This window comes from Schistocerca nitens, chromosome 4 (assembly GCF_023898315.1).
Source record: "Schistocerca nitens isolate TAMUIC-IGC-003100 chromosome 4, iqSchNite1.1, whole genome shotgun sequence".
NCBI lineage: Eukaryota > Metazoa > Arthropoda > Insecta > Orthoptera > Acrididae > Schistocerca > Schistocerca nitens.
The window spans coordinates 788,621,005-788,742,900 of record NC_064617.1 but is presented as its reverse complement, the minus strand read 5'-3'; the positions used below and the strand labels follow the sequence as shown (position 1 = coordinate 788,742,900).

General features: G+C 38.2%; 1 long non-coding RNA gene across 1 annotated transcript; it reads right to left on the bottom strand.

The window, feature by feature from the left end:
* Positions 1-1,090: 1,090 nt before the first annotated feature.
* Positions 1,091-88,125, bottom strand: LOC126253168 (uncharacterized). Its single transcript, XR_007545914.1, has 3 exons — positions 87,891-88,125; positions 24,149-24,198; positions 1,091-1,481 (listed from the first exon to the last, which is right to left on the bottom strand). It is a non-coding gene; the product is annotated as an uncharacterized LOC126253168 (long non-coding RNA).
* Between the last annotated feature and the right edge of the window lie 33,771 nt (positions 88,126-121,896).

Below are 121,896 nucleotides of genomic sequence, written 5' to 3'. Positions count from 1 at the left end.
TAAAAGTTGGAAATTGCTTTATTAAATTATTTGTATTTTGTAATACTATATGCTGATGAAGTTGCTCAACCTGTTATTGTGAAGATTTTAAACCTCCATTCTGTACATTCTTACTAGTTTCCTCTGTACTTTATAGCATAGATTTTAATTCCATTGTAATTTCCTCTTTAAGAATTTCCTTCAAATCAGATTGTGAATTTGAATCGACACTTATTTCCGATCTTAATTGTGCTACTTGTTCTTGTATCTGTTCTGCTGTAGATGAAATAGCTTGTATCTTTCTTCAATTGCTCTCTTAAAAGTATCTGTCTTTTCTGATATGTTTAATAGGCTTTGCCAAGTCTGAAAATATTTCTGTCCTAATTTTTGTGAACCTGTCACGATTTTTAGTGTCCCACTCTTGAAACTTACAACCAAATTTGACATCCATATATATTATTTCTGATTTTAAACCCTTGATTTCCTTAGAAATTTGTTCTGTTTCCTGAGTAGAAGATAATATGTGTTGTTCCAAGTTTTGTGATTGTGTAGCTACATCATCCTTCAGATCATGTAACTGTTCTGTAATGTCACTAAATTGCTTATGACTATATTCTCTGTGTGTATCTATTGCTGTAAAAAGTTTTCTTTCTAAAACGTTAAATTTTTGATTAAGTTCTTGTTTTTGCTCATCAAATCTGTTATGTAAATCTTGTCTTTGTTCAGCTAAATTTCGATTAAGTTCCTTTCTTTGTTCATCTAAATGTCGATTAAGTTAAGTTCCTGTCTTTGTTCATCCACTTTTTGTAGTAATTGATCAAACATTTTACTAATATCATTTGAATCTTGTTTTGGTGGCATTTTGGAAATGATTGACGATAATTAATATACACAAAACACTAATAATTCCCTATGAAGAAACTCTTCAAATTCGATATAAATTAACGTAATGTATAAAACACTAATGCATCATGCTGGATAAACACTGTAAAATCACTGAATTCACGTAATGTGCAACACACTGCGGTCTTATATTGAATTACTACTCTAAAAATCGATGTAGTTAATGTTTTTTTTTTGGGAACTCACCCCTTTAAAGAAGTCGTGACGTGATGTGCAGTGATCTGGTACCGTAGGTCACGTGGAAAGCTGTTGAATGTTGTCGATGTCCCCTGAGTGCTACTTTTTATCTATATAAATGATGAACTATTGGTTTTGCTGTTTAACACCTTTTTAATAACTGTGGAAGTATTACAGGCATCGGGTCCCACCTAATGTGTCACCCGCCTACACGTTTTACATGAACCTTTCAAGACTCGATCGATCTGTTTACAAAGAGAAAGCAGACAATCTCTTCCTTTGATGACCTAGGAAGCTCGACACCCTCGCGGCCCAGGCTCTTCCATAGCTCGCGGTAGTTTGCAGCATTCGTTTTATTCCTTGCCCACTTGCCGCTACGCCGAACTTTCATGGTGATTGTTGGGCAACGTCTTCCACGTTATCTGCAACATAAATAAACTTTCTTCCCACAGTATTTCTGAAAACCCAAAAAACAAACTTAAAGAACATAATAATAATAACTGTTCTTACAATTTTTCGTATAAGTCTTGGTCGATTTAATGAGGGGTGGGACAGGCCTAAGCCTTGTGACACCACATGTGGTCATACGGGACATGTGCAGAGGCAATGTACACAGTCACTGAGGAATAAAGGAAGGGGTGGTAATCAGTAGTGGGGAGGATAGAGAAGTGGAGATAGGAGAGGTGGACAAGCGTTAAATGAGGGATGTTCAGTGGTAGGATCTGGAACTAAAAAGTTTAAGATTTTGCTGGACACAGGGGCACAAGTGTCAGTGGCTACTAGGAATATTATGGGACGAAGGAAGCTAGACCCACCATGTTATAGGCTGTGTGGAGTGTGGGATAAGGAGGTCATGTCTTTGATGTTGGTGACAGTTGACTTTCGAATAGAGAAAGTCTGATTTAATGCATGCATGGAGGTAGTACCACCGGTAGGTGAGGGCTGCGACATGATCCTAGGAGTAGATTTCTTGCATCAACATCATGCCAAAATTTACCTTGTACAATGAACTGTGGAACTTGGTGGAATGTTATTTCAGCTAAGGGAAACTGTTGTCAATGCAGAGCTGTCGCGAGGGGTGTTCAACATAATGAACAAACCAATTGAACTGTGTACATTAGCATTAAGGCTTAATTCGCACGAGTGTGTGTCTAGTGGCAATGGGAAGTCGCTTTGGGTAAGTGTGGAGTCAAATCTACCTGTTGGTACAGTATGTGTTATTGAACCATTGCAGGATAATCAAGTTTTGGGACCATTGGGTTGTTTTGTGAAACGTAGTGTTGTACGCATACAGGAGGGGAATGACGGGCGAGTAGTTCCCCTGTGAACATGGATAATTTTAGCGCTGTAGACGTGAATTTGAGGAAAGGAGTTTTAGTACCAAATATGGATGTGCCAGATGATGAAGACTGGTGTTCGAGAGGTAGGCGAAGCACTCAACCACTAACTGCCCATAGAACTGTATTGCATGACAAAATTAAGCATTTGAAAGGAGAAGAAAGAGAGCATATGGAAGAATTATTGTGGGAATTTAAGGATTTGTTTTTTCCACAAGGGCCGTTACCAGCAACTCCATTAGTTCAACATAGGATACCAACAGGGAATGAAGCACCTCTTTACCATAAACCATACAGAATACCAAGGTGTTTGCAGCTGATTGTGGAAGATTTCATTGAGCAGCAGCTTGCGGATGGTATAATAGAACATAGTAATAGTTGCTGGGGAGCAGGCATTGTCGTTGTGCCTAAAAAAAATCTATGGATGGAACTAAGAAATACAGGTTCTGTTGTGACTACTGATACCTCAATAATAAGACAGTAATAGATGCATACCCCATTCCAAACATATTGGAGACTTTGGATCACTTAGGACAGTGCCAGTACTTTTCTACAATGGATTTGACAAGTGGTTGTCATCAGTTAGAGGTGGCTCCAGAGGATCGTTCCAAAACTGCTTTCTCTACACCTGGAGGCCATTATCAGTACATTAGAATGCCATTTGGTTTGAAAAACGCTCCAGCAATGTTTCAGAGATTGCTAGACAGTGTCTTGAGGTGCTTGAAACCACGACAATGTCTTGTCAATTTGGAAGACATTCTAGTGTTTTCAAGTAGTATGGAGCAACATAGACAGTGGTTAAGGGAAGTCTTTATGAGGTTAAGAGCAGCTCGTTTGACATTGAGCCTGGAGATGTGTCATTTTTGCATTAGAAGAAGTAAAGTATTTGGGTCATATTATCAGTAAGGATGGAGTGCGAACAGATCCGAGGTTGGTACAGGCTGTAAGGGATTTTCGGGAACTGAAAAAGTGCAGGAAGTGCAGTCATTCATCAGAATTTTCAATTTCTACCAAAAGTTCATGAAAGGTTTTGCAGATTTAGCACAGTCGTTGATGTGATTGTTACAGAAGGGTGTGAAATTTGAGTGGACAGATGAGTGTCAGAAAGTGTTAACATCAAGTCTGGTTCTTGTGTTTCCAGATTTTGAAAAGGAGTTTATACTAGCATGTGATGCATCGAATGAAGCATTAGGGTGGGTTCTTACTCAGGAAGTTGATGGGAAAGAACATCCTGTAGCCTATGCATCTAGGCAGTTGAACGCAGCAGAGAGGAATTATTCAACAACTGAGAGGGAGATGCTTAGTGTAATCTGTGGAATCACGTATTTTAAATGTTATTTATATGGGAGAAGATTTCGGGTAGTGATAGATCATGCTGCATTGAAGTGGTTGTTGGGGTTGAAGGATCCGTCTACTAGACTCACTAGATGGGCTGTGAGGCTTAGTGAATTCGACTATGAGGTGGTGCATAAGCTTGGGAAGAAGCACGGTAATGCAGATGCACTAAGTAGGAAGGCGGCAAAAGTAGAAGTCATAAGTTATGACCTAGCAGTATGGCAAGAATTACAGGATGCAGACAACGATTGTAAATTTTATTGGACACAGCCACAGTTTAATGTGTATGATGGTTTTCTGTGCAGGGAAACAAATTCAGAGCCAAGTGCAGTAGTGCCAGTGAAGTCGAGGGATGAGGTTTTAAAGGAAGCACATGATCACGTGTTATCTGGTCATGGAGGGTGTAGAGCAATGATAGTAGAGTGGAGAGGAAGGAAAGGAAATGTGTATCATTATGTCAAGAATTGTATATCATGTGTGCAGAGATCGGGGAACAGATTCGTTCTGACAATAATAGACCATTTTTCAAGGTATGTGGAGATGGTGACTATGACAAATCAACAGGCAGCAATGGTCATGCAAGCATTAGTAATCAACTTAATTTTGAGGTTTCGTGTACCGGAGACAGTAATTACTGACCAAGGGACCAACATCATGTTGGGTTTAATGAAGGAACTGTGTAAATTGTTGAACGTCAGGAAGTTGAGGACGAGCATGTTGCATCCACAGGTCAATGGAAGGGCGGAACGGGTACACAGAACAATCGGGAAGATGCTGATTTTTCATGTGGATTCTCATCAGCATCAGTGGGACAAGTATTTGAAGCATATTGTATGCATGTACAATGCAAATGCCCATACAAATACCGGTTTGTCTCCATATGAGGTAGTGTATGGTCGAAAAATGCCATCACCATTTGATTTGGTGAGGCTACAGAAAGGAAGGACTGGTGAATCTGTATGTCAATTCGCAAGGACAATTCAGGATGTTTGGAAATTGGTACAAAAGGCGAATACAAAGGATTTGGAAAGGCAGGAAGACACAGTGATGTGGAAAGGAAGTTTAGCACAGTATAGAGTGGGGCAATGGGTAATGCTGTCCAGCCCCTATACGCAAAAAGGGAAAATGAAGAAGTTCCTCATGAGGTATCAAGGGCCATACCAAGTTGTTGAAACCACATCCCCTGTTAATGTTAAGCTTCAGCTGCCAATTAGAACAATGATAGTACACATTGGGCAGTTACGGCCATTTAAAGGTTGCCTGGATGTGATTCCAGGGGTGTCACAGGAAGGAAAGAGGAAGAAAGAGAGAGTGAAGAGAAGTGCTAAGCACAGGGAAAACCTAGAAGATAGAGTACAGCATGAAGTACCATATGCTTTGCGATCCAGAAAATAGTAGAGTATTTTTAGTTTTTTGTTTTGTTTTTGTGTCATGTATCATTAGGTTTGCATGGATTAATTAGTCATTGTATTTTATGTATGTTTTTGAGTATTGTGAGCCTGCTAGGGGCAGCAGTCTTTTTGAAGAGGGGGGGAAGGGTAATGGTGATCCCTGTCCTCAGGTCACTGAAAAGGGAAGTGTAGCGTTAAAGGAGAATCAAATGCAGTTCTGGAGAAATAAATGTGTCGGAGTAAATTTTGCAGCAAAGCCATAATAAATAGATGTTGAATGATGTCATAGTTGCACGATTTCCTAATTAAATTTTTAGTTATCAACAGAGCTGGGTCAGGAAAGTCATATTTATTGGACCAGTTCATATAATGTAAATTTAAGGATGAAAGTTATCACACAATCGGTGTTGAGTTTGGGTCAAAAATAGTGAATGTTGGAGGAAAAATCTGTGAAGCTACAAATATGGGATATGTGCACGGTGCAGTTATTTTTAGCCAGGGCGTAAGGAATAGACTGTCCAAGGGACATCGTAGAGCCAAAATTGAGCTTGCAGCAGGTCGGGATGCATTGGATCTTCTCCACCTATGAGAATTTGGTAGTAGTAGCAAGTTGTTTTGAGCGGGGAGTATGTGCAGAAGTGAAACGTATAGAGCTTGAGGGGAGCAGAATTTTAATCAATGGAGCTAAGTGTAACATAATAGGAGCAACATTCCATCTGCCAGCGGCAATTTCAAGAGTCACGCAATTGAATATTACGCAGCCACAGCTGTACTGGCCAGAAGCCACTTTAAGAGTTTTTGCCAAGGCGGAATCTGACCTTGTTAAATCAAACTCTGGAGCCAGGTCTGTTGAGATCCATAAACCAGTTCATTTCAGAGCAAAAGGGGTGCATATCAGCTGAACAGCTTGTGCAACATGTCACTCAGTATAGGGAAAGGTAATGGCAAATAACAATGATTTTGAGCACCTCTGTGCCAAGTGTCATCGCAGCCTTTACTTTGTTATGTGTTGTTTTCTTTCTGATCAGTGGGATAGCTAATTCCAAGAGGGAACCAAGGGTAGTCCAAGTTACAGTGGATTGGGTACTGAGGGCATGAGATGAGTAGGTAACGGGTTGATTGAGCAGTAGTCATCCAGTAAGGAATTCTTAGGTTTTGTTTCATGTCATGGTTTTAATGAGCACTAGACCACATTTAAGTTTTCCAATAGTAAGGAAATATGCCATAGGTTCTGACCCAAACAAGTTAAGAGCTAGTTAAAGGTTGACCCGGGGACTGGGTCTTTCTGAAGAGGGGGATAATGTAGTGGCATCACAGTTGAAGATAGGAAAGTTAGATTCAGTGCAACATTTCTGAGTGCACAAGTTACAGCCAGTTGCGGGCCTGTTGACAGTAAGTTACGTTGACCAGTGGTTGCGAAGTAGAATGGAGGCCACAGGGCCGTCGAATCACTTTAAAGCGTAAACGCAGCAGTTTGCATGGCGCAAGTTACAGGCAGAAGGGGCCCACTGGTGCAACCTAAGTGTTGTGACTCGGAGTGGTGCATTAGCAAAATAGAGGTCCACAGCCGTGTATAAATAGGTGCCAGTTTTCTAACAAGGCATTCAAGTATGGCAGCTCTCCTGGAGCTCACACCACCAGCTACATGCAGCAGCGGATGGGGTGCCAGCTTTCCAGTCCACAGCGGGCTGCTGGTTTGACCCTCTGAGGCCAATGCGGGGTCTGTAGCCAGCCAGCCAGCCAGTGGCGGGCCACTCTTCTGCTTGCTACCGTGGGCATTTGTCCTGGCTTCCAACACATCCTGAGGCGAGGGATGCAGATTCGGACACCGGATCTTGTGTGCTTGTGGTCGCGATGATCTCAGCTACGCCAGTGAGGAAGGACGCAGTGGGTGGCTCGGCAACTCCCAGCAGAGTGGCGCTGACTCAATGGGGAAGAAGACCGCTGAGTCAGCTCCCGGTGCAGCCCTGCAACCCGACACTACAAGGCCAACATAGCAGTGCATTGCACTGGGTTGCTGGGGCGGTGGTCTCAGCATTGCAAGACCCTGTGACGCGGATGGAGGTGAACGGTGCACTGTAGTAGAAACAAATAAATCATTTGGAAAGGTCGGACGAATCTTAATGTGGTGCCTTCTACCTCTCCCTGCTACATTTGGTCATCCTGATACATTCAGTGGCAAAAGTTCCCATTACAATATATAGTTATGTAAATAATACTTTGGACAAAACTGTTAATTAATTTGGAATTAATTCAAGGCTAGTTTTGTTAACATGTTTTTGAATAGAGCCAAATAGATACTTTAAGATTACTAGTATTTCATCTTCCACGTGTTTACAATTATTACAGAATTTATACTTGTTTATGTGTCAACAATAGAGTTTACGTTATGAAACAATTACTGGTTTCACCCTATAACAAAAGATAATAACTAGGAATAACCAAAATAAATTAGAAAATCAAATACATACATCAAACTAAGCACAAAATTAGATCTGGTGTTAAATCCTTTAGAACTGAGGCCCAACATTCCTCTTTTACAAAAATACAGATTATATTCATGTATGTTAATGGTAAATTGTAGAAGGTAAAAAAAACGAATTTTTAATGAGGTAGATGGCAAAACGAGGGGAATTAAAATCATCCCACCTTGCTTCATCACAGTGTTTAGCATCTTTCACCCTTCTACATCATGTTAAGGCCTATGCGATAACAAAAAAACAAGAGGGGAATTAAAATCATCCCAGCTTGCTTCATCACAGTGTTTAGTATCTTTCACCCTTCTACATCATGTTAAGGCCTATGCGATAGAATGATTGTGTGGGTCAATGTGAGTGAGATGGGAGTGGGTGAATGAGTGTCAAAAAAATGGTTCAAATGGCTCTGAGCACTATGGGACTTAACTTCTGAGGTCAACAGTCCCCTAGAACTTAGAACTACTTAAACCTAACTAACCTAAGGACATCACACACATCCATGCCCGAGGCAGGATTCGAACCTGCGACCGTAGCGGTCGCGGAGTTCCAGATTGTAGCACCTAGAACAGGAATGAGTGTCATTTTATAGATTTCCTCCTCACTGCATTTATGTCTTTTAATATGTGTAAGCACACTGACAACCTCAGCATTGAGTGCCCGTAACCTCTGAAAAAGACACACACACACACACACACACACACACACACACACACACACACGATAGGACATGAAAACATGTTGACAGACAGGAAACAATTGTAACAATAAATTGCAATTGGGAAAGTTTGTGAAAAAAAGTGTAAAAACAAGGTGAACACTGTGCTGGTGTGAGTTGTCTCCAGCATACCGGTCAGCTAATATGTAGTACGAAGAACCATAGTAAGCACTGGATCAAGCGCACCTATCACAAGAGAGGCAGGAGACACATGGACAAGCAATGTGCTGCCAATGCCCTCTTGACAGCTTGTATTTAGGTTGCTGACCGGAGGGCCTCACTGGTGCACTGACTGATTCACACTTCCAGTTTGGTGTCTGCAGTCCGCTCGGGGAGCGGTTTAGTTCAGCACAGGCTATGCCAGTACATAGGGTCCAGAATTGTGACTATAGCAAGATTACTGATATTGTCTGGAAGAGGACTATTACTGATGGGCTTGTACTGCTACACATGGACTCTATTCAGGAAAAGTAAATACTTCAAGTTCAAGTAAATAATGAACTGTATTAATGCACATAAGTACACTCCTGGAAATGGAAAAAAGAACACATTGACACCGGTGTGTCAGACCCACCATACTTGCTCCGGACACTGTGAGAGGGCTGTACAAGCAATGATCACACGCACGGCACAGCGGACACACCAGGAACCGCGGTGTTGGCCGTCGAATGGCGCTAGCTGCGCAGCATTTGTGCACCGCCGCCGTCAGTGTCAGCCAGTTTGCCATGGCATACGGAGCTCCATTGCAGTCTTTAACACTGGTAGCATGCCGCGACAGCATGGACGTGAACCGTATGTGCAGTTGACGGACTTTGAGCGAGGGCGTATAGTGGGCATGCGGGAGGCCGGGTGGACGTACCGCCGAATTGCTCAACACGTGGGGCGTGAGGTCTCCACAGTACATCGATGTTGTCGCCAGTGGTCGGCGGAAGGTGCACGTGCCCGTCGACCTGGCACCGGACCGCAGCGACGCACGGATGCACGCCAAGACCGTAGGATCCTACGCAGTGCCGTAGGGGACCGCATCGCCACTTCCCAGCAAATTAGGGACACTGTTGCTCCTGGGGTATCGGCGAGGACCATTCGCAACCATCTCCATGAAGCTGGGCTACGGTCCCGCACACCGTTAGGCCGTCTTCCGCTCACGCCCCAACATCGTGCAGCCCGCCTCCAGTGGTGTCGCGACAGGCATGAATGGAGGGACGAATGGAGACGTGTCGTCTTCAGCGATGAGAGTCACTTCTGCCTTGGTGCCAATGATGGTTGTATGCGTGTTTGGCGTCGTGCAGGTGAGCTCCACAATCAGGACTGCATACGACCGAGGCACACAGGGCCAACACCCGGCATCATGGTGTGGGGAGCGATCTCCTACACTGGCCGTACACCACTGGTGATCGTCGAGGGGACACTGAATAGTGCACGGTACATCCAAACCGTCATCGAACCCATCGTTCTACCATTCCTAGACCGGCAAGGGAAATTGCTGTTCCAACAGGACAATGCACGTCCGCATGTATCCCGTGCCACCCAACGTGCTCTAGAAGGTGTAAGTCAACTACCCTGGCCAGCAAGATCTCCGGATCTGTCCCCCATTGAGCATGTTTGGGACTGGATGAAGCGTCGTCTCACGCGGTCTACACGTCCAGCACGAACGCTGGTCCAACTGAGGCGCCAGGTGGAAATGGCATGGCAAGCCGTTCCACAGGACTACATCCAACATCTCTACGATCGTCTCCATGGGAGAATAGCAGCCTGCATTGCTGCGAAAGGTGGATATACACTGTACTAGTGCCGACATTGTGCATGCTCTGTTGCCTGTGTCTATGTGCCTGTGGTTCTGTCAGTGTGATCATGTGATGTATCTGACCCCAGGAATGTGTCAATAAAGTTTCCCCTTCCTGGGACAATGAATTCACGGTGTTCTTATTTCAATTTCCAGGAGTGTATTTATGTTGTAGAAAGAGGATACCAGCCTCTCCCTTGCTTCCTTGTGGTACAAGACTCTGTAGTTGTGAACGAGGATAATTCAGTGGGGATTGGAGATAATCAACTTGGCCGAATCGTTTGGTTGCTTCCCTTGTGTTTTGGCCTGCAGGGGTGGTTTTGTTCAAGTGTTTCTATTTTTTGTCTTTGTGTTATTGCATGAATTCCAGAAGGGAGCTGCAGAACTAATCAAATTTTTCTTTTCAGGGGCTTTGCTTGTTTTTTGCTAAAACGTATTTGTGTAAATGATGAATTCTCCACCACATCGACCCCCTGCTGCCATGCCTCAGCCACAGATGGCCACTGTGATGGATCTAACATCAGTTTTGCAGTTTCAGAACCAACAAATTAATACCCTGCTAAGGATGGTACAACAACTACTGGCTGCAAAAGCTGCATTGGCGGCACAACCAATGAACCAATCAGTCCAACAAGTGCCGCTGATCAGTATACCACCACTCCAGCAATTTAAGGAATCAGAATAAGGATGGCTCGAATACCTGACTCAGTTCCAAGCACATTGTCAAGTTCATCATGTACAAGGTTTTGTAAAGTTACAATACTTGCTTTTGATTGCGGGGTTCCCAGCATTCAGGTTAATACAAAAACTAATCCCAACAGTGTCTCCCGACAAACTCAGCTATGACCAAGCAATCATTGCATTAACTCAATACTATGACCAGCAAGTCCAAGTAGCTGCAGCTAGATATCAGTTCTTTTACTTGCAGAAAAAGCCAAAACAGAAGTACTACCAGTGGTACACAGTGCTTTCAAGATACACAATGTAATAACATTCAGTGTCCCAGAAAGCAGAATATGGGAACAGATCTTATAGTACTGTGATCCATCTCTTCCCCAAGTGTTGCAAATCTTAGAGCAATATTATTTCGGTTCCTTAGTGGCCAATAAGTTTGACCAGGCCCAGATTTGTCAGGTCGATTTGCCCCTTGTTTGGAACCACACCAACCAGCCACAATACCGAGTGCATACACAGCCATGCAGACAGCCACGCTGACTTGTAAACAGGCCTGTGAATTTAGTCAAGTCTTCCCCTAGATGTTCTGCTTGCTATAACATATAGGACTGCAACGTGTTACAAGTGTGGAAAAAAAGGCCATGACCATGCAGTTTGTTTGCAGTGACACAAAAAGGCCAATTTTGCCTGCTCCCAGAAAAAAAACAGGCTCGTGCACATGCAGTGAACACTGTGGTTTTCAAAACCTACAACAGGTTCTGACAAAAGTAAGATTAAGGTTGTGCCTCCTTCTCGCCCTATTGCTGTGCAATGACGTTCTAACAAACTATTTGTCTCATTGCAAATTGCTGGTCATCGTGTAAACTTTTAGTTAGACACGGATGCCTCAGTAACTTTGCTTAATCATGCCATGTATGAATAGTCTAGCTTACCAAGCCTTTCTAAATCTAACAAGCACCTCACTGCTTACTATGGACGGGAAACTCCAGTGCTTGGACAGTGTAGTTTGCATGCCACTTACAATTCTCAAACTAGGACAGTGAATTTTGCTCTGTTGCAATTAAGAGACAGTGAGAACATATTCGCTTTAGACGCCTTTGGTTTTTTTTGGACTTGTTATCCAAGATATTGTACTTTCAGTGTCTGCTCTTGACTCAAAATACAATTGCTTAAAGAATTTCTTGAACTATTTTCAGAAGGAATGGGAAAAGCTAATTACTTTGTAGTGCATGTTACATTGAAAGACAATGCACAGCCTAAGTTTTTCCAGTCACACGCAGTTTCAATTGCTTTAAGAGACAAAGTAACCAGTGAATTGAAAGAATTGCAAGATGATGGTGTAATTGACCCCCCCCCCCCCTCCCCCTTTTCAAGCTAGTCAGTTGTCACGTCCTCTCGTTTTGTTACCTAAGCCTTCTGGTCGCATTTGCATTTGTGTTGACTTCGACTTCAAGTCTATAGTCAGTCAACCCACAGACAGTAGTTGACACTTATCCATTACCTTGCCCTGAGGAACTTATGGACAGGCTTTGTGCAAGACGTTCCTTTTCTAAGATAGATTTGCCTGATGCCTACTTGCAAATTCCGTTGGCTCGAAGAACCACAGAAAGTGTTTGTTGGAAATACACACTTAGGACTGTTCAAGTATTTGTATTTGCCCTTCACCAGTGCTCCCGTACCCACCATTTTTCTCTGTTACTTGGAACAGCTAACTGGAAAAGTGCCATTTTGTTCAAACTACATTGACGATATTGTTGTCTCAGGTTGTACACCAGAGGAACACATTGTGAATTTGTGTACTCTTTTTTGAGTGTTGTCGAAGCAGAACCAAAGTGTCGTCTCGAAAATTGTGACTTTTTTCAAGCTGAACTACAGTACTTAGGTCATGTGATAAGCAGTTAGGATGGGCACCTCCTACAATTTCATTTGCTTGTAATCTGTTACCTGCCTGCTACTCACAATGTGTCTGAAGTGCGGTCGGTACTAGGCAAGATGACATACTATGTTCGGTTCATACTGAATGCCACTCAGATCACGGCTCCATTGCATCACTTGCATCACAAAAATGTACCTTTTGTGTGGACTGAAGACTGTCAAGACACATTTCAGAAACTCAAAAATGTCTTGCTTGGTAACAGATGTTTAATGCATTTTGACCCTGCGAAGCCAGTAGTTTTACGAAGCCAGCGTGATGCTTTCACACAGGATTGGTGAACAAGATAGACCTATTGCTTTTGCGTCGAAGTTGTTAACTCAAATCCAACAAAATTATTCTCAAATAGAAAAAGAGGTTCTTGCTGTTGTGAATGGTGTGACAAAATTCCACCACTGTTTGTATAGTTGCATGTCCTTTTTAGTGAGAGATCACATGCCTTCGCAGTCCTTGTTTCATTTATCACAGCCAGTGCCTTCATGCACTGCTCAAAAATTGCAATGATGGGCTTTGTTGCTTTCGCAGTATCAATATGAAATTGTGTACAGATCTACGGCAAAGTATGGCAATGCAGACACCCTGTCTCGCCTTCCAGTTGGTTCAGACTCTGATTTTGATGCATGTGCCACAATTTGTTGCCAAATCAATGTGCAGGACTCTAATTGCTGGAATATTTTCTCTTGCACTACAGAAAAATTGCGTAGGCCAGAGAAGCAAACCCAGATCTCACGATTTTGTTGCATTACATTCGCAGGTCTTGGTCTCGTTCATTGAACAGCATCCAGAACTCAGTTGTGCACCAACATTTTGCACATCAGCATAACCTTTCAGTTCAGCAGGGTGTGATCCTAGTTCAAAATGACAGTGGACAATCACATGTGCTTATTCCCAAAGTGTTGCAAAAAGATGTGTTGCTATTGCTCCACCAAGGACATTACAAAATATCGTATTCATGATCCATGGAACTAGTATTAATCTAATCTAATCTAATCTGGCACTGCACTTGGCAGGGCATTGTCACCCATATTGAACAGATGACATCAAGGTGTCATGCATGCATGGAAAACTAATCTGCTTCACCACAGATATTCCCAGCTTGGCCTAAGACTCAATCACCATGGAAATGAGTGCACATTGTCTTTGTAGGACCATTGGCTAATAGTGGTAGACTCTTTTAGCAAGTTTCCATTTGCAGTGCATATGGCCTCTACCATATCATGTAGCCCCACACAAGTATTGTCCTCCATATTTTGTATAGAAGATTTGCCAGAAGTACTTGCATCGGCAACAGACCACAGTTCACTTCATGTGACCGTGAATAGTTCTGTGAACGAAATGGCATTTGTCATCTACAAGTGCTCCATTTCACCCCAGTCCAATGGAGGAGCAGAACACTCCATATGCACTTTTAACCAACAGATGTCCACCCACGGGAAGAGGCACTGCAGCTCTTTCTCACCTCTTATTACTCCCACCCATGAGATGGATCAATACTGGTGGAACTTCTGCGTGGCCACCACCATCACACGCTGCTCTGATTGCTACACACACTGCCACATACCTTGCCATCAATGGTCCACAAGTATCACTTTGTGCCATGTGATCTCATTCTTTTCAGGGTTGATGGCAACCATGGGGGCTGGGAAAGAGCTGTGCTCCAGGCATTCACTGGCTTGTTTATGTACTTGGTCCCAATGGTTTTCAGCATGGTCACCAGAAACAAATTTGTGTGTGTCATTTGCCCCATGATTCTGCTGCTTTTCTTCCCCAGATTCATGTCCTCATGACCTTCACAACTGCCTGCTGGTGCCACCAGGGCACCCCAGGAGAAGTGAATGGACAATGCACCCTCACCCCCACTGTCCCCACTTGCCGATGTGGTGGACATGGACCTGCGATTGCTGTCACCGTCATCACCCCAGGACACACCCTCAGGCCTGGATGTGTGTCCTGGCAGCAGTTTTCCGGAGGATGTTGCTGTTGCTCGCAATCCAGATGGCGGGTTACAGTTGGCATTATGGTGTCCTCCAGTTACATATTGTGGCTCATCTCTACATTCAGTGGCCAGAATTGTGACTATACCAAGATTACTGATATTGTCTGCAAGAGGACTATTACTGATGTGCTTGTATCACAACACATGGACTCTTTTCAAGATAAGTAAATCTTCAAGTTGTAAGGGATCCATGATCCCACGAACTTAGATGCTAGTATCCGACACCCAGGTCGATAGTAGACAGGAGTCGATTATCGAGTGCTGCAGGAGGCAGTGAGATGAGTGTTGAGTGCGTAGTAGTACTGGAGAGTATGGTAGAGTGATGAGTGAGAAGTAGTGCGGGGAAAGACGGGCAAGAATGGTGGTCGAGTAAAATTCACCGGAGTATGACGAGTGAGCACGTCCCCCTGATCATCGTGGGGTTGACCCTCACTAATACCGATTCGTGAGTGATATGAAACAGAAAGTGACAAGTGCCGAATTACGTGTTTCGTGTTAACCGCGTTGGCCAGCAACAACCACGGATTGCAGTGAGGATTGTTGTGAATGTTAACCATCAGCATTGCGTGTGACGAAGTACTGAAAATCAGCAATCAATAAAAAGAGATAACCGCAATTAGACGTGTAAGGTGAAGGTAGCAACTGCCTCAGAATTTGTGTGTTAGTAGGAAATATATATCAGTTTGTACATCGCAGCCTTTGTGATCCTTAATAATAGAAAAACTTTCAATCATTAACTATTCTGTCTCAGAACAGCCGCATTCAGTTGAAATACTCCCGAAACCACAGCAGAACAACCGATAGCCTTTCATCCATTAAGCACACGGTCATATATCATAATAATTAATTGTTCGGTGGCTACGATAAATTACCCAAAATTCAGTAAAGGAATTAAACGGGGGTGTTTCAAAGTTAATGTAAATAAAGAACTGTATTAATCCACGAGTGCATTTGTGTTGAAGAAAGGGGATATTGGGCCCACATAACATCCTCTCCCTTGTTTCCTTACAGTATAAAACTCTACAAACAAGAGGGAGTCATTGGAAAAATGAAATTTATATGTTTGGGCAATAAAATAATGCAGGAGATTGAAGTAACAGTCGACCAGTGTAGCTTGTCGAACAACAAAATCCCCAAAATATGGAAGAATCATGTAGAAGCAAGGTAATTGTTGGATGGGAAACAAGAGTGTTGTCAAATATGCAAATAAATCAGTGAAAGATAATCAGGAGAAGGTGCCTCAGTGTAGTGAACCATAAGTAGAAATTTATACACAGATTCATAAATAACAATAAATCCTTCTAAATGCATGGAAATCAGTACTAGAAAATATATAGGGGCAAGATGTTGGTTCATATGGATGGTACAGATAAATAAATGAGTGAACTAGCACATAAGGTTTGAAGGAGACAGACAACAACAAAGACTGACAAAGGAGTTACATAAGAAGGAATAATGGCAATAAGAGCTAATACATTTTAGGGACTTTGCCCTGTACATGTAATGCAGCACCATTGCTGACTAAGTCTGGTCTCTGATTTCAGAATGTATACACACATATATCAAGTGTTAGAATAAATCACATATATTACAGCCGTAATTTTTCCTGAGGGCATGCAGCTTTACTGTATGGTTAAATGATGATGGCGTCCTCCTGGGTAAAATATTCCGGAGGTAAAATAGTCCCCCATTTGGATCTGCGGGCGAGGACTACTCAAGAGGACGACGTTATCAGGACAAAGAAAACTGGCGTTCTACGGATAGGAGCATGGAATGTCAGATCCCTTAATCGGGCAGGTAGGTTAGAAAATTTAAAAAGGGAAATGGATAGATTAAAGTTAGATATAGTGGGAATTAGTCAAGTTCGGTGGCAGGAGGAACAAGACTTCTGGTCAGGTGAATACAGGGTTATAAATACAAAATCAAATAAATAGGAGTGCGGGTAAGCTACTACCAACAGCATAGTGAATGCATTATTGTGGCCAAGATAGACACAAAGCCCATGCCTACTACAGTAGTACAAGTTTATATGCCAACTAGCTCTGCAGATGATGAAGAAATTGGTGAAATGTATGATGATGAGATAAAAGAAATTATTCAGGTAGTGAAGGGAGAGGAAAATTTAATAGTCATGGGTGACTGGAATTCGAGAGTACGAAAAGGGAGAGAAGGAAACATAGTGGGTGAATATGGATTGAGGGAGAGAAATGAAAGAGGAAGCCGTCTGGTAGAATTTTGCACAGAGCATAACTTGAAGAAATGTATGATGAAATAAAAGAAATTATTCAGATAGTGAAGGGTGACAAAAATTTAATAGTCATGAGTGACTGGAATTCGGTAGTAGGAAAAGGGAGAGAAGGAAACGTAGTAGGTGAATATGGATTGGGGCTAAGAAATGAAAGAGGAAGCCGCCTGGTAGAATTTTGCACAGAGCACAACTTAATCATAGCTAACACTTGGTTTAAGAATCATGAAAGAAGGTTGTATACATGGAAGAACCCTGGAGATACTAAAGGGTATCAGATAGATTATATGATGGTAAGACAGAGATTTAGGAACCAGGTTTTAAATTGTAAGACATTTCCAGGGGCAGATGTTGACTCTGACCACAATCTATTGGTTATGACCTGTAGATTAAAACGGAAGAAACTGCAAAAAGGTGGGAACATAAGGAGATGGGACCTGGATAAACTGAAAGAACCAGAGGTTGTACAGAGTTTCAGGAAGAGCATAAGGGAACAATTCACAGGAATGGGGGAAAGAAATACAGTAGAAGAAGAATGGGTAGCTTTGAGGGATGAAGTAGTGAAGGCAGCAGAGGATATCAAGTAGGTAAAAAGACGAGGTCTAGTAGAAATCCTTGGGTAACAGAAGAAATATTGAATTTAATTGATGAAAGGAGAAAATATAAAAATGCAGTAAATGAAGCAGGCAAAAAGGAATACAAACGTCTCAAAAATGAGATGACAGGAAGTGCAAAATGGCTAAGCAGGGATGGCTAGAGGACAAATGTAAAGATGTAGAGGCTTTTCTCACTAGGGGTAAGATAGATACTGCCTACAGGAAAATTAAAGAGACCTTTGGAGAGAAGAGAAGCACTTGTATGAACATCAAGAGCTCAGATGGAAACCCAGTTCTAAGCAAAGAAGGGAAAGCAGAAAGGTGGAAGGAGTATATAGAGGGTCTATACAACGGCGATGTACTTGAGGACAATATTATGGAAATGGAAGAGGATGTAGATGAAGATGAAATGGGAGATAAGATACTGCGTGAAGAGTTTGACAGAGTACCGAAAGACCTGAGTTGAAACAAGGCCCCGGGAGTAGACAACATTCCATTAGAACTACTGATGGCCTTGGGAGAGCCAGTCATGACAAAACTCTACCATCTGGTGAGCAAGATGTATGAGACAGGCGAAATACCCTCAGACATCAAGAAGAATATAATAATTCCAATCCCAAAGAAAGCAGGTGCTGACAGATGTGAAAATTACCGAACAATCAGTTTAATAAGCCACAGCTGCAAAATACTAACACGAATTCTTTACAGACGAATGGAAAAACTGGTAGAAGCCGGCCTCGGCGAAGATCAGTTTGGATTCTGTAGAAATACTGGGACATGTGAGGCAATACTGAACTTACGACTTATCTTAGAAGAAAGATTAAGGAAAGGCAAACCTACGTTTCTAGCATTTGTAGACTTAGAGAAAACTTTTGACAATGTTGACTGGAATACTCTCTTTCAAATTCTAAAGGTGGCAGGGGTAAAATACAGGGAGCGAAAGGCTATTTACAATTTGTACAGAAACCAGATGGCAGTTATAAGAGACGAGGGGCATGAAAGGGAAGCAGTTGTTGGGAAGGGAGTAAGACAGGGTCTAGCCTCTCCCCGATGTTATTCAATCTGTATATTGAGCAAGCAGTAACTGAAACAAAAGAAAAATTCGGAGTAGGTATTAAAATCCATGGAGAAGAAATATAAACTTTGAGGTTCGCCGATGACATTGTAATTCTGTCAGAGACAGCAAAAGACTTGGAAGAGCAGTTGAATGGAATTGATAGCATCTTGAAAGGAGGATATAAGATGAACATCAACAAAAGCAAACCGAAGATAATGGAATGTAGTCGAATTAAGTCGGGTGGTGCTGAGGGAATTAGATTAGGAAATGAGACACTTAAAGTAGTAAAGGAGTTTTGCTATTTAGGGAGCAAAATAACTGATGATGGTCGAAGTAGAGAGGATATAAAATGTAGACTGGCAATGGCAAGGAAAGCGTTTCTGAAGAAGAGAAATTTGTTAACATCGAGTATAGATTTGTGTGTCAGGAAGTCGTTTCTGAAAGTATTTGTATGGAGTGTAGCCATGTGTGGAAGTGAAACATGGACGATAAATAGTTTGGACAAGAAGAGAATAGAAGCTTTCGAAATGTGGTGCTACAGAAGAATGCTGAAGATTAAATGGGTAGATCACATAACTAATGAGTATTGAATAAAATTGGGGAGAAGAGGTTTTTGTGGCACAACTTGACAAGAAGAAGGGACCGGTTGGTAGGACATGTTCTGAGGCATCAAGGGATCACAAATTTAGCATTGGAGGGCAGCGTGGGGGGTAAAAATCGTAGAGGGAGACCAAGAGATGAATACACTAAGCAGATTCAGAAGGATGTAGGTTGCAGTAAGTACTGGGAGATGAAGAAACTTGCACAGGACAGAGTAGCATGGAGAGCTGCATCAAACCTGTCTCAGGACTGAAGACAACGACAACAACAACAACAACAACAACAACAACAACAACAACAACATTTATTCCTTTACATCACTACCAATAACCAGTGTCTACATTGGTAACCCCGAGTTTACTTCTCCAGTGAGTTTTTATGGCTGTGCAACTTCTGTGCATTTTCTGTATTTTTAATTGTCGCTGACAGTGTAGTCTGATCAGGACTGTTTACTGTGTGACAGCAAAATGGATACAGGGGGCTACTCACAAAACATTGTAAATGCACCACACAATTTCTTCTTCCATGGGTGTGTAAACTGTAGTGATTGATAAGTGCATTCACAATGCACAATGTGCTGTGTACAACTCAACAATACCCATATTAGTCCTCATTATTGAACTATGTTAAGGTTACCAAAAGTGTCAAGCATTGTTTGGGTCCACTCCAACTTCCATTTTCCAGTGGTGTTCTTGCCAGAGAGAGTGTTGGTGAGCGCCATTTGGATGGAGGCAGCTTGAGGAATATGACAGCGGTAAAAGTTTGCCATAGACTGAAAATGATGGTGCTGAGTATAATCCTCCAGGAGAAGAAGTCTAAGTATGATTTCAACATGAGAGCTCATAGTCTGGATTCTTTTGGCAGAGACAGAATGTTCGAGGAAGGTAACTGATGTGGAACATAGTTGAGATTTATCATCTGTTGGCAGTGAGGGATGAATGGACTGAAGGGAGGAGAACTTGATGCCCCTCAGCAGAGGGAGAAAGGAAGGATAAGGATATTGTGGAAATAAGCATAAGCAAAAGGCAGAGGAAGCAAAATGGAATCAATGAACTGCTGCCGTGTCTGCACAGCATTTTTCAATCCATAAGGCATGTAACAGTATTCAAATAGGCTGAAGACGGTTATGATGGCCGTCTTCGGAATATCCGGTGGATGCACAGGAATCTGATGATATGATTTGGAACAATCTAATACAGAGAAGAAGGTAGAACCATGAAGCAACTGTTGAAATCTTGGCTATGTGGTATGGGGTATTTATTGATAATGGTGTGGGCATTAAGGAACCTGTAGCCCCACACATGTGTAAGGTGCCGCCTTTTTTGGGAACAAGGTGAATAGGGGACGACCAGTTGCTATTGGAGGGACACAGGATGCCCGAAGCCAACAGATCCTGAATGATCTCTTTGGCGTGCAGAATCTTGGAAGCGTTAAGGTGCCTGGCCTTTAACAAACAGGTGGGTTTTCGGTGGTGTGAATCTTACGGCAAGTGCCATTACTGATGGCCGATAATCATGTAGGGAAGTCAGTATGAGGGGTCAAGAAGGTATCCACAGGCAACGTCAGTTCACTGACCCTTATGAACCAGGGCAATGTAGGAGAGTTGTTGGCTGTAGTTGGTGACAGTAGGCGTGATACAGGACTGAAGCAGTGTGAAGAATCTGGAGATGCACACGCAGGTGTGTCTTGGAAATTCATCTGCAAAAAAACAGCAGGCGGTGGGATGCTAGACACTGGAGCAGGTCGGCGAGAAGACTCTGTAGGCACATGTGCTGGGCTGCCTCGCTGCAGGGCTGCAGACAGATGATGTAAGGTACATCATGCATGTGACAATTCAGTGGAGGCAGAGGTGATGTGGGCATATAAGTCATCACTCTGGGTGTGGAGTTTGTCGATCTGGAAGTGCAAGTATGACACATGAGATAGCCATGAGGTTATGCACTCGACCAGGGAAGCACACATTGAAAGGGCAGCCAAGGAGGCAGAAAGCGAAGTGGTGCTGAACTCAGGTGTGCACAGAACTGGAAGCGTGGCAGTGTGTGGTGGCCTGCTGGTCAGGTGAAAGTTTGTATTGTTGTAGAAAATCCAATCTGATCACAGGTTCATCCACATTGGGAGTGGGGAAGGCCCAAGGGAAGGTGTGAACTGGTGAGAGGTGAAGCAACACATTGAAGGAGCCATGGACTGCAATGGGAAAATGGGTGGTGGCGATCAAGGTGAGGGTAGTGGGGGATAGTGCGTCAACAGCTTGCATGGCCAGGATGTCAGTGCCAGTGTCAACAAGAAAGCAGATGTCAGTTGAAATATCTGTGATGCAGTGGCATTGCGTTGCTGAAGCGGGTAGTGCAACATTAGAAGATAGGTGCTGTGAAGGTACATGGTGGGACGTGGTGCCTAAACATGCCTGCCAATCTTGTTTGGGTGGGTACACGGTGTTCGGCAGTTGCAGACAGCATCCCTGTAAGTAATGTGGAACCAGCACAGCAGGTAGGCTGGCTGTCGGGCCGGGGGCGGAGTGGGTGGGGGTAGCAGCTGGCAATGGCGGTGCCGGTAGCTGATCGGGCCACTGCTTGGGTGAGGTCAGTGGCTGTCGGGGGCCCGCTGGCAATGCATCCTATTTGCCAATGGGTGGCAGCTCCTGAGGGGTAGCTGAGGTGCCGAAGTGAGCACGGCGGCTTCTGCCGCTGGGTGTGGAACCGGAGGTGGGAGTGCGCCAACTGAGTAGGATGGTGGAGATGTTACTGACAGGTGGTGTTGGCCCACAATGTCCAAGGAGCAGTGTCAGGCAATGCGTGGTCATTAATTAAAGCACACAGATGCTGCCAAAGTTGTGAAGGAGTGCGGTCATCAAGATACTCCTCGTGTATAATGTGATGGATAGCCTCTGCTAGAGGGTGAGAAAGGTGCTCGATGAGCATTGATTTAGCCATTGAATATTTGTGCAAGATAGGCAGTGAGAGGAGCAAGTCCCAGGTGAGATTTCTAAGTGTGTGGAGATGGCTCACCAGGGAGACAAACAGGTGCCGTCATCGGAAATGCCATGGACGTCCAGGAGGTGGTCCACTAAGGCAAACCAAAGTTTTGGGTTGTCGTTTTGCAATGCAGGTAGCTTAGGGAACCTGCCTGGTAACACATGTTGAGTGTGCACCAGCAGCTGGAGATCGGTGCCGGCGGAGCAGGATGCCTCTGATGCCAGAAGTGCAGCAGTGGTTAATGGTGCATTCCCCGAGTTCTGGGTGGGGCAGTGACTGCATGCAGCACACAATACAGAGTGAACAGAGGTGGCAGTGAGCGTATAAGCCGTCAAGGTGTGTCCAGCCAGCAAACCTGATGAAGAATGTGGTGCAGGTGTAACAGCTGGTGCCATTGTAACAGTGGGTGGGGGGTGGTCATGGTGGAGCCACAGGGCAGCAGACCCAGGAACTGTCATGGGTGGAACAACTGGTGCCGTTATGAAAGTGAGCAGAAGGAGGTCGTGGTGCAACCATGATGTGACGGTCATGGAAACTGGCAGTTGAGGCAACTGGTGTCACAGAAATGGTGTGTGTGTGTGTGTGTGTGTGTGTGTGTGTGTGTGTGTGTGTGTGTGTGTGTGTGTGCGGGGGGGGGGGGGGGGGGGGTTGCTGCTGTTGCTGCAACACTATGTAAATGAGAATATACTACCCTGTCCATTGTAAAGTTCAATTCACAGTCCTGGAAATTTACTGGCATGCCAAGCCATCCCAAAAGTAACAATGAACATGAAGGATAGACTACAATGTCTTTAACTGGAACATCCTCAATGTTGTGTTAGGCAGTTGGCATTGTCCATGTTGTGGCTGTGGTTGTGCTGCCATGCTAGGTGGTGGCCATGTTGAACCGGGTAAGGTTAGGTGGCCACTGGCATGGCTGGGCATAAAAAACTGTTCACTTTTAACCAAGTTCGAAGGAGGTACACTTGTCCACTCATGGCCGCAATTGGCAGAGTTAATGGGGCCCGTTATACTTGCAACTAAAGTCACAGATAGATGCATTGTTGTGTAAACAATGCAGTTTGGCATGTGATGTGAGTGAATGATGAAAACAAGCACAAATAACATTGGATGAGACATTGACAGTGTCGGAGTCACCACTGTGTGGTTGTCATGGGGGATTAGTCGAGAGATAAGTCACTTCAATATGAAATATACATTTATTGAACACTTGTAGATATGACAATTATCACCATTACACATATCATGAGCAGAAAATTCATCCCAGACTTGCTAGTCCAAAGAAAAAGGTTCCCAAAGATAAGGCGCTCTACATGATAGATGCCACAAACTAAATATGTACAAATGTGGAAAAAAAAAAAAAAAATATGAAGAGTTGCAATCATCCAAATGCACACTATTCATCAGGAAATGCAAGCAAATTGTGTAATTTCAGTAGCCAAGATGAACTATACTTTTGCTAATCCTGAAAACAGCTGTGGTAAGATAAACAATTCAGGCATACAGTGATGAGGAAAAAGAAAACAGGATGTCTTGATTGTTACTGTGAAACATATTGAGGTTTAAAAAAAAAAAGTGACTCTCCAACTTTTAATGTAAATTCGAAGGTATGTGTCTTAGATTCTGAAAGTCATAACAATGTACGGTGCCAATGAATCAGAATATGAAAAAGTAACTAAGTTTATTATCTTTGCTAACAGTCTTGGTTGTGGGTTTGGTACTTTGGTAAATGACACAACAGCCGGAAAAGTAACAGCATTTATTAAGCCTGGTGTCCCCATGTCTCAAATAGGAAGACTCATCCACTTTCCTGGAGTTAGTAGTTCAACTCATAGTTATTTTATTATGTGGTTTGGAGCATCAAATGATGTATTTAAAAATGAAACCTGAAAAGCCACTGATGAATTAAAAAAGTGTTAGGACAGTTGACTCACACAAATGCCCTATTAATAAGTATTCCACACATATATGACTTACCTCTGTGGTCATCTGTAAACATGGAGATAAGCACTGCAAATGTACTGCCCCTGAAAATAGGCACACAACATGAAAATGTGGAAGCTGTTGATCTCACTTGTATAAGAAGTTGGCTACACTTAAATGGGCTAAGGAAACAGCTTTTCGTGGAAAATATAAGTGGATTGGTGTCAAGAAATTGCAGAATAACATATACAACATCAAAGAAAACAGATCCATCTTCACATGTTCTTTGTTCAACAAAACATCAATCATCTCCCTCCTATGCACAAGTGTTCCACATCTCATAGGATGAAAAGATTCAAACTGCAGCAATTCAGAAGAAGGCTCCAGGCTCCCACACAGGTGATTATTTTGGACAAATCATTGCCAAGTCAGAATGAGGTTAGTAGTGTAATGGAAATGCCCTTAGGAAATTCTAATGTTAGTGTAAAAATCAGTACTGGTAGACAAATGAATTGCAGCAACGAAGATCTTTCTGTTTGCCATCAAAATATATAGTCAATAACAAACAAAATTTTAGATGTGGAGATTTCACTACATATAGAACTTCACTTTATCAGTGTTGTGTGCATTAGAGCACTAGCTAAATATTGACCAAATTGTCTTTTTGTTTCTATACCAGGGTACATACAAGCAAATTATTTTTATAGAAACAGTTATGAGAATGGAAGTACTGTAATTATTTTCATCAAGTAAGGTCTAAAATATAAATATATTAATTAGTTTCAGCATCTCAATGCAGAAAGGGACTTTGAGCTGGAAGTCATTGAGGCAAATACAGTTGTAGTGTGTATTTATGCTCCCCAAATGGAAATTTTGAGTCATTCCTAAATAAGCTTGAGTATGCACCAAACAGGCTCCACCTGAATGAGAAATCAATAGCACTTTGTGGGGTCATCACCATCAGTTTTCTTGGAACCAGTGAAAGGAAAGAGCTACTGCTCAACCTCATAGATACATTCAACTTAAAACAGACTATAACAATCCTATGAAATTCACAAAAACTACTGCCACTGATCTGGATCAGATGTTTGTGAATACAAACTGCACTGCAATATGTTATGTACAACCCTTAGTGACCTTGAAGCTCAAGATGTTACCCTCCAAAGCTACTTGCTGCTCACCCAAAACTAAAAAAGAAAAGAGCTGTAACAGCAAGATGTTCCAACAAACGTAGTATAGAAATATTCAATTCCATATTATCAGTAGAGAGGTGAGAAGAGGTTTTACAGATAGATGGCACAAACAAAAAGTTTGAGGGATTCTCTAACATCGTCAGTGATTACTTTGAAATTGCATCATTCCCTCTCAAAATACAAGTAATAAGAGGCACAATTCCAAATGCAAAGAGATGGGTAACAACAGGTTTCAAAATCTCAAATGTGAGGTTCCAAAATCTCAAATTTGAGGAAAGAGAATTAGTCAGATACAGGAAAAGCAATAACATATCCCACTTCTGAACAACTATGTTCAGAAATTCATTCAAATCTACAAAAGAGTGATACACCAGGCAAACAAAATGGCCAGTATTAAGTTCGAACTAAATTTGTCAGCAAATATAAGTCAAGCTGTATGGTGCTGTGCCACAAATAAGTACAGGTGTGGATGTGGAGAATTCTTGTAAATTTTGTGCAGGTGTGGCTGGAAGGTAGCAGTTATGAAACTGATTGTCACACTGCATGGCAGGTGTGTTCAATGTTCATAATTAGCATATGATACTGTGAGGCAGACTTACAACACTGCTTGCAGGCGACAAGGCATGACCCAGTGCACACAGTATACAGGTGTGCAGTAACAAGGGCAGCACAGGGCATTGATGTGCTGTGCAGAGCTCATATGTTGCAGTTACAACAGTGTGTAGTGACCTGTGTGTAGGGGCTGAAGCAGGCTGAAGAAAGCTGACATTGTAATTATTAAAGAGCACTGCACTTATCTCCTCAAGAGGAACTACCTCAGAGGTGTAGGGAAAACACTTATAAATTAGTGAGCCCAGAAGCTCAAATAGGTGCAGCTATGTTGCCATTCTGTTCATGTCTACACTGCAGAGAATGATGATAAGTTTCAGGCTAACCATGACAACCTTCTGGTGATGGATATTAGTGGCCAACTGGTCTGCTGAAACTACTACCAACCTCTGCTGCACAGACATGCTGTAGTATGAGTGGGGTGAGCTGCATGTTGGAGCTGCATTGGTGCAAGGAGTGAGATGGCTGGTAGCTTCTGCTCTCTGGATAACATTGTTTGACTGCATGCTGCTGTATGCAGGGGTGGGGCTGGGGCACAAACTTGTGGCCCCCTGGGTACAGAACTGTCTGTGGTCACCAACTGAGCTGCCTGGGTGGATGACTGGTGCTGCTAAGGCTCACTAGAATGATTGTCGTTGGCTGTTCCTCTCTGGTGCTCCACGTGGGATCCATGAGTTGTGCATGATGGAGCAGCCAGCTGTGTCCTTGGCTACTGATTCAGCCAACACACATGGCAGTCACTTAGCTGTGGTGTGAGTACGAGTACTATGTCTGCAAGGCTGGGTGGCTGGATGCTGATGAAGCACATTCTGACATTGGTGGTGACCCATGCATGCATGGTGTGTTGTGCCATCTCTGGGATCAGTGAAGGGCCCGCTGTGTATCTCTTGTAAAGGGACACCCTTCTCTAACATTACTTTTCCTGAACAGAAGTAGTTGATACCAGAACTAATTTTCAAATTTTGGACAGGTCAATATTATCTCAACTATTTATCTGAAAAATTTCATATAACTTTATAGACAACATGTTATATTTCAAGCTAAAAACTATGAAATTGAATTATTTTATTTTTGTTGTTAGAGGCAATATGTACTAGCTCTGTAATTACAGTATTTTTTTTTTATTTTTTAGAAACATTTGAAATTACGAAACATTTCACACACTTAAAATTTCTTCTTGTATTAATAATTATGCAATGTGGTATTGTTTATTGTGTTTTTTCTGGATTCATTTATAAATTAATAGAAATTCATTGGTCAAGAAAATTTGTAAATCCTTTGGACTACTGTTATTACTGCAGAGTGATGAGGTAGTAGTGGACATAGTATTTTAGAAGAACAATGTAATTTTGGGTTTGTTAATGTCAAAATTCAAAAGACAATGTGATTGATATAGTGAAATGTGAAGCAAATAAACATTAAAAAATCTGTACAGGCATTCATAAAATTTCTTTACATCAATTGGAACATGAGGACATAAAATGTGAAAATTTCAGCTGCAAGAATCAGACCCCTAAACATGAAAAACTGGAGCCAACTATGGGAAAAGAAGATAAGTACAAAGTTTATTGTAAATCTTACTCCTCTCATATGTTTGTAAAAGACATTACCCTTGAAAATAGTAGTGACAGCAACAAAGGAGTGAGTGAGAGATTACACTCTGAGGCAATAAAGTCAATGACACACTTGCTAGTGCTTCTCTGCATACTTTGATGTGAGTAATGCTTCTCTCCCAAACATCTTGGTCATTCTTATATATTACAACCCCTGAGTTTGGGGAGTTGTAACAATGAAGAAGAAATAAAGTGTCCTCTAAAATGAAACTATCACTCTGAACCATGAGAACAAGATTGAAACTGATCCCCAATTCATAACAAATCTTTTCAGGTGTTACCATGCAAATATCACAAATAACTTAACTTAATAGTCAGTGACAAAAAAGATACTAGAAAGAAACAGAAAAACAAAGTGCAGTCATATTACTGCTCAATGTACGTTTGTGGAACAACTCCACATGAAATCTTCCATGTTTCATCAACTGTTAAGAAAATGTGATCAGGAATTTATGGTATTTCTGATTGCATAATAAAGTAATGTATTACAAAAATTTCACTGCTTCTTGCAGATATAGCCAATTCATCTTATCTGACAGGCACATTTCCAGATTGTTTAAAAATTGCTAAATTGGTCCCTGTTCATAAGAAAAGAGAACCACAAGGCTGCTATAAGTAACTGTAAATAAAAGTACATCACAGCTAAGCAGATGGTATGAGAGGAATAAACTACTGGTGAATGCCATAAAACAACATTCCTAAATTTCTGTTTCAAAGGTGATGCATCCATCAGTCTGACAAACTCCAACAAAAATTCATCTTCCACGGAAACAATGTTTTTAGGCACATGGCTTCAAAATAACTTCAAGTGGCATACACATATAAACAAAATAAATGGACACTAGATAAAGTATGTTATAGTCTATGATTACTCTGTGTTGAAGCTACTTTTAGCACTGTCTGAATTGTCTACTTTGCTTAGTTCCATAGCATCATACCGTGTGGAATTATGTTCCCTCATTTCCCTAAACTAGAAAATAACTGTAAGAGCAATGCAACATGCTTGTCAAATGGATTCTTCAAAACCCCTCTTTCAAAAGTTGTCAATCCTCCAACTTCCCTGTAGACACGTTAGAAAAAATTTAGAAGACATAAATGAAAATTTTAATATCCATGAGCAGGATACAAGACAAAGGGAAAAGCTTCATGTCCAGTCAGCAAGGACATCAGCCTACAAAACTCCCACGACAAACAATGGTATACAAATTTACAATAGCCTTGCACATAAGGTCACAGTCATATCATCATTCACTCTTTTGTAAAACTTTGAGGGCATTCTTATTAGGTCATTGCCTCAGTTCAGTAGCAGATGTCTTAGAACATTTGAGATACATGAGAGCTGAAATAAGACAGTGCAGTATTGCAAGTAGGCAAGCTCTTTTGCGGATAAAGCTGACATTTATGTATATACTGAAATAATACTGTATTTTAATGTTCAAATGGACCTGAGCACTATGGGACTTAACATCTGAGGTCATCAGTGCCCTAGAACTTTGAACTACTTAAACCTAACTAACCTAAGGACATCAAACACATCCATGCCTGAGGCAGGATTTGAACCTGTGACTGTAGCGGTCGTGTGGTGCCAGACTGAAGCACGTAGAAGCACTTGGCCTCTCTAGCCGGCTATTTTAATGTGTTGTGTTATGTTACTGTTGTGTTTGTTCTGTGTCTGACAATGTGGAAAGATTTTTTGGATGAATATATAAGTTAATCATTACTTGTATTGTTGTGACTTGGTCATAATGTGACATGTGTGAGTTCTGATTAAGTGTTTACTTCAGTCCACTGTGTGCTGTTCTGATATCAGATGAGAAAGACTTGAGATGTCTTCACTATTTGGAGTTCAGGTTTGCAGTCCAGGTCCCACCTGGCACTGCTTCAGAAAACGACTTGAGAGACTGTCATACCTGATCCCAGGACTGAAGACCATTCAGTCTTGACAGGCTGATTTGAAAGTAGGAAGGTCCTGGCTTTTATAATATGTGGAACTAGGGACAGATATACTGTTGGCCTTGCAAGGTCACCAGAGAAACATAGCAAGTAAGTAACAATAATCTATGCAGTAATACTCCACATTACAATGATTTTATAATGTTCCTCTAATGTCCTTGATAACTCCCCTTTTGAAATGAAGCACTAGAAATCATCCACATTATGCAAAAGGGAGTAATCATGAACATCCTTGGGGAAACAGAGATATATTCACATGCATACAGTAGCCCCAAAAATTTACTGAATGATTGAACTACTCTAAAGCACAAAAAGTACACAGAAAAATTTATTCACATTGGAAAGCAAAAAAATGGGTAAAGTAATAAATCAAAAACGCTAAATAATACATATCCATAGTAATAGCAATAGCAACATGAAGAATATAGAACAAATATGTAATACCAAGAAAACTTCACAAATCATAGACAATAATAAAATTATTACAAAAAACTAAAAAAAATTAACCTAAAACCTCAACTAAAACTAAAACAAATTCCTGGCAAAAACATAATTAGAACCAAACCTATAAAAATAATAAAAAACAACTGAATTTCCACATATCATTTATTTGTGATGGTAACTATAGTACACATGTAATATTGCTGATCCACTGTCATCCAAGTTGTGAAGAGAAAAACTGCATACATCAAAACTGTGTAAACTCAGATATCTGTCTCCAACATACATCTAAAGAGGAACTAATAATTCTAAAAACAGGACATGGCAGCAATGACATTACATGTAAGGTCAAAACACCAAGTGAATGTATTATAACTTTTCTGATCATAGCTATAGAACATTATACGAAGACCATCACTTACTTATGTATTTACAGAGAACCTGATGATGGCAATATGCCAAAGTGGCCTGATTGTGAGTGATTTAAAAAGTAAAAACCATTTAAAGAGCAATGTGGCTGATATTCATAATAAAGATCTACAAGTATGTGCATTATGTCTGATAATAACATCAAAGCAATTTGGAATACACTGAGGTGACAAAAGTAATGTCTGCCCACCTTTTGTCCAGTGTAGTCCAGAAACTTGATGTGGTGTGGACTGAACAAGTTACTAGAAGTCCCCTGCAGAAATATTGAGCCATGCTGCCTCTGTAGCTGTCCACCATTGTGAAAGTATTGTTGGTGCAGGGTTTTGTGCATGAACTGACCTTTCAATTAGGTTCCATAAATGTTTGATGAGATTTGTGTTGGGTGAGCTGGGTGGCCATATCATTTGCTCAAATTCTCCAGAATGTTCTTCAAACCAATTGTGAACAATTGTGGTCATGTGACATATTTGGGAACATGAAGTCCATGAATGGATGCAAATGGTCTCCAAGTAGCTGAATAGAACCACTTCCAGTCAATGATTGGTTCAGTTGGACCACAGGACCTAGTCCATTCCATTTAAACACAGCCTACACCAGAGAGAGGCAGCACCAGCTCGCACAGTGCCTTGTTGACAACTTGGGTCTATGGCTTTGTGGGGTCTGCACCATACTTGAACACAACCATCAGCTCTTACCAACTCAAATTGGGATTTGTCTGATCAGGCCACAGTTTTTCAGTAATCTACAGTCCAACTGATATGCTCCGAAGCCCAGGAGAGGTAGTACAGGGAGATTCCGTGGAGACTGATGTTACATTTTGAAATCAGAGTTTTATTGTGTTGATATTTATGTCTATAAACCTATATTTTCTCTTGTAAATCATCATTATATATTGTAATATTCAGGCAAAGATCTGGAATTAATATTTAAGCAAGGAAGACAATTAAAATCAAAGAACAAGAATGTAATTTATATTGTGATTCAAGTAATAAATTTGGAACATCCTGTTGCTAATGTTCATTTCAGGTCACAAGAGTCCTCAAACTATTAAGAGTGTGGGTATGGTCTTTATCACAGAAATGCATATTAGGTTGGCATTCAAATGACTTAGTTACAGATTTTTAAAAATAGTTATACTGTGTAAAATATTGAAAAAACACGTGACGCAATGTTATGTGACTCATGTTACTTGCTACTTGTTGGAAAAACTTTTTCTTGCAAGCAGAGAAATGAAAATGTTAGTTAACAAATAACTTAAACTTAACATTGACATTTCACTTTTTAAACATTTAAAAAATTATAAGAGTATGACATGTATCTCATAAATAAACTGCAAACTCAATGAGAAGTCAGATGACCTTGTGTTGACATTAGGTGGATTAATTTTCTTTATAATTTTGTCCTGTGTGAACAGAATTTCATCACATTTTGCATGCCATTTACAATAGTGACCACTGATTAGTAAGAATTTTAAAAAATTGCATGTACCTCTGCAGCAAAGAATTTTTCATCATATTCCACTTTGTATAAGTCTCCAATATTCACACTTTCTATTAGTTGCTTCAGTATCATGATCTGCAGCAAGGAAATTCTTTGGAGACAGCATTGCTTGTTTGTAGTACTCCTTCCTTGTAGTGAAAGCAGTGAATGCTTTTTATGTTTTGTACTGATGATGTTGAAGAAAATATTTGAGCCAGATTAAGTTTCACATTGAATCCTTGAGTTTCATTAGTGGACATATGAAAAACCTGCATAGTTGTGGTACTTGCAGCTGCCTGAGCATAAGCTAATGCATCATCTAGTATGAATTTTCACCTTTTTACTGAATTCCACACTTGCCTTTTTGTAAGTGCACCAATTCCATCTATGGCTCCTTTACTGTGGGATGTAGCAAAAAAGTTCCATTATATTTCCGCATTGAGGAATGATTGAAGTTGAGATACAGTGACAGTAATAACCTGTTTTTAAATTGTGAGGCAGATCCATCTGACCAGATTGAAACTACCTTCAAATTTTCAGGTATAGCTGACAGTACTTTGCTAATGTATGCAATCACACTATCCTTGGAATGGGTTAAGCTGTCTAAAACAACAACAGTTGTGTGATGAAAACCCAAATGCCACAGTGACACGGTGAAAACACTAACTTGTGCTCAATATGCAACTTGCACCTCATCTTGATAAACAGAAATGTAATTTTCAGCAAAATCAATATGCAGAAATACAAACTCCTTAGAATATTGGCTCAGAACCATTTGCTTTGTCTGATAATAAGATGCAGACAGAGCTCTCCTTGTACAGCAATGCATAAGAAAATGAGGGATTATGGAAATTTTGTATGTAACTATATCAGCTGTAGAGCCTTCTTCTTTGACTTTAATAATTTTAGAAATGTTTTCTTCCATCTTCCAAATATACCATGATAAATTCACAATTTCCAGCTCATCAGTTTTACAGGCTACTTTGAAATCTCTGCTATTTTGACAATTTACATTCATTCCACAAACAAAGGTCACTGGGTGGCTGGCATATGATTGATGATACATATTTATTGCTGTAAGCTGGAATATTATCATGTTTCCTATGAAGGCTGCTGACAGCATTTATGAAATTTTCGTGATATTTACACAAACATACATTGTAAGGTAGTTTGCTGCTTAATTAAACATGTGGTGGCCATACTTCTGCAAATTTAGAATCCCCAATTTGAACTTCACGTTGTTCCTGTTTGAATACTTCATATGTTTCCATGACAGACATGACTAAGTGATGAATGTGAACTGTCTTTTTCTCATTATTTTCTCTAATCACTATTGTGTTCTCCCTGCCTGGTGACTGGCAACTGATGTCACAACAGTAGACACCAGTTCCGAAGTCTCTAGTTTCAAAACTAAGGTCTCTATTTTCTGGACTACTGCCATTACTGTGTCTTTCAGACTTTCCATCTGATGAATTTCCACACACAAGTCACTAAACAGCTCAAGAGCAACTACAACTACGACATTACATCATGGTGACAATTGCAAGAAACAATCAGCTCAAGCCGTGGCTTTACCTGGAGCACTATGTGACGAAGCCAAAACTGAAACGTCAATCCAACAAATGTTGAAAGTGCATCAGAGCCCCAGTATGGTGAAAGGTTTGATGATTCTTGTGTACAACTGTGATGGTGTTATCCTAATGCATTACGTTCCTCCAAGGCAGACCGTTAATGCACAGTATTACTGTTTGTTTTTGGAGCATCACCTTCGACCAGCTTTGCGAAAGAAGCTGTGACACTTTCTGTGCAACCCACCCATCATTTTGCACAACAATGCATGGGCACATACAGTGCAAGCTGTGGCTGCTCTGTTCGGTCGATGGGCTGGGAAGTACTGTACCATCCACCATACTCCCCGGACATAAGTCCTTGTGATATTGATTTGATTCTGAAGATGAAGGAACCACTTTGTGGCATTTGCTTCAGAACTGTACCAGAGGTTTGACAGGCAGTAGACCGCTCCATTTGCACCATCAACAGAACAGGTTCTGCTAACGGTATACTATGCCTTCCACATTTCTGGCAATGGGTTCTACACAATGCTGGTGAGTGCTTTGAAGGACAGTAACAGGTGCAAACATGTAACTCTTTTGTATTGGCTGTGAGTAAATAGTTGCCACTGTTTGAGTTCCAACCCTTGTACTAATTCTTACCAGCCAATTAGTTGAAACCAGTGTCCAGAATCTCCAATAATTCACACTGCCATCACATGAAAAATTTATAGTTTTATAAAAATGGCTACAAATTATGGAAGGAAAGCAATAATGAGCAACAAACATTGTTACCATATAGTAAAAAGTGCAGCCTTTTCAAACAATATATAAGAAGTACCAAATTTTAAACTTTTAAAAATCAAAAGTGTGTCCTACTTTACATGGGATATCTACACAGGTGATGTGCTGTTAGCAAAGGCACTGGCATTGGTTGTCTGCTGTCATAGCCCAAGATCCACAGTGCCAAGAGTATATTGAGAATACCAAATTTCAGGCATTAACTCACACCACAGACAATGCAGTGGCCAACAGCCTTCCCTTAACGACCAGTGTTTGGTGTTTGGGTGTAGTTGCTAGAGCTAACAGACAAGCAACACTGCAAGGAATAACTGTAAAAATCAATGTGCAACAAATGACAAACTTATCTATTGAGACAGAGTTTATTAGAAAAGGGCATGCTATATGTGTAAGAGGTAAAACCTGTGCAATTTGATGAAACTGAAATTCAACACATTTCTCATTCCAAAATTAGGAAAATAATAAACTCTGTCAAAAGCAAAAGCTTACATGGAATTGAAGGCATTTGCAACACGTTAGTAAAAGCTTGTCCCCATCAGAAAAGCAGGATTCTCAGCCACATATGTAATAGGTCATTGCAACAGAGCATTTTTCCTGATACCCAGAAAAATGCAATTGTTAAACCATTGCATAAAAAGGGGGATATGTGTAATGCTGACAACTACTGCCTAGTCTTATATCTGACAACTTATCCAACATTCATGAAAAGAATACGTATTCAAGGGTAGCTTCACTTATTTCAAAAATATGTCAGTTTAGTTTCCAGAAGGGCTTATCAATAGAAAATGTTACTTATACTTTCAATGATCAGATGCTGAATGCTCTGAATAACCAAACATCACTCATTGGGATTTTCTGTGATCACTCAAAGGCTTTTGATTGTGTGAATAATGAAATTCTTTTAGACAAGTTTAGGTATTGTGGTATGAATGGGACAGTGCAAAAATGGTTGAATTAATACCTAACTGTAAGAATGCAGAAGGCTGAAAATAAACATTTCATGTTATTGTTCTTAATACTGTATATATTAATGACTTGCCACCCTATAGTCATGAAGCTGCAAAGCTAGTTCTTTTTGCTGATGATTCAAGTATAATAATCACATGAAACAAACAAGAAGCAGCTGAGGAAATTGTAAATAAATAATGTCTTTCAGAAAATTATCAATTGGTTTTCAGCATATGTACCCTTGTTAAATTTTGGTAAAACACAGTATACAAAGTTCTGCAGAGTAAACTGCCTAACATCATCAATAATGTCTGTAGTTAAGGCAGAATGATCAGAATTTTTGGGTGAGTGTATTGACGAGATGTAGAATTGGAAGAAACACATTGGTATTCCTCTGAAATATCTGAGTTCAGCTACTTATGTAATTAGGATTATTTCAAATTGTGGCAATTAACATACCAGTAAATTAGATCATCATGCCTATTTTCATTCACTGCTTTTGTATGACACCATATTTTTGTGTTACTCATCATTAAGGAAAAAAAGTAATTAATCAGAATAGTAGCTGGACCCTACTGCAAGATCATCTTTCAGACAGTTATTTAAGAAACTAGGGATATTTGCAGCAGGTTCATGATATATCTACATCCACATATCCATCTGTATCCTGCAAATGACTGAAGTGTACGGTAGAGAGTACATGCCATTGTACCAGTTATTTTGGATTTTCCCTCTTACATTCATGTATGTAGCTTAGGAAGAATGATTGTCTGAATGCCTCTTTGTGTACTGTAATTATTCTAATCTTATCCTCATGATCCCTATGTGAGTTATATGTAAGGTGTTGTAGTGTATTCCGAGTCATCCTTTGAAGCTGGTTCTTGAAACTTTGTTAGTATACTTCCTTGTGATATTTTAAGTCTATCTTAAAGAGTCTGCCCATTCAGTTTCTTCAGTATCTCTGTGACATGTTCTCATGGGATTAAATCATTTGTGCTGCACTTCTCTGTATACTTTCAAAAATACCATGTTAATTTTATTTGGTGTGGGTCCCACACACTTGAGCAATATTCTAGAACTGCTTGCACAAGTGATTTGTATTTGTAAAATCTGAAGTCTAACATTCCATGTATCAAATATGTTGTTAATAACCCAACCTTGTTCAAAATTAATGGCAATTTTCACAGCTGCAACATTAGTAGGAATGGTGATCCTCACTAATCTGGTTTAAATCTAACTTGGGCACAGAAAGAGGTAAACTGTATTGCCACAAAAGTCTTTGGTCATTTGACAATTAGTATCAGGAGTGGCAGATAGCCAACCAGCATTTAAAAACAAACTAAAGAAATTATTGATGACAACTGCTTCTACTCAGCAGATGAGTTTATTGAGATAATTAGTAGTTTTACAATTATAAATATATTAAAATAAAGAAATTTAATTATGCCATGCAAAGAAATCTTTCATTAAAATGATGCATTCCACTTCATTCTGATGTGTTGTATTCATGAACTATGGAACAAGTATTAATGTAACATAATGTCTAATCTTGGTTCAAGAATCATAAAAGAAGACTGTATACATGGAAGAAGCCTGGAGATACTGACAGGTTTCAGATAGATAATATAATGGTAAGGCAGAGATTTAGGAAGCAGGTTTTAAATTGTAAGACATTTCCAGAGGCAGATGTGAACTCTGGCCACAATCTATTGGTTATGAACTGTAGATTAAAACTGAAGAAACTGCAAAAAGGTGGGAATTTAAGGAGATGGGACCTGGATAAACTGAAAGAACCAGAGGTTGTAGAGAGTTTCAGGGAGAGCATAAGGGAACAATTGACAAGAATGGGGGAAAGAAATACAGTAGAAGAAGAATGGGTAGCTTTGAGGGATGAAGTAGTGAAGGCAGCAAAGGATCAAGTAGGAAAAAAGATGAGGGCTAGTAGAAATCCTTGGGTAACAGAAGAAATATTGAATTTAATTGATGAAAGGAGAAAATATAAAAATGCAGTAAATGAAGCAGGCAAAAAGGAATACAAACGTCTCAAAAATGAAATCGACAGGAAGTGCAAAATGGCTAAGCAGGGATGGCAAGAGGACAAATGTAAAGATGTAGAGGCTTATCTCACTAGAGGTCAGATAGATACTGCCTACAGGAAAATTAAAGAGACCTTTGGAGAAAACCAGATGGCAGTTATAAGAGTCGAGCGACATCAAAGGGAAGCAGTGGTTGGGAAGGGAGTGAGACAGGGTTGTAGCCTCTCCCCAATGTTATTCAATCTGTGTATTGAGCAAGCAGTAAAGGAAACAAAAGAAAAATTTGGAGTAGGTATTAAAATCCATGGAGAAGAAATAAGAACTTTGAGGTTTGCCGATGACATTGTAATTCTGTCAGATACAGCAAAGGACTTGGAAGAGCAGTTGAATGGAATGGATAGTGTCTTGAAAGGAGGATATAAGATGAACATCAACAAAAGCAAACCGAAGATAATGGAATGTAGTCGAATTAAGCCAGGTGATGCTGAGGGAATTAGATTAGGAAATGAGACACTTAAAGTAGTAAAGGAGTTTTGCTATTTGGGCAGCAAAATAACTGATGATGGTCGAAGTAGAGAGGATATAAAATGTAGACAGGCAATGGCAAGGAAAGCATTTCTGAAGAAGAGAAAATTGTTGACATCGAGTATAGATTTAAATGTCAGGAAGTCGTTTCTGAAAGTATTTGTATGGAGTGTAGCCATGTATGGAAGTGAAACATGGACGGTAAATATTTCGGACAAGAAGAGAATAGAAGCTTTCGAAATGTGGTGCTACAGAAGAATGCTGAAGATTAGATGGGTAGATCACATAACTAATGTGGAAGTGTTGAATAGGATTGGGGAGAAGTTTGTGGCACAACTTGACTAGAAGAAGGGATCGGTTGGTAGGACATGTTCTGAGGCATCAAGGGATCACCAGTTTAGTATTGGAGGGCAGTGTGGAGGGTGAAAATTGTACAGGGAGACCAAGAGACGAATACACTAAGCAGATTCAGAAGGTACTGGGCGATGAAGAAGCTTGCACAGGATAGAGTAGCATGGAGAGCTGCATCAAACCAGTCTCAGGACTGAAGACCACAACAACAACAACAACAACAACAAGAACAACAAGGTCTAATCAAATTTAATCTGATGTTGATTTTATTTGCAGGTCCAGTTGTCAAGAACTGGATTTGTTCGCAGCCAGAGAAATGTTATGTGCTGTTTTCTTCATGGTAGAAAAGAGCTTCCTTTGTGGTACAAGTTTACTTTTCTGGCTACTGCCTGTTTAGTGAAGATACTGTTTTGAGCTTGAACAGTACCTATAATTGTCATAAGGGACAACACTGCTTTTTTGGCTAACTGCAGTTCACTCTCTGTCAGTCCACTGAGAATATTGGAAAACACTTAAGTAAACTAATGATGACTTCAGTGCTGCAGAAATAGATTTTCTGCTTGCTTTGGCTAAAATTGCTTCTCTCTCATTGGTAATCAATGAATTTGATATTTATGGACTTTTCAGGGGATTTTATCCACACTGGCATCTCGGTAAACAGTGTGAATGTGCTTACACATATCAAATCTAATACTGTAATCCACATATGTACAATATTACCTAAGTATATACACTTTGCATTCAGTGCAAGTTAATTATGAGTCACAGTTGACTCTGTTCCATATGACAATGTAAATCTTGTAATAGTTTGAAGATGGTGCTTCTGAGCCACCATCTACCTTAGTAATGAGCTCCCATGCACATTCTTCACATGCATGTTGGTGTTGAAACTGGGATACATTATATGAAAGTATGCAGAAACCTGCACATTTCCCTCATAGTGGGGTTTGAAGCATGAAGTAAATTCAGATGTTTCAGGATCACTACCGACCCTCTGCAGTGGTTCCTCACATATATTTACATTTCTCAGCAGTGATACAGATTTAATGAGCTGCTTTGCCTCATTTGTTTTATCCAGATCAGATTTTCCACTTGACATTAGTTTTCCATGCTCTGTCAACATGGTGGGTACAATAAAGTCTCATCTTAGGAGCTCGCATTGCCATATTAAATGCAATACTGTACAATTCCTCCACCTCTGATGTGAACACATTGGGGCAAATTGGTCAAACCTGTGATTTGACATATTTCCTGTGATGTCGTCAGTCATACGACCACACCGCCGCCTGAGAGATCGATCTGCTGGATAAGATTCTCCAGATAAATGGAACAGAAGAATAGCCATGCTAGCCAAGGAGTACACAGCCAGTTGCAGTACTTATGCTCACCACAAGGCACCGCTAGGCCACTTCATGTGTAGCAGGAGTGTAGTGCAGTTGCGCCAGTCTACAGTTCGTAGCTGCGCTCAATGGTCAGCCAGTGCCAATGTTAGTCAGTCATTGTCTGCAGCTCAGTAAATGCTGCCATCCAGTCTTTGTAGCCCAGTGCCAAGTTAGTCTTCAAATTCACTGGATTCGACATTCAATATTACAATAGATTAATTCATCATTGAAATATCTGTGACTTGTAAATTACGTCACTCTACAGATGCTTAATCTAGTCGCGTCTTCTATAATTGTCAACCAACAGAACATGCACTACATAAAAGTTAAGTAATAAATACTTTCCTAGTTTGTACTCCTGCTAATTAATTGTGTTTTCCTGTTGTTGCTGCCAAGCAGTCTTGGCATACTGAACCCACGTTTTGACCTCCTTGGCTACTTCATATTTGCTACCTCATGTTGATGGACTCAGTTGTGATGGAAGATCTAGAGCCATCAAATGGTGATGAGCCTGGCTCTGAAGCTGGTCCTTCTCCTATGGGTTTGAGGTGTTTGTTTCCTATTCTATGGAATCAAGCCATATTACATATGCCAAGATTTCCCAGCCAATGTTGTTGTGTGTGCCACAAATATTTTCTAAACATTTCCAGTTTATTCATGCTTGGGTTCTGTTCCTGTGCCTTTTGTTTTGACAGACTTTTTGAAAGTGCCTTCGTATGCATCACTTATGCTCAACCACGCTTATTCCATGCCTGCAATGTGCCGTACACACTGTGTGATCAAGTAGGCAGAGGATTTAAAACTTTGGCAAGCAAATGGTGTATTATCTTCCATTTCTGCTTCCCAGTGGGCTCCGCCGTTAGTTGTTGTGAAGAAACCGACATGGAGAGTGAATTGATGTACAGATTTCAAGGCAACAGCAAATCCACAGACTGTGATAGACACTTACCCATTGCCATGACTGGAAGAAGTTCTGGACAAGTTAGGTACTTGTTGTTATTTTCCCAAAATCAACTTACGCAATGCCTACCTGCAACTTCCGTTGGATGAAGTGTCCCAACAGGTATTTGTGCTTAATTCGCACATGGGTTTGTTTAAATTTTTGTGGTTACCATTTGGTAGTGCATCTTCTCCTGCAATATTTCAACAATACCTTGAACAGCTTACAGCTACAGTGCTGTGTTGTGCCAACTATCTCGACGATATTGTGGTGTTGGGTCGTACCACCGAAGAACATTTGTCTAATCTTCATGCCCTGTTTCAAGTGCTTTTACAAGCTGGCCTTAAATGTAATAAGGACAAGTTTGTATTTTTCAAGACTGGACTTGAGTACTTAGGCCCTGTCATTAACTATCAAGGTGTTCACCCACTGCAGTCTCATTTCCACACTATCAGTCAGCTTAAAACACCCACAAAAGTGTCCGAACTTCAGTTGGTCTTGGCAAGATAACATATTACATGAAATTTATTCCAAACGCAGCTCAGGTTGCAGCTCCCTTGCATCAGCTTTGCCGAAAGAATGTGCCTTTTGTGTGGTCTTCCTATTGTGACATTGCTTTCTGCAAGTTAAAAGATGCTCTGCTGAGTGATCAATGCTTAATTAATTCCATTCAACGTATCCAAACCAGTTGTCTTAGCCACAAATGCATCCTCATTTTGATTGGGTGTGGCTGCGTCCCATAGGATTGGCAGTGCAGATAGACTGACTGATATTGCCTAAAAACACATGACGAAGACACAGTGTAATTACTCTACCATAGAGAAAGAGGCTCTTGAAATTATTTATGAAGTTACAATGTTCCACCAATACTCTTATGGACAGAATTTTTACTTGGTTACAGATCACAAGCCTTTACAGTCATTATTCCATCCGGGCACGCCTATCCCTAACTGCACCACTCAGAAACTTCAACGTTGGGCTGCTCTTGTTTAATTATCAGTACAAGATAATCTAAAGGGCAACATCAAAGCATGCCAATGCAGATGTGCTTTCCCATCTTCCCTTGGGTCCTGATTCTCATTTGTTTGAAGCTTGCTGTTGCTATATCAATGTTCAGGATTCCGATGCGCTCGAACAGTTTCTGCTGGGTCACAGAAGGATTGTGCAAGCCACAGCTTCCAATCCTCATCTTCCGATTTTGTCTCAGTATGTTTGTACTGGTTGGCCTTGTATCTTAAAGCAGATAGTCAGCCCTGTTGTCCATTGTTACTTTGCTCGTTGTGATGATCTTTCAGTTCAACGGGGTGTTATTTTAATTTGAACTGATACAGACACTTCCTGTGTGGTGATTCCACAGGTTCTTCAACAGCACATGTTAAAGCTACTTCATCAAGGTCATTGGGGTGTTCTTCGCACCAAGCAACTTGCTCATAGACTTTGTACTTGGATTGGTTTAGACAGTGGCATTGAACAGATGACCACCAAGTGTAGAGTTTGTGCTGAACATCAGTCTAGTCCCCTGTCATGACTTCAAGATTGGCCAAAAGCCTTGGTCCCTTGGCAATGTGTTCATCTTGATTCTGCAGGACCTTTCTGGAATACAAGATGGTTAATCATCATTGATGCTTACAGCAAGTTCCCATTTGTCATTCCTATGCTGTCCATGAGAACTAGATTGATGCTTTGGTCTCTTCAGTACATCTTTGGTCTTGAAGGTCTCCCAGAACTGTTAGTTACTGTTAGTTAGTGAAAATGGTCCACAGTTTGTTTTGCAAGAGTTTGAAGACTTCTGTCTCGCCAATGGCATCAGTCATCTCATGAGCGCTCAGTTTACATCCCCAGTCTAATGGAGAAGTGGAATGCTTCATCCGTACCTTCGAAGAACACATGGCTCATTTATGTCCTCACTACACCCGCAAACAAGCACTCCTGCTATTCCTGTCAATGTACTGTTCTCAACTGTGAGATGGTCCATTGCCAGCTGAGCTTCTCCACGGTTGTTGCCACCGTACCCTTCTGCAGCTGCTGCATCCCCCATACGCACCCGCTTCCTGTGCAGCCTCGTTTCCACGCAGGTGACATTTTCTTATTTAGAAACTACTGTGGTTCATGGTGTTGGGGCGAAGGTTGTATCATCTGGCTGTTGGGGTCTGTCATGTTCCTTCTGCGGGACCCTCAAGGCCATCACTTCAAATGTCATTTGTCTCAGCTGCGCCCTTGTCCTGGGCCTTCTTCTGCCACTGCTTGTAAGTTTGCTGCTTCGCAGATGGCCAGACGGCATCAGCCCTCATGTGACGCACCTCATTGTGCTGGGTCTGCCAACCTAGAAACCATGGATGGGTACCGACCGACGTGCCACCGCCAGTCGTTGGGCCACTGGACCTGGAGCTGCTGCCACTGCCCACGTTTCCCTCTCCCGAGGTCATTACCCCATTGAGTGTGATGAATTAACTGCCATCTGTGGACAGCCTGATGGTGCACCTACCTGTTGTGAAGACTGTGGTTGTGAGAGGACTGTTGTCTTCTTCCGCACACTTTCCCTTGTTTATGTGTGGAGTACAGGGCAACACCTGGGAGGTGGACTGGAGCCAGAGTCAAGAACCAGAGCACCCCCTGGTCCCATCAGTAATGGTCTCACCCACACCTTCCCCCCATCATTGTCATTGTCACCATAACACACAGTATTTGACGGTGGTGTGTCTTTTGGGAAGGAGGGGTGTGATGTGTCATACGACCACACCACCACCTGAGAGATCGATCCACCAGATGGCTGTGCTAGACAAAGAGTACACAGCCAGTCACGGTACTTATGCTTGCTGTGAGGCGCCGCTAGGTCACTTCATGTGTAGGAGGAATCTAGTGCAGTTGTGCCAGTCTACAGTTTGTGGCTGCATTCAGTGGTCAGCCAGTGCTGATGTTAGTCAGTCATTGTCTACAGCTCAACCATTGCTGCCATCAAGTCTTTGTAGCCCAATGCCATGTTAGTCTTCAAATTCACCGGATTTGACATTCAAGATTACAAGAGATTAATTTGTCACTGCAAGATTTGTGACTTGCAAATTATGTCATTCTACAGATGCATAGTCTAGTGGTGTCTTCTGTAGGTGTCAACCAACAGATCATGGACTACAAGAAAGTTAAGTAACAAATACTTTCTTATTTTGTGCTGTTGCTAATTCTGTTTTTCTGTTGTAGCTACCTAACAGTCTTGGCATAGTAGAACCCACGTTTCAACCTCCTTGGCTGCCTCATATTTGTTACCTCATGTTTATGGACTAGGTTATGGTGGAAGATCGAGAGCCATCGCATCCCGTGTGAAATTAGGAAAGCACCTGGAAACTCTTGCAAAAGATCATCCTGTTCTAATCGAGTTCCATAACTTAATACACACAAAATTTTGTTATTTCCTTTACCCAAGCACTAACACTGATTGTATCATTTTGATGTCCAAATGATTTGGAGGATATGTCTTGTTGCAATGTATTATAAGTCCTCCTTGGTTGTCAAATAGATTCTCAGCAAGTTTGAATCCTGCAAACTTGTTTGAACATTGTCCAGAGCTTTGTCAAATGGAATTCCTATTACAGTGCCTATAGGTAAGGTTTACTCAATGGTTGCTGGCTTAACTCTTGCTTATGACCATTGTGGGTTGACACCAAATCTACTTGGTATGTCCCACCTTTGTGTACAATTAATTTCATCTGTGCAGGGCACTTTCGATTCATTTTGTTGCTGCCTGCAAATTAAGATGTCTTGTGTCTTTACATTTGGAGTTAAAGGTTCCTGACTGATGGCAGCTGTAATAATGTGCAGAGTTAGTAGACTCATGTATATTAACAAACTTTGAATGTGTTGTATATTCATGTTTGTTCCTACTGCAAAACCTCATTTTCAGTTAATAATTGTAAATATCTGGAATTCTTGTGGATTCTACAAGCAGTTTGTAAATATCTCCAACTCCATTAAGAATTACTTTCTAATGTGTATGATGCAGACTTAAAGAACAACGCCTGTTCCCACAAACCATAAATATTCTGTTGGTGGTGAAAAAAGTTATTTTTAAGAGAAAAATTCTCGTGTGACATATAGCATTGGCAAGAAGCTGAAGGCACATTAATGATAATGGCAGCTGCTGTTGTGCTTTTCAGACGTGTTGGCTGAGATTCTTTCCATAATTAATCTTCTGGCCACACAGTTTGCATTTAAAAGCACTTATTTGACATACTGCCATTAACTGCAGGTTTAACTCAAATACACACAGCAGATAATTTGAGAACATGAGTGTAAGTGCTACTTTGAAATGAAGAGGTTGGCACAAGAGGGAATTTATGTGCAGCTGCATCAAATCAGTCAGAAGACATAACTGTAAACAAGGAAGAAAGAAGGATTGCTATTTTATGTCCTGTCAACACTATGGTCATTAGAGATGGAATTTGAAAGAGAGTATTTCAAGCATTGTGTTATCTGACCTCCACCAAATCTTGGGGCAGTAAGTACCCCATCGAGAAGTGTGGAATCCATATTAGTCTATAAGTTACACAGGCACGTTCTTGTTTGTGCATCTTTGTGTAGTTCCATTAACCCATGTGACATAACTGTTTGAATCTTCTTTGTAAAAAGACAAAAATCAAAAAGTGTTATTTAGGAAGTGTCACAAAATTCTTCTCCAACATTTGTTTCCGATGGCCTTGCTGTTACTTGTTGTTTGTTCTGTTGTAAAGTAAAGTAACAGAAACTTCTGAAGGAGAAAAACAAACATGTACTATCAACTCTTCCAGATTTCTTTCTGTCATTCACTGTAATGTAAGATTGGTCATTCACTGTCATTATGGTTGAAGCAGGATTTCTCCTGATGTGCATGATGTAATTATGTATTTTTGTACATCAAGTTTTAATTTATTTCTGTGGTGCATTTTTATTCATGGCATTTCATTCTGTGTCAATATTAAATGATTGATTGCATATTGCCAGGGTCAGTCAATAATCTTTAAATGATTTTATCCAAGATACATTGTATGTATCATGCTGTAATTTCTATGTACAGTTAGTACTGTATGTTTGGGAGTAGTTCATAATGTTTTAAACTGCAAGGCTTTTAAATGTTATTATGGTTACTATCCAAATAAACAACTGCAATTGTGGCACTTAGTGAAGCACAGTTTATTTATGCAGTTATAGTTTGATATATCACTTGTATGACCAACAAGAGAGTTTAACCATATATGATTGAGTGAATAGTTTGCAAGGTTAAAGGAATTCATTTGTAAACATTGAACTTTGTTATTGATTAATTGATGAGATTACTGGACTTGTAAAGATAATGGTATCTTTCTGAAACATCAGATATTGAGTGTGAGGCTAGCAGCACCTTGTTCCCCACATTTTTCGTACTCTGATGTGTTAATAATGTATACAAAGTTGATGATTTGATAAAATTATATCATTAAAGAATTGGCAACTTCATCAATCCATTGCCTGTTCTACATAATTAAATGTTATTTACTATACTGGAAATTGGAAGTTGTGTTGAGAAAATTTGTAAAGTTTTGAAGTTACGTTAAGTTAAATATTAATTTGTATCATAAGTGTCATTTTAGACAAGTTATGTAATGTGAATTTACTGAAGGTGAAAATAAATTGAGTCACTGAAGCACACCTTACAGGTGATTCACAGTTTTATTTGCAGCATGTGTCTCCATATCTCTAAATTTAACAGAAAGACAACCCCTAGGCTGAGACTGACTAATCATTCCTCAATATCATTTCAGTGGAGAAAGCTGTTCTTGGAAGATCTTGGAGAGAGCCTCTGTTAAGTTTGTCAGTAGTGGTTTATCTTGTACTGAAGTCGAAGTAGATACTCCGTGCGAATTGGCATGGGTGGAGGTTATACTTAACAGTGAAACTAAGTTAATAATTGGCTCCTTCTACCGACCCCCAGACTCCGATGATATAGTTGCCGAACAGTTCAGAGAAAATTTGAGTCTCGTAACAAATAAACACCCCACTCATACGGTTATAGTTGGTGGGGACTTCAACCTTCCCTTGATTTCTTGGGAAAAATACTTGTTCAAAACCGGTGGTAGGCAGAAAACGTCTTCCGATATTGTCCTAAATGCTTTCTCCGAAAATTATTTCGAGCAGTTAGTCCACGAACCCATGTGAATTGTACATGGTTGCGAAAACACACTTGACCTCTTAGCCACAAACAATCCAGAGCTAATAGAGAGCATCATGACTGATACAGGGGTTACTGGTCACAAGGTCGTTGCAGCTAGGCTCAATACTGTTTCTTCCAAATCCACCAGAAACAAACGCAAAATAATTTTATTTAAAAAAGCGGATAAAGTGTCACTAGAAGCCTTCCTAACAGACAATCTCCATTCCTTCCGAACTTACTATGTAAATGTGGATGAGATGTGGCTCAAATTCAAAGATATAGTAGCAACAGCAATTGAGAGATTCATACCTCATAAATTGGTAAGAGATGGAACTGATCCCCCATGGTACACAAAACAGGTCCGAATGCTGTTGCAGAGGCAATGGAAAAAGCATGCGAAGTTCAGAAGAACGCAAAATCCTGAAGATTGGCTAAAATTTACAGACGCGCGAAATTTGGCACGGACTTCAATGCGAGATGCCTTTAATAGGTTCCACAACGAAACATTGTCTTGAAATTTGGTAGAAAATCCGAAGAAATTCTGGTCGTATGTAAAGTACACAAGCGGCAAGACGCAGTAAATACCTTCGCTGCGCAGTGCCGATGGTACTGTTCCTGATGACTGTGCCGCTAAAGTGGAGTTATTGAATGCAGTTTTCCAAAATTCCTTCACCAGGGAAGACAAATGGAATATTCCAGAATTTGAAACATGAACAGCTGTTAGCATGAGTTTCTTAGAAGTAGATACCTTAGGGGTTGTGAAGCAACTCAAATCGCTTGATACGGGCACGTATTCAGGTCCAGATTGTATACCAATTAGGTTCCTTTCAGATTACGATGATACAATAGCTCCTTACTTAGCAATCATATACAACCGCTCACTCACCGATAGATCTGTACCTACAGATTGTAAAATTGCACAGGTCGCATGAGTGTTTAAGAAGGGTAGTAGGAGTAATCAATTGAACTACAGACCTGTATTATTGACGTTGGTTTGCAGTAGGGTTTTGGAGCATATACTGTATTCAAATATTATGAATCACCTCGAAGGGAACGATCTATTGATATGTAATCAGCATGGTTTCAGAAAACATTGTTCTTGTGCAACGCAGCTAGCTCTTTATTTGCACGAAGTAATGGCTGCTATCAACAGGGGATCTCAAGTTGATTCTGTATTTCTAGATATCCGGAAAGCTTTTGACACTGTTCCTCACAAGCGACTTCTAATCAAGCTGTGGGCCTATGGGGTATTGTCTCAGTTGTGCAACTGGATTCGTGATTTCCTGTCAGGAAGGTTGCAGTTTGTAGTAATAGATGGCAAATCATCGAGTAAAACTGAAGTGATATCAGGTGTTCCGCAGGGAAGCGTCCTGGGACCTCTGCTGTTCCTGATCTATATAAATGATCTGGGCGACAATCTGAGCAGTTCTCTTAGGGTGTTTGCAGATGACGCTGTAATTTACCGTCTAGTAAGGTCATCCGAAGACCAGTATCAGTTGCAAAGCGATTTAGAAAAGATTGCTGTATGGTGTGGCAGGTGGCAGTTGACGCTAAATAACGAAAAGTGTGAGGTGATCCACATGTGTTTGAAAAGAAATCCATTGGAATTCGATTACTCGATAAATAGTACAATTCTCAAAGCTGTCAATTCAACTAAGTACCTGGGTGTTAAAATTACGAACAACTTCAGTTGGAAAGACCACATAGATAATATTGTGGGGAAGGCGATCCAAAGGTTGCATTTCATTGGCAGGACACTTAGAAGATGCAACAAGTCCACTAAAGAGACAGCTTACACTACACTTGTTTGTCCTCTGTTAGAATATTGCTGTGCGGTGTGGGATCCTTACCAGGTGGAATTGATGGAGGACATCGAAAGGGTGCAAGAAAGGGCAGCTCGTATTGTATTATCACGCAATAGGGGAGAGAGTGTGGCAGATATGATACGCGAGTTGGGATGGAAGTCATTAAAGCAAAGACTTTTTTGTCGCGGCGAGATCTATTTACGAAATTTCAGTCACCAACTTTCTCTTCCGAATGCGAAAATATTTTGTTGAGCCCAACCTACATAGGTAGGAATGATCATCAAAATAAAATAAGAGAAATCAGAGCTCGAACAGAAAGGTTTAGGTGTTTGTTTTTCCCATGCGCTGTTCGGGAGTGGAATGGTAGTGAGATAGTATGATTGTGGTTTGATGAACTCTCTGCCAAGCACTTAAATGTGAATTGCAGAGTAATCATGTAGATGTAGATGAAAGGTGAGGAGAGAGGTAATAGATAATGAAAGTTGAAAAACTGGCTCAGTTGGTATGAGAGCTGCTCTACAGAAGTAGGTGCGATATCTGGGCTCAGATTCAGGCTCAGCCACAAAATTCGTGTTGCACTGCACCATGAAGGAATATTATTTTAGTGGCATATATAAAATACATCACAAATCGTTGTCATTGGTATACTGCTTCCTACGAAGTTATTGTTCATGTTAAGAAGTGGGAAAACTGAGATGTGGGACAAAAGAAAGGAATGACAAATCACTACATCTCATTATCCTGCAGTTCCTCGGAATACATTTCAAATCAATTTGTTGGTTTTCTTGAGTGTGATCCAAGTGCTACCACCATTCCTCACAGTACTGCAGTTTGCTTGATTTGAGAAGTGGTAACACCTACTGTCATGCCAATATACATGAGATATTGAACAATTAATCAGGATATTTTAATGCTACAGACTGTTGAGCCAGTGCCTGGGGTTCTTGTTATGTATCTGTATGTTGAATAGCCAAGATGGTGACTGTGTAAGGATTCAATTAATGAAACTTGTACTCCTGTGAGAGGAACACTTTTAAAATAAAAATATTAGGTTTGAAACTATAGACAGCTGATAATTGTGAAAATCTCATGGTCATATGCATAAATTTTCATAGAAGAATAGGACAGCTACATTCTGATTTGTGATGTGCTGAAGTAACTGCACAGAACTTTGTATTAAGAATAACCTCAGAGAAAAATGAATTGCGACTGGTCATGAAAAATATGTTCAGTCTGGTTTTATAATGCCATTGATGAATAGTTTTAATAGGAGGCAGAAGTAAAGCTGTGAGTACCGGGCGTGAGTTGTGCTTTGGTAGCTCAGATGGTAGAGCACTTGCCCGCGAAAGGCAAAGGTCCCGAGTTCGAGTCTTGGTCGGGCACACAGTTTTAATCTGCCAGAAAGTTTCATATCAGTGCACACTCTGCTGCAGAGTGAAAATCTCATTCAGGAGGAGGACGTTTGCATTACTGTGATAAATGCCAATGTGAGTTGTCAAATGTTGATTTCCCAGCAAATTCCATTATATAGTCACTTTTACTGCCTCCAGAGTTTCTATTTCAACATAATTTTATTATGGTCTGAGGCATGTTGGTGGATGTCTTTGTAGCATTTTGTTGTTTGATGAAATGTAGGATGCATAATCCTTGTGGATGTATAATGCCACTAAATATATTATGCAGTAAATACATAACTTCCTGATGTAGAGTATGTTATGTTTTGTTGTGTCTTCAATGTGTGTTGTATGTGATGTACTACTCTACTATGGTGAGTCATGTAAATCAGAAATGAAGTCAGGCATTCTAATTTAGAGTGAGGGTTTTCAAAATAATAGATATGCTCTAATAATGCAACATTACAAAATGAGACAATACTTAATACTTACTTACATGTGGGCAATCTTCAGGAACCCCAACACATGAAGGTAACTGGGGGTTTGGGTAAAATAAAGATCAGGAAAAATTAAACGACAACAACAACATTGAGTCATTAGATAAAACCTTGGTAAAAAGGGGCAAATAATTAAAACTATAGCAGAATAATTTTTGTGGGTAGTAACTGTGAAACATGTTTGGCTTACCCAACGACTCCCACTCAAAACAAAGAAATCAACAGCTGGCCTGATAGCAGGAAAGAAAGGGGGGAGGAACTACATCTCATGGTGGAAACTCTTTTTTTGTGTAAGATCAGTGTCCAGTGGGAAACTCAGCCAGGCAAGTACTAAAGATGTTAAAAAAGTTCAAGATACTCACAAAAGTAAAGTGAAAAATAATGTTAGTATATTTCATCAAAATATTGGGGGATTGAAGAATAAAATTGTTTAGAAGATATAGAAACTGAGAATGTAATAGATGTACTATGCCTGTCTGCGCATCACATAGTCACTGATATGCAAAAGGTTAGCATCAATGGGTACAAATTAGCTGCACATGTAAGTAGAGATAATATGATGAGAGGAGGAGTTGCCATATATGTCAAAAGCTTCCACAGTGTAAAAAATTTAGAAACTAAAAAAATTTGTGTAGAGCAACATATGGAAGCATGTGCCACTGAACTTAAACTAAATGATGGCACTTGCATAATTGTAACAGTGTATATGTCCCCCTCAGGGAACTTCCAGCTATTTCTAGAAAACTTGGATGCTTTGTTGTGCTATCTGTCAGACAGGGGGAAGCAAATTATCATTTGTGGGGATTTCAATGTTGACTCCCTGAAAGAGTGTAATAGGAAAAATGACCTTGTAGTATTACTCAGTTCTTTCAATTTGAGCTCTGTCATTGATTTTCCTACTCGGATAATAAAGAACAGCAGTACATTAATAGTTAACTTTTTTATAGACCAAGATAAGTTTAAGGACATAAATGCTTATCCTGTTGAGAATGGTCTTTCAGATCATGGTGCACAGCTAGTTACAGTACATGACATAGCTTCATGCAGTATATCAAATCAGACTTTCAAAGCAGTGCGTTCAATTAACAATATAAATATTGCAAACTTTTGGGAAAGCCTACAGCAACTAGACTGGGATGAAGTGTATAAGGAACCTGATGCAAACTTGAAATATAACTTATTTCACGATACCTTTTTAAGGGTATTTGAAAATTGTTTTCCCAAGAAAATAGTTAAACATAATTCCAAGAAAACATAAAAAACCATGGCTAACTAAAGCAATAAGAAAATCTGGCAACCGTAAAAGAGAACTGTATCTAACAGCAAGAGGGAGTACTGACCCCGACATTGTTCAATATTATAAAAACTATTGTGCGGTACTAAGAAAAGTTATTAAAAAGTCCAGAAGCATGTGTATCATGTCTGAGATCAGTAAGTCTGATAATAAAATCAAAGCAATTTGGAATATTATTGAAAGGGAAACAGGGCAACCAAGAGCACAGGAAGACTTTAGTGCCATAAAACTGAATGACAAGTGTACTAACAAACAATCAGAAATTGAAAATATTTTCAATAATCATTTTTTAAATGTTGTGGAGAAAATAGGATCTAGATCTTCACTAGAAGAGGCAAGGCTACTAATAGAAGAGGCCATACCTGTGCAGTTTGAAACAACTGTAATTCCACCAACCTCTCCCTCTGAAATCAGTAAAATAATAAACTCACTGGAAAGTAAAAGCTCTTACGGAATTAATGGCATTTCCAGCAATGGTACTTATATCTTGTTCCCCACAGATAAGTAGGATTCTCAGCCACGTATGTAACAGCTCTTTGGAGGAGGGTGTTTTCCCCAATAGACTGAAATATACCATTGTAAAACCATTGCATAAAAAGGGGGGATACGTCGGATGTGAACAAATACTGCCCAATCTCTCTTCTGACAGCTCTATTAAAATTTTTTGAGACAGTAATGTATTCAAGAGTAGCCTCCCATATTTGTAAAAATAAAGTATTAAGAAAATGTCAGTTTGGTTTTCAGAAAGGCTTTTCAACAGAAAATGCTATATATGCTTTCACTGATCAAATATTAAATGCTCTGAATAACTGGACATCACCCATTGGTATTTTTTGTGATCTCTCAAAGGCCTTTGATTGTGTAAATCATGGAATTCTTTTAGATAAGCTAAATCATTATGGTTTGAGTGGGGCAGTCCACAAATGGTTTAATTCATAGTTAACTGGAAGAATGCAGAAAGTTGAAATAAGTGGTTTATGTAATGTTAAAACAACAGCTGATTCCTCAAACTGCGGGGCTATCAAGTACGGGGTCCCACAGGGTTCGGTCTTGGGCCCTTTACTGTTTTGATATACATTAATGACTTACCATTCCACATTGATGAAGATGCAAAGTTACTTCTTTTTGCTGCTGATACAAGTATAGTAATAACATCCAAAAACCAAGAACTAAGTGATGTAATTGTAAATGATATTTTTCACAAAATTATTAAGTGGTTCTCAGCAAATGGACTCTCTTTAAATTTTGATAAAACACAGTATATACAGTTCTGTACAGTAAATGGCGCAACTCCAGTAATAAATATAGACTTTGAACAGAAGCCTGTAGCTAAAGTAGAATTTTCAAAATTTTTAGGTGTGTCCATTGATGAGAGGTTAAACTGGAAGCAACACATTGATGGTCTGCTGAAATGTCTGAGTTCAGCTACGTATGATATTAGGGTCATTGCAAATTTTGGTGATAAGAATCTCAGTAAATTAGCTTACTATGCCTACTTTCATTCACTGCTTTTGTATGGCATCATATTCTGGGGTAATTCATCGTTGAGTAGAAAAGTATTCTTTGCTCCAAAACGTGTAATCAGAATAATTGCTGGAGCCCACCCATGGTCATCCTGGAGACATCTATTTAAGGATCTAGGGATCCTCACAGTATATATATTCACTTATGAAATGTGTTGTTAATAATCCAGCCCAGTTCAAAAGTAATAGCAGTGTGCATAGCTATAACACCAGGAGAAAGGATGATCTTCACTATGCAGGGTTAAATCTGACTTTGGCACAGAAAGGGGTAAATTATGCTGCCACAAAAGTCTTTGGTCACCTACCAAACAGTATCAAAAGCCTGACAGATATCCAACCAACATTTAAAAATAAGTTAAAAGAATTTCTAGATGACAACTCCTTCTACTCATTGGCTGAATTTTTAGATATAAATTAAGGGGGGAAAAAAAAAACCTTAAACATTAGTGTCATGCAATATTTTGTGTAATGTAATATCTTGTGCAGGCATCTTTTATTAACCAACACGTTCCACATCATTACGAAGTGTTGTATTCATGGTCTAGGGAACAAGTATTAATCTAATCTAATCTAGTCTTTAAGACAAACATATGAACACACTCAGACAGAAACAATAGTACTATGGCTGAGTAATCACAAAACTATTATGGATTACCTAGCATCTCTAGAAAAACACTACAACAAATCTGTTGATCATTTATAGTAAGATGCTGACAGTTAAAAATGAGACAAAAATATTTGCAGAAGTTGGCCTGTTGATGGAACTCATATAGTCTTCTTAATCTCTCTAATTATTCTCTCAACATTTTAGAGTTTGTAAGGATTTCTATTGTAGAGCAAAGCTGTAACTTGTGCAAAGCCAGCTTACAACTCATGATTATAGGATGGCTGTCATTGTTCTACCAAGGTACTGTATGTCTCTTTGATAATCTGAGTTCCTGGTAATGGATGTGTGAGCAGCTTGGTGGATCATGAATGTAATGAAATCTATGTAATCCTGGACGCTTTCAATAATGCCTAGAGACAGCCAACTGGCTGTTAGAATAATTACTAACAGTTCAAGGCTAAAACTGTCGAAGCAGCTATTTCAACAGATAAATATTCTACCTTTACCATGCCTCCACATATGAAAAAGTGTAATTAACATAAGAAGATGCACTGAAAATTCCAAAACCAACTCAGATCTGCATTCATATAATACAAGAATGTGCAATAATATCCATATGTTTCATTTGTTTATTTATTAGTGGTTCAACATGTTTACCATGCAACTGGCTGTGTCAAAACACATGTTACATACTCATAAAGGTGTAGTTGTTACTAATTTTTACATTATACAAACATGGACATACATCAGTTTAGTAGTTAGTAACTTGTACATTTTACACACCTCATCATTATACATATACATAAATACATATACGTATATAAACTTGTTACTAATCAGAAGATTTCAGTAATTATGATTATACAGTTTACATTCAAGAATTAATTATACAGTTTTACACATTTAGTTAATGATATTTACATTATTTCATTGTTTATACAGGGTGTCCCACTCAACCTTTCCTGATTTCTAAGACCCAGGGGGAAAAAACACAGTAGATATGACAATGAAAAATGCGCCACATTGTAGAGCATCTCAAATTATTTATTTACCATCAATATGCCTCTACATGTGAACCATTTGTAGCATGAAGAATATTGAGTCTTCAACTTTATCAATATACTGTAATATTGAGTCTATATTAAATTTCTTGTCAAGTTCTTTGTAACATTTCCTCTGTTATTGTTGCAATTGCATTAGTGATATGATGTTGCAATGTAGTAATATCATTCACTTTGGTTGCATACATGTGGTCCTGCAAGAATCCCCACGTGAAAAATCAAGTGGCTTAATGTCGGGTGAATGTGGTGGCATCCGATCCAAGAATTGGGAAATTTCCTGGTCAGGAACTTGCGAACAGCTGTTGACCAATGTGGTGGAGTTCCATCTTGTTGAAAAATGATGTTGGGTTGCAAGTCTTGTATTTGAGTGTACACAATCTGCTCCAACATGTCCAGATACACTGACCCATTCACTGTTTGTTCTGCAAAGAAGAATAGTCCAACAGTCCTGTCGTGCATTAGCCCACACCAGACATTTGGTTTACCGCTATCACAAACAAGTTCAATGTCAATGTGTGGATTTTGTGAACCCAAAATCCGAACATTGTGCCTATTAACCCTTCCTGATAGATGGAAGGTTGCCTCATCTGCAAATAAACATCTTTCCAGGAAGCTGGCATCCATACCAATATGTTACAGCATATCTGCAGCAAATTGTTGTAGGTGTGGTTTGTCATTTGGAGTCAGATGTTGCAGAATTTGCACTTTGTAAGCACACATATGAAGACGCTGGTGAACTACACAATGCAATGTTGATTAAGGTACACCAAGTTGCCCAGATGCTTGATGAACTGACTTATGCGGGCTTCTGAGATACGTTTGTCTGATGTCCTCCACTGTCTCTTCTGAAACTCTGTAATGTGCACAGCCAGAATGTTTCAGAACACTACATGTTGCGAGAAACTTCCAGTACCATTCCTTAATTGTTTTCACATCAGGTGGTTCACATTCATAAACACAATGATAATTTCTTTGTACAGTAACCGGTGATTTTGTTTCTGCAAATCACACTACTGCTTGCATGCGCTGTTGTGGATTTGCCATTTTCACTTCATGTGACCATGCTGCACTCTGGTGATGATACTTGGCACTTCTGATGTGGGAATATAAATTCTTTGAGATGCTCTACAATGTGGTGCATTTTTATTGTTGTATCTACTGTGGTTTTTCTCTCCTGGGTCCTTGAAATCGGGGAGGTCTGAGTGGGACACCCTGTATATTCCTTCCAAATTACTTCCAAGATATTCATCAACTGACTAGTATGCTTTATTTTTAAACGATGTGTCTAATACCTCATTAAATTTGAAGAGGGTGAGGGTTTTGACTGATTGTGGCAGTTTATTATATAACTTTAGACTTAGGTGTTTGTGACTGTTATGTGTCAGTGACAGCCTAGAATACGGCATATGAAGCATGGAGTTTTTTCTAGTGCTGTGCAAATGTAAATTCATTCTCCGTGTAAATTGTTGTATATTTTCTTTTACTTATATTAAGCAGTTTTACATACAGAGACTTTGAATGGTCGTTATGTTTAATAGGCTGAAGCGCTCATAACAGGTTTCTCTTGTATCCAATCCTTGTATACATATAATTGGATTTTTTTGGCATTTGAATACATGGTTTGTGCCTGTTGAATTACTGCATAACAGAATCCCTTATTGTAGCTGTGACTGAAAGAATGCATAGTAGCAAAGTATCAATAAACTTTTACTGACAGAGTATCTTAGTTTGTACAGCAGAAATATCATGTGTGTAAGTTTGTCTGTCAGATATCTTATATGGTCATTCCATGAGAGCCTTTGGTCTATTTTTAATCCCAATAGTTTCACTCTGTGATTCTCTCCTTTCCATATCTTCAGATTATTGATGTTTACCCTGGAATTTGACCACAACAAATTAATAAGTATTTTAAAAATATTATGTACATGAACCACACTAAGATTAGGAATAGTATCGATACGATGACAAACTTCAGAGGAGTGATAATCCATGTTGGGATGAACTCTATTTGAAGCAGCAGTGAAGAAGAAATCATAAATGTTACAAGAAATGTTATTCATTTGGCGAAAAAATTGTTTACAAGCTCTAGAATTGTAATCAGTGGAATCTTACATAGAAGATTGGTGAGTAGCACTTATGTAAACAATATAAACTGCGCCATCAGGGAACAGTGCGACAAACTTGATGTGATTTTCATTGACCCTAATAAATTTCTGAGTGACAAATGTCTGGGCAGGGATGGTTTGCATTTGAACAGACTAGGCACAGTGACCTTTAGTAAAATGCTCATGGACATATGTAAAATTATAAAAAATAAGGGAAATTGATATGTTCTGAAAGGGGTGATGTTCCAAATAATGAGGCACTTGAAGTAATTCACAAGGACAAAAAGACAGTGAGATGTGACAATGCTAAATACAGTAATAATAATTTCACAATTGTTCACCAAAATATTGAATGTTTAAGAAATAAAGTCCAACAGCTAGAACTCAAGATGGAGACTATAAACAGCTCAGTTGTTTGTATCAGAGTATTGGTGCAATGAATTGGAAATCAATCAAGTAGTCTTAAAATTTTAAAATTTAGCATGTTCATACAGTAGAAGTTTATGAAGTGTGGATGTTGTTGTATTTATGTTAAACAAAACTATCCATATAATGTCAGAAGTGATTTATGTGCAATCAGTGAAGACAAACCTTTTGAGTTGGCAGCAATAGAATTTAGAGACCAGTACAGATGTAGAAAATTAACTATTTTGTGTTTATACACGTCTCGTAGTGGAGACATAAGTAAATTTTTGTCTAAACTGAATGAAGTACTTGATATGATATCCGCTCCAAAAAGCAACATTCTCATATGTGGAGAACTAAATATAGACACACTGAATCCAGATCCTACCTGGGAATCATTAATAAGTGTCACCCAAAGTTTCAAGTTAGTGACAAGGGTTGACAGTGCAACAAGAATAACAAACCATTCAAAGATAGCTATTGATCAGCTTTTAACAGATTTAGATAAAGAAAACTGTTGTGTAGATGTTGTTGAGCAAGGATTATCTGACCATGCTTGTCAAATAATAAATATAAAAATGACTACAGAAATAACAAAGAAAATACAAGTATATAGGTGAAATATTTCCAAACCAAAAAGGCAGGAATTTGCTAAACAAATAGCAGATGAAACATGGGAAACAGTATACCATAGGTAGATGAAAATGATAAATTCAAGAACTTCATGACACTATTCAAACTAAAATTTGAAGAGATCTTTCTTAAAGTGTTATGTCCATTCTCAACAGTTGAACAAAACAAATGGGTGACAACAGGTATAAAAAAAAAGTCATCTCAAACACTGAAGCACCTCAGCTCTATCAAACACAGTCAAACAAATCCATCTTTCTCACTCTTTTATAAAAGGTATAGGAAAACACACAGGAAAGTGTTGTGTGCTGCTAAGAGGGCTCACAACTCCAAACTGGTGCTAAGTGCTGAAAACAAAAACAAAGCAGCCTGGAAGATTGTAAAACAGGAAACCGGCAACAGAAATATGAATGTGTCAAACATAAAAATAAGAAAGAAGGGATTGTAATAAAATTCAAGCAAGGTTACTTTCCTGACTACTTAAAATATGCTTAAGTACTGCCTCTCTTCAAAAAAGGAGACACAGGAAATATAGAAAATTATAAGCCACTCTCACTGCTATTGTGCTTTGCAAAAATAATAGAAACTATTGTGAAAGATAGACTTATGAGCTACTTAAATAAGCACAACCTCCTAGCCAAGGACCAGTTTGGATTCTGAACAGGAAAAGGCACAGAAGCAGCAACAGTATGTGTCACTAAATATATCCTAGAAGCACTCGATAATGGAAACTATACAACAGGTATATTTCTCGATCTAACCAAAGCGTTTGACAATCATGGTCGATCACAAAACATTGTCTGTTAAGCTAGATGAACTGGGAATAAGGGAGATTATAAACAAATGGTTCCAGTCATATCTAGAAAACAGAATACAGATGACTGAAATAACACATTTATGACGTAACTAACTGTATTGAAAAACATACTTTTGACCCCAAACATATAAATATAGGTGTACCACAGGGTAGTGTTGTAGATCCAGTACTATTTCTAATTTATGTTAATGATTTCCCACAAAGTATAAAGCATGGGCAAACAATATTGTTTGCAAATGACTCTCATGTGCTAATCAGTGACACATCACATGTAGATCTAAGAGAGAAAGTTGAAGAAACACTAAAAAGTGTATATGAGTGGGCAGCTAACAAAGTCATGGTTAATATTAAGAAAGCAAGTGCTATGAACTTTTACATAAACAAAAAACCATATTATAATAACCTGAAGTTAGGTAATGATACCATACGATGGATGGAAAGCACAAAATTTCTTGGCATGCAGTTGATAGTCAGTTGAAGTGGGAAGACCATGTAAAAATACTTAGTAACAGAATCTCTACAGCATGCTATGCCATCAGAGTTCTTACTTCAGTATGCGATATTTCATGTATTAGATCAGTATACTTTGCGTATATCCATTCTGTTATTAAAAATTAAAAATGGGTCTGAGCACTATGGGACTTAACATCTATGGTCATCAGTCCCCTAGAACTTAGAACTACTTAAACCTAACTAACCTAAGGACAGCACACAACACCCAGCCATCACGAGGCAGAGAAAATCCCTGACCCCACCGGGAATCGAACCCGGGAACCCGGGCGTGGGAAGCGAAAATGCTACCGCACGACCACGAGATGCGGGCATTCTGTTATTAGTTATGGGATAATGTTCTGGGGAGTGAACAGGAAAAATATCGAAACTATATTCAAATTTGAGAAAAGAGCAATATGTATAATGACCAAGAGTGGCAACATGGCTCACTGTCTTGAACTTTTTAAAATGCTGGAAATCTTAACTCTCCCATGTGAATATATTTTTCAGAATGTTATGTACATTAAAAAAGATAGTGGACACTATGTTAACAATGGTTCTGTACATGGTTATGAAACTAGGAACTGCAATAATTTGCATCTGGATAGAAGAAATAAAGTTAAAATGCAACTGAGTCTACTGTACAATGCCATCAAATTATATAATAAATTACTGCAAAACATAAAAGACATAGAGACAATCTCCTCCTTCAAAGAAAAACTAAAAAAAATTTTACAAAATAAAAGGTACTATACTGTAATGGAGTACTTGAATTAAAAAAAGGTTGCTTAAAATCTGAAAGTTCTGTGTTAAACTACATAGAGAAATAAGAATTATATAAGACTAACAAATGTAAATTAGATTATAAGAAAATTTCCCTGTCAACTATTGTGTAAGAAACAAATTTAAACTGTTAAATTGTCTATTATTCAATGACGAAATCCATACAATGTAAATTGTTTCACGGATTAATAAAGAAATCAAATCATATCATATCAGATCCTCCATTTTTGTGTTGTTTATACATAACTGGTTAGCAATACACCACACCCCACATTTTTCAGAAAGTTCATTATTTTTATTTACCACATCTTGCATACTAACTGTTGCCTGTTATTTAGATATGACTTAATCAAATTAAGTGGTTTGTCTGCAATACCATAACATTATAATTTTTTAAGAATTATCTCATATGATACTGAATCGAAATGTTTTGCTTAAGTCTATGAGTGTTGCACAGTTGGTCAGTTTCCTTTCAAAAGTGTTATGGATTTCAGTTATCAGACTTTCAATAGCTTTTATGGTTGATTGATCCATGCTGGCTATTATTAAGTAATTTATTGCTCTCAAAATACATGTAAATCTGTGTAAGTGAGCAGCTGTATGATTTTGTGAAGTATAGGGACAATGTATGTGGTCTACAGTTATCTGGGATTTCTCTGGCACCCTTTTTGTGTATGGGGAGTGTTAACTGTAATAGTAAGGCAATCAGGGAAAAGGCCACCATCAAGATTTTTATTTGCAGGGTAGAGTAAAGGAGTTTTAATTTCCTTAATTATAGTCTTTATTACAAAGTTACTGAATCTGTACTAGTCGTCTGTTCCAGAGCTGTTCAGCTTGTTTACATAGTTATTTATATCTGCAGCAGTTATTCTAATCCAGTTAAATCTTTTATCTGTTTTATTCTGTGACTGCAAAAGAGAGGCTTCTGCATCAGTTAAGTTGCCACTTTTTGGTATGTGGGCATTTACTGAATTTATGAAGTGTCTGTTGAGAGTGTTACAATTAATTGGGTTACTGATTTCTTCCTTTCCCATGTTTATCTCACTTTTAGCTATGTTCCAGGCAGCTTTAAATTTGTTTTCAGAATTTAAAATATACTCCTTTGCTTTTATTTTTGCTGCTTTAATTTCAGATTTGTATATTTTTTGTAAGTTTATATATCTATTGCTGTTTCCTTGTCTGCCTTCAATTTTGTCCTTCAGCATGAGTAGAACGATTCTGATTTTATTGAGGTGTGGGATGTACCACTTTTTTGTATGTTGTGTTTTATGTATATTGCTAGGGTTACATCTCTTATAAGAGGGCAGTTACTGTCTAATTTATTTTTTATATGATATGAATGCAGAAAAGCATCCATTTATATCTCTGTTGATGGTTGGTGTTCCAGCCCAATTCTATTTTACGTGGTTCATTTCTCATTACTTCAGTGTTTTCTTCCTTGAGATCTCTATATGGAGTTAGCTACCTGGTATCATCAAGTGTCCGATTTCCAGCTTTGAACCATATGCCATCATGCTGAGATATTGCAAATTTGATGGTGTCCCACTCTACTTGGGTCCTACACACACTGCTAATTTTATTGTCAAGGTATGCTTCCATTCTGGTTGGTTTTTCATTTAAGCAGTAAACAAGGCTATTGGACAGAAACAAACATTCAAGGTACAAAATTGTATAAGTAACTTCCAGCACATATAAAAGCAGATAAAGATTCTCTAAATTTAAGGAAGCAATATTCAAGTTTTTGATGACCCACTGTTGTTACAATGTAAATGAATACTTTCAGCAACCTAGTAGCAAATAATTATGTTTATGTACTATGCCACAGTCAATGTCAACAGCATTTTCTGTCCAATGTTTGCTATGATATGCATTAGTATTACAAACAGAAGTGTTCCAACTGTTGTGTGTTTTTATTTAAATCTTGACTAAGTATGCTATGAAAACTATCTTTTATGTAATTAATGAAAGTTGTGTGTGTAGTTTTAGTGTAAGACTGTGTAGGATATTGTCCACCCTTGTGTTTGTAGGATACTGTCCATCCTTATATGTGTATGTATGTGTGTATATACATTTATTTAATTTTATATACTATATATTTTCTTGCAAAATCTATGCAGTGTAAATTGTCTCTGGATGAATAAACTACTACTACTACTACTACTACTGCTATTGTATCTGATGGTTGGGTTCAGATGGGGAAGAAATAACTTCTGCAAAGGTTGTCAGTGACCTCTCTGTATGCAATGTCTGTCATGATAAGCAAGCACAGTGACAATAGTTCTATGTCAGAGGGTATCCTGTGGTAGTGCTGAAGTGGGCCTCATGCACTGCGTATACTAGAATGACATTTTCAGTTTGTGTGAAACCTGCAGTTTCTCAAACCATTTGTCAGATGACCACTCAGCCTCATGATGCAATAAATGCAAAGAAATCATGTAATAGGAGAAATACTGGTAGAATTGTGCAATAACCTCTTAGAGGGTCTCACCATTAGGGATCACTTGATTGAAGACACTGTGATGTTACATGGGCATGTACTGCCTGAAGTGAGGTGATCAAGGGCACACTGCAGGCTGATATGTATTGTTGACAAAGACAGCCACTGCACTTTTTGCTCTGTCGTTGGTAATGTCTTCTCTTCAGAGGAGGTGATAGCCTCTCATCATGTGAGTGTCAATAGGTTTAAAAGTGTTCCTTGAAATCCTATTCCATTGGTCTTTCCTGTACTAGGAGTTTCACTTCCTCTGTGTGAATTCTGTAACCTATTCTGGTTGCAATTAAATATTGAAATGGGGAATGGTGACTGGGACTTACAGAGTTGGCTGTTGAAGCATTGGCTTTTGGCTAGTATCCCTGTCACTAAATTTTGACATTAAAGCATTTCCCTCCACAGTCTTTGTGCTACCATGGCAACTACTCTTGTCTCATTATGACAGGATCACTTGCAAGTACTGGGTTTAGATCCAGCTTTTGGAGAGTTGGCTAATTTATATGTTTCCTTTGGTGTCTTCACCACTGTAGTAGAACTGGCCATAAACACTGTGGTTTAGTGGCTGGAAATTACTTTTTGGGTCCATTGAATGGGTTTGTTTTCAGTGTTTTTAACTATTCCATTTTATTTTCTACTTGGAAAAGAGGAGTGTCATTTCTCTAATCTGAGAGGTATCTGAAGCAGTTAATAATGCACACAAATTGGGTAGTTGTTGCCCGTTTCATGTTTGCCTTAACATGTTTGCTGAAAGATGAGTAATCCTTGCAGGTCATTTTCATATAGGCAAACTAGTGATATTTAGAGCATCACATGGTGTTGGTGATGAATTCCCAAACCACTCGACCACTCAACCCAAAATTGTCCTAATGTTTCTAATGTTTGCAGCATACAAGCCAGCTAATTGTTACCTTTTCTAGAAGTAGCATGCCATGGGACATTATTGAAATATATTGGTTTGACCTTCTGAAAATATACCTTGTCTCTCTCAATCATAAAATCCCTCTCCTCTGTCAATTATGAAAAACATGTCATTGGATACTTGGCCCATGTTAATTTTAGCTTAATTTTCAGGGTAGCTAATTAAGAACTCTGGGTGGTTATGATTTTTTTTGTGGTACTGAAGTACCTAAGGTTTTGAGAGAACTTGTTAATATCTGATATTATCCATTTGTTTTTGTTAGAAATTGATACTTATGTGGGTACCTTTGGAAATGTGTTTTCAAAATACAATTTAAATAATGATGAGAATTTAGACAGTTTGACATTTTCATGGGTTTCTCTGTACAATTCATCACAGCTTTGGTTTGCTAGTTATTTTGTAATTTTTTTGTGTCTGATGAATGTCTTTTGCATGTGTGCTGTTTAGGGAATTTTTGCATACCAGATTTTATTATAATTTGCCATTTGAAGTGCAAGATGTTTTACAGTTACATCACAGCTTTCCCTGTCCATATTTATGGCCACATGGTTAATTACTGATGGAATTGTTGTATTAACACTTGTTGCACTATTGACCAATAGGGACATACCAAATCTCTGAGGGATATTTAAGAGTGTGCTACTGGTCCTGGTTTGATATTTGCGTTTATGTCTCCACAAAGGGGTTTGTTTGCTTTTGTACTTGAGATTTTATTTAGAAATTCTGTTAGTTTATTAAAAAAAAAAAAAAAAAAAAAAAAAAACACACACACACACACACACACACACACACACACACACACACACACACACACACACACACACATATATGAATTTCTTTTATCAAGCCCTCCTAATGCAATAGCTTATATTTCAAAGTGGTTGCCTTCACTTATTGTACTAAGGTCATGTCTTGATTTGAACTATGTTCCTTTTCTTATATAAAAAGGACTTCCTTTATTACAAAAAAAAATACATGTTTCTGTGTTTGTACACCAGTGCTCAATGACAGAAATCTCTGTGTAGTCAAAAACTGGATCAAACCTTCAAATTGCTGTATTTTTGTTTATTGAGTGTATGTCCTGATGTCGCTGGAATATAGTCTTTTGGTAAGGGAATCTATTGTGTGCATTTATCCAAATAAGATCTACTTCTCCTACATGTGACAGCAGGTGTTTGACTATGTGTAGCCTGATATGCACTCCTTAAACTTTCATGAATCAGTTGTACAAATCCTCTCCACTCAGTCCTGTTTAGGTGCTGGCCATGTCTAGTGATACCCTGCCAAATGATAGTACCAACTGGAACCATAGCAACATGTGTGAAGTTGGGTGCAACCAGAGCTGTCTGTAACCCAACATTAACTGGCCTGAAAGCTCCATAAAGGTGTGGCTGATGCTTGAACAGCTCAACAGAATGTATGCTGGTGCAATGAGTCAGGGAACCTATCTTTTCCAGGTTACCACCTCTGTCTTATGCCCTGTCCTTGTACAAACTGTTTGTGCCCCACCCACTATCACTGCATAGTCCTCTTCTGATAAGTCCTTAAATAAAGACCCAAATTTCTCCACAACTTGACTTAGCCCTATGTTTAATTTCAAAATGCTGGATGGCCCAGTATGCTGCCCCTAAGTTTTCCTGTAACTGAGGGACTACAAATAGTCCATGACTACTACCTAGCAGCAGCACTGTATTCTTCCTAAGAGTTTGCATAGTCTTTGGCTTCCTGCCCTCTGTTGAAGTCTACTGTAAATTTCTTGCTCCTGGTCCTCCCAGAGGCTGTTCTTCACCTAACTCCAACACTTATAGATACCTAATTTTGGTTTTGATAGTAAAACTATCAGATCACACCCTCTTCCTCCCTATGCCCCTATCAGCAGCCAGTTCCCAACTGCCTTCCCCTCTATCTCCCTTGATCCTGGCCAATTCTTCCTTTTTTCCTCAGCTGCACCTGAAAGGGTACATATTTTCCTTTTCTGTTCATTACGAAAATGTTCCTGGTGCATACTCTGCAGTACCAGAAGGAGTCTCTTGTTTTGTTATTGTTCTCTGCACTGCATTCCACCCCTTCCCCCGACACTGAAAATATTTTCTACAAGATTGGCAACTACTCACCCTAATCACTATCGTATAACAGCTCCTATATTTATAACTGATGGTTGCATTAGAAAGAAGGGTTAAGTTTAACTGGATAGAATGCATGAAATTTATGAAGGAAGTGGCTATGTGTAAACGAAAAATACACTAAATTGCGTTTTGCGATGTTGCCGCTGTTCTTGTACTGACTTATGGCTGTAGTAGCTGACGAGCAAATAATTGGTTACGTTTTGGTGAAATTTCGTTATCAAGATTGTTTGGAAATGTTTTGAAACGTTTACAACTCTGAAAATTCATGCCCACTTTGCGCGTATGAAGTAAACAATATGAAATGTGGTGACAAATATGATTTACAAACGTTTAATTACGCTTCTATGGTGAGATCAGACACTTATGAAAATAATAGCTTGATTGTTAATGAATTTTAATGACATTTTTTATACTACTACGAACACTGAAACATAAATTTTAATGATTATATAACGCAAAATTTCGGCCTACTCCGCGAGTATGGTTTTTCTTGAGTAAACGAGTTGCTTTAAAGATAGCAGGACTACAGGAAATCGCAACTATTCATTTGTGCAACAAGAACGACCATTCCAAGTAAACAAAACATGAACTGCAACTAATTTAAGCCACACCTTCAACCGTAATACATTGAAATTACTATGTGTAAACCCGAAAATAAATAACTCTCATGTGATTTCTAGGAGAATTACTCATTCCCTTACACGATTCAGTTGCAATACACTTTCTCCTGACTTCACATCGAGCCGCAAATACTATAATAATGATATACATGTGCCATGTATGTAAATATATGACTGACTCCATAATGCATTTTTTATTTCCTTCGTTTATTTTGGTTTAATGAGGGATGCAACATCTTACAAACTTAAAGATTTTGAGTTAATTACTATTACAAACAACGAAAACAAGCAACATTCTAGCGGGCCTTTCTAATCCTGTCGCCAACTACTGGAACTTACGCTTTCATTACCAACATAACAATTACAACAGCATTATTTGCCAAGTGCAATGTAGGTAGATGATACTTGGAGATGAAGAAGCTTGCACAGGATACAGTAGCATGGAGAGCTGCATCAAACAAGTCTCTGGACTGAAGACAGCAAGAACCTTTCTCTCAAATATAAGATTATATTAAGCGATTAAATTGATTATTGGCCTAAATTATAATTGACAAACATCGCTTTTGTATTTTACTGTCATGTATTATTTTGAATTCTTTGATGTATTTTTCTTCCGCTCACATATTGGCAAGCTGCATACATATTATCCATGTAATTAGTTTATTAGATAACAAATTAGAGGCTACTGGCATTTACTGCGACCTGTTAAAAGCCTTTGACTGCGTGAATCACAGCATTATCTCAACTGAACTAGAATGTTATGGTGTTACCGGCAGTGCTGCGAAATGGATCGCGAATTCCGTGCTCTTAATTTACCTGGCACTCCAAAGTTAATTCTTCAACAGTGCAGTCAACCAATGAGAACGGCGTTACTATCGTCCAATGAAAATATTTGGCGCGAATGTACTGGATATTAAGTTTTGACGTTTACAGGACATTTGTGTGCCTATATGATCGGAGGTGGGAAAGAGATATTCGTTACGAAACGTTTGGCAGTTTCAAAATACAGAATTCGTGCCAGTTCGGCAAACCGTGGGACTTGGTGTGCTGCCTCCTTTTATGCCCACAAAGATATGATGTTCGAAGACATGTAATGTTTCGCGTTTGCCTCTTGTTATGTGGAATTCATTAAATACCTGAATATGAAGCAGACACCCGGTGAAAATTAACGACTGCGGAGTTGTAAATATATTGCATTGATGAAAAACGATTTCAGAAACAGTACCCTTACAAAACGAAGAATCGCAATCCAATGTAATATTTTGACAAGTAACTGGAATTTGATTTTTTGTGGAATTAGTTAAAACCGAGGATATATATTGGTTTTTTGAATACCTCATACAGAAACTTTTGAATTTGTGTCCTCTGTGTGCCTTTGGTGAATATTCTGAACAAGCTGACAGTTATTTATTGCAATTACAGTCATGAAGGGGGGAAAAACAGAGAAAAGCACATATAAAAAGGGCAAAGAGGATAAGGCAAATTAAGTGATCATTACATTAACCCACCCAACTGTGTCAAATTTAATTATTTCATTAAGTATCTGCAAATTTCACCAGTCCAATCTTTGTACACAGTGTGCTGAAGTGCACTTTGTTGAGGGTTGAGAATAGGGCCAGTGGTGTACAGTATGCTTTTAGTTGCTTTTTTTTAAAATATCTGCCACTTGGTCCTTGGATGTAATGTAATGAACATTCAGATGTACTTTGTTATACAACTGATGTATGATGCGTAAGTTGGCTATGTTCCTACCTGCATAATATACATATGTGAGAGATTATCAACGAAAATAGTAATTTTTCACAAATACGTTGAGTTCAACAACATTCTTCAACCACATGATGTTTGTTCTAGCTGTTGCTGAACCAATATGTTTTGCTTCTGTTGAAGATGGTGAAACACATCTGTCTCCTGTGAGTCCAAGAAACAGTATTTTTTAAATCTGCAGTATGTGTTCTGTTTTAGATATTCTATCTTCCTGAGTTGGAATCAACAGAGAGTTGAGCATTTGAATTTCCCTTTTTGTAATACAGAGCAATATTATGTTCGTTTAAAATACTGAAAAAAAGAAAATGTTTCAAACGTTTCTAGTAGAACCCTGTTGATTTATTCCAATGTATACTACATTAGTCAACTGATGCACTTATGTATGATGATGTAGATGTCATTAAATACATCAAACAACCTATAATTGTCTGTACAGTTTATTCCCAAGCATGCCAACACAAGCATCTGCAGTGGGTTGTACTTACATTGATATTTTGCAGCATTTAAAGTCTTCCATATTGAATTTGTTCACTAATTTGTCACAATGAATGTCTTGACTAAGAAACATTTGGCTATTGGCATTCTCCACATTTATCCCAAGGGATAATTTTGGTTATCCATTTCTTGGCATTTGAAATTTTGGTTTTGACCTCTTTTTAATGTTTGCGAGTTTTGTTTGAGAATTATAATCATCAGTGTTTTTAATAGGGAGATATCTATCAACTTTGGATTGTTTAAACCTGATTTGTTTTATAAAATTGTCAAATGTAGAGTCCCAAGTTCTTGGTGCCTGCCTCAGTCCTTGATTGAATTTCCATATAAGTTCTTTTATCTTAACCCATTGAGGAACTTTCATATAAATTTCTTTAGTAAGTTTTCTGTGCATGAATTATTTTGTACATCATTTTCATTCATAACCTTTTACCTGAGCACAATAGTTGAAAACTAAATGTGGCTGATATCTTTCAGTATTTCTGGATACATTTTATTGGTTTTCTGCAGAGATTTTGCTTTGTTTGCTTCTGCTGAAGTCCTGGGCTGTGAGTGAGTTATCTTCAACAGTTTCAGTTCCCTCTAAGTTAGTATCATTATGATACTCTTATCTTCTGCTGTGTTATGTTATCCATCTGAACAGTGTCCTTCAACATCCAGTCAGACCAACTTTCAACTTCAAAAAGAAATGTAAATATATATTGCTTTCTGTCAAAAGAATGGTGTTATAGGACCAAACACATTACTATGTATCAGCTCAGGTGGTTGTTTGGCTTGAACATGACACTGAACATGTTTTAACTCTGTTTGATCTTTATGAAAGTCAAAAATTAATTTTTGTATTTAGAATACTTCCCTTGTCAGATTCCTCTTGTAGAAAATAATGCTTATTGCTATTTTTGAGGTTCAAACGTTGTAGTTGTTAATGCCACAAGTATACACCACTGTCTGAAATGTAAGCAGTCCACCTAGAATTCTTGGTATGTTTGAATGAAATGATGTATATGTCTGATTCTTTTCTGTGAACTATAGCTATAATTTATTGCTGCCCTTTTCAATTAAACCCACTGACTTTTCAAAAACATATCCAGTCATTTGTAGTTTACACACTAACAATAAGTTATGTAATAAATGTGGCACTAGAAGAACATTTTATTTTTGCTTTAAATTTTCTTTCAGAAACAATGGTTTCAACATCAACTTCTCCAACCTTTCTGGCAAACAGAAATGTATCTGTTTGATTGCAACTTGATATATCCTTTGACCTTGCTGTGAGACAAATGCTGTTGAGAAATACAGTTCATTTAGTGACCTTTTGTGATCTTCAGAATTATTACATTGTGCTTGTTTGTGCAATTTTCTATGTTTTATACAACTCATTTTCAGTTGCTCACTTGAGTAGATTACAGAGCAGCAACTAGAACCTTTCATTGTGGATGCATTGTTAGTAACAACTTGCACACTATGTCAGTTTCTTCAATATTATCCCCATAAGTTTTCAAAGCACAGTAACTTATCTAAGTTAAAGAAATATTTTCAATGTATTGTCATGTGTGCTACACTTGTGTGTCAATAGAGCCCCTGTGAATATACGTTGATTAGCCCTACCTTTCTATTCAAAACTTTTGCATTAGTGGATTTTGCAATTTGTAGACAGATTTCTTGGTTTTGCCATAATTCAAGTAACTGGCTAAAATTTTTGTATTATTTGTGACTTACACCTCTTATCATTTTTACTAAGTTCTCCCAGAAGGACCTTCTGTTGTGGATGTTGTTCAGCTGTGTCGTCCTGCACACATTTCTGTGTAGTACTTTTCCGTATAACTCAATAATTCGAAATTTCCAGTTGGTAAAGTGTATGTCATCAAACATTAGCCTGTGCTTCTCCATCTCCAGAGCCATGACTGAATTATGTATGTATTCATTTATTAGGTTTTCCACCTTTATTTGTTGTACTGGTACTGTAAAACCTGCACCTGGGCTCATAACCTGTTGTTAATGTTAAAAATTGCCAGGTATCTAGATTAGTATGTATATCAATTTATTACCTATCACAATTACAAACGCAGTAGACCGATGAAGACAATATGCCGAAAGAAAGACGGAAAAAAAAAGCATCAGATTCCGCCCATCTGCTTTGACCTGTGACGTAATGGTGGTGAGGTGTGTGACGTCAATACGACGCGGTGTTTTTGAGTTGGTTGTGTTGGTAGATGTCGTGTTGTTGTATTTGTTGGTGCCCTCTGGTGGTGTACGTGGGCGTGCTCAATTATTATGTGGTACTGCGACCATTTGCGTTTTGGTTGTCATTGTGGTAACGTTTTGAGTTTCGGTAATTACTACAGTAAGGTGGGTACGTGTGAGCGCGTGTGCATGGTGCATCGCCGGAGGCTTTTTTGGTAAGTAATTTTTGTTTCGGTTGTTTTCTATAGAAGGTCGGTTGTGTTTTAATTCATGTAGTTAGAGGTATTCGGGGTTTTCGTTCCGCTTTTCTGCGTTATAGGTGTTTTTTTGGTATCAATATTTGCGATTGAGCTATGTAAGTCAAGTAAAATGCCAGTTTCCTGTGGTTTTTTGGTTTGGCAGAATGTTTTAATTTAGTTTCATTACATGTTTTAGGATTATGCGGCATTTCTTTACTGTTGTATATTTCGCTTATCCCGACCTAAGGCCCCAATTTTCCGCGGCTGTCCCATTTGTTTCATTTTATTTTTGGAGTGAGAAGGTAATGTGTTAGTTCTAGTTTTGTGCGCTTGTGTATGTAGTGACGTCATTGTCACCATATTGATGCGCTGGAACTATCCGTTTCCACCGTATTGATCGTCATGGGTCCAAGCAGACAATTGGAATCGGTCGATTCTGTAATGCTGAGACATGCTATATGCTAAGTTGAATATGTTTATGTACTTCCGATGCAGCAATATGTTTATAAATATTTGACGCAGCAATTTGGACAACAGTGGATTTACTTATGTAGTTTAGTGCTTCCTTTCTAAAGCTGTGGGATTTCAGCATACTCAGTTGTGACATTTCACGCATCTGTATTGCTCTTGCAGTTTTATTACTCTGTTCAGTAACAATCTCTAGCGTTGGCTACAGTGTGGAAACCAGAAGTGTCTGTGAGAGCTAACAGTTGAGGAATGTAAGAGTTTAGATTAGTACATTTCTCCAGTTTATATGCCTTTCCTGTTACTGCTACTGCAGTTGTGAGTAAGTGAAAGCAACAGTCACTAACCAAACTACTGTATTAATTCTATGCCAAAATCTGACTAGTAGGTCTATCATGACTGTTCCACAGTCAATGGCTTGTGATTCAGATAAACTATATTTTCTGTGTTGTAATATTCTGGAACTTCTGAAGTGAGTGGATTGCTAGTTTTTATGGATTAAACAATACTCTAATGCTTAATGTAGGGGAAGAAACAATTATACTGTTCTTGGGATACAGGCAAGTATGGTTAATGTCAGTAGTCAGTTTCAGAGCCTCAGATCTTGTTCCTGTGTTTGGGACATGAAGGAGATAATTTCATGTTTCAGTATGTTTGCAAATGTAAATATTGAGAACTGACTTACTACAAATATGTGTAGCTCTAAAATGTGAGAAATCTGATATTTTTTTTTATGTATACCTGTGTATTGTGTATCAGTTACTTACAGATGAGTGAATGCATATCTTGTTCTTCGTTTGAGAATCTACTAATTGGTAATTGATTTCACATTGTCATACATAATTTGTAGTTTTATGGGATTGATGATATGGGCAATCAAGGGATAATGTCACGCAAACGAAAGGATACAGAAACTGGTACTTAGTAACTCAACCATTGTAGTGGGGGGGGGGGGGGGGAGGGCGTGGGGGCATAATTCTGACTGGGGAGAAATCATGTATAGGGTTTCGCAGGCTCAATGTTATGCCCTCTATGATTCCTGATACATGTAAATGATCATGCGTATAATGTACAACTAAAAGAATTTGTTCTTTTTGCAGATGATGCTAGTATTGCAAAGAATTGAAGCATGCATACAGCAATAGGAAAAATGGCAAATAAAGTTCTTAAAAGTATGACTGGCTAGTTTCCTGTGAATGGTCTGTCACTCAATTTTAAAGAGAGAACACATCCAGTTTTGCCCATCTAGGAGCACTACACCAATGATAAGTGTAAAACATATTGAGGAAATAATGAAAAGGGTGGAAACTACAAAATTATCAGGAGAGAGATATGGGTGTTAGTGTCCTGTTTGAGATTGAAATAATAGATAATTATTGTGAAGGTAGTTTAATGAACCCTCTGCTGGCACTTAAGTGTGATTTGCAGAGTATGTGTTAAGGTGTAGATGTAGATGTGTCCTTACTGATCAGAATTCAAATTAGAAGAACCATATTGTTGAGCTAGTAAAACAGTTTAGTTCAGTCACATTTGCATTTAGAATCATTGCAAACCTTGAGGAGATAGAAATTAGCAAGTTGGGGATTTTGCATATTTTCATTTAAAAATGTCTGGGGTATCTCATCTTTAAGGCAGAAAGTTTTCATTGTGAAAAAATATGCTGTGGGAATAGTGTGTGGTAATCACCCACAATCATCTTGCATACATCTGTTTAAGGGGTTAGGCATTCTGACTACTGCTTCACATGCTATTTATTGTCTTTGAAGTTTGTTGTAAATAATTCACTACAGCTCAAAAGGAACAATGATGTACATAATTACAATACCAGAAGGAAAAATAATCATCTGCATGCATTAAGATTATCTTGAACACAATGTGCACAATGCTGTAATGAGAAATTATGATCACTTAAACAGTGATATAAAATGCTCACATCTGTGTATCTTTTTTTTATTTAAAACAAAAATTAAAATTGATTGAAGACAAACTTAGAAAAGTTTGTAATGTAACCATTTGTAAAAATTAATTTGCAATGTGAATGTAAACTCACCAGTTGTATGTCATTCCTATCTGTTGTGGAAAATGATCCATGAAACATGTACCGAAGTAACATTCTGATACAGACTAAGAACTAACCACCACATGTGGGTTTGATTAGATTAGATTTACTTTCATTCCAATTGGTCTGTAGTGAGGAGGTCCTCCAGGATGTAGAACATGTCAGAAAAACAATAATACATGACAAATACTTAAAACTAAAACAAATAAGCTAATGTACCTTTCATAGGTCCCAAGTTGAATGACTTCCTTTTTTGAATGAATGCTATATGAAAGGATCATTTTATAACACTCATTTACTAACATTGCACTATTGCACTGAATATAAAATTTAAAAATGTATTTTATTTATAAGGTAATAAACATATAAACACAAAAAATCAGTTGCTTCTACTGAGAAATTCATCTATGGAGTAGGAGGAGCTGGCTGTGAATAAATCAATGAGGCTTCTCTTAAACTGAATGTCATTGGTTGTTAAGCTTTTTATGACTGCTGGTAAGGTATTGAAAATGTGTGTTCCTGAATAATGCACACCTTCTTGTACAAGAGTGAGTGACTAAATCCTTGTGAAGATTATTCTTGTTTGTAGTATTGATTCCATAAACTGAGCTGTTGGTTTGAAAAAGTCATATTTGTAATGATAAATTTCATTAAGTAATAAATAAATTGGGTGGTAGTAGTATCCCTAGTTCCCTAAACAGGCCTCTGAAGGATTCTTATAAGCAATGAATAGGAACTCCAGGTAGGCATATGAACAGTATAAGGGAAATAGCAATTGCTACTCACAATAAAGATGATTTGTTGAGTTGCAGAGAGGCACAATGAAAAGATTGTTACACATTTAGGTATTGGGAAATACCTAGAGAAAAGGAAATACACACACTTACTTCACACAAGCAGCCACACTTAACTTGCTGCTATCTTGAGTAGGTTGGACTGGAATGCATGAACCATCTTGTTTGAGCTCCTGGAGTGGTGTATATTTGTGTGTGAAGTGTACTTGCTTGTGTGAAGAATTAAGCATGTGGTTCTATTTCTGAATGTTTTGGCTGAAAGCTGAATGTGTAACATTCTTTTTGCTGGGTCTGTTTCCAAGTCAAAATGTTACCTTTATGGTGAGCAGGAATCTATCCTTTCCCTTATATTGTTGGTTGAAGGACAAGAATGTGTTGGTGGCAAGTGTGTGTAGAGGTGGACATGACATTAGCCTTGTAAAACCTTAGATCACTGTATTTTCTCTAAGAAATGTGCTGCTTGACAGCAGGTTCATAGGTAGGAACAGAATTCCCATGGAATGAAACCTGGTGTAGATTTACATGTGCTGGAAGGTGTATGAAGCTGCAAGATGTCATGTGGTTGTAGACTATTAGCACTTTGCTGTTATGTTTGGTTCATTTCACGTGGCTCCACTTGAAAGATTATTGACTGTGTAATTGTTTTGTTAGTTGAAATAGAAAGCATGCCAGTTGTATGTCACATTGTGACAAAAGCCAGAAATTGGTGACAGTTTTACAGTGGCTGAAGTTCTGCCATTTGAGAAAAGCTTTAGAACCAACAGTGAACCTCTACTGGGTGCCATAAGCTGGATGGGTCTTGTTTTATACCATAGAAGATGAAGTCATCCCATGTCTAATGTTGAGTAAGCTCATATTGATATTTTTAAGGTATCCTACTAATTAAAGTCTTTATAGATTACACTATATGGTTTTGTTTGTAGGTCATATGTTGCAATATGTCTGTGTTGTGGGAATGAACTAGTGGCAGTTCATGCAGACACAGTTTGTCCTCTGACGTGGCTTTGGTTGTAAAAGAAATGCTGTAATGTTCTCACCTGATGTAATGTTTTGTTGCAGACATGGTTGTGAGAAAATACAGCTTTGAGATTAATAGATATTGTCTTCCATAGCTGTATAAATTAACTTTTCTTTTCCTCTCTTTGTATTAAACCCCTCACTGCATGACCAAAATTGTCGATTGCCAATGACAACTTGAGCCACAACATTGTTTACTGTTCCTTGAAATGAATAGTTTAATATATTTAATGGTATTGTGTATGCAAATGTGTGCTTAGAGTATTAGAGTATAGTGTCAATAAAATTGTATGAAATATTACATTTGTTACCAAGATGTAGAACTAGGTATCAATTTCATCCTTATTTTTGCACATAATTATTACTGCTATATGCACTGCAACAACTGAAACAGAAGTGGGGGAAAGAAAAGATCTTCATGTGACTCATATTCTAAATACAGCATATTCTTTAACAAACTGACTGAGTTGTGCCAGTGTGAGTAAATGATTCCTCAGTTCTAAGGAAGTGTTATATACTATTAATTTGTCAAGTGTACACGAATCTTATGTTTTGGTGTTGATGTGTACAGACAAAGCAATGAATTTAATTTTACTTTGATACAGTATACTTTTCACATAAGGCCCACTTACATACTTCTCTATGACAATAATATAGTTTCAGGTTAATAATTGTGAACTATGGAGTTTAATGTGGAAAATAAACTGACTTCAGGTTACCCATATTAAAGAGTGGAAGAACCATAATCTAAAACCATATAAACCCATTTGTGTGAGGTTGCACATTTTTAACCTCTCATTATCTTCATTGATTGTTTAGTTGAACTTTAATTTCTACAGAACAGTTTGTCAAGTAGTAATATTGTCTGTGTAGTAAACACTTACTGCAGGTTAATCGATTTGGCAATAGTGAAATGTTCTTTATATGTAACATTTACTCAACATTTAATAGTTCATGTTCCAGTCATCCTAAATGACTTAACACCCCTCTGGATACTTCATGCAATGTGTTTGTTGAGTCAAAGACCCCAAATCAAGTACTGTATTGCTATCATTTGGTTAGTAAATGGAAGTGGATGCCAAGTACCTCACATGTGTTTTCGTGGATGCATCTCAATTTTGTTTACTATGTGAGTATGTATAGTGTTTTCTGTACTCAATGCTCATTACCAGCAGCAGTTGGGTATTTTTGGTGTATATGTGGTTCTTTCATGAACTTGTAAAATCCAGGATGGAATATGACAGTATTATGAAATGCATAGTTGTTACACACTGTATAGTGGAGATGGTGAGTTGCATGTAGGAACAAGAAAGAGGTTCTTGCAAGTTACCAAGGAAAAAATAAGCAAAGAGAATGTAAACTGGGTTACAGGTTTGTTGGCAGATGGTAGATGTGACTAGATTAGATGAAGTTAGTTGGTTGGAAGTGGATCTTTCTGACAGTCTTGTTGTGCCTATCTATACTGAGCATTTCTGCTATATGGTGAGTAGGAACTATCCTTTTGATAGTGAACCCAAGTAATACTTATAGCAGCAGTCATCGGGTGTCATTAATGTTTCAGTAGGACTTTATGGCACTATTAGCTTTATATTTTGATATACTGCAAACATATAATGAATGATGAACACCATTCACTATTCTGAATGAATCAACATTGTTTGTTGCAATCTGTTTTCATTGGGTACATGTTATCATTGGAACATTATTGTGCATATTTACTACAACACATAAATCAACTCTCAGCAGGGCACCACTTACCATTTTTAGCTGCAGGGTGGTTATTCTTCCATGTCAGAGTGATGTAATTTGGTGCATAATGTTGATGTAGCGCAAATACAACAGTTGGGTAACAGGTTGATTACCTCTTTATTGAACAAAAAAAAAAGACTTCTGTTCTTTAGAAGATTTGTCATTTTTATGTGGAACAATTGCATTACAGTGTATGATTTTAACAAGACTGATCAAATGTAGACTCAGTTCAGAACTGATTTACAATGCAATACAATGTCTGGAGGATGGCTTCAGGTTGTCAAACACAGCAGGCTGATGACAGCATTTGGTGGTGGTGTACATTCAAGAATGAAGAACAGGGCCCTCCTAACATTCATGGGCCAATATATATGTACATACATCCATATGTAAATGACTGGTGCAAAAGCACTTTTGCTCCCACATGCAGATTTGGGGGTTAAAACAAGCCTGAGGTATTCCTGCCTGTTGTAAGAGGAGTTGGAGTTATGTAATGGTCCCCTATAGGGTTTGACCTCCATTTTTCAAAATTTTCCTGAAGTGAACTGGGGAAGGGCACCTTACTTGGTGCATTGTGTCCATCATGTGTTGAGATCTTCAGCCAACTTTATTGTTGAGGCATTGCAGTCCTGCTCATCCTCCATCCATTGTGTGAGGACACGTTCCTGGGTTTGTTTTCCTCTACCCAGTATGCAGTGTTGTTTTCTGTGCCAATGATGACCATGGAATTCTTTGCAACTCATATCCAGCATGGTAGCCAGTCTGTTGTGGTGGGGCTGCCATGTACCCTGTTGGTTGTAGCTTCCAAGTTTCAGTACAATGCAAGTAAGTATGATCCTAAATCATTCCCCTCCCTGACCACACCATGGGAGGAATGCCAGGGTAAGGATGGCAGCAAACATCATTTGTCCTGGTACCTTGTATAAATGAGAGGTAATGGGGACTCCTTTGTCTTGATGAAGCCTCAGTTTTGTGTAGAGCATTTACAGGACAAGTTTAGGGAGGTGGAGGGCTTGTCCAAAATGCAGTCAAGGTAGGTCTTGACAGAAATGAAATCCTCTGCCCAGTCATTTGCATTACTTCCTTTTGATAATCTGGGGGATGTTTGTTACCATCATTCTTCATATGAGCTCAAATATGGTCCAGGGTATTACATTGCACAAGGACCTTCTTTTGCAGTCTGATAATGATCTGCATGCCAACTTGGAGTGATGAAGAGTTCATTTTGTACAGTGTGTCCATTGGGGTCTGAGGGATAGTCAGGTAACCACCAGTGCCGTTGAGGGTGATATTACCTGAGAAGGTCAAGGTGATGGTCTACTGCTGTGATGTGAAGCCATATATTGCTCCCCCAATGTGGTGCTGGAAGTTCAGCCATATTTCTTTGCGCTGTACTTCCAGTATCATGTGTTAGATTGTGGATGTCCATCCCATCCCAGTACTCCATGTGCCCCACCTCCCATCTGTGTCAACTGTGGAGAGCATCATTCCTGTTGTTCACCAAACTGCAGGATTTTACAGTGAGGAAGGAAAATCTTGGTATACAAGATGCTTGACCAACTGACCTACACTGATGCTAAGATGAAATTTGAGCACCTACATCCAGTGGCTATGATCTCAAGCCCTTTTATGCTGCTGCTATGAGAACAGTTGTAGGCCCATCAGTTCTGTGAGTTCCAGTTGGCTCTCAGAGTGGGAACACTATACCTGCCCCCTTGATGGTGGGGGGGGGGGGGGGCGGCACTCCACTCTCTATTGCTCCTGCACCACCTACCTCTGAAGCACTGTCCACCAAACCATCAAGACACCAGTCCCCACTTCTTGGCTGGAGAAGCCTAAGTCTTCTTTCGCTCTCCTTGCTAGGAAGGGGTCCCTTGGGTCACTCCCTTTCCAGGTTTCTGCTAGTGGGAAAGATGACACAAGCCAATGGATGAAGTGCCAAAAAGCAACTGGTCATAGGGCTTCATGACCATCCTCTGTCCTGGAGACTAAATCAGTGACACCCTCACAGCCAGAGAAACCCAAGTATCAGTGAGAGGAATCCAGAAAGAAGACCCCTAAAACCAAGGGAATTGTGGTGGCACCCACGCCACTCCTGCTTACAAGCTCTGTATTTGAGAATGAAGTGTAGATTCTGGTGTCTGCTGAGGACCTAGATCTTGCCAGGCCCTCAGACATAATGGATATAGCCTGTTCAGGAAAGAAGTCGGTGGCAGCAGGTGACAAAGGAGTGTATCATGCCTTCCCAGTGTCACAATCATGTCATCCTTCAGTTGAATTTTGGCGGTTTTTACCACTACCTGGCTGAGTTTCACACCTAGTTCCTGGCAATGTAAACCCATGCCCTTCCTGGCTACAGGGGATATTACAAGAACTGTAGTGAATATAATAGTGTGTCAGGTGGAGTTTGTGTTTATGTCCTGAACTCAGTATCTAGTGAACCTGTGTCCCTTCAAGCTCTGCTTGAAGCTGTGGCTGTCAGGATGCAGACAATTCAGGATATAACTATCTGCAATGTTTATCTCCCTGCTGATGGTGTGGTACCCCTGAACGTATTGGCTGCACTGATTGTTCAACTCCCCAAACCCTTTATAGTTTTGGGAGATTTTAACACCCATAACCCCTTGTGGGGTAGCACCATGCTTACTGGGTGTGACAGATGTCGAAAATTTACTATCCCAAGTGTACCTCTGCCTCTTCAATAATGGGGTTGCCACACATTTCAGTGTGACTCATGGTAGTTACTTGGCCATTGATTTATCAATTTTCAGCCCAGGACTGGAGAGCACATAACTGGTGTGGTAGTGACCACTTCCCTATATTCCTGTCCCTCCTGTGGTGTCATGCCTATGGGCGCCTACCCAGGAGGGCTTTAAACAAGGCAGACTGGGTAGTCTTCACCACTGCTGTCACTGCTGAATCTCCCCCACATGGTTCCATTGATGTTGTGATTGAGCAGGTCACTACAATGATTGCTTATGTGGTGGAAAATGTGATCCTTCATTCTCTGGAGTGCCCCTGGCAAAAGACAGTCCCTTAGTAGTCACTGGAAGTTGCTGAGCTCTGCAGCTACATAAGTGGCCTGCTTCCCTAGAGCACCAAATGGCCTTTATGTGGGTCTGTGCCTGTGTTTGCCTGCTTATAAAATTATGGAAATTGGAGTGTTGTGAGATGTCTTGACCATTGGGTGTCATATGTAATCTTCCGAAGTCTGGACAAAGGTGAGAAATCTTTTTGGGTACCAGACCCCAACAGATATCCCTGGTGTTAACATAAATGGTCTGCTCTCTACTGATGCATATGTGATTGCTGAGCATTATGCCTTGAGCCTCTGCATTGGTGAACAACCCCACAGCCTTTTTCACTGCCAAATGGCGGATGGAAAGGAAAATCCTCTCACTACACACCATGGTGAACTTTACAGAGTGGGAGCTTGTCAGTGCCCTTGTGCATTGCCCTGACACAGCTCCTGGGCTGGATGAGGGATTTTGAGTGTAGGTTGATACATGTATGTTTGACTTGGCTGTTTTAGCGATAACAAAGGCAAAAAACGTCGAGAGGAAGCTGTTGGTAATATAAGGAAAGAAATTAACGCTATGTCTGTTACATAAGTTTGGAGCTGATGGATTATTATCTAAGAAAGGATGAATTGTGCATTTTGGAGGTTCTGGTCACCATGAAACCATTGTTAACGAGAAAGACACTGAACCTGCCAAACCCACCAACCAGATCAAGTAAGTACACAGAAGTAATTGGTAAATGTGTCAAATGTTTTTTGTTTTTTTTTTATTTTGGTTTTAGGGCACAAAACTGCTATGGTCATTAGCGCCTGGTCCGTGACTTAGGAAATGGTAAAAAAACCGAAAATGGAAACCAGCAGCAATGGGAACGAAAGTCATAAGATTGGAGAAACTAAAAGCAGAAGTAAGGCTTTCAAGTCCACTACAGAAAGGGGTTGGTTGTCCCCAAAAAAAGCTTCAAATGACTGACGTCATTTCACTGGCACTAATAAACTTGAGAACGTGATTGGCCGAGCGTGTGTCATCTGCTAAAATGGACAATATATCAGGCGACAGCTGTAGATGGGCGCGTAACGGAGTAAAATATGGGCACTCAATTAAAAGGTGTCTTACTGTCCACAGCTGAGAGCAGTGGGGACAGAGTGGGGGAGGATCGTCGCTTAAAAGATGTTGATGGCTAAAAAGACAGAGCCCTATCCGGAGTCTAGTTAAAATTACCTCCTCCCGATGACGCTTTTGGGAGGAAGAGGTCCAAGCACAAGGAAGAGCTTTCACGTCCTGCAATTTATGATGGGGAAGTGTCGACCAATGTGTGTGCCATAAAAAACCAACACGACGACATAAAACGCTCTGTAGATTGGCGAAGGGAATCGATTGAATAGCTGGCTGAAGAAGAGAGATGGCAGCCTTGGCTGCTATATCGGCTGCCTCATTTCCACAGATACCAATGTGTCCTGGGAGCCAGAGGAATGCCACTGAGACGCCCCCCAGGTGGAGCAAGCGCAGACAGTCCTGAATCCGGTGGACCAGAGGGTGCACAGGGTAAAGAGCTTGGAGACTGAGGAGAGAGCTGAGAGAATCCGAGCAGATAATGTACTGTATCCGCTGATGGTGGCTGATGTAGTGGACAGCTTGGAAACAGTGTAAAGCTCTGCAGTATAAACCGAACACTGGTCGGGAAGCCGAAAGTGATTTGGGGTGTTGCCAACAATATAGGCACTCCCTACACCTAATGATGTTTTCGAGCCATTGGTGTAAATAAATGTGGCTTCTGCCATTTGTGCACATAGAGCAGCAAATGCCCGATGATAAACAAGTGAAGGGGTACCATCCTTGGGAAATTGACAAAGGTCACGGAGCAGGCAGATCAGGGGACGGAGCCAAGGTGGTGCTGTACCCCAAGTTGTCAAGAAGGTTTTAGGAAAAGTGGAAGAAAGAGAATGGAGCAGTTGACGGAAGCGGACTCCTGGTGGTGGTAGGGAGGAGGGGCGGCCTGCATACCCTACATCAAAGGAGGCGTCGAAAAAAATGTCATGGGCTGGATTAGCAGGCATGGAAGACAGATGGCTAGCATAACGACTCAGAAGGACTGCTTGCTGATTGGACAGTGAGGGTTCAGCTGTCTCAGCATAAAGGCTTTCCACAGGGCTGGTGTAAAAAGCTCCAGACACTAAACGTAAACCACGGTGGTGGATAGAGTTGATATACTGAAGAATAGACGGTCGAGCAGAGGAGTAGACTATGCTTCCATAGTCCAATTTCGAGCGCACTAAGGCGTGATAGAGGCGGAGAAGGACCACTTGGTCCCCTCCCCAGGAGGTACCATTCAGGACACGGAGGGTGTTGAGGGATTGCAGACAGTGAGCCGAAAGATAGGAAACGTGGGAGGACCAGCACAGTTTCCTGTCAAACATAAGACCGAAGAATTTAGCGACATCTGAAAATGGATGGTTGACAGGTCCTAGATGTAAGGAGGGTGGAAGAAACTCCTTACGTTGCCAAAAATTAACACAAATGGTCTTACTGGGAGAAAAACGGAAGCTGGTTTCGATGCTCCAAGAGTGGAGGCGATCGAGACATCCTTGAAGACGTCGTTGAAGAAGGCTGGTCCGTTGAGAGCTGTAGTAGATCACAAAATTGTCCACAAAGAGGGAGCCCGAGACATCAGGAAGGAGACAATCCATAATTGGATTTATGGCGATGGAAAACAGTACAACACTCAGCACGGAGCCCTGGCGTACCCTGTTTTCTTGGGAGAAGGTATGGGAGAGAGTAGTGTTCACTCGCACCCTAAATGTGTGCTCTGCCATAAATTTGCGAAGAAAAAGGGGCAGCTGACCTCGAAAGCTCCAAAAGAACAGTGTGTGGAGGATGCCTGTCCTCCAACAGGTATCGTATGCTCTCTCCAGATCAAAAAAATATTGCTACTGTTTGGCGTTTCTGGAGAAAATTGTTCATGATATAAGTGGAGAGAGCAACAAGATGGTAAACTGCAGAATGATGCTTTCGGAATCCTCATTGGGCAGGTGTTAAAAGACTGCGGGATTCCTGCCACCAAGCTAAATGGTAATTCACCATATGCTCCAAAACCTTAAAGACACTACTCGTGAGAGAAATGGGGCGATAGGTAGAGGGGAGATGTTTGTCCTTTCCAGGTTTCGGAACAGGAATGACGATAGCTTCCCGGGAGGTAACGCTGTGTCAAATGTGTTGCTGTTGCTTCTATGAAAGCTGCTGCTAAAGAAGCATTAGAATTAGATAACACAACAGATGTATCTATGGCAGATGATGGCACATGGCAGAAGAGGTCACACATCAAAAAATGCAATTGCAACTGTCACTAGTGTTGACGCAGGTAATGTTTTAGACATTGAAGTGCTTACTAAATAGTGTCATCAGTGTAAATAAGTTGATAAAACAGGTGACAGCCATAAAACAAATTGTGCTAAGAAGTATGAGGGAAGTAGTGGGGGTATGGAGGCTAATGCAGTTGTTTCTATGTTCAGACGTTTACAATAGGAGAGAGGTGTGTGTTACACTGAGTTCTTGGGGATGGTGATACAAAAGCTTACAAATCAGTTGTGGAAAGCCAACCATATGGTAATAATAAGATTGTTGAGATTGAATGTGTGGGCCACATTCAAAAATGGATGGGAACACATCTCTGAAAATTGAAGCAGACAAAAGGAAAAGAAAAGTTACTGAATGGAAAGACTGTTGATGGTAAAGGAAGACTTACAGACAAAAACATTGATGAACTCCAGCATTATTATGGAATGACAATAAGGAACAATACACATGACCTACAAGGGATGAAACGAGCAGTGTGGGCTACATTCTTCCACAAATCTTCCACTGATGACACACCTATACATAGTCTTTGTCCACCTGGTGCTGATTCATGGTGCAAGTACTGCAAAGCTCAGGCAGTGGGTAGTGAGGAACAATTTAGGCACAAAAATAGCATACCATATCCAGTGATGGAAGCTATTAAATGAATATATAGAGAATTAGCTCATCTTGTCTTTCTTCCCAAATGTCTCCATGGTCAAACACAAAACCCGAATGAGTCTTTCAATAATGTAATTTTGACCCACATACCAAAAAATGTCTTTGTAGGAAGGAAAACTCTTTTCTTGGGTGTTGATGATGTGATAATGTTAAGTGATGGTATAAAGGGAAGAATTGGGGTGCTAGAGGAACTTGGTATCACTCCAGGTGCCAACATACTGCAAGCCTTTCAGTGACTGGATTGACTTAGGATCATGAAACCCCAGTGTGCAGCAGAGGAAATGACTAAAGAAGCAAGAGACAGGAGAAGGAAGCTTCTAGGTTTGCAGGATGGTCAGGGACAGGATCCAGATAACGCTGATTATGGGCCTGGCTGTTTCTAGAAGCTGGCATGCCTCCATGTGTAAGTTAATATCAAATAAAACGTTTGAAATTGATTTGCTGGAAATGACATTTTAAATTTATTTGACTCATTATCTCAGGAAGTATTATGGATACATGTCTCTAGTTTTATAGTGTGTTACCACTTAGTATACTGCAGCTACTAAACCTCCCAAAACATGTCTACCTCTGAAGGTTTTTCACTTATGGAAGAAAAAGTGGATGTTTAAAAGAAAATATTGAATAACATTTTTAAAAAATTATAACTAGCTAATTATTTTTGTGTACATTTTGATTCTGGTAGAGTTATTAGAAAAGGAGTGACACTATACATCCCTAAAATTTCAGATCTCTGTCACAGGTTCTGAGATAATGGGTCATCAATATTGCAAATTTAACACTGTGGGTATAGGATGAATGTACACCTCTTAAGTGATTTTGGGAACTTTTGGAAGATGTATGGACAGATATTTTATGTACTTTTGCAAACAGTTGCACTTATAAGATGAAAAGGACTGTGATTTTTGAGACTATGAGCACAGCTGAGTTTGTGTCACTTCCCATATGTTATTTGACTATAGGCAATACATTTGCAGGTGTAAACATAACTGCAATAGGGGTAAAGTGAAAATGCCAAATTCTCATGGAAGTGTGTACTGGACATTGATAGTTTGAAACTGCAGATGAAGATAAGTATTTTATGGGAATATAAAGATAAACTTGAAATAATATTTGAATTGAAGGATGTATTCCATTTGTGAGAGTGTTACTGTTTGACGGTGTGAAAGTGTTGAATAGAGTAGGTTGTGTGGTCCAGCATTGCTGTTTGTCATATTTTATTAATTGCTTCTTACAATGTGACTGCAAGTTATGAAACTTGTTTAGTTACAATTTTACAGGTTTTTGTGCACATTTCCTTATATTTCAATTAGTCTGTTATTTTTTGTCTGACAATGTTGTAATTCTGATACATCCTAGTGAATAAATGTATTAATGGTAAAAGGAATGTGTATATGCTAATGTGGGATCCAGCTCCATAAGCTTGTTTACATGGCACAAGCAGCTATGGAAAATGTAGGGTATGGGACAGATTCTTCAATACCAGCATGGGTGTGTGTTGGATTTATGTTCTGTGATGGGTATAATTTCAGTAGACATATCTGTATTGTGCAGTATAGTGTTTGACATTTTGTATTATCAATAGGCTGTCTATAATATTCTGCAATTTGAAATACTGCACAAGAATGTGGGCAGTGTGGTGGTCACTTCAGCTTGATCAGCTATTGAAAGGAATCAGATGAAACAATAGACGTTGGTAGTAGGTCTTGTGCTGTTGGGTTCTGTACAGACTTCATTATTTAAATAACTGATCCATAGGTTATGAGGATGGAGTAAGTGACTGAAAATATTTGACTTAAACAGCCGTCTTTTTTATTGCATGGACTTTAAATCTTGATATTAATGCATACCAAAGGAGCTGTAGAATTTAGTACCTGATGTAAAATTCGATGTGATACCTTTGTGTGCTCCAGAGAAAAAAGGGCGTTGAAAGATGTACAGATGTGAAACAAAGTGATGTGAGGGTTCTGTTTTTACTGACTGAGCTAAGGAACAATAAAAATTAGTTTCACTCTACGAAGTAATAATCTTTATGCAGGTGTTGTATTAGTAATACAAAATTTCCATTGAGCAATATTTGGAAAATAATGGATGTTAGTTGGTTTTCTGTGGCACAGGATATGGCTAAACCATAATTATCCTAGAACACTGCAGGTAAAGTATATCAGTGAACTGGTGTTGGTTGTGCATTTCCTTTTGTTGTTCACAATCTCAGAACCCTTTCGATTTATACATGTCTTGGCAAGGAGATGATGGAACTACGAATGTTATTCAATTGCTGTGGTTGTATTGAGCTGTTTCTTGAATGTTTGTGCCAGTGTAATCGGAATACTGATGGCTAGAACGTTATGACTGCAACGTGTTGTTGTAATAGCAGTAGCTGCTGTTTTATTCATCCGTAGATCATTTTTTTACAAGGATATAGAACATGTCAAACGATTGATATGAAAGTTACCTCGAAAGTTTTTGAAAGTGACAATGCAGCGTAACTTGATGTAGTTTCATGAGTAATATAGATGTTTCATGTTTGGATTGTATCTGATAAATACGTGTTTTTGGGAGGGACCTAATACGTGTGATGCCGATGTATATATAGAAGTTAATGCTGCTAATAACGTAAATTATGTATGTACTGCTCTTGTGCGTGTAAGACGATGTTCAGAGCGGTGAAGTACAAATTACCTGGTGTTTAGTGCAAAAGTTGGAGGAGGAGAGTAATAGTGTTTAACTTTCAGTCGACCAGGTCATTAGAGACGGAGCAGAAGCTCGGATTAGAGAAGAATGGAGAAGGCAATCGGCTGAACGCTTTGAAAGGGACCATAATGGTATTTGTCTTAAGTGACTGAGGAAAACCTAAACGAGGATGGCTGGAGGCGGGTTTGAACCGTCTTTTTTCCCGATTGTCTGTCCAATGTGTGTGAGAAGTCTGTTGTGAAAAATGTAAAAGATCAGGTGCGGTGATCAGTTATTTGTCTGGAAACAAATACAGGAAGCGGTAGCATACTGTGTTCTTTTGAGATAGTGCAAGTTCTCTAAGTAACGTACTTTTCTACACGGGTGCAGCACGTCTTTTCAGGGTTCAGCACCTAAGTCACTAAAAACGAAACCTTTGTACAATCAATGTGCCTTTCCACCTGTGTCATGGCCCATGTTTCTCAGGAACAGGCAGAAACATCGACCTGACATCTCAAATACTATGGTGTATGACATCTTGGCGGCGTTATTAGGCACACATCATACGTCAATGTACTGTTATGATGTATTTGCTAAATTTGTGAATGTCCTTTTTTACTTGAAATCCGATAAATAAGCATTTTTTTATGACATGTTACGGTGCAAATTATTTAACTTACTGTCTGTCGTTCATGTGCATTTAGTTTCCATGAACATAGGATATTAAGAGCGTTGTATTACATATAATTAGATAGCGCTATGGCGGGTTTAATGTAATGATTGAAGCGTGCGTTGTGTTTGACGTCCCTCGCGAGACACCGGTAAAGGAGCTGCGCCGAACAATTACTTGTTCGGCAAGAAGGGCAGAGAGGGAGAATGGGTTGTGTGCGGTTTGTACGAGCCGTAACTGATGCCAGCGAGAGTTACGCCAAGTGCAGCTTCACGCTCTGTAATCTCATGCACCCCGATCGGTAAAAAACGAGATCATTAGTTACTTTGTCACGAAACGTTAGAGGCATTAACGTGAAACGCATGTGAAATAGTAAGGTGCGCCAAGTTAGTGGAGTCTAAAGATTCGGTATTTATGTAATGGGTATTGATATTCGACAAGTCTCTCTTCAAAAGGTTTTTAAGAAATACTTTGCTGTCTGTTTGTATGGAACCCTCAGAGTGCGAATTCCACTTGCACTTGTCTCGTCTTTGGTATTTATATAAAATTGTCTAACTATTGATGATGCAATATTTGATATTTCCTAAAAAGAAGAGCATAATTGAACTGAGCTCGTTATTTTTTCATTTGACTCCACGCAACATTTTTTGTAGACATGAATACGCTAACGCCGTCCTTACCTGGAGATTAAATGTAGTTGTCTGCGGTGAATGTGAGGAGATGGAAATCAGTTGCGTCGATCATGTGTGTGAAGTTACGCTAGTGGGATGTGCTGTGGCACAGTTGTTCCGTGTAACAGGAAGCACCGAGGTGCCGCACAGCGCGAGGAAAACGAGGAAAGTCGAAGCCACGTGGCGGCGCGTTCATCTACAAGATGTAAATACTTGGAGCGCGTGCGGTCAGTTGTAGCTGCATTCCAGGAATCGGGAAGTGGAGGCCTGTGGTACTCGGGTCTCGTCATGTGACCAGTACCAACCGAGTATTTGCGTGAAGCAGCGCAGCATCGCGTGAAGTTGGCAGCGGGCTTTGCACCGATCACGGACGTGATGACAGTAATCTGTGACCGCGAGTTTTGCTATAAGTAGGCCTGCGCGAGCGTTGCAATGCAGTGAGACGGCGCGGCGGTCCAGCGTGTACTGCGTAGTTGGTGATGGAAAGCGGATTTAGTTTCTATGATATTATTAGTTGTAAGTTGGAGCCTTTGAGTGTAGCTCTACTTGCCATGTGGGTTTGTTGTCGAAATCGGCAGACGTATTCATTGTCGATGTAGGATATGTGTAAGTGTCCTACATTGTGTGTTAGGTTGCATAATCGACGTATTAGTGCAATTGATCAAGCCCTGTAAAGGTGTTGTGTTAATTGATTCTTCAGTCATTGTCTCTAGTGGAAATAAACTGTTCAGACTAGTAGAGTGGTGATAATGGGGCTACTTGAAATTGTCGGTTTAAGAATCGGTTCCTAAATGTGGCGATACATGTAGTGTGTAGGTGAATGTTGTAATTAACAGTAAATTTTGTATGACAGGAAACACGTTTTTAGTGCATGAGAACAATAAAGAAGCTTAATCAACATGTGAGTAGAATCCCAGTTTTAACTAGATAGAAAGGGAGGCACATTGTTAGTTCGATTCACTTGTTACTCCTGTCAACAATGAAAACGTAAGTTGGTAGTAGATTACCACAGCGTAGACTACTGTGAACATGACTGGGAAACTGCAGATGGAGGTACAGTGAAGTAGAAATGTTGTTGCCTTTTATCATCTTTATAGAAAGTATTTTCAAGCATTAGTATGTTTTACTAGTTCATTGGGATTTGTAGGAGACTTAACAATGACATGTTTGGTGTGAAGTAATATTTTACTGACTGTAGCAGGTAATCCAGCTTTTGCGGCCGAGCGGTTCTAGGCGCTTCAGTCTCAAACCCCGCGACCGCAACGGTCGCATGTTCGAATCCTGCCTCGGGCATGGATGTGTGTGATCTCCTTAGGTTGGTTAGGTTTAAGTAGTTCTCAGTTGTAGGTGACTGATGACCTCAGCAGTTAAGTCTTATAGTGCTCAAAGCCATTTGTAGCAGGTAAAATGTCTCTAGGTAACTAGTAACGTAAGTAGTTGTCTTTGCTGTCTGAAAGGAGGTCGGTTGTAAGTGTATCACAATTTGATACTTGTGGTGTGTGGTATCTTGTCCCATTAGGAGTGGTGTTGATACAGACCAGTACAAGAGTGACATAGGTTGTGCAAGAGTAGGAATATGCATGAATGAATGACGCATGTTAAGATTGTCATGTTTAGTGTGAAACCTGATAAGCAAATGGCAAAATCAGAACAAGAGTTTTGGTGATACACCAGTGAAAGTATTACTTCAAGTCAAGAAAGTTGCTGCTTGTAGGAAAGTGACTGATGGTGGTTTGTATATAACAAATTGTGTGGAGTTCTATAGTGGTTCTGATTGTAGCATATGTAATTACGGTTGCTTGTATTTCCTTGTTTGTGACAACTGTATTGGGGTAGAAATGATAAGATTGAATGCCTAAATTCAATACTTGATAAAACTAGTGGATGTTAAAGTATTAACACTTTGCCGTCCGCACGTCTCGTACAAATTTATTCGCTTGGCGCCGGCAACGGTAATTCAGATTACTTGGCTTGCCGCCGGCTGCTTGTCACCTTCCTGTTGATGACAAGCTTCAAACACATTGACTTGCGCGTTTTAATTTTTCTGGAAATTCTCTTTTGCTGTATCGTTCCACAAACTCTAATTTACTTTTCAAGTAACTACTCTGCACGTTCTACAGTGTTATAATAATTATCCATGTAGAGGTGATGCCACTTTCCGTAAGAAGCTGTTAATAGTTCCATCACTGTTTTTGCTTAAGGTTGTCCAACGCCGGAATATATCTTGAATGAGGAAATGTATCCCGTACTCGAATCACTCACATCATCCGAATGCGTGTGCCATATTACGTAATTTTCGACGGATTGGAAACATTAAAATTTAACTTTCCATGACACGGTATTATTCTTTCATCAGTTGAGATGTTTAGAGTTTGATTAAACGTATCTTTAAACTTTCTGGGAACATAAGCAGTTACTAATTGCACTTTGTAAAGCGGGTCGGCATTATCTGGTTTTTTGTTGTCGGGAAAATGTAAAAATATATCTGACTCGGTTGGGGGACATCGTGTTGTGAAATGTCGGTGTATGCATCAACGGATTTATTGACCAGAAATCATCGATCCTTGATTTTTGTTTTTTAATTCCCGTAAGGATAGTAAGCCGAAACTTTTTTGTAAGTGCGGGTGCCGTAATGTTGACAAATTTGGCATTTTCAATACAGTTTCAGTCTAATTCAATTTTGACTGTAATACTTGTTGCTTACGTTGCTAATATATTCAGATGGATCTTTCCCATTATATAATTCTACCATATCCACGATGTTCTGTGTAGCCTTGGGAAATGTGTGGACCTGGACGTCCTCCAAATGTATTACTGGTCTTCAGTAAATCATTGTCTTCTTCGTCTGATTCATCCGAATCAGTTGGTAACAATGCCGTTCGCCAGATTCTTCTCGGTCGATTTTAACTATGTTAAGACTATTCTGTTTCTTTCTTTTGATATGAAGTGTCTTCTTCCCAATCGGCAAAGTTGTCTGTAACGTCAGACTAGACGTCCGCGCATTCATTGTACATAATCGTATTCTCTTTCATCCGCCATGATGGAAGTGCACAAGTACTTATAAAAACAAAAGTTGTGTGTAACTGATTGTTACCTAAACAAAACACCAACAGAATAAAAAAGATTCTAAAGCGTTGTCACTGGCCACTGCGCAATACTATGTTCATGACACCACTGTAGTGTCATCGGCCGTTGACCGCTATTTCGCGCATGACACAACTGTGGAGTCGCCGGATGGCAAAGGGTTCATAATTGAGGTACAGCCCCTGAGTGATAGATACAGATAGACTGTTTCCACTTAAGTGAGTAAATTTGATAATATGGCAATGATGATCTCTGCAAAATGTAGAAAACCTTGTATGTAACAAAATTGTAGTTGTGTGAATGTGATAGCTATTGCTTAAACGTCATACTGCCTTGTTAAATTTGTTTGCAGTATGATTATCACTTCATGTTAATTAAGATGTTGTTGTTCTGATCTTCAGTCCTGAGACTGATTTGATGCAGTTCTCCATGCTACCCTATCCTGTGCAAGCTTCATCTCCCAGTACTTATTGCAACCTACATCATTCTGAAACTGCTTGGTGTATTCATCTCATCGTCTCCCTCTACGATTTTCAACTTCCATGCTGCCCTCTAATGGTAAGTTTGTGATCCCTTGATGCCTCAGAATGTGTCGTACCAACTAATCCCTTCTTCTAGTCAATTTGTGCCACAAACCTCTCTTCTCCCCAATCCTATTCAATACCTCCTCATTAGTTACGTGATCTACCCACCTTATCTTCAGCATTCTTCTGTAGCACCACATTTCGAAAGCTTCTATTCTCTTCTTGTCCAAACTATTATCTGTTTCACTTCCATACACGGCTACACTCCATACAAATATGTTCAGAAACAACGTCCTGACACTTAAATGTATGCTTGATGTTAACAAATTTCTCTTCTTGAGACTTTCCCTGCCATTGCCTGTATACATTTTATGTCTTCTCTACTTTGACCATCAGTTATTTCGCTTGCCAAATAGCCAAACTCCTGTACTACTTTGTCTCATTTTCTAATCAAATTTCCTCAGCATCATGTGACTGAACTAGACTACAATCCTTTATTATAGTAAGATATGAAGCTTAAAATGTAGTTGAAATGCACATTGGATGTTAGGATATTGAGTTGCAAAGTGGAGCACTTATACCTGTGAATGTAGGTAGGTATCTGCAATAATATACATATCATGCAAGGGAAGTGAAATAATTTTGGTAGTTGCATTAATCCTTGTCATGAACAGTGAGTAGTTAGCTGGTTGTGTAATGAAATGACCCACATGTTTTGATTTGATTATGTTGTAATTAAAGAATGTCAGCACCACTGTCTTTGAAGTATACTGATTGGTAAGTGTATTTGATGTTTCTGAGTGTAAAGTGTCTGCAAATTTGGTGTACAGTTCTCAGAAAATATGTACTTGAATGTAAGGCTCCCCTTATCCCTTAATGTATATAATCTGTTAGCACTTTCTGCTGTAGCCTGCCCCATCCCCCACTCTTCACTGCCCTCTAAAGCAATTTTGTAAATCATGCTGTTTGCTAATGTTGGGGAAGAGGTGAATGAAAACAGTAGTAGTAGTAGTAGTAGTACTGTTATGTTCTCATGGGATAAAATTGTTGTAATTATTGAACTAGTTTAATATGACCATTTGCACATGACCTGTAACTTTGACAGAGGTGTGACACACTTTGTGGTAATTTTGTGTTAGTCATATGATTGATGAAATTTTTTTATCTGAAAATAGGCAGTATGAAATGTCAGGTGTTCATCTCTCATGACAGTTAAATGTTGTTTTATTGCAGCCAATGATAGTTTGAATGTAATTGTAGGTAGAGAGAAAATAGCAAATCAAGTACTTTAAAATTCTACTGCAGGAGTTAACGAAACTTCTTGGGAGGTATAAAACAGCTAAGGATATTAAGGTTTATGTTGATTTGTAATATGTGTAATTCTTTTGTGCATTTTTGTGAATTATTCTTAAATGTGAAATTAGAATGTGTTTGATATAGGCAGGTATCTGTGTGCCAAAGTAGTTGGATTGCCAGGAAAACATTAATGCAGTGACTTGCCTAAAGAAATGGTGCAGTGTCGGAAAACTATTTATGTAGTGAATGTAACACTGAATTTCCTATTTTTATACAAGTTTCTTTCAGTATCAGGTTGTATGATGTACTGCACAAAATGATTACAGATATTGAGGAAGCAAAGTAAATGATAGCATATACCTGTATAGAAGGGTTATGAGAGCATAGTGTGATTACCAGCTCTGCATACTTGCAGTGACATTGACATTGTTTTGTGTGAAGCATGTTGCATTTCTGAAATCATATAATTATTACTGGCTTGTATGATGATTTGAGTCTTTTGTATAATTTGTGGTTCTTGACTGTGAAGGAAACAATATTCTGCAGTTAGTATTCAGTAATCAGTTACATAAGTGTGTAGAAGTTGGTATGAAAGATGACTGTACTAGTAGTACAGGGTGGTTGCAATGTAGGTGTGCAGTTGGAAGATTCATTGTTGGGAATATGTGGGAGGCAATGTGAGGCTGCTCCTTACTTAATGTAATGTATAGGAAAACATTTTCTGTCCTGTCCTTTCACCTTTAAGAGAACCTTTTGGAAGCTGTTGGGGGTTCATTTATTTATTTATTTATTTATTTATTTATTTATTTCTTACACCATGGATCCAACTGTGACAATTTCACATGGATGTAGTGTGTCAATTTTTACATTGTCAATGACAAGTACTTCTACACTATGTTTACAGGTAAAGAATATAAAGTTACTTAACCACTTCAATGATCCATAACACAATATAATGGAATGAGAATCCTTAGACCTACAGATTACAGGTATAAAACAAAGTAAATTAAACCTGAAAAGGTCATAACCCAGACTGTTAAATATAAGCAGTTAACACTAAAAGAGTTACATATGTGACAAGAATGTTCAGCTTAATGTTCAATTTATATGATGATACATCTTATTTTAAGGCTGTTTCTCACTGTTTCATAAACTCTTCCAAACTGTAAAATGACATGGCTAAAAGAAATTGCCTCAGAAGCTCTTCAAATGTAGATTTGTTGGCAATTTCACATTTGATTTCTGGAGGAAGAGAATTAAATATCTGTATACCAGAGGACTGTACACCCTTCTGCACAATCTTCAAATTTTTACCTTCAGTGTGGAAATCATGTTTCCTCCTTGTGTTATACTGATGGTATTCACTGTTACATTTGTATAAATCAGTGTTTTTACTTATGAAACCCATAAGTGAGTATATACATTGAGAAGTAGTTGTAAGAATTCCCAGATTCCGGAATAGGCTTCTGCAGCTGCATCTAGGATCTACACCAGACATCACTCTTACAACACGCTTCTGAGCAATGAATATTTTCTTTGCAAGAGGTTGATTCCCCAGAAAATAATTCCATATGCCATCAAAGAATGGAAGTAACCATAGTATGCAGCTTTTTTAATGCTTAAGTTTGCACTGACAGAGATGATTCGCATTGCAAAAACTGAAGAGCTGAGTCTCTTGTAAAGATCTAAAATGTGATGGGACCAGTTTACTCTACAGTCAATCTTCACGCCTAGAAACTTTGTTACTTCCACTCTTTTTATGACCTGTGTGGCATATTTAAGTCATTTCTTCCTCAGTTTTGGCAGTTGGGGTGAACTGAATATAATTAGTCTTACTCAGGTTAAGTGAAAGACCATATGCAGTAAACCATTTCATTAAATCTATAAGAAGAGTATTAACAGACTCTTGAACATTTTCACATTTAAGACCATTAACCATTATGTTAGTACCATCTGCAAAGATGGTAAAATTGCACTGAATCACTGAAGAATAAGGTAAATCATTTATAAATAACAGTAACAGTAAAGGACCAAGAATAGAGCCCTGTGGAACTCCACAATTTATGTCTCTCCATTCTGATGAAATCATTCCACCACACAAATTGTCTGACTTATCTAAGACTACTTTCTGTTTCCTCTCGGTCAGGTATGACTGAAGCCAGTTACTTGCTACACCACTTATTCCTAGATGGTCTGCCTTCAGTAACGGTATTTGGTGGTTCACAGTGTCAAAGGCTTTACATAAATCACAAAATAACCCTGTTGTCACCATTTTCTCATTTAGAGATTCCAAAACCTTATCTATAAAAGCATATATTGCTTGTTCAGTTGACAGACCTTTCTGGAAACCAAACTGATGTTTGCTGAGAATATTGAATTTATGTAGGTGTTCTAAAATTCTAGAATACATGAGCTTTTCTAGTACCTTTGAAAACAGACAGGAGAGATATTGGTCTGAAATTTTTAACATCAGTTTTCTCCCCTTTCTTAAAGAGAGGCTTCACGATAGCATACTTTAGTCTATCAGGAACAATTCCTTGCTGCAAAGAGGCATTGAAAATATGACACAGTATATTGCTTACAGAAGTACAACACTGCTTTAACAATTTGCTAGAAATATTGTCTACTCCACAGGAGTTCTTGGTTTTCATGGAGGCAATTGTTCTTTCAATTTCTGATACTGTAACAGGTCTAATATGCATTTGGATGATTTTGTTAGGGAAAGCATTTTGCAAAAAGGTCAGGGCATCATTCACAGAACCCTTGCAGCCTATTTGCTCAGACACTGACAGGAAGTGTTTATTAAAGATTTCAGCTATGATCTCAGGATTTTGCACAAGATTCCCTTCATGTTTGATTATGAAGTTTTCTACAGCTCTTTTTTTATTGTTCCCTGTCTCCTTGTTAACTATTTGCCAGACAGTCTTCATTTTATTATTGGAGTCATCAATTTCTTTTACATAATACAGTGCTTTTGATGTCTGAATAACTTTCTTTAGGATTTTACAATACATTTTATAATGGCTGATTAATTCTCTGTCCCTTGACCCTCTGGTTGCAACATAAAGTTCTCTCTTATATTTACATGACACTCGAATACCCTTTGTGATCCATGGCTTCTTTAAGGACGAGGAAATATTGTTCCTAACAAACTTTTTAGGAAAAGCTTCTTCAAAGTGGGATAGGAATTCATTTATGAATATGTTGAACTTTGTATCAACATCATCTACTCTGCGAACTGAATTCCAATCTTCATGCTGCAGCTTATGGTTAAAAAATTCCAGGGTCTCTTTGTTCATAAGTCTGAAAGCAGCTTCCTTTTTGTAGTTGGCAGTGGAGACAGATTGTTAAACTGTTGGAAAGTTCACAATAATTGACTTGAAGTGGGCTTGCTGTTAGAGTGATGGCAACTGTTTGTAGCAAGAGAACAGCTTCCTCTAATTTGTTAATTGACATCATTGTAATACTGTGATGTAATAAATGAACAGAACTTTCATTTTGAGTTTCTCAATTTGTTTCCTTGTATGAAAGTACTGAATGTTGTGTGAAATTGAGGAACATGCACTAAGTTGTTTGCTCATGTTAGGTGGTTTTCCTGTTACTTTGAAGTGTACAGAGTACATAATGAGCTGCAACTGTTACTAGAAACGTAGCAGTAAATGGCATGTTTCAAATGTTTATATGTAGACTTGAAAAAGTTTTAAACTTATTGCCAAATAGTTCCAGTTAAGGATGTAGAACATTCTTATACAGATAGTAAAATGTTTTACACATGGAATAGAGGTTAAAGTTCATGTAGGGATGATCAATCAATCAGTTCATTTTTCTGAATGCAACATTGCTGTTGAATAAAACATTTTAAGTTATTTATTTGTGGTCAACAGAATAAAATGTTACATATTAAAGTTACAAAAAAATTTTCAATTTAAACTTGTATATTATGCAGTTGATAAAAATCATTTAGTTAACATTTCAGTTTAATCATGTATAGTAATACATAAAAGTTCTAGAATATTGTAGAAAGCCTTTATTTTTAGCCATGATTCAATCACCATTTGTGTGGCAGTTCCTTAATAGTTTGTGGTATTTTCTTAAGAAATGCCTTGCCTATATGTGTAAAATTGGTTTTGGTCTTGGATAGTCTAGTCCAGGGCACATTTAGCAAACTGTTTCCTGGTTGCATAAGTATGCACATTAGCCCTAGTTTCCTAGTCTTTGGTTTAGACAAGGACTTGCAGTATTTACAAGCTGGAAAGAGTATTTTGTATTTGGTGAAGTATTCTTTGCAGGAAGTTCTTTTGTTGACAAAAGATGCACCTTACTTTCTTCTGCCACAGGAAGACACTGTTAGCTCCAGCAATTCACCAAGAGTATTGTACCATAGTTCAAATGTGTGTGTGAAAAAATGCATAAGCCATAAGGAGGAGGTATTGACACAGCTTTTTATCAGGTATACAACTCTTGGTAATTTATTGCAAACTTTTTGTTGGAGTAATCCAACATGACTTACTATAGACACATGCCTTAGAATTTCACTGACTTTTCCTTGTTTGTGCAGGTCATTATCAAGGTTCCTAAGGGAGAAAAGTAGATGTTATGTTTTATCATTTAGTTTGTATCAGTTGTCCCTGAACCAATCACTAGCATCTTCCATCAGTAGTTCATTTGTATTACAGCCTTTTAATCTGTATGAGATGTGATGAAAGTGGTATCACCTGCATATACGAGTATTTCACATGGCATCATACTTGTCAAGTCTTCTACATATATAACAGGAGGGGACCCAGCACAGAACCTTGTTGGATCCCAAATGAAAGATTCTGAGAATCAATTTTTTTTGTTTGGATTTATAACCATTTGTTTTGTTAGATAGATCTCAAAAATGCCAGTTCATTGTCTTTTATTCTGTAATTGTCTATTTAGTTTATTAAAATATTGTGATGCAGTGTCAGTCCTTGCTAAGATCCAACAGAGTGGCATAGGTATTTAGAGCAGGTGATGCAACATTTTGAATGGCCTTAATTGTATACAGCCCATTTTGAAACCCATACTGAGCCTTGTTTGAGAGGTTGTTACTTTCAAAGGATCATTCCTTTGGCTTTTTTCTTATAGTTTCAATTTTTGGTATTACTAGGACTATTGCAATAGGCCTGCAGGTCTTAGGTGTGTTTCTGTCTCCATTTTTATGCATAGGCAATACGGTGCTTAACATAAAGTTGTGTGGAAATACTTTTGTGAACATAAGATTTATAAGGAAACTCATAGTGAGAGATTGTATCTAGTTTAAGTATAAAATTGAACAAACCAGACATCCTCTGTTCTCTAGTTGCTCATCTTGAAGGTAACATCTATTATTTCCTTAGGGTCAAGTTTTCTACTGAAAACTTTCTAAAGCAGCATTAGATCCATGTTTCCATGAAATATGCAGTCTATCTGCATTTTGTGATTACCTGCCTTGACTTCATCTGTCATAGAAAATTTTCCAAATGTAATGATATAATTAAGCTCCTGTGCATGTAAGTGAATGGGTAAATTTTCTGTTGTAGTCCTAGTTTATGTATTAATTACATTCCATGCTGCTTTGCATTTTTTAAGAACGTAATCACCATTGGCCTTTCTTTTTAGCTTCAACAATGTCCTTTGTATATATCTTCTAGTAAATAAGTGTGTTCAGAGTGACTGTGATTTTTCATAACACACTCTCCATAACATGATTAATTTATGGAGATGAGGTGTATACCAGTTGCTGGAACCTCTGTTTTTGCATCTTGTTATGTAATCAATTTGGTTTTGAGTGGGCAGCACTTAGAAAGATATTTAGAACTGTTAAATACTTGATATATATTCCAGTGAAAGTTTTACACAATCCCTTACGAGTATATGTACACCATTCTTTCCTCATAATGGATCTAAAATAAACAGATGCTATTTTGTAGCCATCAGGAATGTATAAGACTTTCATTTTCTGAGTCTGTGCTCATTAAGACACAGAACGTCACATATCTAAACAAATTATTTCTAATGCAGGCAATTTGTTTGGTATTGAGTGTATATGTATGTAAAAGAAACAAATGTTTTGTATTCACCTCTGGTAAATCTAAATCAGATTCAGCATTATTTAGTAAGTGATGAAGATTTTTACTTTAAAAATTATCTTGGTGATGTTTGGGATATTCTGCTTCACATCTCAAGGAACAAACTGCATTTTGTAAGTTACGTGGATGCCTATGTACAATGTGGTGGCCACTTTTTGGGCCCTTGACAAGTTCCCCTGATCTGGCCAGCTGAGTGCTATTGTGCCTAGGGTTTGCTTCTGGTTTAGAGCTTACCAAGCTTATAAGCTCATTCATAAATGTTTACCCATTCTGTTCATTTGCAAAGTGTGAGTTGTGAAGAAGTCTCTCATAATTTATAAGATGTAGTACACTGATATTATTGTACTTCTTACAAATACTAAATCTAGAATTAACTTTCCTGATATACTTGTTTACACATGACCAGTCAGGGAAACTGTATAGTTCTGGGAAGTTTGCAAGTATTACTTTACAGTTTAACTGTTGCAGTTTTATACTTAACAGAGTTAGCATGTTTCATGATTCATTACAGTAAATGTCATTTGAACCAGCAGCAACACTATAGTTCATATGAATTCATTGTTACACTTATCTACATGTTGTAAAACATTTTCAAGTTCTGCACTAACCCTGAAGTCTGTGCTGTTATATAGAATGTTTGCTTTTGCTGAATATTTGGAATTTCCTCTTAGCACTGCATCTTGTGGAGGTGACATAAGATTGTGTAGAAATATTAAAGTGCTTGTTTTCTTTTGTGCTAACTGTGTTAATGATATATGTATGGTGTCTTTTGCTTCCCTTGCTTGTAATATTGCACAGCACAATTTTTGGTAGATGGGTTGTAATTGTTACCAGTGTCTTATAGTGAGGTGTAGACTAGGTTCTTATGATCTATGCACATTATTTTATGTGGCTTCTGCTGTGTAGATCATTCTGAATTGTTGAAAGTTACTGAGTTTTCGTCTTTGGCAGTGTTGAGAAACACAGCTGAGAGTGTGATCTGAACTAGTTTTGTATTTTGTGTGCAGCTTTTTCTTCCTGCAATACTTTACTGTTTTGAGAGATTTGTTTTCATTTCTGATGCTGTCAATTGTTCTTGCTGCTGAACATGTGCACACTGAATGTTCCACAATGGCCACTGCACTTTAATGTTCTTCACATGTTGACGGCATAACAAAGTTCACATCCTTTCTTACAAAAGGGTCAACTTTTCCACAGAAAATGAAATATTTTCTTGTACTGTACAGAAACTACAATGCTTGTAACAGATTTTGAACACTTTTTTCAAGTTAGTTTCCAACACTAATTTCATGAGCTTCCACATATGTGTTTGTGACGCCATTGTGCTGAGTCTAAAGTGATGGGTCAAAGAAAATAGTTGTAGCAGATGTTGGATGCCTCTAATATTAGGCATCTTTGATGCAGATCAGTGAATGAATGTAGTAATAGTTGTAGCTTGTTAGGTGTCAATAAGTGTATTAAGTTGCAAACACATTTTAAAAAATGGTACAGATGAAAGGTGTAAGAAGTGAAATGTGAATTGGTTTTCTAGAAAGTGTTGAGAAGATAAAGATCTGACAGGGTGTTGGGGTGTTAACTGGAAATGCTATGTTGTCTCTTTAGGTATCATGTGTCATCATGTGGAGAGATGTCATGAATATGTAGTGTCTGGAAGTGCCAACATGGGAGTATGGTGTGATCTGCTGCAGTGTAAAGGCAGCTGGTGTGGGCTGCAAGACTACTGAGTATTAGTGAGGGAGGGATATCTGGTATGTCAGGTTTGATGTGTAAACTATTAGAACTTTGTATGGTGTTTCTTGAGCCTATTGTTTGTTTACCTTTGTCCAAGGGATGTTATAAGTAGTGTTGTACTTCTATGCTAATGTTTCCTCATATGTTCAGTGAAAGAGAGTATTAAGAAAAGACTTTATTATTTACTAATAGTTCCATAACGATGTAAAATTTTGTTTAGCCTTCTGCAGTCTCAAATGCTGGTGACCATGTAGACTACATGTTGGCTGTGACACTTACCTAATAGTGGCTCTAGGACTTCTTTTAGTTAGAACATTTCATGTACTGTTTGGGAATACATGTAATAATACTTTAATGTATGACAGCTGTGGGTTATGAAATTAGTGCTATGTTGTAGTTCTGTAATGTAAAATGTGATTGTAGCTGTCATGGAGTATGTTAGTGGAACACTGTATGTGAGGTGACATTTTAGTTTGTAATGGAAAGGTATGTGTAAATGTAACTGGATTTTTTCTTATTGTTGTTCTATAGACCTAAGGAGTATAACCAGTACCTGTTGTTTCCATTGATGGATCATTTGCCTATATGATAGATGTCACATGGGGGGGGGGGGGGGAGAGATAGGGGTGTTCCCATGTTTGTCCTGTTTCAACAATAGGACAAAACTATGATCAGTGAACATAGGACTCTAGAATTTAGCATTCAGGGTTTTTGTAGATGTATGGTTTGTGAAGTGGTTCATGACAGGAGATTGGTTGTTAGCTGTATGTAATAGATGATAGTATGTAAGTATTGGTGGCTGATTTCGTCTTTTTTATGTATCTCCTGTATGTGTTACCCTTTATTCAATCTGTAATGTGGTGAAGGTGGTTTGTTGATTGGAAGGAGGGGGTGGGGGGTGGGAGGAGGAATGTTACAAATTGGAATCTGTTCTTGATGGGTGTACAGTGATGTTACCTGTAAAGAAACCTTATTTGGTAATAAGGATATGCTTTGGTTGTTAAGAATGTCACTTCCATAATTCCATAAGGATGAATTTGAATTGGTCCACCAGTTAATTGTTCAGACTGAGAATGGATACTTTTTTAGTGGTACATTGACTGTAATGGGTGGTATGTAATTTGTGCTGTGACTTGACCTAAAGGAAGTGAATGTTTTCTGAAATTGATGTGCAATGCATTAAAGTCCATTGGAGCAGTTGTAAGTTGCTACAAGGTTATACAGAGAAATTTGTTGTGAATTAAGTTGATTTTAATTACACCAGTAAACTGTGCATTATTGTGATTATTAGTGAAAATTAGGTGGTGATTTTTGTCAGTGTAGTGACTGGAATTGGTGTGCTGCCATGTCAGCCAAGTTGGCCTCTAACTTGAACCTCATTTATTGTCTTTTGTTGTACTGTTTGACAATGGTCAGTTGTCACTGTGAGCTGCATGTGAGGGGTATTAAATGTACCAGTGCTACCTGGTTGGTCAAGTAATGTGGCTATTCCAGTGTTTTTGCTTGCATTGATGTTTAGACCTGACAATTGGTGATCTCTAAGATGATAGATTGACTGCACTTTGATTGTTAATTTGTTGTAAATCATGTAGTTGAACTTCATAGGTACTTAATGTTACTTGGAGAATAAATTGTACTTTACTGTTATATTGCTGCTGGCACAAGTTTGTCCTGCCCCCTGCAGACTTATGTAAGGCACTTAGAAGTTGGTACACAAGGGTATAATTTGAAATTGGTATATAAGCATGACTTACACTAAATGTCAGTTTCCAATGTTTTAATGGAAATGTTGAAAGCAGTATGTAAGACATTTTGTGAATGGTTTTTGCAGAAAGCTTTCAGCAGTTACTCATGGAGCTGTCAATTTGTGAATTCTTCTAGATTTTGTGTTTTATGAAATAATGGTGATCAATTGTTCTATAGTAGGTGAGAGTAACAGGTGATACTGTATGAAAAGGTAGTGTATCACCAAAGTATTGAAGTGGTTTTTATGTAAATGTGAACAGAAATTTTCACATTTTTATTATGCAGATTGGAGTGATGCTGAATAAAATATATAAATGTGGACATCATGTTACTTAAATTGAAAGATATAATGCAGTGCTGCAAAATTTATCTGTACATATTAATATGGCAAACAGTAAAAGTGATTGCCACCAATATTGGTCCACTGGGAAGTAAATAACTGAATGGAAATCAGGAGCAAAGGGCTACCATCCTATTGGGTTGAGTAGCATTGATAGTTAGGAGAGAAAGTAAGATTGGGGAGAAATAATGTGAGGAGAGAAAAGCACTGAAATAATCCATGACTTCGAGAGGGTGGGTGTTTGTGTATTATCTTTATGTAGATATAATGTACAGATCCAAAAGAAAATATTAGGCAGTGTGTAGTTGTAGTAGTAAGATATTTTGTAAAAGGCAGATGAGCAGGTGGTTAAAAATACTGCAGTTGGATTATCAAATGTTTGATGTGTTTGAAGGTAATAGTGTGGAGATGAAAGTCTTAACACAATATGGAATATGAGAGAATGTTATCTGTGAAAGATGTCTTTGCTCACACAAGAATGCAGAATTGAGATGCCAATAATTGTGTGTTTCTATTTCCACAGTGATTTTGAAACTCTTAAGAGGTGGTAACAAAGTTATGTTAATGTAGTTTCCTGTTAATTGCCACAACATTGGTTTTGGGACCATAAGTGACAAAGTTGTGGAGTTGTTCTCTGTATTAAACTTGGTATTTTGTTTGTGTGGCACAAATGTTGTGTAATTGTACTGTGGAAGTAATAAGTATTAATAGGTACAGAGATATTCATTTCATGTTGTGAAGTGTAAGAAAGGTTTTAATAATTGTTGCTTGTTGAAATGTGATGTATGAAAGTAAGGGAAGTTTTGCTGTAATGTATCATAAATGTAGGATAATTGGTTCTGTAGTTACTGATGTACTGTAGAAGAGTAGTTGTGTAGTAGTGTAGTAGTGTCTGGCTATACGATTCCTGTTTGAGCAGAACAAAATGTTTGAATAAGTGTTGTATAAGGAGATTGTCTGTTACTCCTGGATTATAATTATATGAAATATTTGTAAGCAGTGGGTCCCAGATGTGAGTATGTGAACATTGAGATGTTCAAATAATTTGTCAAGAAAAGACTGATGATATATGCACCCATCATTACTGTCTGACATTCTAACACTGACTACCAATGGTTGTATTGAAAGGATCAATGGTGAGATAAGAGACATATCTGTGCCTGAGGCTGTACTAGTTGTATGGTGCACTATGAATGGTGGGCAGTGGTTTACTCTGTTGTGGTGCAGAGTGGCTGAACACATGTCTACTGATGAAACAAATTGTCAGCATTCTTAGATAGGTTGGCTGGTGAGTGTTTTATGTACTGTATGGCCATGTGCAAACCTGTATACCTTTGCAGTTGTTAGATAGGGTATGGGATGCATGACATTGCTTCATCATGTATGTATAACAACTTTTGGTCATGTTTCTTGAGTTGTCTGTCCATATTATGAAGTGCACTCAAATGGGATGTAGTTGGCTCCTGTCCAACATGCTATTTGTTGGCAAGTAGTATATGTATGTAGTTTGGTTCAAGTTATTCCAGGGATTTTAGGTCGTCTTAAGTGTTCTTGAGTGTGCATATGGAAAATAAGTAATACCTTTAACAATTTTCATATGTGTAGAGGTATTCAGAAAGTTTAATTATGTTGCATGTCAGTTGTAATGGTGTTCGTTGTCATATTTTCTGTTCTGTATTGTGGTGGTTGAAAACGTTGCTACTGTCCATGAAGTTCCTTCTGAATAGTTGATGATGCCCATGTTGTGAATTGCACATGAAACCTGCAACATGGGTAGATAGAACTAAATAAGGGATAAACCTTTTGGGTTGTGGCAATTGTCAGTGACAAAAGTATTTGTTAATGTTATGTAAGTTTGAAGTTTAGATGAAATCATGAAATTCCATCAAATACTCGATGGATAGATTAAGTATGTCTAGATTCAGATGGTGTTTTGCAGCTTGCACCTTAAGTAGGTATATGGTTCTTTGTGAAATGGTTCTTGTTAGATGGTGTGTATATAGTTTTGAATTGTTTGTCCATGGGTCTTGGTCTGGAGGACACACCAACAAATACAAATAATGTGCTATGCTGATGTTTTAATTTGAATGCTTAACTTGTGCATTAGAAACCTCTAACAAACTGTAATGCATTGTGTACCTGAGTTATTTGAAGAGAGAGGTGTTTTTGTTGAATTAGATTGTGCTTATTTGGCTGTAACAAGTTCTAATGGTTATATTATGTAGCTGTAGCCTTTCTGAAAGTGATAATTGCTGTTGCAAATGTGCTTTTGGGTATGGGATTGAAAAAGAGGGATTTATATAGTGTGAACTGTGGCAGTTGCAAGATATGTGCCTTTAATATTTAGCTGTAATATACCTTAAAAGTAAGTGATAAATTAAAGTGAACCTTGGTGACAACAAACATGAGGGCACAAATTCTTTTGAAGCAAAAGTTTCTAGATGGCATGGAACTTTGGTTTCATAATGTTTGTTCTTGAGCATAAAGGTACAAGTTTGTAATAATGGATTTAATCATGTATGTTTTTACTGTGGAGTAGATCTTTGTGTATATTGTTTAAAGGACCAAAGAACTTCCTGATGTTGAAGACTGCATTTGTTTGTTTCAGCTAACAGTAAAATAGTTGATTTCATATGTACATGTTTAATATTTATGTTACTTTGCAGTTTTCATAATAGATGGCTGTGGGGATGAGAAAGAGAAAATTAACAATTGTGGGAGAAGAACAAATGTGATTTCATAACTACTTTCTTTCATACAATTACTCTGTATGATTTCTATTTTTCCTTTCTTTATTATTGAAAATGTTCTTTGGGATGCTCCCCTTTGCTGTTGGAACAGTCTTCAAATATGCATAGAATTTCTTTAGTTGTTGGTTACAACTGGGGAGAGGCTGAGAGTAAGGGAAATGTAGGACCTTATAGCAAAAGTTTATTGAATTAATATTGACTTATATAAGTATGGAATGTATATTTTTGGAGAGAATAAAGGATGTATAAAGAAAATAGCAGTTGGTCTTTAACTGGGGTTGCACATGTTGATATGACCCAGTGGTTATGAACTTTGTCTAGTTTGCTTGTGGTGATGGCATCTGTCTACTAATGTACATGGGAGAGTTGCTAGTATGTTGAAGGATCTTGCCATTTGTTTAATAATTAAATGAATGACATAAAATTGTCATTGACATGACAGTTGAGACAAATATAAACAAGATGATTGAAACAGTACTTCCATTGATCCCCAATAAAATTAAGATTGTTATTATCATTAAGAGTGCACAATGTTTAAACATGTGAGAGTGGTTGTGATTGTATTTTGTCAATTTGCCACGATGTGTAATTAGTTCAGCGTGTATGCATTTTATAGGAAATAAGAAATTAAACAGAATAAAGCAAAAATGTAAAAAGATAGTGCTGGGGAGAGGAGAATCATTAGTTGGATTCTGACGTGTAATGTACATGTAACCTTTTGTATCTAACAAAACATTTAACTCTGTGTGTGGTGTTTTCTATTGCTTTGCTACATAAGGTAATTTGTGGGTATGTGTTGCTATCCACTTGGTTTAGTGAAGTTTTGAATGTGGAATGGCCCTTTTGTTGCACTTGCTTATGAACAGCAGTGTGAGGTTGCTTTTGGAATTGTTTTGCTGTTGTACTTTGAAATGGAAGTGATACAGTTTAATTGGAGGCTGTCTGTGATGAGTCCTTTTTGAATGTCACATGTTGTCAAAATTCCCACTTTAGTTCTCCCTATTGTCTTTATTTTGCTATAGTCTGTAGTATGTTATCAATATCTCCCAAATCTAGAGATGGTATTGTGAGTACCTTGGTAAATGTGTAATTCTGTGGCTGCCTTCAGCCCTGTATTTGCATAGTTTTGAGCAATATGCAGAGACCCACTTGAAAATGAGTGTAATGTGTGGTTGTCACCTGTCCTTATATTTTGGGAGTGCCACCAGTATGCATGTTGTGACATTTGAAGAGTTGAATTGTGTCCTGATGTTTGAAAGTGCAGTTAGAAACTTGGCTGAAATAGAGGTAATGGCATCTGTTAGGGCTAGATGTATGTGTATGCACTAAGTCAGAGGTCTTGTAACAAATGGTGTTGAATGTTGTGTACACAGCATTGGTGGTGTCAGCACCTTGAAGATAAAATGCTATGATTTGAGGAAATAGCAGTGTTATGTAGTATTGCAGGGCTGGAAGAATCTAAGGAATGTGATTGGGAGGAATTGGATGTTTGCCTTTGTGCAAGAAAGATGGAATTAATGTGTAAGAGAAATTAAAAATGTGGACTGAACATGGCAACTGCTGATATTCTAGGAGTATTAATTTTTTGATGTGCATGTATGAAGGTTCTGTTGTAAGAGTGCTTTGGGTGATGTTTGGGCAGTGCAGTTTTGAAAGAAAATAAATGGCTGCCATGAGTGGTGGAATGAATGTTCTGGATGTAGTAACAGTAAAATGTTGGTTGAAAGAGGTAAAATGTTAAAGAATCCAGTGTACTATTAATTTCCGCTATGTTCTGTTTAATTCTGTTCTAAAAGTATACTGATGCCTTGCTTAAACATTGTTGTACAGCAAAATGGTCCTAGTTAGATATGGCAACAATAATTCAGAGAAGTGTTTTGCCAGTGCATGTAATGAGTGGTTGACACACTCTTGTCCTTGAAGGTGTCTTCTCCTGTTGCTTTACTTCTGTTGGTTGCTTTGATTAACTGTGTTAATAAAGTGTCTATAGCACAAATGTCTTTTATATAATGTTTTGAGTGATAACTCTACAACTGAAGTAAAAGTAGAAAAATAATGCATCTAATGTGTTAATTTGGGATTCTTGGCATTGTAGGGTAAAACAAGGGTTTAATTGAACATGTGCTTTTGCTTGGTGCAAATTGTAGTGTGTGTTTGTAGGTGTGCTACAATAGCAGTGTGTGCTTCTGTGCATTGGTAATAGTAGAGGCTGTGACAAATAGTGTACTCACATATGATTAAGTTTGTGATTCACTATAACTGTGTGAAATGTATTCTTTGTTCCAGGGAGTAGCATTGCTTGGTTACATGTGTGGTGCACTGGTTTGCAACGCTTGTTTTGAGCCACTTAACAGCATTGAGGGCTGTACAGCTTTTTTGTTGAATTAGTGCCATTGTGGGGGTGTGAGTGAAGCATTTAGTAAGAATGTAGCACTATAGAAACACCTGTTAAGGAATGATTTAACTTAGAATGTTACCTTTTCTCTGTGTGTTCTTCTTGATGTTCATATGTAGTGAATATTGTGTTGTGATGTATGTTCAAAAGCAGTGAATGTCAGTGCAGTGGAGGTTTAGGGGCTGAAGTAGAAGTGTTTGGGCATGTTTCCAAATCAAAAAATCTTGAAGTAATTGAAGTTGTGTGTACTTTGTGAATAAGTCATTGAAAATTTGTATTATGCTGATGAAAGTAATGTGTATTTACTGTTAACTTACCAGTGGTTTCATTTGTTTACAGGTAAGTCGGACATTACTGATGCATTATTTGTATCTGAATATTGGACTTGTCTATATTGAAGAAAAGTTGCTAGTATGGTTCTGAGCCATAATGTGTCTAATGATTGTTGTATTGTAAAACAGTCTATGGAGACTGATGGCTGAAAACACTTCTTGGCTGACAGAGGTTTCTATGATGTACGGTTTGGTGTATATTGTTTTTATATATGAAAGGTAGGTAACAAGTTTTTTGTCTGTAGTGTTTGGATAGATGTGTGTTGTCAATCTCTGGAAGTTATCAGATGAAGCCCATTAATTTAGTATGGTGGTGCCCTATTGATGAAGGCAGAGTGAAATATTGGCAGCATTGCTCACATGAAATGTGATGAGATGGAGCCCACTAATTTAGTATTGTGCTGTCACATTGATGCAGACAGTGAAATATTGATAGCATTGCTTGAATGAAATGTTGCTCTATTTTTTTATTGGTCCTGTAGATCTAATATTTTCTAGGACAAATTAAATCATATTGGTGAAGTCAATTTGAAAGTTATGTGATGATAGTGTGATGATGCTACTGCTATGTAAGACACATAGCAGAACACACATTAACATGAAATATAAAAAAGATATTAAGAGATGAGTGATAGTACATTGTACATATAGAATGCATATGAGGTACAGACATGAATAACATATGATATATTTTCTTACTGAGAAGGGATACCTATAAGCAAGTGAATAAAGAGATAACTACAAGTAATCAAAACTTTGTTCCAAGAAAGTCATGTATAGAGTGAACACTGTTATTTTATATATAATTGGTCCTGTAGATCCTACAATTTGTACAGCAGTGCCTCATGATATACGACAAGTTTATTTGAAAAATGATGTCAAGATGGTATATTATGAGAGATATTAGTAGTGGTATATAACTCACATAGCAGAATCAATAGAATATATAGACAATATAAAAAGGTGGTGTGTGTGTGTGTGTGTGTGTGTGTGTGTGTGTGTGTGTGTGTGTGTGTGTGTGTGTGTGTGTGTGTGTGAAGAGATGATGGTGGTGCATACAGCACATAACAGAATATATACAAGAGATACACTGAATATGAGTAACAAACCATAGTGCAATTATCTTAATAAGTAAAAATATATAAAAGTGAATATACAGCTTACTACAGGTAATTACAATAATGTGGTACATAGTTCACATAGCAGAATACATATGAGATAGACTGAATAAACAGCTTATTGTAAGTAATGAAAAGTTTGTTTTAAGAAATTGATCTATGGAATTGAAAATGTGATTTAGTAGCAATTCCTTTAATTTAGTTCTCATTAGTTTTTGGGTTTTTGATTGTTTTTATGTCTGTTGGGAGGTGGTTGTATATTGCCTATACATTTAACCCAGGTTGCATATGATTTTGTTGTGGGGTTATAATGTGTAACTGTGCTTTGTCTCTGGTGTTGTGTGTGGTGGTCTGCATTTATGCTGAGGGTGTCAAAGTCCTGTACTGTGAAACAAGCTAGTTTCAATATATGGAGGCATGGCAGTGGCAGGATTATTAGCTGTTGAAATAGTGGTTTAGTGTTCAGTTCTTTTTTTTTTTTTTTTTTACATTTTGTTATTCTTACTAGTTTTTGTAACTTGAAAATTGTGAGAGAATCAGAGGTATTTTCCCAGAAGATTAGGCCATAGCTCAAGGCACTCAATGCATGGTACAGCAGCTACAAGGTATCTACAATGGCTGTGTCTTTTAATGATTGTAATAAGTAGCAGGTTTCAGTAAGGTTTTGTGACTCTCAATAAGTGGTTTCCAATTTAGTGTTACTGAAGGTAAGTCCAAGAAATCTGGTGTCCTGCCTGTACGTAATGTCATCTTTGATGATAACTGTAACTGCATTGAAGGTGGTTAGACTGTGTCTAGTATGGAAGTTCATACTTAGTTTTTCTAGTATTTGAGTAGTCTATTTGCTTGAAACCATGATTGTAAATGTCAGTTTCATTAACTGCACTTTAGAGTGTCACTTCTACTGGTTATCAGGATATTGGTTGTCTGCATACAGAAAGCAGCTGATGTTTGGTATTTTTAGTAGTAAGTCCTTTGTAACAGTCTGTTGGGTGCTGGTTTTGTATTTTAATGCCCATAAAATTAGCCTAATGTGTGTGATTTTGTGTTTTGAGCTGTAATTGTAAATGGGTTTTGTTTCTTGTTTGTTGTGCATCTCTGTGGAGGTATTGAAAGTGCTGTACTGTGAAATGAGTTAGTTCTGTTAGAGGAGTGAGAGTGACAGGGTTTCCAACTGTTGAAGCAGTGGTTTAGAGTCGAGTTCTTTTGTATATTTCATTACTCTTGTAATGTGCTTTTGTAACTTGAAATTCAGTGGTTCACAGCTATTTCTGTAGAAAATATGGCCATAGTTGAAGACACTCAAACAGGCCATGGTAGACCAACTTGAAGGCAGGTATACTGGCTCTATCTTGTAATCATCTTAATAAATAAGAAGTAATGAAGCTTTTGTGACAGTGTTTTGGTGTGTTTGTAGTGTTACTGATGGCAACTTCAAGAAATTTGGTGTATTGCCTGTTTGTAATGTCTCCTTTGGCAATAACTGTTACTGCATTGAAGAGGGAAAGAATTTTTGAAGTGTAAAAGTTCTCACTTTCAATATGTATGAGTATTCCATTTGCTTCAGTCAAAGATTGTAATTAAACAGTATGTTGATTGATTTACTTGCAATGTCACCTGAACTAGTTGATATAATTGTATTGCTGGCAGAGAGAAATGAGGTAGCATTTGACGTGTTCTGGGAGATCATTTGTGGACAATATCAAAAGAACAGGGTCAAGAACACTGTGGAGGGGTGCCATATTTTTATGTAGTGTATGTGACCTGTAGTGTCTGGATAGCTGATTTTCTTCTATAAATTTATTGGTTTTACTAAGTTAGCCATTGAACCAATTGTGGGCTATAGTTGTAATGCTAAACTTTGGTAGTTTCATGAGAAGCAGGTTGTGGTTTAGCATGTCAAATCCTTTGGAGTGATCAGGAAATATGCAAAGAGGTGGTTGTGTATGTTGAGAGCAATGTGAACACTTTATTAGAAATGTATAAAATGTATGTCTGGTGAAGAGATTTTTTCTGGAACCTGTATTAAGTTGTGATAATATTAGAATTGGAGAAAGAAATTGAAACTGAATTGCCTTATAGTATTCAAATATTTTTGTCACATAGTTTAGCTATTGTCCCATAGTTTGATGTCTGTGAGGTATACCTTTTTGTAGAGAGGTGTAATACCAATGTTCAGCTGGTTTTGAAATGTTCACTCTAGAAATAAGGTATTTATATTTGATGGGGGTCCACAGATGTAATTAGAACACTTACAAAGTAAGAAGCAGTGTATGTCATGCACTGCACAATAAATATCTGTACGTTGTTGTAATATATTCAATTTAGTATGGTGTTGGAGATTGCAGAGAGTTTAGAGTACTGTTTGTAGAAGTATAGTGTAGGGACACTTGGCAAATTTGTGGAAATGTCTAAAAAAAATGTGTTAGATGTATTGGGACTTTTCTGGAATTGTCTGTTTCATTCTGCTATATTTAGTGGGATTTTGTATCATCTATTGTTAACCTTTTACCAGTCTGTTCATTTAGTAGACCCCAGATGGTCATTCATTTCTTGGAAGAGGATGTAATTGTTCCATCATTAATGCCCTTTTAGCACATTTGATAACATGAGTTGGTGGTTATGTAATTTGTATCTTGAATGTTTTGGAGTAGCTGTTGTACAGTTTGCTAAGTCTGTGTGGTGGGCTGATCTTTCTTGTTGAAGTTGTAATACCATTTGTGATCAAAAGAATTTGTTAGTGTCAGTTGATGTGTGGTTGGGGAGTTTGTAATTTGAGTAATTTTGGAATGTTTGTAGGAAACTGATATGTTTCATTTGTAGTTGAAGTAATGTTGCCAATCCTTTAAGAGTGAAGTTGTTAACATTGTCAGTATGTGTACATGTAACACACTTTTTCCTCTGGTAAGACTATGTTGAGTGATTGATTAAAATGTATAGTTAGTGTGCTGTGATATATGAAAAACAAATGTATATTTATGATAGTGCAGTGTTTGTATCAATTAGATGGAAAAAAGGTGTTAAATCACTTTGGACATACAACTTTCATATTGAAGTTGAATTACACAGTTAAATGTAGTAATTGTGACCTTTGAGCACATGCAAGTAAATGAGTGTTGAGAACACCACATTGTTGTAATGGTTGAGTTATTGTGACGTTTTGTGTAGCAATAATTTAAAGTTAATGAGGGAGAAAAGGGAACAATATGTGGTGTATATATACATATGCACCCATTATGTAGATGTATTGGGAAGTATTACCACAAGGATGAAGTAGTTTATAGCTAATGTTCTTCCTTAGATAGATAAGTTCAACCACCTCTGAAATAACTTCTGGAATTGTAGTCAACTAGTCTGAAGTTTTGAATATACTGATAAGGTAACAGTAATGATTTTTATCAATGTTTAGAAATACCCACTTTGTGCATCTGCTACAAAGCATTGTATCAGTTTTAAGAATGTAAAGTTCACTTACTTTATTTGTCAATCCTTGTATGTTGTGGCAGCACTACTACATTGTTGTCTTATTCTTGTATGTGAGGAAGATAAAGGTTTGTCTTCCATGGTCAAGAAAGATTCTTTCTGTGTAGGAAATGTCTAATAACTTAAAAAATGTTGAATGCTTTACAGATGTTTTGAAGTATTTTGTGAATGTAATATCAGTATTCACATATGAACTAGTCATTTTTTGTATGTAATGGTAATAGTAGTACTTTTTTATTAGCAAAATTGTTTTCAGTGTTTGGTGAAATTATTTTAGAGCTATTTCCAATGTTTTAATACATATTTAGCTCTATAAATGTAACATTTGTGTGTAGGCTGAGATGTATTTTCTGGATGGTGGCTCTGGCTTTGTCACTGCAACAAAATGTGGTTGTTTATGTTGAATAGTGGGCAAATCTTACTTGTGGCTATGAGAGGGAATGGAAGTTCCAGGCTGTTATCCCTTATCCTACAAATGTTCCTTTTTGGTTGTAAGTTAAATTAAATTGATAATGTTTGTAATACCTTTTCATTGTCTCTATATACTGTTCATCTGTTTTGAAACTTTTGGGTGGGGTATATGACTAAAAGTCCTTGACATGTTTGATTCCTTACCTCTTTTGTGTATGTTGCTTGTGTGCAAGGAATTAAAGTGTTTTTAATTGCAGCATACATTGAAGCATGTTGTGTAATGCAAATAGTTTCTGTACAGGTGTTGAACATAGTAATTTGTTCTTCATACATGAAGAATTAGTTGACACAATGAAGAGAAATTTGACCATGTATTGTAAAATGCTTAAAAGTTGCTTTAGTACTGAATACTGTTGTATTGTTTTTGTACCCTATGCCATGAGTGATGTGTGTGAATGAGGTTTTGGCAGTTGTCATGTGAAGGAGTGGTTTGTCTAGTTGGTGTTATGGAAAAATTTGATTATTGATGTTATTTGACAGCAGAGAGAACCATAGTAGAAAAAAATGTGTAAGGAGATAGGTAGATGAGATGAGGAAAAACACTCATTATTTGTGAATGGCTGAAGAAAGAAAAAGAAACTACTGTTTAAGAATAGTTTCTGCAGAATGTGTTATGTAGGAGACATGAAGTCCATGATGGTTTTGGGATAAAAATGAAATTAGAATGTCCAGAGAAATGAGTAGGCTTTAGTGAACTGTTTGAGATATCTTTGTAAATTAGAAGTGGTTAACAAAGTGTGTTGAAATCAACTGCTGCACCCTTGTTTTGGATTGTGACTGTGCAACTGTGTGTGTCTTCAACTGTTAAAGGTAAAATGAAATGTGGCTGATGTGTGTGTCTTAAGTATGGTGAAACTGTGTACAATTTCTGTTCTGAAAAGTGTGAATGTTGGAAGGAAATAAAGGAGAAATGAATGTACAAGTAGTATTTAAGTGTATCTTGGGAGAAGGTAGTGGAAGATAGTTAATTGTTAGTAAGTCTTTCATAACATGTGATATGGACTTTGAAATGAGGACACTGTATTGTGTTCTGAAAGTGTTTTATTGTGTATTTGTATGTATTGTTCAATCATAGTAAAAAGTAATGAGACCATGTTGGAGTAATTGTTGTTCAGTAAATGTTTTTGTGCATTGTGTCTGAGATTTTATAGTGTAAGAGATCTGTTTGTGGCCTGAATTATGAAAGAAATGGTATTCAATGCTGAAGGCCTGCAGGTATAAGGTTGCTGTTGGTGGCATAACAGTGATTGATAATTATATTTATAATTAGTGGTGGGAGAGGAGGTATGGTGTGTTCTAGTTGGTGTTAGAGATCTGCAAAATTGGGAAGTAATGGCAATTAATGAAGTGGCAGATGTTCCTGCTTGTTGATGTGTGAACTGAGTATTGTGAGCAGAAATATCTTAAATGTTGTTTTGGTTGATGAAGTTGTGGGTGAGGAAAAAGGTGGAATGTGATGAAGCTGATGTTTGCTGGAGTGTGGGAAATATGAAATGGTTGTGGAAGAATGCATTAATTAGGTAAAGTGAACAGTGTGTGTCCATTTGGTGAAATGGGAGAGATTGTATACAAGTTAAAGGCTGTGAAGATGTTGCAAGTAGTAGTAGTTGTTGAAAGAAATGGGGAGGAAATGTTAATGTAATTTTGTCTTGTTGGGCAGTAGATAAATAAGAACCAGTATTAGGTTGTTACATGTTTCACTTACAGTCTAATGTTGAATGATGTAAGTAATATGGGTATATGTATTGATATGAGAAAATCGGTGTTTACAGAAACCATATGATTGTGGGCTATTTGGAAATGTGTAAGTTTGTAAAGAAAATTGGATCAAGGTATTTCATTAAGGTTTGTACAAGAGTGAGACTTAAATGGTCTATAGATTGGGTTTGCTTTATGTGGGAATTAATGTATATTGTTTTGTACAATTTAAGATGTTTTTGTTGTGAGATTTAATATTTGATTAGACTGAGCATTATTATGAAAAGGAATGCTACACATAGTATGAGCATGAATAATAATGTTGAAGTAGTTTGTAAATGATAAGTTTTCTTTGTATGTAGTATATTGTAGCTGTTGTGATTGATGATTCTAGGTTGAAAAGTTTGTTAAGTAAACTGCAATAAGGTGAATTAAATTTAATTTGTTGTGTTTGATGAACTGACATTTATATTGATGTCTGCTAGAGTTGAAGTGTTTGTAGTGGCTGTAAATGTAAATTGTGTATTGTGTGTAGGAAAGTGTCGCCTATCTAAATAGAATGTGTTGTATGTGAAACATATGTGATGAATGTTTCAAATGTAAATGTTATCAGTATATATTGATAAGAAATACTGACAGAGGTATGTGTATTTAACATCTAGTAAGTGGCATTTTGCTGGTGACATGCTGTTTGTCTTGAAATGAAATGTATGTACAAAAAAAAAGTTACATGAAAGTGAAAATGTATATTTTGCCTGTATGAAAGTAATTGTGCAATAGTAGTGATGAGGTTGTTGAAGGCCAGTGAACAAGGAAAATTATTTTGTACTGTACACAGTAGTTCTGAAACGATGTTAAGAAAGTGATTGGTTTCTGTATGCCATTGTGTTGTGTAAAGCAACTGTAATATAGCTTGGAATGATTAGTTTATAGGTATGTGTGATTTGAATTGAGTGGTAATGAGTGGTGAGGGTTGTGGTATTTAGTGGATGAGGCTTAAAGGAAAGAAAAGTGTGAATGAAACCTGAAATTGTTGTCTTTTACTGTAGAGTACCTGTGGATGCAAATGTTTATTATGCTAAATATGTTGTACTATGTGAAGTCAATGACTGTATTGAGAAATTGTGTGAATGCTGTTGATTTGTTTTTCTATTTGCTGCAATGTGATATTGAAATAAAGTGAAGTCATATGAATATGCCCCTTTTGTGGGGAAAGTGGGGTACAGTGAAGTTGTGGAGGTGTAGTGATTATCCAGTACTAGTTCAGGGTGTGGTGTTGTAATTGTGGAGCCTTGCAAAGTGTATGTTAAACGTAAGTTGTAGTATTTGTCTAATGTGTGTTGGAGGGGCTCCTGTTGATCATGTTTTATTCCTTCTGTGTCAAGTTAGTGTTGTGTAGTTTCTCATGTGTGCCCTACTAGTTTTGATTTGTTTAAATGTGTATTGGTTGCAATGCTTCTGTATAAATGCTTTGCATTTACATTATGTTCTCTATTTATTTATATGGCTGTGTGTTGTCAGTTCTGCTATTGAACAAAAGGAAATTGTATACAAATGTAGTGTGAAGTCAATTAATTAATTTGTTTGGATGGTGGTGTTGACAGTTTTTGTTTGTAAATGTAAGATACGTGTAGTTGTGTAGTGGTCAGTTTGTAGAGTGGTATTGGCCTTCAGAAGTAGTTTGAATGTATAGTTCTTTGTGGTTTGTATGTATGTGTGTGGATGGTTGTTTCAAGGTAGGTTGTGTTGTTCATAGGTATGTTGACGTTATGTATACAAATGTAGGGTGACATAAAGTTGTAGTAGTTTGTTAAGTTGTTTAGTCAGTATGAGTGACCTTCTGTAGTGAGTTGTATATGTAAATGTTGTATGTCAGTGGTAAGAGGATAGTGTATGAAATATGTGTATGTGTAGAGGCAGATGATGGTGTTCATGGTAATGAAATGTAGTACTCTGTATTGATGAGATACATGTATGGAAGAGTTTTATGTGAGGAAGCCATGTGGTGTTAGATACATGAAGGGCTCGAGTAATTCCATATGTGTGAGGGTATGTGTGGCTGTTGACTAAGTGTAGTATATAGTTCTCATGTAATAAGTTCTGTGATGATTATTAATGTGGCATGGTGAGATGAAATATGTTAATAGTCAATATGCTGCAATGATGATGTTACTATTTGTTAGAGCTTGGTTTGTTCTGCATAACTACTGTTCATGTAACAGTGTTTGAGATGTTCTGGAAATTGTAATGAGATAAATAAATGTAGCTGTGTGTAAAATAAAAATGTAGAGTTGGAGGTGTGAGAGGAAGATTGTGGGTGTGAGTGAAAATGTTGGTTGATGGGGATGGTGGTGTGGAGGCATTGACAGTGGTTAGTGTAGCAATAAGACACAGAATAGTCTGTGTGTGTATGTATAAGGTGATAGTAATATGTATTTTGTGTTTGTAGTGATGTGTGGATGATAGTGTGTGAGTGGGTAGTGTGGGTGCAGTGTGTACTGAATTGTTGGTGGTGATTGGTAAAGATGGAGAGGAAATGAATGCCTTTGGTTAAGGTAACAGAATTGGTCTACAACTTACCCTTTACATGGATGCAGAATAAGGACCTGAGGTGTTTGGATATGCAATAAATGGTGGTCTTTGAAGTAAATTAGTTGCAGAATAGTATAATGTTGTGAGCAGAGAGCTTGTTGTAAGAGTCACTGTCCCCCTGTGGTGGGGTTGACGTGTATTTTGTAATGTCTTTGTGAAATTGGAGTCCATTTGGGTAATGGACTTTGAATAATTATAAAAAAACTGTAATGTTACCACTGTGCTGTGAAGGAGTATTGCATTAATTGTGCTGTCTAGGTATCACAGAGAAAAATGAGCAGTTGAGAGTGAATGGGTGTAACAAGTGTTAAATGTCATGTGAATGTGCCAATGTTGATTAATGGGCATGTGAGGTGAAAGGTACTGAGCTGGTTTTGAAAGTGAAAGATACATGTGCATAATACGTGTTGGTTGTGATGGTGGTGATGACTATTTGAATTGTGTCACCTAAAATGTGTAGAATCTATGGTGTTTTGATGTACTATAGTTGATGTGTTGCCCTGTACATGTTGTTGTACTGAGTTTGGTTTCTGTGTGGGTTAAAATGTGGTTGTTTGAGATGTAGTAGTGTTGCTGATGCCATGTGAAACATGAATTAGAAGCAGTGGCTGGATAGTAGTGAATGTAATGAAAGAAGGGGTACATGATTGGCTTTGAAAATGTTTTAGGTTACCAGGGATGAAAAGTGTGTGTTTATGTTAAATGGTGTATGTAAGAACATTAGGTAATCTAGTCATATGTAATGAAAATGTTTGAGTGTATTAGGAGATGAGATGTACTGTGTATATGTCAATTATTGGGAAATGTGTGTTTGAAATTGTGTATACTGAATGGTAATAAATTATCTTCAGCACTGTTTAAAATGCATAAAACATTTATAGCTTGTCCTGTAATGCAATATGTAATAAGATGCATAATTTGTAGTCTGTTGAATGATACTGAATGTGTGTGCTATGGATGTCACATTTGTTGGTTTATTGGCTGTATGAGAAGTAGTGTGTAAAATGTGTGGTTGAAATGTATGTGTAGTGCAGTCTTTGTAAGAATAATGGTTTTGTAGCCTGCATCAAGGTGATGATTCAATCATTTATTTTATTGTTCAGTGTGTAATTCTGGAAAGTGTAAAGTAGTATAAAGGCATTAGCATTGAAATGTGATGGAGGTAATAGTGTGGTATTGTTTGTGGACATTTAAATACAAGTGATTGAATAGTATGTGTTTACTGTTGCATGGTGTTTGTAAATAGAATTGATGTGTTTGTTGTGTGAATGAATGGTAAGTGAGAAATGTTTTGGAGGACTGAGGTGGTCACACATGTTAGTGATGTTTGTAGAATAATGAGAACTGTATAAGCAGCAATGGTTTGTAAACCCTGCTTGTGTGTTAGTTTGATTGCAATTAAAGCATGTTTTTTGAAATGGTGTTAGTGGAAGTGTTTATAATCAGCTGACAGTATGCATGTTTGATTGTAGGTGAAAAATGGGAAGTAAAGTATTTGTGGGAGGGGAAGCACAGAGGTGTGGGAATGTGGTAATTAGAATGTGGATGTGACAAATGACTGTTGAAATTGTGAATGTAATGTTGTTTTGAGGGTATATGTTTGTGTATGATGTTTAAAAGTGTGGATGTCGCTGTATGTCAGTTATTGAGCGATCATGTTCTGTAGTATAAGAAAATCAGGTTGTGTGTATAGTGGACATCAATAGTAGCATATGAAGTGTGTGGGATTTTGCTGGTGATCGATATGAACTATGGTGATTGTTTAAGTATTCAGGATGAATTGTGGTTTTTAGTGGTAATTAGTGTGTTGTGCAATGTGTAGTGTGGCAGGGGTATAAGTGTTTGATGAATTTGGAAATTGTGGATGTGTTTGTTGTATAGTAGGTATTGTGTATGTGATTTGGTGTTGTATTGTTGAAGTGAAGTTATTTTGGTGTAACCCATGTAGTGATATCAAAGTTTTGTTTTTGGAATGTTAGCCATAGTGTGACTGTTGCTGTGTTCCATGTATGATTCTCTTCATGTTTGGAGGTGAGGTGTAGATATGAGAGTTGCGCTTATAAATTTAAGTATGTAGTGTTTGTCTGGGATAAAATTACTAGGGTGGTGTCAAAGTATGATGGTGTTAGATCATGTGTTTGTGTTAATAAGTTATGTTTAGTAATGTAATTGTTTGTGTATGAATTGGTATGAAGTTTGTGGGCCTAATGAAGATATTCTGATTCTGAATGTAAGCAATTAATTGTTAGTGCTAGTGTTTCTCTTTGTTTTAGTGAATATTGCTATACATGTGTTTCTCATACTATATGTTTGGGTGTGATGGTACTGTGTGTTGTTTCAAGTAATGTAGATGTGGGAAGTATAAAAAGGGTACAGAATATGTAGTGCTAATGGAATGCAATAGTTTGTTATAAAGAGTCTGTTTAGAGAAAAATGGCAGTAGATGTAAAACATAGTAGTTTGTGAGTGCTACGTAAATCTGTGGTGTTTGTATGTAATCTAATGGCTGTGGTATGTGGAGATGGTAGATATGTGTATGAAATCAATTGTTAATGTGAAAGAGTGATAGATGTTGCTGTGTATGAGTGGCATGTTTGTGGTAGTTGTGATAGGATTTAACTGTTTTAGGACATAGAATGTAAAGTATTTCAATGTTGTGTTTGTCAATATTACATTGTAAATATATATATTGTTATGGATATTATGTTTGGAAGATGCCCAGGGTTTGTAATACATTGTTGTAATTGTAGTGTGTAGTGGTATTGTAGTTTAGTATCATTTGTGAGGATGAGATGTGTGTAGGGTGACTATGTTAGGATATTGCTGTGTACACTATGGGATGGAACTCTCATTGAGGTTTATTAAAGAGTCTGTACTGTTTTGTGGATGTATGTAGTTATTTAGGGATGGGCTGGAGGTAGTAGTGTTTTTGTGCTGCTTGGTTCTAAACTAATGTTAATAAATTGTAAATGAAAACTGTAATGATTGTATTTGATTTGTACTATGTAAATGTTGACATTGAGGTTTGGTTTCATATAGTGCTTACGGTTAACTGTGGTATATGTGGATGTGTGTGAGAGAATAAGGGTACTAGTGTTTGATGTTTGGTGAACTTTGTTGGTATGTGTAGATATGTGTTGTGTTAAGAGATACTGTGTTTGAAGAGAGTGATTTGAAGAAAGAAATGTTTATGTAAGACTGTGTATTAGTCAGGTAGTATCTGTGATGCTGATGCAGATTGTTCCTTTGTAGTGTTTTGGTATGTATGGAGTTTGTAGTAGAGAAAAGTTTGAGATGTGTGTTTCTGTTTGAAGTGTTTTTCTAGAGTAATGTTAACTTGTAATGCTGACAAGAATATGTGATAGTTACACACTGGCATTTGGTGGTTGTAATGTGGATGATATGGATGTGGTAGTGTAGGTGTGTAATGAGGTGTGTAATGAGGTGTGATGTGGGAGTGTGTAGGTGGACAGGTGTTAAATAGCTGAGAGGTGTTCATCCTGTTTGTTATGTAATGTGCTGGGATATTGTTCAGTAGTGTTATGTTTGTATTCATTCGTGCAGAGACCATGTGATTAATGTGTAAAATAAGTTGTGTACCACATTTGTGGTGGTTCTGTAGTGTGAAGAAATGAGTCTGATGTCTTTATATTATGTAGTAGGAATATTCATTGACAATGGCAAACAATTGTATGGCAGTATGTGATGTCAGGAAGTGTTGAAGGCTGCAACCTGTATGGTAATAATGGTTTTATAGATGTGTAATTTATAGATGAATGTAGGCTGTTTGAATGTTGATGGAAATGTAAATAATGTTACATTGCTTTGAGTGGAAATAAATTGCAATTGCTGTATACAGTGCTCCATGGGTGTCTGTGATGGTGTGTTGCCAGCTGCCTAATACATGGTAGTGTTGGTTATTTTCAAATGGTATGGTAAATACTCTAAGTGTAGACTGTTGCTATAATGTGTAACCTGTAAATGAAGTGTACTTTGTGATAGGATATACTTGGTATTGGTGTACAGTATAGTACATGAGTGGAAATAATGTAGTTAAGATCTGATATGAATGTGTTGTAATTGCTGTAAATTCATACAGTAATGTATGACATTTGTAATGTGCTACGGTATGTGTAAAACGGTTTTAGTGTATAAATGTGTTTGGAATTTTGTAGTTATTTATTTCAAGTTTTCTGAAAGTTTTCTGAAAGTTTTCTGAAAGTTTTCTGAAAGTTTTCTGAAAGTTTTCTGAAAGTTTTCTGAAAGTTTTCTGAAAGTTTTCTGAAAGTTTTCTGAAAGTTTTCTGAAAGTTTTCTGAAAGTTTTCTGAAAGTTTTCTGAAAGTTTTCTGAAAGTTTTCT